At 52.0% G+C, this 133,480-nt stretch overlaps 8 protein-coding genes across 24 annotated transcripts in view; 4 read left to right on the forward strand and 4 right to left on the reverse strand.

Moving 5' to 3' along the window:
- Window positions 1-8,589, forward strand: part of LOC125168830 (cytochrome c oxidase subunit 5A, mitochondrial) — a 13,077-nt gene extending 4,488 nt beyond the window's left edge. Inside the window, exons 2-5 of the mRNA XM_047864227.1 lie at window positions 1,643-1,759; window positions 3,661-3,782; window positions 4,970-5,092; window positions 8,423-8,589. Coding sequence (XP_047720183.1) covers window positions 1,643-1,759; window positions 3,661-3,782; window positions 4,970-5,083 — 353 coding nt within the window. The 3' untranslated portion in view covers window positions 5,084-5,092; window positions 8,423-8,589. The remainder of the gene's footprint in view (window positions 1-1,642; window positions 1,760-3,660; window positions 3,783-4,969; window positions 5,093-8,422) is intronic.
- A 13,406-nt stretch (window positions 8,590-21,995) lies between these two features.
- FAM219B (family with sequence similarity 219 member B) lies at window positions 21,996-28,041 on the forward strand. Of its 3 annotated transcripts, none has more exons than XM_047864226.1 (5): window positions 21,996-22,494; window positions 22,707-22,794; window positions 23,486-23,563; window positions 23,950-24,108; window positions 25,527-25,723. In XM_047864226.1, the coding sequence occupies exons 1-5, from the start codon at window positions 22,281-22,283 to the stop codon at window positions 25,531-25,533; spliced, it is 546 nt and encodes a 181-aa protein (XP_047720182.1). In that variant the 5' UTR covers window positions 21,996-22,280; the 3' UTR covers window positions 25,534-25,723. The 3 variants fall into 3 exon arrangements, with proteins under 3 accessions (XP_047720182.1, XP_047720181.1, XP_047720180.1); XM_047864225.1 differs by having other exon boundaries at window positions 22,004-22,494; window positions 23,950-23,998; window positions 25,530-28,041; XM_047864224.1 differs by having other exon boundaries at window positions 22,009-22,494; window positions 23,950-23,998; window positions 25,527-28,041.
- A 974-nt stretch (window positions 28,042-29,015) lies between these two features.
- MPI (mannose phosphate isomerase) lies at window positions 29,016-36,567 on the reverse strand. Of its 3 annotated transcripts, none has more exons than XM_047864217.1 (8): window positions 36,483-36,567; window positions 35,870-35,997; window positions 34,967-35,167; window positions 34,159-34,300; window positions 33,411-33,593; window positions 31,230-31,403; window positions 30,259-30,461; window positions 29,016-29,728 (listed from the first exon to the last, which is right to left on the reverse strand). In XM_047864217.1, exons 1-8 carry the CDS (start codon window positions 36,496-36,498, stop codon window positions 29,510-29,512), a joined length of 1,266 nt encoding a protein of 421 aa, XP_047720173.1. In that variant the 5' UTR covers window positions 36,499-36,567; the 3' UTR covers window positions 29,016-29,509. The 3 variants fall into 3 exon arrangements, with proteins under 3 accessions (XP_047720173.1, XP_047720175.1, XP_047720174.1); XM_047864219.1 differs by having other exon boundaries at window positions 36,401-36,530; XM_047864218.1 differs by having other exon boundaries at window positions 35,870-36,243; window positions 36,483-36,508.
- Window positions 36,568-42,569: 6,002 nt separating this feature from the next.
- Window positions 42,570-66,504, forward strand: SCAMP2 (secretory carrier membrane protein 2). Of its 2 annotated transcripts, XM_047864222.1 has the most exons (10): window positions 42,570-42,829; window positions 55,698-55,766; window positions 56,199-56,297; window positions 56,867-56,995; window positions 58,119-58,236; window positions 58,789-58,917; window positions 59,594-59,753; window positions 60,819-60,920; window positions 64,641-64,761; window positions 64,952-66,504. In XM_047864222.1, exons 1-10 carry the CDS (start codon window positions 42,773-42,775, stop codon window positions 65,084-65,086), a joined length of 1,119 nt encoding a protein of 372 aa, XP_047720178.1. In that variant the 5' UTR covers window positions 42,570-42,772; the 3' UTR covers window positions 65,087-66,504. The 2 variants fall into 2 exon arrangements, with proteins under 2 accessions (XP_047720178.1, XP_047720177.1); XM_047864221.1 differs by lacking the exon at window positions 56,867-56,995 and having other exon boundaries at window positions 42,593-42,829.
- Window positions 66,505-67,029: 525 nt separating this feature from the next.
- ULK3 (unc-51 like kinase 3) lies at window positions 67,030-73,744 on the forward strand. 6 transcript variants are annotated; one of them, XM_047864413.1, is made up of 17 exons: window positions 67,089-67,220; window positions 67,427-67,532; window positions 67,902-68,042; window positions 68,129-68,249; window positions 68,725-68,829; window positions 69,568-69,711; window positions 69,920-70,002; window positions 70,353-70,508; window positions 70,653-70,758; window positions 70,958-70,998; window positions 71,227-71,329; window positions 71,459-71,523; window positions 71,609-71,687; window positions 71,764-71,804; window positions 72,192-72,239; window positions 72,428-72,494; window positions 72,613-73,744. In XM_047864413.1, exons 2-17 carry the CDS (start codon window positions 67,479-67,481, stop codon window positions 72,627-72,629), a joined length of 1,371 nt encoding a protein of 456 aa, XP_047720369.1. In that variant the 5' UTR covers window positions 67,089-67,220; window positions 67,427-67,478; the 3' UTR covers window positions 72,630-73,744. The 6 variants fall into 6 exon arrangements, with proteins under 6 accessions (XP_047720371.1, XP_047720367.1, XP_047720369.1 ...); XM_047864412.1 differs by having other exon boundaries at window positions 67,093-67,220; window positions 67,456-67,532; XM_047864415.1 differs by lacking the exon at window positions 67,427-67,532 and having other exon boundaries at window positions 67,030-67,220; window positions 70,443-70,508.
- Window positions 73,745-78,162: 4,418 nt separating this feature from the next.
- CPLX3 (complexin 3) lies at window positions 78,163-82,768 on the reverse strand. Its single transcript, XM_047862013.1, has 3 exons — window positions 82,209-82,768; window positions 80,939-81,026; window positions 78,163-79,251 (listed from the first exon to the last, which is right to left on the reverse strand). The coding sequence occupies exons 1-3, from the start codon at window positions 82,370-82,372 to the stop codon at window positions 79,027-79,029; spliced, it is 477 nt and encodes a 158-aa protein (XP_047717969.1). The 5' UTR covers window positions 82,373-82,768; the 3' UTR covers window positions 78,163-79,026.
- A 512-nt stretch (window positions 82,769-83,280) lies between these two features.
- Window positions 83,281-97,189, reverse strand: LMAN1L (lectin, mannose binding 1 like). 6 transcript variants are annotated; one of them, XM_047862005.1, is made up of 13 exons: window positions 94,960-97,189; window positions 91,981-92,135; window positions 91,755-91,862; window positions 91,605-91,663; window positions 90,167-90,266; window positions 89,652-89,772; window positions 88,738-88,793; window positions 88,004-88,136; window positions 87,548-87,699; window positions 86,364-86,431; window positions 85,388-85,511; window positions 84,635-84,762; window positions 83,281-83,566 (listed from the first exon to the last, which is right to left on the reverse strand). In XM_047862005.1, exons 1-13 carry the CDS (start codon window positions 95,363-95,365, stop codon window positions 83,437-83,439), a joined length of 1,740 nt encoding a protein of 579 aa, XP_047717961.1. In that variant the 5' UTR covers window positions 95,366-97,189; the 3' UTR covers window positions 83,281-83,436. The 6 variants fall into 6 exon arrangements, with proteins under 6 accessions (XP_047717961.1, XP_047717960.1, XP_047717965.1 ...); XM_047862004.1 differs by having other exon boundaries at window positions 83,281-83,569; XM_047862007.1 differs by having other exon boundaries at window positions 83,431-83,566; window positions 84,635-84,797.
- Window positions 97,190-100,360: 3,171 nt separating this feature from the next.
- Window positions 100,361-119,135, reverse strand: CSK (C-terminal Src kinase). Of its 2 annotated transcripts, none has more exons than XM_047862010.1 (13): window positions 118,481-119,135; window positions 105,391-105,470; window positions 104,936-105,049; window positions 104,701-104,813; window positions 104,108-104,327; window positions 103,155-103,248; window positions 102,903-102,968; window positions 102,720-102,819; window positions 102,528-102,618; window positions 101,994-102,067; window positions 101,703-101,898; window positions 101,504-101,590; window positions 100,361-101,240 (listed from the first exon to the last, which is right to left on the reverse strand). In XM_047862010.1, the coding sequence occupies exons 2-13, from the start codon at window positions 105,403-105,405 to the stop codon at window positions 101,058-101,060; spliced, it is 1,353 nt and encodes a 450-aa protein (XP_047717966.1). In that variant the 5' UTR covers window positions 105,406-105,470; window positions 118,481-119,135; the 3' UTR covers window positions 100,361-101,057. The 2 variants fall into 2 exon arrangements, with proteins under 2 accessions (XP_047717966.1, XP_047717968.1); XM_047862012.1 differs by lacking the exon at window positions 118,481-119,135 and adding an exon at window positions 109,564-109,618.
- Window positions 119,136-133,480: the final 14,345 nt, after the last annotated feature.

The raw sequence follows: 133,480 nt of genomic DNA on the forward strand, positions 1-133,480 counted from the left end.
TTTGATGATGAAATGTTTGCACTTATCAAATATATTTAGGTCTAGAGATACATCATTTTTTCTTGTCATAGAAGTTAAAGCGTGGCCAATTCCAGCCCATTTATATACATGTCCTACTCATTCTGGGCTTGGATAATGGAGATATTTAGGTCTCTGGGAAGATTGGAAGTTGTGCTGTGGTCTCTGTGACTAATGGCAAGTATTTTGCTATAGGCTCAAATGGTAATTTAAGTGAGAATCTTTTCACTTGATATAGCAGTGACAGTCCCATCTCCAGAACTAGCTAGTCGTTCATATCTTCATCTTTTTCTGTTTTCTTTTATTTTTCTCTGCTTTCTCCTGCCATTTATTGCATTAAGGATTTATAGGAATAGGGGCCCCTGGCTGGTACAGTCCATAGAGCATGTGACTTGGGGTTGTGAGTTCAAACAACATATTGGGCATAGAGTTTACTTTAAAAAAAAAAAAATGTTCAAGATATTCCTTACATTTGGGGTGCCTGGGTGGCTTAGTCTGTTAAGCATCCAACTCTTTGAGCTCAGGTCATGATCTCACAGTTTGTGAGATCAAGCTCCACTTCAGTTAATAAACGTCTGACTCTTGATTTCGGCCCAGGTCATGGTCGAGCCCTGCATCGTGCTCTGCACTGACAGCATGGAGCCTGCTTGGGATTCTTTCTCTGCCCCTCTCCTGGTTGCACTCATACTTTCTCTCTCTCTCTCTCTCTCTCTCTCTCTCTCTATGTGTATATATATATATATATATATATATATATATATATATAAATAAATAAATAGAATTGGAATGGGCATCTTTTAAAATTAGGAATTAATATTGTGCTTATCATAAAAATTCAGACATTGTGGAAGTGTATAAAGAAATAGTTTTTCCTGGGGTGCCTGGGTGGTTAAGCATCTGACTCTTGATCTCAGTTCAGGTCGTGTGTGATTTCACAGTTTGTAAGTTCGAGCCCTGCATTGCTGACAGTGCAGAGCCTACTTGAGATTCTCTCTCTGCCCCCTCTCCTGATCTTTCTCTCTCTCTCTCTCCACCCCCCTCAAATAAATAAATAAACACAAAATAGTTTTTCCTTCCAAAGAACCAGTTTTAGCAATTTGAAGCCAGCATTACACATTAGAGGGAAAAGATTTTTTTCATATCAATATATAAAATTTTTTCCAAATGTTTATTTTTGAGAGAGAGAGCAAGCACACAAGCAGGGGAGAGGTAGAGAAGGGGGGAGACAGGATCTAAAGCAGGTTCTGTACTGACAACAGAGCCCGATATGGAGCTTGAACTTGAGACCCTCGAGATCATGACCTGAGCCAAAGTCAGATGCTTAACTGACTGAGCCACCCAAATGCCCCATCGTATCAGTATAGAAGATTTGTTTCATTTGACCTGCTGAGTAATTTTCCTACCATAATGTATATACTTGATTCAGAATTTAATGCGTTGAATATATTTAACACCACTGAACCGTGCACTTAAAAGTAGTTAAAATGGTAAATTTTTTGTATATATTTCAACACAATTTAAAAAAGAAAACCAACAACAACAAAAATACCCCAGTGTATTAACAGGATACATCAAGTAGTGTTTCTTTCTGAACATTGAACTCATTGCTCTTTTTTCATTGCAGCTGTCCAGTCAGTTCGCTGCTACTCCCATGGGTCACATGAAACAGATGAGGAGTTTGATGCTCGCTGGGTGACATACTTCAACAAGCCAGATATTGACGCCTGGGAATTGCGTAAAGGTAATTGGAACATAGGCATATTTGTCTGCTTTGGCATAGAATTGGGAAATACTTCGTAGTGTTTGACTACTCTGTTGAAAACAACTATTTGGAAAATATGCATCAGGTAAGCATAGGTATTATCATGCAGCTTTCGGTTGGGAAAGTTTATGACTTTTGGGGCCAGATAATTCTTGGTTGCAAGGGCTGTCCTTCGCATTATAGGATGTTTCGCAGCATCCTTGGCAACTGTCTGCTGGGAGACAAAATCACCCCTGATTGAAAGTCACTGTTAAATGATAGGTCAATGTGAACAAGAGTTAACACTTTTGTCCTTTATAGATAATTTAAGGAAGTAGTTATTTGGTTCTCCTCCTATCTCGGTAATAGTTTGGTTTTTTTGTTATTTTCTTCTAAGTTATGATTTGTCTCTTGCCCAGAATAAGTGTTCAGTCTAAGTAAGCTAGAACTTGTTTTTCCTAATTGTAGATGTGTACTGAACACGAGTAGGTAACATTAATGATAACTAGTCTAATAGGTAGCTAAGTAATTTTAAGAGTAGGTAATTTAGTTCAGTCTCTGTGACCATATTCTTTTTTTTCTTTTTTGTTTTTAAGAGAGAGAGAGCACGCTTAAGTGAGAGAAGAGCAGAGAGGGGAGAGAGAGAAGTGGGGCTCATCCGAAACAGGGCTTATCTGAAATGGGGCTCATGCTCACCTGAAGCAGGGCTCACCCAATACAGGACTTGAACTCAGGAACCGCAAAATCATGACCTGAGCTGAAATCTCATGCTTAACTGACTGAGCCACCCAGGTGCCCCTCCGTGACTATATTCTGCCATTGTAGTCACTGTGTCTTTTGTTTACGTATTTCAAAATAATTAAAAGCGAGAAACCTAAGTGATTCACATTTATCCACAGGAATAATAATCCTTATTTTGCTGCAACCAGGAAAATCCTTACTGAATAATCTTGAGTAGCAGTAATGAAAAGAACAGCAATTCTGCACTCCCATTAAGAGAATCTTAAATTTTATTATGTGTCATTTTGTGCAAAGCTGAAAGTAATTATGCCCAGTCATTTTCTGGTTGAATGTGCACTAATGTTTCTCTGTATCTACTTAATGTCCTCATTTGAGCTTCATTAACTCTCCCTAAGCATTTCTCTGGTTGTTTTTTAGATTATTTTCCAACCAAACCTATCTTAAAGCAACAAAAGTACATACACTGTGTAAGAGTTAAGGATATGAGTTGAAAATGACTCTTGGGGCATCTGTTCGTGAGATTGAGCTGCCTTTGGGCTCTGTGCTGACACTGCAAAGCCTACTTGGGATTCTCTCTTTGCCTAGTTCTCTCTCAGAATAAATAATTAAAGAAAAAAATGACCCTCTTGTTTGAAAAGAAACCAGCTAATTATGAAAATTGTATTTGCATGTAAGAAGACTCTTGGTTTTTGGTTGTTTTTTGTTTTTTTCTTTAATCTGCATGCTATTGCATCGTTCTTTCACTGTGGAAGATCCACTGTGGTCTTACTATCTAGAATTTGTTAAAGGTAGGTTCTCTTTTTTTCTTTCTTTTTTATTATTTATTTATTTATTTATTTATTTTTTTTTTTTTGAGAGAGAGAGAGAGAGAGGAGGAGACAGAGAATCACAAGTAGACTCTGAGCTGTTAGCACAGAGCCCGAAGCGGAGCTCAAACTCACAAACCATGAGATCATGACCTGAGCCAAAATCAAGAGTTGAATGCTCAACCCAATGAGCCACCCAGGCAACCCTAGATTCTCTTACTTTTATAGATAAAAGAATAGAGGCCCAAACAGACAAGATCATGTGTCTTTGACTCAGTAAAAATATAAGTAAGTATATTGTAATTTCTATGAGGATATCTCAGGTTGATATGGCTCTTGTTTTTAATTTGACAGGAATGAACACGCTTGTTGGCTATGATCTGGTTCCAGAACCTAAAATCATTGATGCTGCTTTGCGGGCATGCAGACGGTTAAATGATTTTGCTAGTGCAGTTCGCATCCTAGAGGTTGTTAAGGTCAGTGAAGTAACAATGCTAAATAAAGTTGTTCTGGAAGTGGGTGGGCTGTTGTTAAGTATCGGCATATTCTGTGTTTTTGAATTTGTTGAAATAACCTAAAATTAGTTCTGATATAGCTAGAGGAAATGTAGATTGCAGCTAACAGTCTTTCTGGGGGGCAGTTTGGCAGAATTTATGCAAGGTTTTAGAAATTGTGCTTGATCCCCATTTGTTCAGCATTTGAGAATTTATCTTAAGGAAATAATTAAGGATGTACAAAAGTTTAACTATAGTTTATCTTTGTTCTAATTGTGATATGAAGTTAAATATTAGTGGTTTCTTAAGATGAGACTTTTCAAGAGGTTATCTATTAATAGTGTGGAAATGTATTTAACATTAAACATTCATAGTATATTAATTGAAGAAACTTCAGTTTTTGTGGTGTGACCTCATACGTAGTTCATTTGATACATATGATCAAATGATTACATTTTAAACAAGAATTTTATAATTAAAAAAAAATACAATTAAGGAGACCTAGAATTTGTTAAAGGCAGAAGAATAACAGCTTGTTATTGTCTTAGTTCATTTGACTTTTTAATATTTGTCCTTGAGGAACTTTGTGAAAATACAGGTATAATTATATATTACGGTGAGTATTTGTCAAAACTCTTTTGCCCTGGAAATCGGTAGTCTTTTCAAGTCTGTAAGAGGGAAAGTGTGACATTACTTTATCTACAATGGGTAAAATAATTAAGGGTTCTGTAGGCTATCAATCCATTCAGCACCAGTAGTTAATTTAGTTAAGGTCTCAAATTGGAGGCAAATTTTTAAAACTTTTTCTTGTGTTAACTTAATTATTCCTGTAGCCTGCTGGGCATGTTTAATTATCTTTACAAAATTCTGTCATCACCACCTTTTCTTGTAACTCAAGGCTTTATCCAGGCTTTAAAATGGTATGTTTTATTTTGTTTTGTTTCTGGATTTAGCCTAATGGTCTTAGTTTTTCTCAAGGTGCTTTAAAGCCTACCTTGAATAGTGCCTACATAGCTTATTCTCTTTATTGGACTAATAAGTTAAAAGTATGTGACTTGTATTCTCTGCTGTTAGCCTCTGCATACATGATTAAAAGTATTCTCAAGTTCATTTTTTTAATAGAAACAGCTTTTCAGAGAGCTAAATGTGAATGTTTTCTTTGCCATCAGGACAAAGCAGGACCTCATAAGGAAATCTACCCCTATGTCATCCAGGAACTTAGACCAACTTTAAATGAACTGGGAATCTCCACTCCAGAGGAACTGGGCCTTGACAAAGTGTAAACCCCATGGGTAAGCAACACACCACTGAATAAAGGCAGGAAATGAATCCAGGAAGGGGGAGTCAATGACATTTCAGTGTTCTCAGAGTAAGACCTTTTTAATGGCCTCCTTAGAGGCCATGAACATAGAGATTTAGAGAGTACTAATGATAGGTTTAAGGAGCTAGAATTGTTATTTTTAGTTGTTGTAATTGTTCTTTTACTGTTGTAATGGCAAGAAGACGCCTCTGTAATTAAAAATCCGTATAAAATATTTCAAATGTAAAGAATAGCATATGGGGTGCCTGAGTGGCTCTGTCATTTAAGTGGCTGACTCCTGATTTTGGCTCAGGTCATGATCTCATGGTTCGTGGGATCAAGCCCTGCCTCAGGCTGTTTGCTGACAGCGCAGAGCCTGCTTGGAATTCTCTCTCTTCCTCTCTCTCCCACTCATGCGTGCACACTCTCTCTCTCACAAAATAAATCAACATTAAAAAAAAAGGAATAGCATATACAATAAATGTAATCACACCCAGATCTTTCAGATATTAATATTTTGCCATAGTTGCTTCATTTTCCCTCCAAGAAATGACTGGTTTCACAGAGTTGAAACTCTCTGTGCACCCTTCCCTAATTCCAGCCCTTTTACCTCCCCCAAACTAAAGGTAATCCACTGCATATAAGGTATTTGTTACGTATGTTTTTGTACATCTGTTTATTTTTAACGACAGAGTTTTATTAATTTGATGCATTTGTTTTTGCCCAAGTTAGAATTTAATAGTCAAGTAAATATTCACTGATAAAAAACCTTGTTTGATGGGGCTTGTGAGTGGCTCAGTTGGTAAGCATCCAACTTTGGCTCAGGTCATGATCTCACACTCTGTGGGTTTGAGCCCCGCGTCAGGCTCTGTGCTGACAGCTCAGAGCCTGGAACCTGCTTCAGATTCTGTGTCTCCCTTTCTCTCTGCACCTCCCCCACTCACACTCTCTTTCTCTCTCTCTCTCAAAAATAAACATTTAAAAAAAAAAACTTCCTTGATACCTTGTTCTCTGTGGGAAGGCAAGTAATAAAAACAGCCACAAGATTGTCTAGGTAGTGAGGAATGTGCAGAAAATCTTTTGTTTTACAAAGGATTTTGTAAAGCAGGAACTCAATTTTATTTAATAAACATACATAGTGTATATAACTCTTACTATGTCAGATGCTGTTTTAAGTGCTCTATAAATATTAATTCTTTTTCTTCTTTTCTTTTTTTAAGTAGTGAAGCCCAATGCAGGGCTCTCATGACTCAGATCAAGTCCTGAGCTAAGATCAAGTGTCAGACACTTTACTGATAAGTCATGGAGGTGCCCCAATATTAACTCATTTAATCTTCATAAACTGTCCCATGAGACAGTACTATCATTTATTTATTTATTTTTATTTTTTGAGAGAGAGAGAGAGAGAGAGAGAGAGAGAGAGAGCGAGCACAAGCGGGGGAGGGGCAGAGAGAGAAGGAAACACAGAATCCAAAGCAGGCTCCAGGCTCTGAGCTGTCAGCACAGAGCCTGACACGGGGCTTGAACTCACAAACCGTGAGATCATGACCTGAGCCGAAGTCTGACGCTTAACCAACTGAACCACTCAGGCGCCCCGAGGTAGTACTATCATTAGAATTATTCTCCTTTTCCTATTTTATTGATGAGGAAACTGAGACACCTTGTCCAAAGTCATATAGCTAGTACTGGAACTCACACTTAAACCTAGGCAGTCCAGCTCCAGAGTCCATTGCTCTTACCGTGCTGCACATCCTGTTTAGGCATTTACTAAGGCCATATTCATTCCTCAAAGGTAAACAATGAGGCTTAAATAGAGAATTTGCTTCCTAAGACATTTATTTTTAAAATAGTGGAACTAAACTGTCTTATAAAAGTGCACCCAAGGGATCCCCACCTGGCTCAGTCAATGGAGCATACAGTTCTTAATCTCACAGTCATGAGTTCAAGCCCCACGTTGGGCATGGAGCCTGCTTTAAGAAGAGAGAGCGAAAAGTGCACCCAAAATTATTGAAGGAGCTAATGTCAGATCCCTCAAAAAATAAAGATCCTTTGAGCTCGGTTAAACGTTTTAGAGCAGGAGTCTTAATTTTATCTTTGTCCACTCCCATACTACTACTACTGCCACTACTAACTACTACCACCACCACCACCACCACCAACACCAGCGCTTCCTCCTCCTCCTCCTCCCCCCTCCCTCCTGAACTCAGATAGCTCATCTTTGTAATAAATGGAAATGTTTTTAATGTGTGTACTAATGATTTCTATGAGCAAATGAGGCATTCGGAATAGAATATTTCCTACTTACATTTTTGAAGCTCTTGTCTGTTGTTCATATTACGTAATGGACTCTTACAAGGTTGTCTAAACACTTTAGCTTAATTTTTATTTTATCAAGTAGTATTCCAAGGAGTCTAGAAGATCTTTGTTATTATATAGGATATATTCCAGCTGTGATGATATTCTTTCTTTTTTAATATATTTTTTAAAAAATTTGTTTAGTATTTTTATTATTATTTTTTAATGTTTTATTTATTTTTGAAAGAGTGAGAGAGAGCACACACACTCCTGCGGGGGAGGGGCAGAGAGTGAGGGGGACAGAGGATCCAAAGCGGGTCTGTGCTAACAGCAGAGAGACCGATGCAGGGCTTAAGCTCAGGAACTGTGAGATTATGACCTGAGCGAAAGTCAGGGGTTAACTGACTGAGCCACCCAGGTGCCCCTAAAAATTGTTTTGAAGGGCAATTCCCTAGCATTTTTCTGACTGGAAAAGAGGACTACCCCAGTAAGTACTAGGTGTATAAACAACAAAAAGGCACAGAGCCAGTCCCTTGTGAGTTGGGTACAGGCAGGAGTAAGTAAGAACAGAAAAGGCTACACAGAGACAGTGATTTCCCTGGACCATTGCTCTAAAGAAGGTTAATTTTAGGGCACCTGACTGGCTCAGTTGGAAGAGCATACAACTTTTTTTTTTTTATGTTTTATTTATTTTTGAGAGAGAGAAACCAAGCACGAGTGGGGGAGGGGCAGAGAGAGAGGAAGACAGAATCCAAAGCAGGCTCCAGACTCTGAGCTGTCAGCACAGAGCCCGATGCGGAGCTCGAACCCACGAACCATGAGATCATGACCTGAGCCGAAGTTGGATGCTTAACCGACTGAGCCACCCAGGTGCCCCGCAACTCTTGATCTCAAAGTCATAAGTTTGAGCCCCGTGTTGGGTGTAGAGGTTACTTAGATAAAAAACTTTTTTAAAAAAGGTTATTTTTAGTAAGATTTCTACGCTTCCTTTATTTTTCTAGCTAATTCTTCCTGTTTTCTCTTACAGATGGGCTTCTCAAGGATTTATTCATAATGCTACTTGATTGTAAACAATCACCTGGAAATACTGATGATAACATATTACCTTATTTGAACAAGTTTTCCTTTATTGAGTACCAAACCATGTAATGATAACTTGGACTTTAATAAAAGGGAAATGAGTTTGAACTGAAATTAGGTATTGTTCCATGTGTTTGCTTTGAAAAGCAGAAAATGAACTATCATAGAGCCATTGATTTCATGGGTTTTTTGCCACTGTATGCTGAGAAAACTTCTTAACTGGCTATGATAGATTTGGAGGCTTTCAGTGCTTAAAGAGCTAATAAATAGGTTTACCTCTTGAGAGAATTAATAAAATACACAAATCCCATCTTACTTCAGAAGCCATATAATATTGGAGACCCAGCTGTTGGAGAACCAGACTTATAGGTCTGAGGGATTTCTAGGATAGCCATTCAGACTACAGTTTCAGAGGAATGGGATTAATACTAGGTTGAGGTTAAAGCTAAGGAAATGTTAGTAAAATTCATTTTGGTAAGTGATCAACACAAATAACCTTTTATGAAAAAGACTGATTCCCCACCAAAAAGCTCCCCTCCCCTTTTTAAAAAAGAAGAAAGGTAAATAAACAAAAACAGCCACATATGTTTATTTAATTGCATGGTTGGTAGGTATGGTTCTTAGCTTTGACCCCTCTGTGGGCTAGCTCTTTCCCCCTCATTCCATGTAGTATAATGTCCCAGTCACACTGCTCTGTTTTTCCTCCAAATTCTCTTCATGTTGCTTCCCCCTAGAAATGACATGAACCATCAACGTAGGTCTGCCCTCTCAAATCCTAGAGGTGGAGAGGGGGTGGAGCAATCACATATATAAATATATATATGACATGTTTGGCCTTTGCACCATTGGAATGGGGAGGAGGGATTTTTTTTTTTTTTGTCAGCTCCCATATGTGCATACATAATCACAGACAAAAGTCTGCTTTTTCAGTTCCCCAGATCTAAAGGATTTACTATAACTAGATGAAAAAGGACCGTTTCAGTATCATGGGCTCTTAACATAGGAGGAATGCAAAATGATGGAAATGGCTTCTGTTAAGGTCATGGGAGGGGCCTGAGTAGGGAACATAGGTTTGTAACTATTTACAAGGATAAGAAATAGTGCTATGTGGGTTTTCACACCACAAACATTTTAATACCTACCATATACCAAGCATTGTGCCGATTATTGATAATAGAGCCACGAATAGGAGATTGGAGATTTGGAGTTTGGAGAAACTGGAGTTAGGGTCCCCAGTACAGGAAATTATACAGTGTAGTTGTAACTTAATAAGGATTTTGAATTAGGATGGTAGTAGTAGGAATGGGAAAAGATGAATATTTTTTTTTTAAGTTTATTCATTTATCTTTGAAAGAGAGCGAGTGCACATGAGCATGAGCCACTGAGGGGCAGAGAGAATCCCAAGCATGCTGCATGCTCTCAGCACAGAGCCTGACATGGGGCTCGAATCCACGATCTGGGAGATCATAACCCAAGATGAAATCAAGAGTCTGATGCTCAACCAACTGAGCCACCCAGGCGCCCCTGGAAGAGACTAATTTTGAGAGTCACGTGATTTGGGTGTAGTTACTAATTTGGTGAGGGGGAATGAGAACTCTGAGAAGGGCCATTTTACAGATTTGAGTGATGGTACTTAACATTCATGGGAAAATTGGAGTCAGCAAAACCAGGAGCTTGGTGCAGGGTCAAGAAAGTACTGCATTTGGGGCACCTGCCTGGTTCAGTTGGTAGAGCATGCTACTCTTGACCTCAGGGTTGGGAGTTCAGGCCCCACATTGGGTGTCAAGATTACTTAAAATCTTAAAAGTAAGTACTGCATTTGATCCTGGACCTGTCAGATTTCAGGCATCAGTGAGGGTTAGGCCTAGAGCTTAGAAAAGAGCTTGAGACTAGGGAAGAATTTAAGGTTTGAAACACCAAAAAGGGAGTTTTCTAAGGCCATTTGGAGACAGATGTAATGTAGGCTAATGGCTGAAATTGCAGGAGCAGGTCCATTTAGAGGAAAAGGAATTTTTTCAAAAATTTCAAACATTACAAAGATAGACTATTATTTCTTAAGTTTCCATGTACTCATCACTCTACTTTAGCAATTAATAATTTATGGCCACACTTTATATCCTCTCATTTACCCCCACTCCACATATTTTCAGTCAAATCTCAAATATCCTATCATTTCATCTGTAAATAAGTATTTTGGAATATCTCCATTGTGTGTGTGTGTGTGTGTGTGTGTATTTAACCACAACTACAATAAAGACTTAAACTTTTTTTTAATGTTTATTTTTGAGAGACTGCAAGTGGGGGAGGGGGAGAGAGCAGCAGACAGATCTGAAGCAGGCTCTTTGCTGACAGCAGTATGTAGGGCTTGAACTCCCGAACCGTGAGATGACCTGAGCCCAAGTCAAATGCTCAACTGACTGAGCCACCAGGTGCCAGCCCCCCTTTATGAAAAGAAATCTTTGGTGATCTTTTTTATTTCAAATAAAAATATCTGTTACTGGGGGCACCTGAGTGGCTTAGTCAGTTGAGCATCCAACTCTAGATTACAGCTCGGGTCATGATCCCATGGTTCATGGGTTTGAGCCCTGCCTCATTGGGCTGTGTGCACAGAGCCTGCTTGGGATTCTCTCTCTCCTTCTCTCTCTGCTCCTCCCTTGAGAACACATGCACTCTCTCTCAAATAAATGAACATTAAGAAAAAAATAGATCTTTACTGGATTTTCTCATTTTAAGCATGATACATGTTCATGAAACAATACAGAAAAGTACAAGAATAAAACACCTGAAATTCCCCTATCCAGTTACAACCATGACTAGTATTTTGGTGACCATCTTTCCAGATGTGCATGTGTATATGCTTTTGCATGTTGTAATACAAACCTGTTTATCTCCTCCTTGCTAGGTCAAGACTATTGTAGACCATTTTCTATATTGATTAATGTACCTCTGTCTTCTGCTTTTTAGTGGGACCTAATATTCCATGGTTTAGGTGTTTCACCTTGAGTGATGGCTTTTCTAATGACCTTGAGGCTGAATTATAGGTGAAGAAGTGATTCTAGGCAATGAGGTAGTAGGGAGGAGTCCTGAAGAATGATTAAGTCCCAAGAAGGTGATTGGAAAGATGGTGATAGTTAAAGTGTTAGGACTTCTCTGACATTCTAGAGATTTCGTATGGAGCTGGAAAGAATTGACTAGAAGTTACTGTTTCCTTTGCATCTTAAGTTCTGTTGATATTTCAAAATTTAGTTTTTGCCTAAGTAAGTCATTTGTGCTATTAGAAACAGATGGGTATTCTGATAACTTTATTGTAAATGCTAACTTTTAAGGCCTTTGAAGTTTGCTACAATAGTACCTTTGCAGAAATAAGCACTGCCTTTTAAATCGCTCTCATTTTGTATCACCTTTATCTCCAAGATGAGGGTGGCAAACTGTGGCCCTGGACCAAACCAGGCCATCAACTGTCTTTCTACTGCCCATAAATAAGAATTGTTTTTTACACTCTTAAATGTTGAAAATCAATAAAAATAAGGTTTTGTGATATGAGAAAAGTATATGAAATTCAAAATCCATTGTCCATAAACAAGATTTTATGCCACACATTTTATTCTGAGAGAGAGAGAAAGAGCCCGTGCAAAAGGGGCAGAGAGAGAATCCCAAGCAGGCTCTGCGCTATCCATGTAGAGCCCAATGCAGGGCTCCATCTCACGAATCCTGAGATCGTGACCTGAGCCGAAATCAAGAGTCAGATGCTTAATCGACTGAGCCACCGAGGTGCCCCACGGAATGTACAGTTCTGAGGCATTAAGTACATTGACATTGTTGTGAAGCATCTATGGCTGCTTTTGCAATACTGTGGCAGAGCTGAGTAGTTGGGATGGATATTACATGGTCTCCAAAGTCAAAAATATTTTCTTTCTGGGGCGCCTGGGTGGCGCAGTCGATTGAGCCTCCGACTTCAGCCAGGTCACGATCTCGCGGTCCGGGAGTTCGAGCCCCGCGTCAGGCTCTGGGCTGATGGCTCGGAGCCTGGAGCCTGTTTCCGATTCTGTGTCTCCCTCTCTCTCTGCCCCTCCTCCGTTCATGCTCTGTCTCTCTCTGTCCCCCAAAAAATAAATAAACGTTGAAAAAAAAAATTAAAATAAATAAATAAATAAATAAAAAATAAAAAAAATATTTTCTTTCTGACCATTGATAGGAAAAATTTGCCAACCCCTAGTCTAAAATAATAGATATTATTTTCAAAGCAAGCAAGCTTTTAAGTCATAGGCCTATTACTAAGAGGCAAAAGTGACTAGATAAATTTACTGATAAATTTCTTATTCCCACCAAATGCCTGTTTTGTCATGTCAATCCCCACATTGTCTATAAGTCAAAATTGACTCTTTTGCTGTGCTTGAGAATATAGGTACATCTGCATGCATGCTCTTGCTTTCTCTCTGTTTCTGTCTCGCGCTCTCAAAAATAAACATGTAAAAAATAAAATCTTTTTTTTTAATTTTTTTTTAACTTTTTTTTTTTGAGAGAGACAGAGACAGAATGCAAGTGGGTTAGGGGCAGAGAGAGAGGGATACAGAATTGGAAGCAGGCTCCAGGCTCCGAGCTGTCAGCGCAGAGCCTGACGCAGGGCTTGAACTCACGAGCTGTGAGATCATGACCTGAGCTGAAGTCAGACGCTCAATCAACTGAGCCACCCAGGTGCCCCTAAAATAAAATCTTAAAAAAAAAAAAAAAAAAAAAAAAAAAAAAAAAGGAGCCTAGTTCTACCTGACTGGTACAAAAAGAGGAGAGGCTTTTGAAGCAGGTAAGGATTCAATCCTCACCTCTACAACTCCGTGGTCTTTCGCAGATCAGTTAATCCCTGTGACCATCACTTCGCTTTCCTTATACATATGTGAAGTGGGTATGACAGTGACACATAAGGATGTGAGGATTGGGAAATATATCTTCCCAATGAGTTAATGTGGGGATGAAAGTAGAGCTGGTGACCTGGGACCCCAAAAAGACCTGTAGATTCATGGTATCCATCTGTCAATTATCTGCTCTACCAATAATGGGAAAAGTCAAAGGCTAGAGTCTGAAACCTGTGAGATGGGAAAAGAATTTCAGAGGGAAATAGAATAACAAATTCACTCTTGATGAACATGATGCAAAAATACTCAACAAAATATTAGCAAACTGAATTCAACAATACATTAAAAGGATCATACTCCATAATCAAGTGAGATTTATTCTAGGGATGCAAAGAGGTTCAATGTCTGCAAATCAATGTGTTGCACACAACATTAACAAAATTAAGGATAAAAACTATGTGATCATCTCACTAGATGCAGTAAAAGCATCTGACAAAATTTAAGATCCATTTATGATAAAACCTCAACAAAGGGAATATAGAGTGAACATACCTCAACATAATAGAGGCCATGAATGACAAGCCCACAGCTAACATCATACTCAAAAGTGAAAAGCTGAAAGTAAGATTAGGAGCAAGACAAGCATGCCCACTCTCACCACTTTTATTTAACATAGTATTGGAAGTCTTAGAGTAACAATAAAAGGCATCCATATTGAAAACGAACAAGTGGGGCGCCTGGGTGGCGCAGTCGGTTAAGCATCCGACTTCAGCCAGGTCACAATCTCGCGGTCCATGAGTTCAAGCCCCGTGTCAGGCTCTGGGCTGATGGCTCGGAGCCTGGAGCCTGTTTCCGATTCTGTGTCTCCCTCTCTCTCTGCCCCTCCCCTGTTCATGCTCTGCCTCTCTCTGTCCCAAAAATAAATAAAAAATGTTGAAAAAAAATTAAAAAAAAGAAAAGGAACAAGTAAAACTATTTGCAGATGACATGTTATATAAAGAAAACCCTAAAAACTCCAACAAAAAACGGTTAGAACTAATAAATTTGGTAAAGTTGCAGGATACAAAGTCAATATATAAAAATCTGTTGCTTCTATATACTAACAATGAACTATCAGAAAGAAATTAAGAAAACAATCCCATTTACTATTACTTCAAAAACAAAATACCTGGGAATAAATTTAACCAAGGAGGTGAAAGCCCTCTGAAAACTCTAAGACATTGATTAAAGAAATTGAATAAGATAGGAAGGGGAAGATATACCATGCTCATGGATTGGAAAATTAATATTGTTAAAATGTCCATACTACCCAAAGCAATCTATAGATTCAATGCAATCCCTACCAAAATCCCAGTGGCATTTTTCACAGAAATAGAAACAAGAATCCAAAAATGTGTATGAAACCACAAAAGACCCTGAATAGGTAAAGCAATCTTTGAGAAAGAACAAAGTTGGAGGCATCATGCTTCCTGATTTTAAACTATATTTCAGTGCTGTAGAATCAAAACATTATGGTATTGGCATAAAAACATACAGATCAATAGGACAAAACAGAGAGTCCAGAAATAAACCCACACATATATGGTCAATGAATGTACAACAAAGGAGGCAAGAATATACAGTGGGGAAAGGACAGTCTCTTCAATAAATGGTGTTGAGAAAACAAAATGGAAGGCAACCTATGGAATGGGAAAAAAACTTTGCAAATCATTTATCTGACAAGGGGTGAATATCCAAAATATATAAAGAACTCCTACAATTTAATAGCAAAAAAAGAAGGGGTAAAAAAAGGAGCCTCAGTCACCTGGTTGGTTAAGTGTCCGATTCTTAACTTCGGCTCAAGTCATGGTCTCATGGTTCATGAGTTCAAGCCCTGTATCGGGGTGTTTGCTGACAGCTCAGAGCCCGGAGCCTGCTTCCGAATCTGTCTCCCTCTCTCCCTGCCCCTTCTGTGGCCTCTCTCTCAAAAAATAAAATAAAATAAAATAAAAACATTAAAAAATATTTTTTTAATGGGCAGAGGACCCGAATATACATTTTTCCAAAGAAGACACACAGATGGCCAATAGGCATATGAAAAAGTGCTCAAAGTCACTCATAAGGTAAATGAAAATCAAAACCATAATGAGATACCACCTCATACCTGTTAGAATGATTATTATCAAAGAGACAAGAAACAACAAGTGTTGGCAAGGATGTGGAGAAAAGGGAACCCTCAGGTACTATTGATGGGAATACAAACTGGTGCAGCCACTATGAAAAAACAGTATGGAGTTTTCCTCAAAATATTAAAAATAGAATTACTTTATGATCCAGGAATTCCACTTTTGGGTATTTATCCAAAGACAATGGAAACACTAATCTGAAAAGATACGTGCACCTCCCATGTTCACTGCAGCGTTATTTACAACAGCCAAGATATGTAAACAACCTGAATGTCCATCGATGGATGGATAAATAAAATATGGAATACATATACAATGGAATACTATTAGCCAGAAAAAGAACAAAATTTTGCCATATGCAACAACAGGGATAGACCCTGAAGGCATTATGCTAAGTGAAATAAGTCAGACAGAGAAAGACAAATGCCATATGAGCTCACATATATGTGGAATCTATAAAAAACAAACAGGGGCAGGGGCGCCTGGGTGGCTCAGTCGGTTAAGCATCCGACTTCAGCTCAGGTCATGATCTCACAGTCCGTGAGTTCGAGCCCTGCGTCGGGCTCTGTGCGACAGCTCGGAGCCGGGAGTCTGCTTTGGATTCTGTGTCTCCTTCTCTCTCTGCCCCTCCCCTGCTCATGCTCTGTCTCTCTCTGTCTCAAAAATAAATAAAACATGGGGTGCCTGGGTGGCTCAGTTGGTTGAGCGTCCGACTTTGGCTCAGGTCATGATCTCACAGCTCGTGAGTTTGAGCCCCGCGTGGGGCTCTGTGCTGACAGCTCAGAGCCTGAAGCCTGCTTCTGCTTCTGTGTCTCCCTCTCTCTCTGCCCCTAACCCACTCACATTCTGTCTCTCTCTCAAAAATAAATAAACATTTTTTAAAAATTAAATACATAAATAAATAAATAAAACATTAAAAAAATTAAAAAACAAAACAAAACAAAACAGGGGCACCTGTCTGGCTCAGTCAGTAGAGCATGCAACTCTTGATCTCAGGGTTCTAAGTTTGAGCTCCACATTGCATATAGAGATTATATTTAAAAAAAAAATCTTAAAAAATAAAAACAAAAAATGGGACGCCTGGGTGGCTCAGTTCATTAAGCATCCAGTTCTTGATTTCAGCTCAGGTCATGATCTCACTGTTCATGGGATCCAACCCAGCACAGAACCTGCTTGGGAATCTCTCTGCCCCTCCTCCACTTGTGTGCGTGTGCTCTCTCTCTCTCTCAAATAAATTTTTAAAATTAAACAAAAATAAAAAACAAAACACAGAGCTCCAATCCTGTAGATAGAGACAACAGATTGGTGGTTGCTGGTGGTAGGTGGTTGATGGTGGCAAATGAGTGAAAGGGATCAAAAGGTACAAACTTTCAGCTATAAAGTAAGTCATGGGCACACTCAAATGAGAAATTTAAGATACAAAACAGATGAACATAAGGAAAGGGAAGCAAAAATAATATAAAAACAGGGAGAGAGGGATAAAACATAAGAGATTCTTAAATATAGAAAACAGAGGGTTGCTAGAGGGGTTGTGGGAGGGGGGATGGGATAAAGTGGCATTAAGGAGTCTACTCCTGAAATCATTATTGCACTGTATGCTAACTAACTTGGATGTAAGTTAAAGGTTAATTAATTAATTTTTAAAAAAAGAAAACAAAATAAGTCATGGGATGTAATGTACTACATGGTGACTGTAGTTTATACTGTATTGCATATTTGGAAGTTACTAAGAGAATAGACCTTTAAAGTCCTCATCACAAGAAAAGAAATTTTGGGGGCACCTGGGTGGGTCAGTCTGTTGGGCCTCTGACTTTGGCTCAGATCATGATCTTGCACTCTGTGAGTTTAAGCCCCACATCAAGCTCCGTGCTGACAGCTCAGAGCCTGGAGCCTGCTTCGGATTCTGTGTCTCATTCTCTCTCTGCCCTTCCACCTCTCATGCTCTCTCTCTCTCTCTCTCTCTCTCTGTTTCTCTTTCTCTCTCAAAAATAAACATTAAAAAGGTACTTATCTGTCCTGTTCATCATTAGATCTGCAAGGCCTGGGATAGCACTGCCCCACATTAGATGAATAAAGCTTTGCTGATTGCAAGAGCTAAGGATCCCCAGGCCCAGCAGGGGAGCCAGCACAGTCACTCTGGGGCTTTGTGTCCTGTGCACTGTGGAAGTTCTCGCCCTGAGGACTCATCCTCTGACAACCTAGGTTTTATTCTTTGTTGTTTCTTTTGGGGAATAGGGAGTCATTTATTTTTTTCTTAGGTTCCTAGTGAACATGATATATTAAGCGGAAAGGAGAATTGCTCACACCCAGGCAAGGACAGTTGGGCAATCACAGCTTCTTCATTAATAAAATGAGTTTGGGCTGTATAATTTCTAACATCCCTCCCAGCCCCAAAGTTCTATGATTCTAAACTAACTAAAATTTAAGAGAAAGATATGATATTCAACAAATATGAATTACTAGGACTTTGTGCTAAAGACAAGAGTTACAAAAGAAACAAGGTAGTCTGCCCTTTGGGAGTGTAAAGCCAAGTGAGAGAATGAACACTAAGTTTCTAGAACACTAAACTCTTTAAAGGTTACATTTTTTAAAAGAGATTTTATTTTTTTTTTTAATTTTTTTTTCCAACGTTTTTATTTTTTTGGGACAGAGAGAGACAGAGCATGAACGGGGGAGGGGCAGAGAGAGAGGGAGACACAGAATCGGAAACAGGCTCTAGGCTCTGAGCCATCAGCCCAGAGCCCGACGCGGGGCTCGAACTCACGGACCGCGAGATCGTGACCTGGCTGAAGTCGGACGCTTAACCGACTGCGCCACCCAGGCGCCCCAAAGATTTTATTTTTAAGTAATTTCTGTACCCAATGTAGGGCTCAAAGTTACATCCCCGAGATCAAGAGTCGTATGCTCCATTCTCTGAGCCAGCCAGGTGCCCCCATAAGGTTACATTTCTTGAGTCTTATGAGGTGCCATTCCAAGCACTTTACACTTTAACCTCACAATTCTTTTAGATACGTACTCGTATTATCCCCATTTCTCTGCTAAAGAAACTGAGACGTAAAGAAGTTAAATACCCTGCCAGTAAGTGGTAGAACACATAATCAAGATTCAAGGTCCATGTTCAATCACTTAGCAGTTAACTGAGCACTAATGATGGAAGATCCAGGAGGGGTATGGAGGAGGGCACTCCCACTCTTGCTACAAGTCCCTGGAGATTTTGTGATGTCATGTGGGTTCTGACATTTTCTTTGGCCCTTAGTGAAGTCCCCATCAGTTTAACAGGCAGCACAGCTGATGTGGGAAACAAAGGCAAAAGAAAATTTAAATTTTCTTACAATTTACAGCCCTTGAGACAGGCAGAGTGACCTTCCTCTAGGAACTCAGCTGCCTCAATGTTAATGATGAGGGACCATAAGGCAAGCTGAGGGCCAAGCACAAGCTAGCACAACCCCCCACCACCCAGGTGGGATATGTGTGATATTCCTCAGGCACTCCTGGCTGCCCAAGAACAAGAGAAAGAACAGGAAACAAATGGTTAAACTGATACAGTCTCCATCTGTTTACAAATATCTCAGTAATATTACAAGAAAAGGGCAATCTTATCAATAGCCTAATCTCTAGGAACTCCCTACTGTCTTAATGATAATGCTTTGCTAGAGGGCAAAACAATTTTGACAATAGCTAGGCCTCCAGTAATCTGTTTCTTCTTTGGCATATGGAAATCCTTTTAAGAAACTTCCTCTTGGGGTGCCTGCATGGATCAGTCGGTTAAGCATCTGACTTCAGCTCAGATCATGATCTCACAGTTTGTGAGTTCAAGCCCCATGTCAGGCTCTGTGCCAAAAACTCAGAGCCTGGATCCTACTTCTGATTCTGTGTCTGCACCTCCCCCACTTGCACTGTCTCTCTTTCTCAAAAATAAATAAACGTTAAAAAATTTTTTTTAAAAATAGAAACTTCCTCTTGACTTTACCTCCCCAACTCCACAGTCACTCTGAACAACCCAAGTGCAGCTCTTTCTGCCTACCCTGTGCTCTAATAAAATCGCCTTTTTGCATCAAAGATGTCTTTGAGAATTCTTTCTTGGCCATTGCCTCTGAACCCCCACCACCACTCCAAAAACCCATCAATAATACTTTGCTAAGGGCAAAAGGCAATCTTAGCTTAACATTATCCGACCTCCAGGATCCTGTAAGTCTCCTTTAACATATAAAAATTTCTTTGGAAACTTACTTTATATCCCAAGATACATGTTAGCAATCATCCTCCAAGCATATGGCCCTCTGACATACATCTGAAGGGTCTCCTAAGGTTTTATTAGATAGTAATAAATGAACTTTTCCTAACAAAGCTAGTCCCCTCAAGGTCCTGGAAACCTTGCCTCCAAATTCCTTAGAGACTTATGCTATTCCTAACCCCTTTCCAACTTGGAAGTATATAATCAATTGCTCCTCATAATCCCAGTGCAGCTCTTGCTGCCCATGGGTCCTGTTCCCATGCTATAATAAAATCACCTTTTTGCACTGAAAACATCTCAAGGATTCTTTCTTAGTCATTTGCTCATGAACCCAATTTCATAATTTCATCATCATGAGAATTAAATACAAAGTTGAGCCATACAAAGTTGTTTCTAGACATCAAAAACGGGTGGAACCTACCAAAATAGTTAACATTCCTCCGTGCTTCAGATTTTTCAAAAACTCCAGTCCTAAATTCCTTTATTCCTGTCCTAAAACACAGTTCCTCTCAACTGTTAGGGTGGCCCTGGGGATTCAAAATTGCGTATTGTTGATCTACCCTGTGGAGGCCAATCAATTAGCCTCATGGCAGCCTCATGAGATCTGGCAATTCCTACATGGATCTGGAGCTTCTTTCCAGCAAGGCATAAGCACATCCCTTGGGGGCCAGAGAAGCCAAGAGCCATGACAGCTCCGTGCCCTGCTACACAGAGAGTCAGTGCACTTTCACCCTTCTTTCCACAGCCTATTTTGCATTATTTGTTGCTGTATGACGGGTAGTGACGTTTGGTTCCATTTTAAAATGTGGAAACTGGGGAGCCTGGGCGGCTCAGTTAGTTAAGTGTCTGACTCTTGATTTCGGCTCAGGTCATGATCTCACAGTTCATGGGTTCAAGCCCCACATTGGACTCTGCATTGATGGGGGAGGAGCCTGCTTGGGATTCTGTCTCCCTCTCTCTCTGCCCCTCCCCTGCTTTCTCGCTCTCTCTCTCAAAATAAAAACATTAAAAAATTGTTTTAAATGATAAAGTAAAATGTGGAAACTGACAAGGGAGCCACAGGCAAGCTGAGGGCAAAGCACAAGTTAACAACCTCCTCTCCCCGCAGGTGAGATATGAGTGATATTCCTCAGGCACTCCTGGCTGCCCAAGAACTAAGGAAGGGGGAAAACAAAAGGTTAACTGATAGAGATCACAGCCAGGACACAAGTCTCCATCTGTTTACAAATGTCTTAGTAAACTACAAGAAAAACACAATCTTATCAATAGCCAAACCTCCAGAAACCCATAGTCTCAGTTTCCTGGAGCCCTAACATCACCCTTTCCTCCACAGTGATGTGGGGAACAAAGGCAAGAAGGAAATGGTTAACTGGTAGCCCATTGGCAAATACTTGAGGCAGGCAGGGTAACATTTCTCCCTGAACTCCCTACTGCCTTAATATTAACGCTTTGCTAGTGGGAAAAACAACCTTAGCTTGAAGACAGCCAGGCCTCCAGTATCTGAGTTCTCTTTAGCATACGAAAATCCTTTTGAAAACCTCCCTTTTTTTGAAAAAAAAAAAAAAAAAAAAAAAAAAAAATTTTTTTTTCAGTCTATCTCTTTGTTTTTTGAGGCTCTGTGCTGTCAGCTCAGAGTTCCACATGGGGCTTGAACTCAGAAACAGCCTTGCACTCACAAAGTGAGATCATGACCTGAGCCAAGATTAAGAGTTGGAGGCTCAACCCACTAAGTCACCCAGGCGCCCCTGGAAACCTTCCCTTTGCCTTTATCTCCCCCAACTCCATAGTATAACATCAGTCACTCCTCAGAACTGCAGTGCAGCTCTTTCTCCCCACGAGTCCTGTCCTCGTGCTTTAATAAAGTCACCTTTTTGCTCCAAAGTGGTCTCAAGAATTCTTTTTTGGCCTTCAGCTCCGCACTCCCCTCCCTCCCCGCCCCACTCCAAAACCGCATCAGAAAGCGATGTCTAGAGAGGGTTTAGTACCAAATAGTATTAGAAATAACACGGGTTTGAAGTTAGATGGATGGATCAGTCCAGGCACTGCCCTTAGTGTGTGACCTCCTCAAGGTCCTTGAACCTCTCTCTCGACCTTCTGGAGAAGGGCGTTAATATCTCCCTTTCTCATACAGCTCTTTTCAGTTCAACCCAGACTCTCCATGACCGGGTGAGACGCAGAGAGAACCCCACGAGGAGGCACTGCGGGAAGTGCTGGTACGCTAGGGGGTGAAGAGCCCCGCCCAGCGAGCGCACAGCCGGGGCTTTCCATGAATATAATACTTTGCTTCCACTGAAGACAGAATTGGCCTCGACATGCCCAGGTTCAGGTGGCCGACAAGTACCGCAAGGTGTCCCAAAACCCGGAACTGACCCTAACCAGTTCCCCAGGGTGCTGTGCAATTGTGCCAGCCCACAGCAGGCGGGGCCGGAAGTCTCGGGCGGCTGCGGCCTGCGCCTGCGCGCCGCCATCTTGTTCGGAAGAGACCGCCTCCCTGCCCACCCAGGACTCGAAAGCCAGGAGGCGGGGCTGTGCGTCGCGGCGGGCCGTGGCCGGGCCATGGCGAGCGCGGAACCCAGCACGCCCGGGATGCGGGCTTCTACCCCGGGACCCCGGCCCGGCGGGACCCCGGACTGCGCACCGGGCGCCACGAGGCTGCCCTTTGGGCGAAGCGGCAGCGGAGTCCCCCGACTCGGGGAGCGGCCCCGGGCGGTTGTGGAGAAGAGGGGACCGTACATGGTGACGCGCGCGCCTTCCATTCAGGCCAAGCTGCGTGAGTGCGGCCCGATTGGGGCGGGGGCGTTCTGCCTGGGCGGGCTACCTGGTCCCCTGGGCGGGCTCCGGAGCCCTGCTGGGGATACCCTGGAGGGGCAGCTGCAGCCAGCTCCCGTCTCGAGAATGTGTTCGGAGAGAGCGGGCTCCTGGCGTTTGGGAGACACGGCGGAGTGGGGAAAACCCCGCTGACCCGGGCCCTTTGACTTCCAGAGAAGCACCGGGACCTGGCCAAGGCCGTTCTGCGGAGAAAAGGCATGCTGGGGGCCTCGCCGAACCGCCCCGATTCTTCAGGGAAAAGGTCTCAGCAGGCGCCATCTCCTCTGTGCCAGCAGTTTCCAGAGAAGGCCTTACTCCTCACGCTGGGAGACAGTTCTCACGCTTTAAGACCGAGCTAGTGATTCACCTGGCGCCAACCCGTTTAGTTTACTATTTTAAAATGGGAAGAGGAATGACCTTTTCTTTTCCTTTAAGGATGTGATGATGTCAGGGAAATGGCTTTGGAATAACAGTTTTGTCCGTGCTTAGGCTTGTTCACTGTGAGTGTCAAGCTAGGCAGGAACACAGTGGCTGGGGTCTCCAGGAGTGAGGATAGCAGTGTGGGAACAGTCAGTCCTGTATTTCTTTTGAACAGAACGGTAAACTCTGAGGGCTGGATGGGACCTTATCCAGTGCATCTTACAGTTAAGAGCTAAAACTCAAGAGAGGGAAAGAGAGATTTGCCCAAGGACTTGCAGTTGGTTGGTGAGGAGGGGGAGCTTTACCAGTTCTGGAAAGAGTAGCTGTGGTTTTCCTCAGGAGCAGTAGGGGGAGTGGTGTGGGGAACTGCATATTCTGAGGAGCTGTAGCAGGCAGTGGTGGCTGTGTGACCAGGTAGAAGGCAAGACCGTACTGCAGCCAGTTCTTTTTTCCATAAGGGCAAAGACTCTTGACTTTCCCTGGGAAATGTTGGTGCTTCATCTATGCCTGGTCTCTTCCCCATCTCCCCTCAGGTCAGTGAAGTTTAACAAGGGCTACACTGCCCTTAGTCAGAGTCCAGATGAAAACCTGGTGTCCCTCGACTCTGACAGGTGAGTGCTGTCTTTGGAACTATCCCTTGGGGGAGTGATATGGGTAAAACAGCAGATCTCTTCCAAGAACCTTCATGCATGTTCCAGGGCTGTCTTCAGAGCATTGTCCCTTCCCAGGATAGTTTGGTTAGAGCACTCAGGCGATCATGCTGTTCTTGGATTTGGAGTACCAACCTTGTGTGGGGGAATCATCCTCCCCTGTTATGTCTTCAGTGTTAGTGACAGTGACCCCGTCCCTGCTTGAGCCCATGGAAAGAGCCACTGGTACTCATGACAGATTCTGGGTTTCAGTTCTCTGATGTGTGGTCTTCGTTTCACAAGTCCTCCAGACCCCCTTGCATGCTCTCCACAGGCATCCCCCTGAACTGACTGTTTTCCTCTTCTAGTGATGGGGAGCTGGAATCCAGATACTCCTCCGGGTATTCCTCTGCAGAGGCAAGTCCAGAGCGCCTTTCTGCACGGGGCCAGGCTGCAGGCAGCGTCACCACCACTGCCAAATGCTTGCCTTGTGCCTGCTGTATGCACGGCACTGTGCCAGACTTACGGTCTGTTCTCCAATCTTCTACTCTGTCTTAGTCCCTCAGCAGAGGTATAGGTGTCTGAGGAGGGCTGTTGAAAATTCAGGAGACCATAGGGCTGAAAAGGACCTCACAAATCTTCTAGTGCTGGTCACCACTTAGAAAAATCCTTTTGGGAGGTAGGGGAGAATAAAAAAAGAGAGAAAGAGAAAAAGAATCCTCTTGCCAAACCCTGCCTAAGTGTTCGCCAGCCTCTGCTTGCTTGTGCCTGGGTACTCACTATCTCCAGGAAGCTTTCCCGCCTGCCCTTCCTCTAAAACAGACACATACACACACGTTCCTTTTTCAGGTAGCTCTTAGATAAGGCAATATTACTGACTTGAAATGTCTCCTGCACGCTGGGCTCAGTGGTCCTAGGCCTGCCTTCCAGTGTCACCCAGTAATTCTGGTTTCCCTTCCTTTGATTGCCTTTTATCTGAGATCAGCATTCCTGTCCCTCCCTTGGCCATCCTCCACCAAGGTTACTTTCTTCCAGGCCAAACAACTTCAGTTGTTCCATCTATGGGAACTCAGACTAAGATACTACTGGGCTGGCCTTTTGGACATGTTTCCAGAGTGACAGCCCCAGACACACAAGGACTGTGTCTGTTTTGGCATGTGCAGCTTTCTGCCTTAGAGGTGAAGTGCTGGAGACGTGACTATATGCCACCAGTATTTTTCCCTTGTTCTCCTGGAAACCCTTGGCCACTCCCTGAGTTTCTGCCAAAGAGAATAGAGGCAGTCTGTAATTTTTATCCTTGACTACCTGGGTGCCTAACATTGTTAAACCTAAGAAGAGAAAAATTAGCCAAGACCCAGGGAAAGTTCTATGCCATTCTCAGCCTCCTGTTCCTTCTGCTCAGCAGAACTGGTAAAGCTAGGCTGACAGGTTCTGCTTTGCAGGGAAGGAGCTCTGCTAGCATGGAAGGCTAACATGTCTAACCAGCAGTGCAGACAAAGCTGCTCCCCACTTCGTTTCAACGTAACTCATGTTCTATTCTACCCCATTGTTCTGGTATCATTGTCCCATATTCTTCAGCCTTCCCAAGGACCAGTCTCGGTTCCCAGTGGGAGCGGTCAGGCCACTGACTTTCAAACATAATCTGGAATCTGATATTTACGTCAGATGCTGTGGGATTCTTTAGTGGGAACAGCTCCCCTGGGGGTTATTGACAATGCAGCCTGTACAGTATTGGCTCAGGGCACTTGGGGCCCCTCACTGCTGGGTGAGGCACGGGTAGAAAAAGGTAGCACTTCCTCACATAGTCCAGTGATGTGTGCAGTTGGCCTAAGTAAGGGTGGAGCATGAACAGGAAGTTCTGGTAAGGAAATGTAGGTCTGCCTTTGGGCAGCAGTTATTTTTGCTTTACTGCCTGGCTTAAAGTTTTCTCCTCTCCTGCTCTTAGCAGGTGAACCAGGAAGTGAGCCGGCAGCTGCTCCAGGATGGGTATCACCTGGATGAGATTCCAGATGATGAGGACTTGGATCTCATCCCTCCCAAGCCTATGGCCTCTTCAACATGTTCCTGCTGCTGGTGCTGTCTTGGGGACTCTTCCTCCTGTACCCTCCAATAGACATAAGCCCCCAAGATGGGCCCTGCTCACCATGCCTGCAGAGCCCTTTTGGCCCTTCTTAGGTCACAGAGTGCAGTGGGGACTGCTGTCAGCCTCAGAATCACTGGAGGCACTGACCCTCTGGGAAGGTCAATGACCTATAGTTACCCCTTACCTGGTGCTTCTCAGGCCAGAGGCCCCCATCTGGGCCATAGGGTGATAGGTGGAATTCTGCAGTTTTCCTCTGCTATTGGAGCAGAGTTTGGAGAAACCACCTTTATAAGGGCAGGAACAGATGAATTCTGGTTCTTGTGGTCAGTGACAAAAGCTGGTTAAGGAAAAATTGCAAACATCTTGACAGGTATTTGTCATGCTCTTTGGAGGGAGAAAGCTTTTGTGCCCAGCCTATGCTGGATGGTGTATGGAAGCAGAAAATAGCACTTTATGGCTTTCAGTTTGGGAGTCTGAAAAAGAATAACTATATGGGACCAGTTTAAGAAATTGCATATGCTCTCTTCCTGGCTCCATGATGGGTTACGTGCTTGACACTCAAGAAAGCATAAAGCAGGGCCCTTTGGCTCTCTTCCCTTGTGCCTGTTTGGCTATGGCAGGGAGTACAGCAGGTTGCTTGATGGCACAGCAGGATCAAGACTTTCAGAATTCCTGGATCCAGAGCATCTCCCAACTGGCTCAAACTGTCTGGGTAGGTTTAGTGACTGTGGTCAGCCCACCCTAGTTAGAGAAAAATTGCTCCATTATGTACATATTTAATTATTTGTCTTTCCTTGGTGGCCATTCTTTGCCTTGTTGTTAGTTAGTTCAATACACTTTTTTGAGTGTAAAGGTCAGGTAAAGGGCCTGGAGCTTGCCCCAGAAGCCTGCAGGTTTGGGTTACCAGCAGAGGGAGCTGCAGGGAGCAGTCAGGTGCCTTCCTATTGAGGTTTTTAAACTTGAGAATAGCAATGGGTGAGTAGTATAGTCGTACAGTTGTGTGGGCTGTGATGTAGTCAGAGGCTCACAGGATGGAGAGGAGGGACCCATGGCAGCTTCCGAGAGCCTGCCTGAGGAGATAATATGCCATTGCAGAGGGTTTCCCTTCATCCAGCATGGGCCTCACGGCAGATACAGAGGATTGGGCTTCACGGTAAACCTCTGGTGCCACACAACCCTCAGAGTAACACAGCTGGGACAGGCCTAATCTCCCCAGTGAACACGCTGGCCCCCTGCCCCCAGTATCTCCTGCATCTCATCATCTCTTGCCATCCCAGTCCTCTCTAGAATTTAGTTTTCAATGCTTTTTCTTTTTCCTTTTCTTTTTTTTGGCCTCACCTAGAGCCCCGGTGAGGATTGAACGAGAGTGGACACAGTTCCCAGCCCAAGGGACATGATGGTCAGGATTGGGGTGTGGGCCCACATGGGAAAGTACCTGGTCTGTTACTTCATTTGATGTCTTGTGGCCTCTAGAGGTAGGAGGAATGACATGGACTCTTGCTCTACCACATGAGGTGATTGGACGGCTGAGAAGGCCCTTATTTGTTAGGTGTAATCTAGTAGCATCACAGCAGGAGGGAGATGGGACAGATGCCAGAGGCACCTCGAGTTAGGGTCTGGAGGATAGGGGACACAGATGCTCCCAAACGGGACAGGGCAATGTCACACAGGTGCCTCACATTCTGATAGCTTTGTGCAAATGCCCACAGGCATTTGAAGATGTGAGAACATCCTCATCCTGAACCCTTTGCCCATCCACCAAAGACTATTCAGGCCTTTCTGGTTTCTGCAGAGACATGAAGAGAGGCCCCGATGTAGGGCAGTGTAAAGAAACTGGTGGTGGCAGGAAACCCAGTGGGGGCCAGAAAGTGCTGTGGAAGCCCAGGGGGGCCACATTTCTGTGGGGGAATTGGTTAGGAGAGGGTAGCTGAGCATTTGGCAACAGCTGTGGTGAAGGCAGCAGGGCCCTAAGATGGACCTCCAGCTGGTAGTTACCGTAAATCAACACTGATGTATTTGCCTGCATCTGTTCCTGGAGAGGATGTTCCGGAGCTGATTACTCCGTGTAGAAGGCATTACCTTTTAAGTTTTGGGAATGGGGTAGCAAGGCAGGGTAGAAACAGTCTACTGTTTGGGGCCAGAGGTCCCAGGTCAAAATGTCACCAATAAAGGCACCAAGGTGCCTAGAGCCAAACTGCCTTAATTCAGAGTGCTGGATATTCTGCAGGTGACAGTGCCCTGGGGAGAGAGGGGTGTATTTGCACTTACCTCACAGAGGGGAGTATGTGTATGGTGTTTACAGAGTACTCTACAGAACTTTTGGCTTAGGCTTCTACAGCTCTGGGGGTTTCTAAGAATAAACACAGTCATGCTAGTAGTTAAGCCGTCTCTGTGTTACAATAGGATTTTAAAGAAAGCCCTAGACCACAGCCTTCTGAAATGAAGAAACAGCCTAATAGCCCCAACTGTGACCATTCCTCCTAGGACCTGTTCCTACTATTCCCAATGGGCATCATTTTCAGGCCTGTGTCATTGGAGACCATGGATGGAACAGGCCTTTGCACAGCCCAGAACTTTCTTGAAGGTAGTTTCCTAGATTTCCATTGTATAGGAGGTCTAGTGTGGGCAGTAGCCCAAGAAGATCCTTTTGTGTCAGTCTAAACACTTACCCCACAGGAAGGAGCCAACAGCCTGGCTGTCTGCTAAGTCTGAGGTGACAGGATCTCGGACTGCAGTCAGGTACTTCAGTGGCAGAACCGACAGCTGTGCCACCTCTTGCAGACTAGAGGGTAGGCACGGGAAGAGCAGACGCCCTATGTATTTCCTGCCAGTTTAGAAAAAGTAGCTAGGTTTCTCTTCACAACACAAATTGGATTGCCCTGACCCCAAATCCCTGTGTATACAGTGACTGAATGTGCTCTAGAGAAGTGGCTGACAAACTCGGAAGGGTTGGTCCGTATGTTTGGTGTTGCAGGCCCTACAGTCTGGTGCATTTACTAAATTTTGCCACTGTAGCCTGAAAGCAGCTGGATGGTATGTAAATGACAAGTGTGGCCAGCTCCAGTCTGCTGGCCTTAACATGCTGATCCTGGCCCTAAGGCCAACTGAAACATTGGAGAGGAGAATCTTACACTGACAGTACCTGTCTTTAGATCCACCTTCCCCATATGTAGGACTCAAGGCCTGCCTGCAAGCTCTGCATCTAAGGCTGAAGCCAGCTGCCCTTCCTATAAAAGGGCCCTGAAGTCCAGCCTGCCCTCCACAGGGAGCTCTTAGAAGCAGAAATTAAAGCAAAAACTGGACATCCAGAAAGGGCTCTATCCTGGAACACTAAAGGTTGACTGCTCTCCATCAGCCTCAACACAGTGATCTTTAATTGCTTTGACAGAGTCAGAGGGTGGCAATGAGTAATGAGTCCATAGGCCTACTCTTTTCCCTCCTTTGCATTTGAGGAAATGGGCAGTCCCAGGGCCAGAACCCTGTTCTTAGAAATGGCCTATCCTTTTGCTGTGAGTGATGCTGAAATAGTACTAGATTTTAGCAGCCTGCTTAATGCCATAGGCTGGAACAGCTGCTGCCTCCTGCTTTGAGGAGAGCCTGGCTGAGGTATGGTGAGAATACAAGGGGAGTGTCTGCTCTTAGTTCTCATCGGGGTCCTTCTCCCAAGAGAAAGATGATGGTTTGTCCTAGGCTTGCTCAGGAGGCACTACCTTCAAGCTTGCTACTCTACCCCAGCTCTTCCAGCGCACACCCAAGTCCAGAACAGGGAAGGGTTTGAGCTGGGCCTGAGAGGCTGGCTAGGATTTAGGGTAACTGTCAGAGGAGAGCCAGACAGGCTGTGGTCTCTACAGCAGGCAGCAGGCTCGGAACATCAGCAGGTCATCGGGCACAGTGAGCTTCAGTGAGACGCTCTCATTGGCCCCAATGAAGAGCACCCCACCACGCTGCAGGGGGATTGGTGTCTGGGCTGTGGGAGTGCTGGCTGTCACTCTTCCCTGTACTATCAGGAGGATGCTGGCCGAGTCCACTGCCAAGACCTTGTATTCAGTGATGGAGCCAGGGACCTGGGCAAAACAAACAGCAGGATGATGCGCTTCACTTTCTGTTCCTATTGGCTCACAGTGGGCCCAGGACAACCCCAAAGACAGTGAGAGGAGCGCTCAGTTTTCTTCCCCACTGCTCAGGCTCTTGTCAGCATGGAGGCCCACATCTGGTCTCTGGTACAAAGAAGAGTGGGTAGGTCCTGTGGCTATGCCTCCCGTACCCCCCACCAAGTGAGCTTAACAGAAAGGAAAACCAGCCCCAGGTACACTCCACATTGAGGACCTTGCCAGGGTTTTTCTTTTTTTTTTTTTTAATGTTTATTTTAGAGAGAGAGCATGAGCAGGGGTGGGTGGCAGAGAGAGACAGAATCCAAAGCAGGCTCCACACTGTCTGCACAAAGCCTGATGTGGGGCATGAACCATGAGATCACCACCTGAGCTGAAGTCCAATGCTCAACTGACTGAGCCACCCAGGCGCCCCTTGCCAGGCTTTTTCATGCCACACAAAGACAATCATCATAGCTGCCACCATCCCCACCCTCCCCACTCACCTCCATCTTCATGACAGTGAAGTCTGGCACAGGGGGGTTATAGATAGAGAGGTAGGGGTCTTCTTGACTCTGTGTTGGAAGAAAGAGCCTGTCCTTGCTGGGGGTATAGTTGAGCATTTCACACAGAGTTGGCACATCGATGAACTTGGGTGTCAGGCCAGCACGAACAGTATTGTCTGAACACGCCATGCACTCCACACAGTCTAGGGATAGACAGTTGTCATGCACTAACCTGATGAAGGATGCCTTGAATTTAGACTCTCCAGGGCTGGGCCTCCTAACGTTGGGTAAAACGTGTGAAATGTATAATCTGGGAGAATGGGCTAAGATATGAGATACTAAATACAGGTAGTAGGTCACCTGCATATTGTCAGTCACGTTAGCCCCTGGGGGAGCCCCAACCCTCCCCAGACTATTCTACCACAGAATCCTGTCCATGAGTGGACAAATAGCCAAGAGTCAAAATGTGACACCTTTCTGTGAGAATGTATTTTCGCATAAAAATCTCTGGGTAAAGACAGATGTAAAGGTAGCATAACGTAGGGGAGAGAACAGCAGCCTCATCCAATATAGCCTGGGTTCAAATTGTTAACCACACATGCACACAAGACTCAGCGTGAGAGTACTGGGACCTCAAAGGGTGTGAAGAGTCAAGCAGTATATAACACAAAGCTGTCGTTCTCCATCCCTACTGGTTACTTCCCTGCCCACCCCAGGAACCCTGGGAGGTCAGAGCTGGATGGGACCTTAAAGGTCTCTCCTTGACCACCCCCTCCCCCTTTTATCTAAACGAGGAAGCAAGGCTTGGTAGGCTTGGTAGACTCACTGCTAAAACGTTGCTCATCTAGGGGCGCCTGACTGGCTCAGCTGGTGGAACGTGCAACTTTCGGCCTTAGGGTTGTGAGTTTGAGCCCCACATTGGGTGTAGAGATTATTAAAAAAAAAAATCTTTAAAAAAAAACGTGACTCACCTCCTTTCAGGTAGGCATGGGGCACATTGGCCTCCAGAAACATGGCCTCTCCTGGCTTCAGGGTAAGCAGGTTCAGGAAGTAGATGGCAAAGCATCCAATATCACCTGGATACTGCTGATGCAGCTGCAGCAAGAGCTCCCCATTGATGTCCTCCATGTTGTTTCCAGCAGCCACTGAGGGTCACAGAGTGCCCCAAGGCCATTTAGGAACCCCCAGTGGTGTTTACAGCCCCACCACGGCCACGAAGTCCTGGGGAAGTCCCTACCCTCAGAAATCTAGAAACTGGTGGGTGTGTCTGTCTAGCCACATCCCCACCCTTTGTGGGCTGGCCTTCCTTGATCTTCCAGCCCACAGAGGTGCCATTTTCCCTTGTTCTGACCGTCTATATGCTCAGCATTATCCTAGCCACTGGAAGAGCTAAGGTTTGGGGCCAGATAATCCTTTGTTGTGGAGGCTGTCCTGTGCATTGCACTATGCTTAGCAGCATCCTTGGCCTCTACAACCAAGATAGCACTAGCACCCCAATCCATGTTTTGAAACAAAAAATGCTCTAGACAGTTGCCAGTGTCCCCTAATTGAGAACCACTGCTGTAGAATCTCAATCTATTTAAGGGATAACCCAAGAGTTCCATGCGGAGTGACCAACTGCCCCAGTTGGCCCAGGCCTTTCCATTTCACAGCACTGAACATAACATGTCTCAGAAAAAGTCCCAGACAAACCAAGATGGTTGATTACCCCAGAGAGCAAGAGGCAGAATGAGCCCAGGGTCAAAACTGTGTCCTGGAGACTGACCAGGGTAGGGAGACCTCAGCCTGGGCTAGATTAGTGAGGGAAGTCTTGGAAATTGGGGCAGGGGAGGGTGGTGAGCTGAGATTTCTTGAGTGTGCAGAGAAGTGGGGAGGGCATGAGTAAGTAAAAGCTGAATGTGTCAGTGTCACAGTGAAGGAACTGGCTGCTCTGGATTGGAGGGTGGTTCTGAGCCTTCATACACAGACATGCTGAATGTCTGTTCTGTGCAAAGCACTGGGAACACAGTCTCAAGGAGACAGATTCCTGGCCTGGAGAAAACCCAGGTGATGCATGTGGTGATATAGACTCACAGGTGTTACACCTCACATATGAACAGGGTGTCCTGGGAGCTCCCAGCAAGAGTATCCCATTCTGCCGTGAGTGCCACTTGGAGCACTCTGAATGCCTCTCACACCCTCCAGCGATCAGCAGCCCAGAGGCTTACCGCCCGCAATCTTGGGTCTCAGTATTCATTCATTCGGTCCTTCACAGGACACAGATTTACTGAGAACCGGCAAAATATCGTGGGCTGTTCTAAGGGCTGGTGATGATCCAAGAACAAGATAAGGATCCCTTTCCCTTTGTAGAGTTTACATTCTGGCGAAGGGAGAACGAGCAAATAGGTATAAAGGGGAGGCATGCAAGCAGAAACACCAAAAGCAAAAGAATCCAAAGAAAACAGTATGTTTGGGTAAAAGAGCTCCCTATGGCTCAGAGGTGACAGGAGAAATGTGTAGAGAGCCAGAAGAGCTCTGGGGTCGCCTGGAGAAGGGGCTGGGGCCTCATCATGTGTGTCACATAAGCTCAGAGCTGGAATCCACTCTGCCTTGTTTTATACTGCTTGTACTAACCTCCAGACCCAAATGTGACAGCCACACCCATCAGTCATTTCCTGAACCCTCCTGAGTTAGCACAAGGCTGGGCACGGAGCAGCTATTTAAGGAAATATATCTCTGTCTGTCTGTCTGTCTATCTATCTATCTATCTATCTATCTATATCTATATATGTAATTAAAAAAAGATCTGATTGAAAGCTCTGGGCTTTAGGCCTTTGGAGAAGAGGAGGATGAGCATCCCTATGTCCCCTTCCTACTTTCTAGGCCCAAAGTATAAATCCATCCATGGAGAACAACTGTAAGGCTGGGGAAATCTCAGAATGCCTAGGTGGAAGACCTCCTAAAAGTCCTCCAGGCCACTCTGTCTCCAGCCGTCTAGAGAAACAAAGACTAGGAAAGAAACGCTCAGTTACTAACAGATCATCGAAGTCATCTAAGTCCCATTTTGGTGATGCACTTTGAGCAGAGAGGTTGAGAACGCTGTCCTCCTCAGTGCCTGGTGCCCATGCTGGGGCAGTGCAGGCCGGGGGCACTGCACCGCCTACAACACCCACCTTGCTGGGAGATCCGCTTCACCAACAGGTTGAGCTGCTCCATCACCACCTTCTTCTCGCTCTTCATCAGGTGGGAGAAACAGCTCTGCAGAGCAGAGGCCACACACTGGGAGTCACTGCTCAGGCTCTGCTTCAGCTGTGTTGCTGCATTATCTCCAATAAGAAACTGGAACTCGGGCACCTCTGCAGGAAGGCCATGCCAGGGCCCGTATCAGGAATGGCAAGGTGGAACCCACACGAGTGGGAAGTCGGAAGAGGCCTCCCTATCCCATCCCTAACCAAGGAGCCAGGCAATGCTAAGCAAACTTTGAGGTGAAAACCAACTGCTTGCCACCAGCCCTACCAACCATACCTGAGCCTAGTCTCACAGGTCCACCCCAGTGGCTTTAAGAATTCATAGGGCCAGGGGCGCCTGAGTGGCTCAGTAGGTTAAGCATCCGACTTCGGCTCAGGTCATGATCTCACGGCTCGTAGGTTCGAGCCCCACATCAGGCTCTGTGCTGACAGCTCAGAGCCTGGAGCCGGCTTCAGATTCTGTGTCTCCTCTCTGCCCCTCCCCTGCTCAGGCTCTCTCTCCTTCAAAATAAGTAAACATTAAAAAAAAATTAAAAAAAAAAATTCATAGGACTAAGCAGCCCCTCAATTACTGTGACACTTAGCCTCTGTTCTCTGCCCCTATTCCAGTTCTGCCCTGGGTTGCCTATGCACCGTAGGCCCAATATGCATGTTCTATTTTGCCCAGTCTTACTTGTCAGAAATGTCACAATTTCCTCAACTGGCCGGAAGCCACATAAACCCTGGAAGGAGGTGAGGGCAATGGCTATCTCTGGCTTATGGTTGGCATCGGGGTAGTGCTGTGGAGCCTGGAGGTGCAATTTCTCTGCCAGCTCCTGTGGGATGGCGAAGGGAAGAGGAGGATGGTCAAGGTGCAGTCATCACACCAGCTAGCAGGACACCAGTCCCACCCAGCCCTTGCTCTCTACCCGCCCTGGTCACCAGATAGCAGTGGCTTCATACTTTTGGCAATGAGCCCAGTCAGGGCATAATGCAGAAACTCAGGGCCTGGACTGCAAATCAGGAAACCCCAACACCAAGTCAAGCTCAGACACTAACAAGCTGTGCAAGTTTGGTTAAATCCCTGTCTTTTCTGGGTCTTACTCTGCCCATCTAGAAATGAGAAATTTGGACACACAAATGCCTAGGAGTTGGGGCAATAGTTAGGGTGCCTGCCTTGCCCTGGAAGGCAAACTTTCTGAGAGAGCCAGGTGGGAAAACAGCAGGTAGAGTAGTCCTGGGCTGGATGAGGGGAACCCAGGAAAGAGCATGGAGAAACTCCCTGGGCACAGGCTGGTCAGCTGTCCGCTTAGACTTAGCTGCCAGCATGTGTCACCAGCATCTGGCCTTCCAGAGCTAAATTGGGAGTCGTCAAGCCTGAATTTAGCTTTGGGCTGGACTGTGGCACATGGGTGGGGTAAAAGCAGCAGTAAAAGTAGTGGGAGGGCCTTGACCTGAGTTCTTCTGTACCCCGACCTCTGCACTCCACTCTAATCCTGTACCTTGTTAGGGTGTGCCTGGATGGACAGGGCAGTTTCAACCGAGAGCACTTTGAAGAGGAAGGGCAGCTTGCCATTAAAGGTGTCCTTGACCTTTGAGCCCAAGCAGTCCTGGTTCTCAGCGATCCACTGGCCTAGGGTCTTCTGTGAGATGCGATTGTCAAGGATCTTGGCATCTCCCCGGGGATGGCACCCCATCCACAACTGGAAAAACATAAAACTTGGGAGGGAAAAAGGAAAAACCGGACACCACCAACCTGAATCCTGAGACAGGCCTCCCAGGCCTGGGCATAAATGCTCATGCCATCACAGACATACAGGAAGGCAGCAGACCCCAGCATACCAGGAGTCAGGAGACCCAATTCAGGCTCTGTCCCCAACCGGCTGTGGAAGCCTGGATTGGTTATTTCTGATCTCTTGGTCTCGATTTTCTCATCTGTCCAATCAGGAGAATGACACCTGCACTGTCAAGGTCACTAAAAAGCTCTCAAATGCCTCTGAGAAGGGTTAACATTCATTTATTCCAATCTCAGAAGTAGAGGCCTTTGGCCTTATACTTTGGCTTTATCTCACCTAAATGGGCAGGAAAAATACATATTTTAGGTTATTAAGATGTAAAAGTCAAAGTTTTAATTGTCAAAGAGGGCTGAATTAAAATTCAGTAAGTGCTGGTAGTTCTTGGGGGAAGGAAGATACCAGAAATCCCAGCCAATTATGACAAAACCTCTCTTCTTTTGGTGCTACCATCTGGATTCATTGCCTGCCCAGATCTGAAGAAAGAGGGCTTCCCTCCCTCTTTGCTGCCTCCCTCTCCCAGCTGACCTAAATGATTTGCCCCAGGCCCTCTGAGTGAAGGAATCCCTTGGTCTCACCTGCTGGTAAAGTCAAACACAACCCAGGTCTCACCTCTGCATATGGCTTGTCCTCTGAGATCTGGGCCAGCGGGTCACTGCTGGCCAGCAGCCGAGCCACTTCACTGTTAGAACCTGTCTTCCCCCAGGCATACTGCTGCACCACACCGGAAAGGGGGAATACTGGGGGCATAGAGAGTGGGTCAGCTTCCACCCCACTCCTGAGGCCTGACCCTACTGTCTTGGGGAAACTAGACACGAGCTGAGGGTTTTGTCTGGGGGACAGTCATATAAGGGGTTTGTAGGTCGTTAGTTGAGACCCTTCTCCGCAGGCCTCGATGTTCCCATCTGTAAAGCGGGCAGTAAGGCTTTTCCGCGGACATGAGTCAGGTAGATGCGCTGAGGTGACGAGGAGGAAGCGGGAGGAACCTATTGGACAGCACCCCGTCTCGAAGTGACCCATGCGCGGCCCCTCCCCGCCAGACCCTCCCTCGAGCGCTGCAATGGTTCAATCCCCATCGCAAGTGCCCCCTCCTCTGCCCAGAGCCCATCCATCTTTCCGCGGAGCCGCAAGCCTGGGTCCCACCTGGCATTTCAGGTCGGGAAGGTTCCCCGCGACGCGACGCGACCCTCCCCCAGTGTCCTCAGCAACACAGCCGACAGCCCACCTTGCTGAACTGCCATCCTCGCGGTACCGGACCTGGCTTCTGGCACGTATGCACTTCCCGACAGCACCCGCAACGCCCCTGACCCAGAGCTTCCTGGGAAATGTAGTTCCTCGAGTGCCTCCTTGGAGGGCCGTTTGCCGGGGGTGGCCACTGGGAGCACTCTGAATGCCTCTCACACCCTCCAGCGATCAGCAGCCCAGAGGCTTACCGCCCGCAATCTTGGGCCTCAGTATTCATTCATTCGGTCCTTCACAGGACACAGATTTACTGAGAACCGGCAAAATATCGCGGGCTGTTCTAAGGGCTGGTGATGATCCAAGAACACGATAAGGATCCCTTTCCCTTTGTGGAGCTTACATTCTGGTGAAGGGAGAACGGGCAAATAGGTATAATAAATAAGCAAGTCATATAGGAGGTTGAGAGCGAAGTGCTACAAAAAGTGGGGGTGGGAGTAGGAAGCACTTTGCAGAATTTAAAATATTTAGGGAAGTCTTATTGAGGAGAGGAGATTTGAGCACAGACTTGGAGGTGAGGAGGAATATTCTGACAGAAGAAACTGCTTGAGCAAAGGCTACGGTGGGAACATGGGAATATGTCTGTTATATTTTGGAATAAATAGCAGAGAAGCCAATGTGGCTGGAGCAGTGAGCATATGTGTATATGTGTGTGTGGGGGGGGGGGGGTGGTACACGTGAGGTGGTCAGAGAGGAAAGGCAGTGCACAGAACTCTGCAGGCTATTGTGAGAACCTCAGGTTTTACTGAGTAGCTCAGTCAGTAGGAAAGAATTGCTGTGATCTAAGAAGGAACTCAGTGATGCTTGATGATGTCAAATGTCACATGCAAGGCCCTTAACCTGAGCTTCAGTTTCTTCCTCTATAAAAGGGAGATAATAATGCCAGCCTAACAGGTATGTTGGAAGGTGAGATGAGATGATGTGGGATGCAGGAAGGCAGTCAGCGCTCCATGCTCCTTTGATCCTCCCTGCCTTAAGTACTGCAGGACACAAAACCCCAGCCCCTCCTCCAGGCTGAGCTGCTCACATGTCAAACCCACGGAAGTCAGGGAGAATCACCAGGAGCTCGGCGTGGTGAAGGCTGGGCTGGGCCTTGTTTGTGGAGTAATCATGGGGCACCTGGGTGACTCAGTCATTTAAGCGTCCAACTTCGGCTCAGGTCATGATCTCATGGTACATGAGTTCCAGACCCGTGTTAGGCTCTGTGCTGACGGCTCGGAGCCTGGAACCTGCTTCACATACTGTGTCTCCTTCTCTCTCTGACTCTCCCTCACTCACTCTCTGTCTCTCTCTCAAAAATAAACATTAAACATTTTTTTTTTAAATAAATCCTCTGGAGGGGCACCTGGGTGGCCCAGTCGGTTAAGCGTCCAACCTTGGTTCAGGTCACGATCTCACAGCTCATGAGTTCGAGCCCCATGTTGGGCTCTGTGCTGACAGCTGAGAGCCTGGAGCCTGCTCTGGATTCTGTGTCTCCCTGTCTCTCTCTACCCCTCCTCTGCTCATGCTGTCTCTCTCTGTCTCAAAAATAAATGAACATTAAAAAAATTTTTTTTTAAATAAATCCTCTGGAAAAAGGTTCCGACATCCGGACCTCACTCAGCAGCCCAGGAGGAGGGCCACCAGCTGGGGCACCTGGAATGAGGGCTACAGTCCTGACTCTGCTTCCCCACCCCACCACTAATTCCCACAGCTTGTACCTCACATGCCCAGGGGGAAAAGGGGGTGCTCTTTTCCCCGCCCAGCTGTGGACATTGACCTCTCCTGGGGTCCCCTGGCTCAGATAAATCAGCCTGCGTTTCAAAAGAAGCTTCACCATATACTGAGGAATAATAAAATGGAAAACACAAGAATCCTACAAACAGCACATCTCACATACCTCCTACCTTTGAATACCTTTCCTTTACCTCGTTCCAGCTCCTCCAGCTTTATGAACCTTCCAGTGTAAGAATGAAGGATTAGTTTAGGCACGGAGGTGGGGTGGGCAGTGTTCTTGAAGCACCTCCCCCACTACCACCACTGAAGCCAGAGTTAGAGTCACTCCTTCATAGTATCTCTACACAGGGAAGAAAGAACTTAGATCTTTGGGACAGATAGAGCCCCACCCCACTCCACTCTTACCTTCCTTACACACAGAAAAATCTATCTTCAAGGGAGACTGGTATGTTTAGAGACCCTAGAACCTTTCACCCTTATGTCTTGCTTGTCTCTCTAGTAGAACTGATCACGCTTTATTATCTAGTGATGATCTGCTTTCTTTTCTTTTCCCTACTAGACCTTATATATAATTCAGCTTCATATTTATGCCAGTACCCAGCTATAGCTCAAGCTATAACAGCAGCTGACATTTATTTTGCTATGTACTAAATACTGTGCTAAGCCCTTTTCGAAAATTGTCTCCTTTCATTCTCAACATAGCCTATGAGATAGGTAGTGCCCTTAGCCCCATTTTAGAGATGAGAAAGATAGGTCTTGGAGAAGTGAAGTAACTGCTCTAAGAGTACAGAGTTCCAATATGCTATACCTCTTCCCCTGTTGAATAAGTGAATGAGTAAATAGTTGCATGATGTCTCTTTCACAGAGAAGTGGATAGATCCCAGAGGTCTTTAGAGACAGATGGGTAGGCAAGCTCCACATTGGTGATACCAAGTTCCATTCTTTCTTCATCAGCCCAGCATTGTACTAGGCTGAGCAGACAAGGAGGAAGCAGGCTTGCTTCATGTTCTGTGGCCTGTTCTTTCAGGCTGCAGACAGCAAAGATCTCTATGCTGCCTACGATGATGTTGTAGTAAAATGAGTTCCTGGCCAGAGCCCCTAAAACCTTTGTAATGTCCTAAGCAATCAAAGTGTTAGAGACATCTTTTGTTTCAATATTTGGCCTTTGACCCCAGTTCCTGACACGGAGCTCCTAAATCCTTTGGAATTTCCTGGGTGACCACAGCAACTTTGGTCCTAAGGAGGCACCTCTTAGCGGGCTCCTGGATAGCTTTCAGGATGGAAGGCCAAGCCATGAGTAGAAGCTTGGGAACTTCAGCCCTGCCTCTCCCATCCTCTGTCCCCTGGGGAGGGAGAGGGGAGAGATTAAATTAACAATCAATCATGCCTACATGATGAAGCCTCCATTAAAAAAAAAAAAAAATCCCTGAACTAAAGGGCTTGGAGAGCTTCCGGGTGGGTGATCACATCCATATGCCAGAAGGGTGGCACGCCCAACTCCACAGGGAGGAGCTCTTGTGTATCTCTTCAACTGGTTGCTCATCTGTATATCCTTTATCATACAACAAACCAGTAAATGTTCCCTGAGATCTGGAAGCCAGTCTAGCCAGTTATCGCACCTAAAGAGGGGGTCATGGGAACCCTGGTTTATAGAAGTACAGGTGACAACCTGGGGCTTGGTATTGGCATCTGAAGTGGGGACAGTCTTGTGGAATGAGCTCTTACTTAACCTGTGGGTTCTGATGTTAACTTCAGGTGGACAGTGTCCGAGCTGAAATGAATGCTACTGAGCTAGTGCCAGAAAATTGGTTAATGTGAGGAAAAGGAAACCCACGTTTGGTTACAGAAGTGTTTGGTGTGAATATCAAAGGAGAAACCCAAGAGTGTTTCTCTACACTGCCCTCAGAGGAGTGGTCGTGGGGGGTTAGAGGTAGATAATTTCTAAGGGCACACAAACGTGGACTCTTTTGCTTTCTCTTGCTTGAGGAAGTTTCCCTGGAGAAAAGTTGAACAGGGCCGTAAAGGATAGTTGGAATTTAGACAGGAAAGAGGAAGGTAAGAAAAGTGAATGATGGTAAGAATAAGTATTTACTAAATGCCTATCATGTGCTCAGTACACTGCTAGTGCCAGAACACCAACAGTGAGAACAGACCCTACTCCTGCCCTTCTGGAGCTTACAATCTAGTGGGAGGGAGAGAAATAAACAAATAACCACCTATACAAGTGTATACTTATAATTTGCAATACGTATTGTGAAACGAAACTATAGGGTAATATAAGCATTTGTTGTGGGGGAAGGAGCTGATCTAACCTATTGAGTAGAGAGGCAACTCCTGAAGAAGAGGCTTCTGAGCTTGGGTAAAAGGATAAATTGGGGTTAACTAGCCAACGATGATGAAGGCATGGACTAAAGAGCATACCAGGAAGAGGGAACATCATGGGCAAAGGCCCGCAGGCAGGAGGAAACAAGGAATGTTTGAGAAACTGAAAAGCCACTAGGAAGGCCCGAATGCATGAGGGTGGGCACAGGAAGGAGTGGGAAAAATAGATAGTTGGGGGCAGATCCTATAGGACCTAGAGGCCACACCAAGAACTTGGGCCTTTATGGAAAATAAGTGAATGACTTTAAGCAGAAACGTTTATAATAATATGATATTGTTTTAGAGGAATATTTGTATAATATTTTGTTTGTTTATTTATTTATTTATTTATAGTAAAGAGACAGAGCATGAGTAGGGGGAGGAGCAGAGAAAGAGGAAGACACAGAATTCAAAGCAGTTTCCAGGCTCTGTGCTGTCAGCAGACCCTGATGCAGGGCCCGAACTCACGAACTTCAAGATCATGACCTGAGCTGAAGTCCAACACTTAACTGACGGAGCCACCCAGGCGCCCCTATTTTGTCCCCTTTAAAGAGATCTCGGGTAACAACGTGAACAACAGTAGACCAATTAGCAGCCCTGTACCAGTCCAGGGGAAGGAATGACAGTGGCTGGATTTGGTGACAGCAAAGATGAACAAAGCAGAAAGTGTGAAGAAATAAGGGTAGTGAGATGTGAATCGGCCGTCTCCCCCATGGCTGATGGCTCTATTGCTGAAATTCCTCATTCACTAACACATGCTTGATGCCCTGAGTCAAATCCCAGAGCAGGTCCTAAACCTGTCTCTGGGCTCAGGGATCCTCATCCCTAAAACCATAAAACTTGACAGCAGGGGGCAAGACCTAAAAAGAGTCAGGACTCAGCATGTGTGTGGTGATGAGAGAGATTAAGGCAAGCTGAGAGCAAAGTACAGGCTAATAGCAGCCCCATCCCCAGGTGGAATATGTGTGCTATTCCTTGGACACTCTTGGCTATCCAAGAATAAAGGAAAGGGGTTTAAGTACTTGCCGTGGTGATGTAGGAAACTAAGGCAAATGAAAGATTAAATTCCCTGTATACAGTCCATTGACAAGTCCTTGAAACCAGCAGAGTGACCTCCCTCTAGGAACTCAGCTGCCTTGATGATGACACTTTGCTAGGGGCAAAAGGGAATCTTGGCTTAACATTATCCTCACCACCCCCACCCCCCTCCCTGATCCTGTAAGTCTACTGCTAAAAATTCCTTTGGAAACTTCCTTTCTCAACTCCCCCAAGATATATGCTGGCAACCATATTCCAAGTTTATGGCCTCGTGATACACATCTGAAGGGTCTCATGACTGAGGTTTACTAAACAGTAATAAATGGCGTTTTCCTAACAGCAGCTAGGCCTCAAGATCATAGAAGACTTGCTTCCAAAATACCTTAGAGACTTTATCCCTAACCCCCTCCGAACCTGAGGGTATATAATCAGTTACCCATCACAACCACAGTGCAGCTCTTTCTGCCCGCGGGCCTTGTCTGGTGCTTTAATAAAATCACCTTGTGCACCAAATTCTTTCTTGGCCGTCAGCTCTGAACCCCCCCCTCACCCCAAAACCCCATCATGTGGGATAGCTGCATGGTTGGTTCTTCCGAAAAAAATCCCCTCTGCCCTGCTGGGTCCTACCCCAAGTCCTCTCCTAGCTCGACTAAGTCCTCTCGGGTCAGAAATTCCGTTCCCCACTCCGGCCAAAATAGGCTCGTTCTCCTGTCTGGACCAGTTGGACTCCCAAACTTGCCCTCCAGGGAAATGAAGGGGTTAAGTTTCCGGCTCCACTTAACAGAGTTTACTTGGGAATTTTCCAAGACAAATTTGGAAGCAATCAGACCGAGAGGCTGCTGAGAACAGGCTGCTGGGAAGGGTTCCAGCCCCGCCTTCCGCTCTCTCGAGCCTCTGAGCCACCCAGACCCTTGAGGCACAGGTATACGAAAGGAGCGCCTGGAAACGGATTGCCCACCCGCCGCTCTGTAGTGGGCTCGACAGGAGGGCGGGCCGGACCTCTGTGACGCCAGGACCACGCCCCTCTGGGAGGGTGCTGCGCCTGCGCCAGGACAACTGCTTCGCTCCCGGAAGTGGTGGGTTGGCACGGAGAGCGCCGCTGGGTCTGGGTGCCCGGAGGCCGAAGCACTCGCGGAGCTCGCCGGTCAGTCCCCGACCGCCATGTCGTCCTTCGATACCAATCCCTTCGCAGACCCAGTGGACGTAAACCCCTTCCAGGTAGATCCCCCAGCTCACTTATCCCCGGTGCCAAAGGCCACCGCCCGGGCCCCTCGCTGGAGCAGAGAGACGTGGCGTAGGAGACGGCCTGTCTGCCCAATGGGAGAATGGGCTCTGAGGGCTGGCCTTTCGTAGTGTCTGGGGGGCGGGACTAGCAGCAGGTGGAACTGCGGAGGGGCGGGACGCTGTAGCCTGGGAAGAAGTGGTAGGACCCTCTAGCTCCCCGGATGTAGCTAGCCCCTTTGGCCGGACATTGCTGGGGAAGCATACAGTCGGGGAGAGAAGCGACTTCACCTGTGTGGGAAGTGTGGCTACTACATCCCGCAGTCTTGGGGAGACACCTGCTTTGAGTCACGTTAGGAGAGGGGTGACAACAACATAATGAGGTAGAAGCCTCTAGTGGGACAGAGAAATGTGGGAACATGCCACGTTCCACTCCCCCCCCCCCCCCCCCACTCTCGGAACAGGCAAACTAGCCTACAAGGTATAGGAGACCCACCGAGATTTCCTAGGAAAGGAAGGTTGGAAGAGGGTGTGGAGATAACCGACGCACGCTGAAATACGGACTTGAAAAGAATTCCACACTTTGGCCATGGGTCTATTTTGGACTGGGATTTGGCTAGACAGGAGAGAGAGCCCAGGTTAGGGAGGGAGGAAAAGTGAGGGGGCTCTGAGGGTCTTGAAACACAAGGAATGTTGGTCTGATGGACGCGTGTGTTGGCTAGGGAGTTGAGATGTGCTGACCTTTGAGCTGGCTTGACCTTTTGAACAAAGGATAGCCGAAGAAGTCTTCCTACTTAAAGCGGAAACCTTTCTGCCTCTGAGCTAGGATACAGGGGTAATCCAGGGGTAATATTTTGCACAGTGACAGGCTGGGGCTCCTGTTAACTCCAAATCTCCTGTGCCTCCTTTTCATGTCTGCTCAAAACCGGTTCTAGAGAAGCTTAATTGTGCTGACTGGTGATTTATGAGCTCTGAGGTTCCTGCTCTGTCAGTATGTTACTAGGCACATTAACTCATCTTGCTTGTGCTTTATCTGGTCATTGGCAGCTGCAGAGTTTCCTGCAGGTGTGGGGAAAGTACTTTGAGGGATCTTTCCTGCGACTCACAGCATGAGGTTTCTCCCCTTGAATTCCTTCAAGGTCGGTGCAAAGACAAAGGAGACTAGAAGGGAATAATTGTACACTCTCAGGGGAGTGAACGTTTTATGTTTCTTTCTTGGTCTCAAGGTACTTAGTCAAAGGGAGCCCTCAAAGCAAATTTTGGTAGCTTGGTCTTTGTAACATCCTGAACATTCTTCTTACAACTTAATGCTTCTTGACAGACCTTTGCAAGGACCTTGTCTCTTATGTAATTCAGTCATCTCTATTAGTTAAGTAAAGAAAAAAGCATTTGCATTTTTTTTTCCCCTGCCAGTGTCATCTGGTAACAGTTTGGTTTAATTACAGAACTGCTGTATGACGCTGGGATCTAGTAGTCTTAAAATTTTTTTTTAATCTTTATTTATTTTTGAGAGAGAGACACAGGGTGAGCAGGGGAGGAACAGAGAGAGAAGGAAACACAGAATCCGAAGCAGGCTCCAGGCTTTGACCTGTCAGCACAGAGCCCGACGCGGGGCTCGAACCCACGAACTGCGAGATCATGACCTGAGCCGAAGTGGGACGCTTAACCGACTGAGCCACCCAGGCACCCCATTTAAAAAAAAATTTTTTTTTTAATCTTTATTTTTGAGAGAGAGACACAGCATGAGCAGGGGAGGAGCAGAGAGAGTGGGATCTAGTAGTCTTTTGGAGTGTGTTCTGTGTAATGATTTGCTTTTTTTCCCCCTCCCCTGTCAGAATTGGAAATAAAATGTCTGCTGCTGTCTGTCTGCCAGAGGCAGTCAGCCATCCAGAGATGCGGAGAGCTTGTCTCCAGTGCTAGCAGTGGGCGAGATAGTTGGCCCGAGTGCTGCCCAAGATTAATAGCAGCTTGAAAGTCTTAGTCTTAAACCACATCTCCAGCCCCAGGAATGATTGTGCAAACTGTGGTAGAAGTAACTTCTGCATTCACCGAGACAGTCTGTCCATCAGGCAGCCCCAGGATATGGCAGGACAGGAAGCAGCTGTGGGCCTGTAAAGAACAACATCTGGTGGGGGAATCCTGTGTGGGCAGACAAGAGCTGGCTGGCTGGGACTCTGCTCCTCCTTACCCTGGGCCATGTTTTTCCTCTTGGTGCACAGTTCTTCGGGGAGAAGGAACTTTGGACGTGATGCCCCCCCAAGCTCTTTCGCCTGGAGAGCTGCCCTCCCTTTTTGTGATGCTGGTGTCTGCTTCCTGACTGCCAGGGCTGGGACATGGGAAGGGTGCAGCCCTTGGGTGACTGGGTGTGAGCCCAGCTTCATTTACCCAGGGTGTTAGCACAGAGCTCAGGAGAAAACAAGGGGGAGAGGCAGCAGACTCAGAAACTGTCACACCTAGCCAGCTTTCAGAGCAGAGTCATGCTTTCCATCACTCTGTGGTGGTTCATGAAAGTGTAGTGTTCAGAGTCCATGGTGGAGTACTGGAGCTGGGAACATCCTCAGGAATCTATTCTAACCTCTTGGTTTAGAGAGGAGGAAACCAGGAACCCAGTGAGGATGGTACCTGCCAGAGTCACCAGCTAATTTGCAGTGGGAAGGGGCCTAGATCTGGGTCTCATTCTCAGGACCTTGCTGTTTTAAAGGTTTTTGGAGTTCAGATATTGGTCTTAAACTGCGTTGGGGTTATTTAGGCCAGCTTCGTCATCACTGTCCCCATTCTTGAAATGAGAGTACTGGTAGGGATGATTAGTACTAGCCAAGTGAGTTTTACCATTTGCTAATTAGTATTAGCTATGCAAATTTTTTCCCCCAGTGTGTGGGGCTGGGATAATACAGATTATACTGTGCTTTTTAAGATAGTACTTTATTTATTTTTTACAATTTCGAGAGAGAGAGAGAGAGCTCATGCTTGTGCGTGCAAGCAGGGGAGGGGCAGAGAGAGAGGGAGAGAGAGAATCCCAAGCGAGTCTCAGTCCCACGAACCATGAGATCATGACCTGAACTGAAACCAAGAGTTGGACGCCTAATCGACTGAGCCACCCAGGCGCCCCAGGATAGTACTTTATAGCAGTTATGTTCTGAGTAATAACCAGTCCTGAAAGGTGCTCAGGGTTATGTGGTCAAATAATTTTGGGAATCACTATTTTTTTCTTAAAGATTGGCAAGACTTGTTTGTTAAAGGCTCTGAGCAATCCTGCAATAAAGACATTTTTTTTTTAATTTTTTTTTCAACGTTTATTTATTTTTGGGGCAGAGAGAGACAGAGCATGAACGGGGGAGGGGCAGAGAGAGAGGGAGACACAGAATCAGAAACAGGCTCCAGGCTCTGAGCCATCAGCCCAGAGCCCGACGCGGGGCTCGAACTCCCGGACCGCGAGATCGTGACCTGGCTGAAGTCGGACGCTTAACCGACTGCGCCACCCAGGTGCCCCTAAAGACATTTGCTCAACTTTTTTTTAATTAAAAAATTTTTTTTGTTTCATTTATTTATTTTTGAGAGACAGAGAGAGCCCAAGTGGGGAGGGGCAGAGAGAGAAGAAGACAGAATCCAAAGCAGGCTCCAGGCTCTGAGCTGTCAGCACAGAGCCCAACGTGGGGCTCGAACCCACAAACTGTGAGATCATGACCTGAGCCGAAGTCGGATGCCCAACCGACTGAGCCACCCAGGCACCCCTAGCTCAACTTGATCTGACCCAGAATTTCTCAGTTATCCAACCATGGAATCCTTTTTCTGCTAACTCTTGTGATCTGCCCTGCAACTTCTGGCGTGCCTTTAAATTGACTCCTTTACCCTTGTTTTTTATCCACCTCCTACTTCCACCCACCTCCCCGCCCTGCAATGTGGGTGTGGGCTTATATGACCTCTTCTCTGCGTGGAGTTATACTTGAGATTCTTAGCAAACTTCCTGCAAAGCAAGAGCTGTGAATGCAAAGTTGTCACAAGAGTGCAGCAGAGGTTTTACCAAACTTCCAGGCGGAAGCAGGAAACTGCAAGCCAAGTGTTGCCGATTTCACAACCTCCCCCTGGCACTCCCTAATTCCTGTGCTTATTATGGTGCATCTGCTTTGTACTCTCTGGATCTTCGGGTCCTACTATGGACCGATTCCAGCATGTCTGATCCCAGAAATTTCTCAGGCAGTCTTGTCAGGTGGTGAAGAGGTAGAGGGCTAAAGGTGGGCATCGTGCCCATTTGAGTTTTCAGTGCTTAGCTAACAAGCAGGTCACCCAGGCCAGTGCTGGGCCTGCTTTCCTACTGGGCATTTCTTCAAGGCGGGGGGTGGGGGGCGGTGTGAACTAGCTGGTGGTGCTGAACAGAGAAGACCTTTCAGTGCCATGAGTTGCCAGATCGCAGAATATCACTTTCACACGTTGCCTCCTTGCAGTTAAAAGATAATCTCGGTGGTGTGGCTGCTTCCCGAGGATTTAAAACTTTTCTCTCCTGTGGGAGGAGAAAGTGGTGGCAGAAACGTGATTTGGGTGTGAACAAAGTTCCCTGCACAGACACTTCCCAGAGAGGGTGGGCTCCAGCTTGACTGTAGCTTTGGGAATTCTTACAACCACCAGATGGGCCTGTTAGAACTTTCCTGTGGAACAGGAGCATTGTCTCAAGACATTTGAAAATGGTGAAGTTCATATAGTTTGAGTCCAGACAGCTGCCAGATCCGGGGGGTGGGGGTGAGGGTAAAGGGGATGGGAGTTATCTCCCTGCCTTTATGGCTGGCACCTGGAGCCAGGCTGGGTGATTCAAAAGCACTTGGCCAGAGACACAGCTGGACTTTAACCCTACAATTCTGTTAAGTTTTCTTTGGAGCTACTTGGAGTAGGATAATCCTGTGTTCAGAGAAATGGTAATATTTAACCAGGATAAACAAGGGGTCCTTGCCACTCTTTCAGAGAAGAGTGCTAGTGCACATTACCAAGGTGTGACCCGCCCAGCAGTGCTCCTTTGAGGTGCCTACACATTTATGCACATCGCTGAGCTCCTGCTGTTCCAAGGGCCCGTGCAGGAGATTGAGGTAAATGAGCACACGGCCTGCCAGGGCTTCTGATCTGGCAGGAGAGCCAAGAAATGCTAGCTGTTCAATGATAACACACTGTGGGTCTGATGAAGGCAGTCGAAACTTGGCAGAAGGAACTATGAGGGATCTGAGGAGGAAGAGCAGAGTCCTTTGGTAGAAAGGCTCAGGCAGAGAGCGGATGGGAAGAGAGGGTATTTCATATTTCAGGTGACAGAGCACCAAGAAGCGAAAGGCACTTGTGCATACTGTGGCCCCGCAGCCCCAGGCGCCTCCTCCCTCTTAGAGCCTGCAACCTTTCTGGCCACTGGCCTGGGACACGTCTGCTGCTGTGGCACACTCGCTCGCCTGGCAGTCTCTCCTGTACTTCTCTCTGCCCTCAGCCTCTTTAACGCTGGGACGCTCACCTCCTTCCACCCGTTTTGAGGCTGTGAAGGCTGCAGTTCTGTCCTTTGACTTTGTTCTCACTGTATACCTCTCTGAGTAAGGTCTTCCATTTACACTATAGCCAAGGCGCACAGGGGTCCCATACAGACCAGGTTCGGCCACTGGCCGCTGACAGAATCCAGAGGCAGAGAGACGAGCAGTGGTGGAACAAGAAAGGAGTTTATTTCAGCGAGGCCAACACCAGGAAGACGGCGGACTGGTGGCTCAGACTGTCTCCAAAGTGCCGAAAATACTTCAGGTTTATATAAGGAAAATGTGGGACAGTGGTGGGTGTGTACATGTAGGTGGGCAGTGAAGGTCAAGTCGAGCGTAGTCTTGGAGTCAGTCAGGTGTGGGGCCTTGCTGGCTCAGGGCAGTTCTTGTTGCTTGAGGGGGTAATTTCAGTTCCCTGTTCTCATCAGGGGACGCTCTGCCCTTAGGGTCTTCAGCCTGAGCCCAGAGACCAACTAGAAAGAAGAACCCAACTAGAAAGCGTGAGGTCACAATGGAGGCGACTGAAGTCTTTCACTGCGGCTTCAGAATAGCATCCACATCCCAGCGATCCCAGATCTAGAGCTGCTCTAGGGGCTCCTGGCTGGCTCCGTTAGTAGGGCATGCAACCCTTTTCTTTTTTTTTTTAAGAACATGCAATTCTTTTTTTTTTTTTTTTAAGTTTATTTATTTTGAAAGAGGGAGAGACAGCACACACATGAGCAAGCAAGCATGAGCAGGGGCGGGGCAGAGAGAGAGAGAGAGAGAGAGAGAGAGAGAGAGAGAGAATCCCAAGCAGGCACCTCACTGTCAGTGCAGGGCCTGACTTGGGGCTTGATCTCAGAAACCATGAGATCATGACCTGAGCTGAAATCGAGAGTTAGATGCTTAACCAACTAAGCCACACGGGTGCCTTGAAACTCTTGCTCTCAGGGTCATGAATTGAAGTCCCACTTTGGGCATGGAGCCTACTTTAAAAAAATAAACATGGGGCGCCTGCTTTCACACACCCGCTCCTGAAAAGCCTGTTCCTCTCCCGTGATCACTAATCTTGCTCAGGGGTGGCACTGTTCCCCGGTCACCCAAGTTAGCCACTGAGTTCCTCAACTTCCCTTCCCCTCCCCCTTTCTTGCCCTAGAGAGTGGCTGAGCCCGTGGCATCTACCTGAGCAGGGCCTCTGGAGTCTGTCGCCTCTTCTCCACCCCCAGTTATCATGCTTTTAGTTCAGTCCTCACCATCACCCCTGTGGACTGTGGTCCCGGCCAGTCCTCCCTCCCCTCTCACTGTGCTCTCCTCACCGTGGCAGAGATGACAGTCTCTAGTTGTCCTCCACCGCTCATGGGTGGAGTCCAAACTCCTGCTGTCTGGCTCAACCCTTTGTTCAGTTCCTTGGCACTCCTGGCTTCTGTCTCTCTTCACTTCACTGCACAGCCCCCAGAACCTTCTGTATAGAGGCCACTTTTCAGCAACAGACCTCAGTGGTGGAAATCTGAGTAAGGTAAAAGGGCCCAGAGTGACCACTGGGCTGTATGCAAACAGGCTCATTAGGCAACCCACCTCAAAATAGCCATTAGTCCTGGCTGACCAATGGACTACTGACAATTGGCTACAGGTACCAAAAAGGAAAATTTTGTGCATTCCCATACCTCCTCACCTCCCCCCCATAACTCCAGCCCCCCAGCACTGCCTCTTGACAGTCTCTCCTTTGCTGTCCTGCCCACTGCTCCCTTGCAGTGTTTTCAATAAACTTCTGTGTCCTTTGTCCTCCTCTCTTGGGTGAATTCCGGCCTCCACCCTATTGAGTCGCCCCACATCCTGTGCCCTGAACACATAGAGGTGTGTTTGCCTTTGCACATGTTGCTTTTTTTTTTTTTTAATGTTTATTCATTTATTTTGAGAGAAAGCACAAGCAGGTGAGGGGCAGAGAGGAGAGCCAGAATCTCATGCAGGTTCTGTGTCATCAGTGCAGAGCCCAGTGTGGGGCTTGAACCCACAAACTGTAAGATCATGACCTGAGCCGGGTGCTTAACTGACTGAGGCACCCAGGCGCCCTGCAGTGCTGCTCTTGCCTCCCTCCTTAGTTCTTGCTAAACTTTTGTCCTCTCTCAAGATCCAACTCAGGTGCCATCTCCGTGAAGCCTACCCTGACTCCCAGACAGCTTAGTCCCTCCCTCCTCTGTGAAGCCCTCCCATCGGCCCTGGCCCTGCACTAGTCACGTGCTGTCACTTCCTGCCCTGGCTTCTTGTTCTCTGTACTGTCCACTTCTTGAGGGCAGGAACCAAGGCTTTTTGGTCAGGGTCCTAGCCCCGCACTTGGCGTGGGACGGTTAGCCTAGGGAGTAAACGAAGGTGGAAGGAGATGACAAGTGTCTCAGTTTGACCAAGGACAGGCTGCCGCCAGGGGTGCTGGCACCAGGTCCGGGAGGGCCTCAGGCGCCAGGCCAGGTGGGTCAGCCTCACTTTTCTGGGCCACTGTGTCCATCACTGCTGTGGCAAGGAGAGAGGCCTGGGTGCACGTTGCTCATTTGATGGGTCCTCAGGCTCTTTTTAAAAATGTGTGGGTATGTGTGCTTTTAAGGTAAAAATAACATCACATTGTGGAAAATTCAGAAGACAAAATAGATCATTTGTATTTCTGCCAGTCTTTTGCAACCATTGTTGTTCTGATGTGTTTTCCTGCCAGTCTCTTTTCACACGAATGCTTTTGACAAAATTGTTATGTGGTATTCATATAACAAAGTCTTTTCCATATTGCTGCTCTATGTTTATAGCTGTGATTATTTATTTATTTTAAAAATAAAGTTTATTTATTTATTTGGAGAGGGGTGGTAGGGGCAGAGAGAGAATCCCAAGCAAGCCCATTCTGTCAGCACAGAGCCCGATGTGGGGCTTGAACTCACAAACTGAGAGATTATGACTTTAGCCAAAACTGAGAGTTGGACGCCTAACCAACTGAGCCACGCAGGTGCCCCATAGCTGTGATTTTTAATGGCTGTTCAGGCCATTGAGGGGATGTGTACCAAAACATTCTTGTGCTCACTGTCGTGGGACAGTTAAGTCATTTCCTGATTTTTTTCCTCCTATTGTAAGCACTGGTGCAATAAATCTCTTTGCAGGTACAGATTTTTACATATTTGTGTCATATTTCCTTAGGATGGATTTTCAGGTAAGAGAGTACTGAGGTTATCTGTGGCTCTTTTTACTTGGGACCCAGCCACTTGGTTGGGGGATGATTGCCCTTTTTTGTCCTATGACACACAGCCTTGTCTCCAAAGCAAATAGGACTTCCCAGGAGTTCCAAAGTATTGGTAACTCTGCCTCCCAGAGAGAATGGCCGAATTTTTTTAGCTCATGAGGTATTTATTTAATGTGTTTATTTGGAGCCTGAAATAAACCCCACACTGGGAGCTTGGGTGGAGTGTAGGAGGCGAAAGCAAGAAAGAGTCACAGCTCAAGCACAGCCGACACCTGTGACATGGAAAGTGATTGCCAAACTGGAAACGAATGTGTTTTTCAAGGCCCTTCCCGGCAGAGCTCCAGCGCCTGCCTCTTTTCCTCTGGGTCCTCACACCCCAGCCACACGAAGGGTTCCCCTGCCCCAGCGGTGGTGAGCCTCTCCTCCGCTCCCCGGCCTCCCTTCCCCTCTTTTTCACTCTGCCCTGGGCTCTTGTACTATGTGCACGTGTCTCTGCAACAGTCATCCGCTCCAGAAGGTCAAGAGCTGCATCCTGTTGATCTCGGTTTGTCACTCACACTGTTTGTGACTCTTCGCAGAATGAAAAGAACCGAGTGCAGGAGCATTTTCTTTGTTATATATTCAGTAAAGGGCATTAGCCAGGCTCAGTCCTTTGTGTACCAGGGGGGTTTTGGGTTACCTCTCTGTAGGTGAAACTTAGCTCTCGCCATCCTTTGAAATGACTACTTGACCCACTTCCGAGCCAGCTGGTGCTTAGTGGGAAAGAAGCTTGCTGCTGTTGACTCGTTACTTGTGACTCAGAGTAGAAGCTGAGGGTCTTCACTCAGACCAGTCAGTGTGGTCCTTAGTGCAAGACTCGCTGCATGTCTCCTAACACAGGTGTTCCCCCAAGGACTTCCCTGAAGTCCAGGAATAAAAAACTGAGCAGAAGTAGTTGTCTTGGTCACTCATGGTGTCCCGTCAGTGTTCCTCAGGAGGGCGCTTCGTTCATTCAACCACACATTGAGCACCTTCCGTTTGTCAAGTGCCCCAGGCTTTGGGGGTATGCTGCTGAACAAGGTAGACCCTCACCTTGCCCTCTCGGGTTTACCACTCGTGTCCCTGGATACAGACAACTTGAATTCAGAATCTGGCTCAGCCACCACCCCTGGGATCTTGGACGAGCCACTTCCCCTCTCTGAGGCGGGGCTTTCTCCAGCTGCAAACTAAAAAGACATCCCTCACGGGGTGGTCATGAGGTTGAATGAGGGGACACCTCAGCTGAGCCACAGGGTTCAGAAGCTGGTTGAAGTGACGATTTATCTCTGTTCTTTCAAGGATGGAATAGAACCAGGATTATTCTAGATGCACAGGAGAGAAGTCAAGTCATTTCAGACAGTGGATGCCTTAGGGCACTGGGCCTTAATTCTTTTGAAGAACCAGGTTGAGGAAAGCTGGTAGAACCTTCTTTTCTGACAACTCGACACAGTGGCCGGTTCTGGGGTGACTAGAACTTCAAAATCACATCATTGTGTAAGGACACTCAGTAAATGTCAGCTCCCTTCCTCTTTCACCAGGCCTGAGCTTCTCATCTTTCAGAAAGCACCCAGGTCTCCCAGAATGTTCCAGGACCGTCTTCCGAGGCAGGGTGCTTGTGGGCCCTGGGGCTACCACAGTGATGCAGGTACCCTCCAGCTTTGGGGAAGTACCACCCAGAGAAAGTAGAGGAGAGCATGTGGCACATACTGTCAAATACTGTTTGACCTTCTGCTCTGCATCGGCCCTTCCCCAAGCACTACGAGCCAGAAGTATGAACTTGAGAGAGAAGCATCTGGCTGTGGAGGTTACAGCATGCTGGTAGAGACAGTATTTGTTTATGGCAAGTCTGGTGAGGGGTAAAGGACCCAGCTTTAAGACTTTAGAAAAAGGAGAGATCACTATGGACAGAGTAGTCAGCTTGCCCACCCCCAGAATCCTCTTCTGGCTGACCTTGGTAAAGAAAATGACATCTCTGCATGGGTCTGAAGGTTGCCTGTTAAACGCACGCACCTCAGCCAGACATATGGGTCAGCACCCGAAACAGCTACCAGAGCCACCCCTCTGTCTTCTGTCCTGTGACACACACTCAGGTAACCAGTTCCTTGCATGGTGGATCTGATTTCAGTGACTTCAGCTCACTCGCTGTGCTGTGGCTTGGTGTTTGCTGAGTCAGAAAGGGGAATGGAACCTGAGCTCCAGATCTTCCTTGCAGAAAGTCAGCCCAGTAATTCTGGGAGAAATCATTCAGCCAATAAATAACCTCAAGGCCAGTTCCTCCATCTCAGGTGGCCTTCTGAACCTCACCTTGTCCCTTTATCCAAGTTTCAGGGGCCACTGGGCAGGAATGCTGTCCAGCAGAATGGACATAGCCACATTGCCTCCTTGCAGAGGAAATTGGATGGGGGTCCAGAGATGAGGTACGTCTAGAGAGAAGTGAGTTGGGGCTCTGGGCCCAGGGGCCAGACAGCCACAGTCTCACTCTTCAGGAACTGGAGACCCAGGTGGGAAGATGAGAGTTAGTATGTGTGAAAAACATCAGAGAACACGCTCACTGCTGACATTCTGTGAATGTACAGAAGAAGGAGCCAGCCATCTTGAGACCTAGGACAAGTACGGCACCACAGTAGGATCTGTTTCCACATCTAAAGAATTGAGGGGGTTGTTCCCTGAGGGTCTGTCTAATGTCAATATTGTGTTTGAGAATCCAGTCTGTGGATTCTTGGTGGAGGTGAGGCCAGGTCCAGAAGTGAGGGATGGGGGTTAGGTACACAGAGCGGGGCCTAGGGGAGGCCTTGTAACCTGGGCCTTGGCAGAGTCCAGCCGTGGTGTGCCCAGCCTTCACAGCTGCTCCTCCCAGAGCCCAGGCATCGCTGTGGAGCTGGACTTGAGCCCCATACTTATTACGTACGTATGGGGAAGGGGAAAGGATGATGGAGTGCTGGGAGGTGGTGAGATGAGGCCAAGTGGCCCCAGGCCATTAGGGAGGTTGCTCAGTGGAGGAGATGACAGGAAGTGCTGTGCAGGCCCTAGGCGGGAGGGCTGGCCTTGGAAGAGGTCAGATGGAGAAGGGAAGATTGAAAACTCAGGGAAAGACTGCGTTCTGAAGGACATTTTTGCATTTTCTTGAGGGGAAAAAAAAAATGAATCCAAAAACATTCTCTCCGCTTTTCATCTGAGCCCTTCATGCCTCTGTTCTTAGCAAGTGTGCCTGATTTCACAAAATAAGTACTGGCAGCCCGCAGTGTGTTTTTGTTCCAGAACCTTAAACCGTCCTTTAAAAAATAAGAGGAGAGGGTGCCTGAGTCGGTTAAGCGTCTGACTCTTGATTTCGGTTTAGTTCATGATCTCATGGTTTGTGAGTTTGAGCCCCATGTCAGGTTCCGCACTAACAGTGCAGAGCCTGCTTGGGATTCTCTCTCTCTTTCTGCCTCTCCCTGTGTATGTGGGCCCAAGCCCACTCTCTCTGTCTCCCCCTCTTAAAATAAATAAACGAGCTTAAAAAAAAAAATAATAAGGGGCACCTGAGTGGCTCAGTCAGTTAAGTGACCAACTTTGGCTCAGGTCATGATATTGTAGTATGCAAGTTCGAGTCCCTCATCGGGCTCTGCATTGCTGGTGCGGAGCTTGCTTGGGATTTTCTCTCTCCCTCTCTCTCTCTGCTCCTTCCCCACTTGCGTGCTGTCCCTCTCTCTCAAAATAAATAAATAAACTTTTTAAAATAAATAGGAATAAATGCTTTCTGTAAAATAATAAAACAGTACAGCAAGGTTATAAATTAAAAAAGTGAGTATTCCTACCACGCACTCCCTCCCCCCTGGAGGTAAATACTGTAAATTCTTTTGAATCTGTAAAGGGCACTAACAAGGACATGGTAGTGTCTGTTTTGAGGTCTCAGAATGTAAAGCTTGCTCTGGGTCTCTTCTGGGAAGTCATTGGGGCTGAACTCCTTTCCCAGAAAGGGAGAAGAGGTTGCAGCTCTGGTGTGGCAGGGGCTGGGCAGAGGAGCCTTTCTGGAGAGGCTTTTCAGGCCACCAGGAAGGGCCTCACCTCAGCCCCGTATCCCTGGGGCCTGCTGGCCTGGGAGGGGCCAAGAGATGGTTCTTTCTTCTCCCCAGCGGCTCATGGCTGTTTTTGTTTGTTTTGCTTTTTGCCTTTGCAGGATCCCTCTGTGACCCAGCTGACCAATGCCCCGCAAAGTGGCCTGGCTGAATTCAACCCCTTCTCCGAGGTTGGTGAGCATGCCCTCTTTCTGAGTCTCTGGGTCCCCTGGGTGATGCCAGGTTTCTGAGGCAAGGAGCCTTGGCAGAGGCAGAGACAGCTCTGAGAAACCGCAGTCCTAATGTGAACTTGGGGTGGGGATAAGGATGAAGAAGTCAGCAGTTCTCCCCTTGGGATTTGTCATCTGGGCCCCTCCCTGAAGAGGACAGGACAGTGCTGGGGAGCTGTGGCTCCAGCAAGGCCAGGGAGGCCAGGTAAAGCATCACATTGCCCAGAGCCTGAGGCTCAAAGGCTAAGAATCTGCAGAGCCGGGCTGAGGCCTGCCCCAGAGGGAATGTCCCTCACAGGCAGGGGCACAGCACTCACCCCGCTGTGGGTCTGCCCCCGTGTGGCCAACTAGTGGAGCCGTACTCATCTGCCTCCTTTGGTGTGTCCCACGCAGACAAATGCAGCGACAACAGTTCCTGTCACACAGCTCCCTGGGCCCTCGCAGCCGGCGGTTCTCCAGCCCTCAGTGGAACCAACCCAGCCAACCCCCCAGGTACTGTTGACAAAAATCCCTTTGCCTCTTCTTTCCTGAGAGGGTAGCACCAGTAGCTGAGCCCTGAGATTGGGGGAGGAGGTGGACAGAGGGCCTTAATTCCTGGCTGCCCTTTAAGGGCCCTTTTGATAATCTCTTTGGAGCTGGTCACTTGCACATGGAGGGTCTGCTCAGCCAGCCTATATCCTCACCCCCACCCCATTACCACCACCAAACAATAACCAGGCTAGGGTCGTTGGTGCCTTCAGAGAGAGCATTTGCCTCTGTTGTGCCATTCCAGATCCTCGTGGGGCCTTTGGTTTGTCCTCTCTTACTCAGGGCCCCGAATCAATCGATCTATCCATCCATTCATCCATTCTCCTGGCCTTCCTCCCTCTGTCTCTCTGTCTTTTCTTTTTTTAGCCTCTTTTATTTCTGCCTTCCTTCCTATTTTCCTTTGTCCTTTCACCAAATACCGTGAATCTTGTCTGCTTTGTGTCTGACACTCGACTCCCCATCACCTCGCCGTCCTGCCCCGTGCGCCTCACCACCCCAGTGAGCGTGACCCACAGTGGAGTTGTATGTTGCAGCTCCTGCGTAGACAGGCCAGCAGGTTCCTGCCTACCAGATTCCTGGCAGTGAGCGAGCTCTCAGAGAGGCAGATGCTACTAGGAGGAGATAGTATTCTCAGAGACAGCTACATGCAAAAGCTTCCGAAGGTAGGCGAAGTGTAGATGAGCATGAGGGAGGGCAAGGCCCAAGCCGGGCTTTGGGCTCTCGTGGGCCCCAAGAGGCTCTCGCCTTCTGACCAGACTTGGGAGGGAAGGCTCAGATGTTCAGCATGGTCCAGGATGGTCCATTCTGGTCCTGCCTTGGTCCCCAGTGCCTGAAATTGACCTGCTAAAGTCAGCCTTGGCTCTTTGGAGAACGCCTTTTGGAGAGAGTGAGAGCGCGAGGGTGCGTGTGTGCACGTGCACGCGCGCACACATATATACACATATGTCTGGCTTACCGTTCTGCGAGGTGACTGGTCTGATACCTGTTTCCTAAAACGACTGTAGACTTTGGGAATAACCAGGCCCCAACAGCTGTAGCCCCTGGAAGGAGTGGGGCCCTGGGCTGAAACGCCAGGGCCAGCTCTGCTCGGCCTCACGTTCCCTAGGTGCCTCACTCAGAGGCTCTTTCTGGACAGGGGATGAAGCTTGGACTCCACATATCATCAAAGCCGGGCAGAGCAGGGCCAAGCCTAGGGGGCTGCGCTGGGGTGTAGTCGGTCACATTTTCAGGTGGACCTCAAGGGGTCAGCTCCTGGGGGTGGGGTGGGGTGGTACTTAAATATGGATCCATGAGGCTCCAGGTGCACGTGATGTGTCCTCACGTGTCCCCTCCGCACTCACTGCTAGCAGGTTGCACTGTTTCCCCTGCGCACACGCACCCTCCAGGCTCTTCAGATGAGGTGCAGCTCTCTGGGTTTCTGGCTACAGCTTAGTCTCTTGTGATGCCGTTTTCCCTTCGCTGTTACCCCAGAGGTCAGTGTAACTGAACTTTGCCTGCATTCCAGAATGGGGGAATGTTCTCTCGTCTCCAGCTCAGGGGTCTCCCCTTCATCCCTGATCCCAGATTAAGGCTGGTTAACGGCTAAGGGGACAGAGGTGGTGTCGAGGCAGTAGGAGACAGGTCACCTTGGCCTGTCTGTGGTGGTCTCTGGTACCCAAGACAGCATGGAGCTGGGACTGTCTCTCCCTGCATGGGGCAAGGCCCTTCTGACTTTCTGCTCACACTGACGACTGACATTGCCCCTCTGTCTCCTGTGTCCGGCTGCTCCACTTCCGTGCCCCCCAGGCTGTGGCCTCCGCAGCCCAGGCGAGCCTGCTCCGGCAGCAGGAAGAACTGGACAGGAAAGCAGCCGAGCTGGAGCGCAAGGAGCGGGAGCTACAGAACACTGTGGCCAACTTACATGGTAAGGGAGGCTGCCGGGCCCTGGGCTGCCAGGCCTGGCACGGGAGGTCTTCCTGAGCCTGCTTGTCCTGGGGCAGCCCTGGACCCCTGTTGGGCTTTTGATCATCTTAGAGCAGCCCTGGTGCTAGTGCAGGCAGGGCAGGGAGATGGAGGCCAGGAGACCTGCAGTGTGGACCTAGCGGGTGTGGGTTATTTCTGCACTCCTTCCCAGCCCTGAAATTTTTGCTGAAGTAGGGACACTGGTCCTGCGATTCCCCTTCATCTTCACGAAGATGACCCCTTGTGCTTATGGGTTGGTTGTTCATAAAAATAATCACATAGGCCATTTTGCTCTGTTTGTCAGTGCATTTGGGATCTGTTAACCTTGGAGCAGGCTTGTGTGTGTTCGTGTCCCATCACCCTTTTCCCATCCCACTCCCTACCCATGGAGACCCTGAGCCCCACTTGCCGGTGCCCTTCTGGAGCCCTGGCTTGGCCCGTAAACCGCTGGAGCGTGCACCCTGCCATGCTGCTGTGGAGGCTGGGCCTCACCTCGTCGCGTCTTTCTACACAGTGAGAGAGAACAACTGGCCGCCCCTGCCCTTCTGGTGCCCTGTCAAGCCCTGCTTCTATCAGGATTTCTCGGTAGAAATCCCTGCTGACTACCAGCGGATATGCAAGATGCTCTACTATCTCTGGATGTGTGAGTCCCGCCCCGGCCCTCTTGAGCTTACGGGTGAAATGGGGTGTGACTCCAGGGCCCTTTCTGTGCTCTGGCTGCTCCTCCCACAGACTCCAGCCTTCCTCAGCGCTGGGCCGGGATAGAAGGTACCTTCTGCCCCCCTAATTGGCCCTCCACAGTCTACTCCCTGTGCTGGGAACCTCCCCAGAAGGGCCAGTTCACACCATGGATCACATAGAGTGAGACTAATGGGAGGCTTCAGAGTTCCTGTGGGGCTCGTTGCATTGAAAGGCCACCCTTAGGTGAAGGCCTCCCTCTACACAAGTAGCCCAGCTACTCCCTGTAGCTCCAGTGTGGGCCATCTAGGGACAGGGACAGGAGTCTCCAAGGGCTTCTTTCCCTCAAGGATCAGCCCTTGAGTCTGCACCTTCCCTTCACTGCCACTCCCCACCCCCATCATATATCTGGGCCGTCCCTTCACCTCTTAGGAACGTGGTTTGGTCTCTGGTTTTGCTGCCCCAGAAAATCAGGATCTGGGAGCTCACTGCACCCAGGTGCAGACGAAGGTCCTGTAGTATTTCTGCAGCTCCCCTCACTGTATGGACCTCACGTCCTCCCAGGGGGTGGTTCACCATGCCTGGGAATCCTTCAGTCACCTTGGCACGAGCCCGTATCTCTCTCTCCTCCCCCTCCCCAGTGCACTCGGTGACTCTGTTTCTGAACCTGCTTGCCTGCCTGGCCTGGTTCTTAGTTGACAGCACCAACGGAGTGAACTTTGGCCTTTCGATCCTGTGGTTTATCATCTTCACCCCCTGTGCCTTCCTGTGTTGGTACCGACCCATCTATAAAGCCTTCAGGTGAGTGGGACTTGGACAAGGGGTCAGTGTATGACTGGCATCCCAGGTAGCAGGCCAAGGGCCTTAAGCCCAGGGGCCCCATCCTAGTCTTAGAGCAGAATAGGTTGGTGGGAAATCCACTTTCCCATTCCCACCCACAGTGAGAGAAGACACGGATCAGGAGCCATTTTCCTAAGTTGTTGTGCCTGGGGTCTGCTCTGGGCACTGTCCTTGGGTTAGGCATGGGAGATCTAGGGAGGGGTCTGCAGCTCTTCCCTGTGTTCTCACTGCTCCCATTCTGTCTGGTGCATTAGGATTTCAGATGCTGGGTAGAGGGAGGGGCTGCTCAACCCCCTTCTGAAGCATTAGCTACTCTCAGAAAGTCTGACTTTGATAAGCTCTCCATGGCTTATCACTCCAAGCTCTCTTGAGCCTGCTGAGTGCCAAAGCAGTTGACCTAGAATAAATACTGTGGACCTGAGTGGAGCTACCTCACAGACCCCTAGGGCTTGTGCAGTTGTGCCTCGGAGTTGATGTTTTCAGGCCTGGGAGCCTAGCAGGCCCCAGGAAGTTGGGGGGCAATGGCTGAACCCTCCCATGTACTCTGCAGAGGAGACCTGCGGCCTCAATCTATTCTAGCCCTCAAGGACATGGAGCTGGAGGTCTGGTCTAGGGTTCTGTGCTCCCCAAATACCTTTTCTTCCACCCAGGCCTACAGTTTTATTATTAGATATTTATACCTTTGGCTTAGATTTCCTTGCCTTCTATGAAATGCAAACACATACACCAGGAAATGGACTGTTAGGCTCTTTATATTGTTTTTTTGAGTGAGCAACTTTATTAGCTCTTTGAGTAAGGAGTCAAGCATTGACCCCTTAAACTGGAAGGCAAGGAGGGGTAAGCCTGTTTTGATTATGGTTGTGGGTGTCTGTGTCCTTATGGACAATGTGGCTGGTCCCCTGAAGCTGTCTGTGCTCCCATCCTGCCTCCTGGCTCCTAATGAGGACCGATGCCATGCCAAGTGAGGAACCTGAGGAATGAGCCCCAAGCCCTCTTGTGACTTCGGATTTCCCCCTCTCTCCACAGGTCTGACAACTCTTTCAGCTTCTTTGTATTCTTCTTCGTATTTTTTTGTCAAATAGGGATCTACATCATCCAACTGGTTGGCATCCCTGGCCTGGGGGACAGGTGAGACCTGGGGCAGCACGATGGAATTACATTTTAGAGGTGGCTTGGCCTCTCTGGCTCTGCTATCCTCATTCCCAGAGGGCCCTCGCAGATGACCTGTCTTCTACCCTAGCCGGGAGAGGGGTTGGGTGGACTTGCATCTGCCTCCATGCACCGCCCCCAGTTCTTCACCGCTCACCAACTCACTGCCTTGCCTCATCCACCACTTTCCGGGGCGTTGTAAGTGGACTTGCCCTGAATCCTTAGGCTACCTGGCCTAAGTCCTATGGAGGACTGCATTTATTCCTTTTCTCCGGCCACGCCCTCCCAGAGGCTAGGGCTACTTTTCCAGGCCCCAGACAAGCTCTTGGATTTGGGCAGCTGCTGACAGATGCCCTGGCTTTTGCAGACTCTGTGCTGTGACTTTTCCCAGAGGCCCTGTAATGTCAGGAGATGGAGCCCTAGCCTCTCTCCTGGATTGCCTCCTTCTTGCTTTGAGCATATAACTAGCTTGAGTTTCCTGGGCGCTGTAGTCCTCAGTTCAGAATTAGCCGTAGAAAGAAAACCTGATGGCTGATGTTTTCCTTTCCGCCCCAGTGCACAGGGAACATCACAGAATGGTCAGGCTGACGCTTGGCTGAAAGCCTGGGCCTGGAAGGGCTGCACTATTTTGGTCCCCTCCCTCCAGTGCAGCTGATCCAGAGAGGAGGGAGGGGCTGACTCACCTTGCACTCCGAGCACGTCCCCGCTGCCCTCCCACCACCCCTCTTCCCTCTCACCTTGCTGTTTCTTTTTAAAAAAAAAAAATTTTTTTTTAACGTTTATTTATTTTTTAAGAGACAGAAAGAGAGCGTGAGCAGGGGAGGGACAGAGAGAGAGGGAGTCACAGAGTCCAAAGGAGGCTCCAGGCTCTGAGCTGCCAGCACAGAGTCCGACCTGGGGCTCGAATTCAGTAATGGTGAGATCATGACCTGAGCTGAAGTTGGATGCTTAACTGACCCACCCGGGCGCCCCTCACCTTGCTGTTTCTAATCTGGCCCCTTTCTCTTTGATTGGTGACCCGGTTTCATTACTCACTACTCTTAGTGAGATCCTGGAAGACAGGCTGTGGCCTAACTGCTGTTTGCTTCTGGACTTGGAGTCAGAAGGCTTGAGTTCTGGTCCTGACTCCCCTCCGCCGCCCCCCTGCCCCCATGACCTGCCTGGGCTTCCCTCTCGAGCCCTGCAGCCCCCAGTTTCCCAGTGCCTTCCTCACCTCACCTCCAGCCTCCCACAGCTGGGTGGATGTAATCCTCCTTTCTTGTTACTGATTGTGAAATACCCATAACATTTGTTTTATTTACTACTTAAACCGTCTTAAAGCAGAACATTCAGTGGTGTGTAGTAGATCCACAGTGTTGTGCAGCCCTCACTACTGTCTAGTTCCAGGACGTTTGTTATCACCCCAAAGGAAACGCTATACTTAATCCCTCCCTCCCCGAGCCCCTGGCAGCTGTTAAGCTGCTCTCTGTCTCTGGATCAGCCTATTCTGGACATTTCATATAAATGGAACCATACAGTAGGTGGCTTTTTGTGTCTGGCTTCTCTCAGCATAATTTTTTTTAACGTTTATTTATTTTTGACACAGAGAGAGACAGAGCATGAACGGGGGAGGGGCAGAGAGAGAGGGAGACACAGAATCTGAAACAGGCTCCAGGCTCCGAGCGGTCAGCACAGAGCCCGATGCTGGGCTCGAACCCACGGACCACGAGATCGTGACCTGAGCCGAAGTCGGACGCTTAACCGACTGAGCCACCCAGGCGCCCCTCAGCATAATGTTTTTAAGGCTCATGTTGTAACATGGATTAGTATTTCATCCCTTTTTATGGCTGAATCATATCCCATCCATCTGCTTATCCACTCATCAATTGATAGACCCTGGGGTTTTTTCCACCTTTTTGCTGTTGTGAATACTGCTGCTATGAACGTTTTTGTACGAGCTGTTGAACACCTATTTTCAGTTCTTTTGGGTATGTACGTAGGAGTGGAATTGCGGGGTCAGATGGAAGTCTGTACCATTCCATTGGCGGTGTGTGAGGGCTCTGGTTTTTCCACATTCTCACCAACTCTGGTTTGGTTTGTTTTTTTTCCCAGCCTAGAGGTAAGATACCTCACTGTTCTTTGTTTTGTTTTGTTTTTGTTTTTGTTTTTAAACTTTAACATTTATTTTTGAGAGAGACAGCATGGGTGGGGGAGGGGCAGAGAGAGGGAGACATGGAATTCGAAGCAGGCTCCAGGCTCTGAGCTGTCAGCACGGAGCCCTACACAGGGCTCAAACCCACAAACTGCGAGATCATGACCTGGGCTGAAGTCAGACGCTTAACCGACTGAGCCACCCAGGCACCCCCCTCCCTGTTTTTTGATTGACATTTCCTGAATGACTAATGATGTTGGCCATTTGTGTATCTTTGGAGAAATGTCTATTCAAGTCTTTCTCTAGTAATTGGGTTGTCTTTTTGTTGTTGAGTTCTTTATATATTCTGGATACCAGCTCCCTATCAGATATGTAGTGAACACATTTTCTCCCCCCTGTGTATTATTTTTCTCATTCTTGTGATAGTGTCCTTTGACGCACAAAGTATTTTGTTTTTAAAAAAAAAAAATTTTTTTTTTTACATTTATTTATTTTTGAGAGACAGAGAGCATGAGCGGGGAGGGCAGAGAGAGAGGGAGACACAGAATCTGAAGCAGGCTCCAGGCTCTGAACTGTCAGCACAGAGCCTGACGCAGGGCTGGAACTCACTGTGAGGTCATGACCTGAGCCGAAGTCGGACACTCAACGCACTGAGCCGCCCAGGCGCCCCTTTTGTTTGTTTTTTAAAGTTTATTTATTTTGAGAGAGAGAGGGAGCCGGAAAGGGGCAGAGAGAGGGAGAGAGAGAATCTCAAGCAGGTTCTGCACCGCCAACACAGAGCCCAACGCAGGGCTCAAACTCCTGAATCATGAGATCGTGACCTGAGTCAAGACCAAGAATCAGCCGCTTAACCGACTGAGCCACCCAGGCGCCCCAGGTCTCTGATCCATCTGGAGTTAATTTTTGTGTATGGTTGAAGGGAAGGACCAGCTTCATTGTTTTCCATGTGGATTCTTTCCCCATTTACTGGTCTTGGCATCCCTGTCAAAAATCAGTTGATGATAGAAGTATCGGTTTGTTTCTGGACTCTCAGTTCTATTCCATTGATCTGTATGTCTGTCCTTATACCAGTACTGCACTATTTTGAGAACTGTGGCTTTGTGGTAAGTTCTTATTTAATTCAGGCAGTGTGAGGATATCCCCTTTTATAGATAAGGACACTGGGGCCAGGAAGGTGATGCTGGAGGCAGAGGGGCTGCCCTGGGCCCCAGCAGGAGGAGCTGAGGTGACAGGATGGATGTGATGGCTTGGCCAGTGGTCCTCCTTCCCAGAGGGGGGTCCTTGGAAGCAAGCAGCCAGGCTTTCCATGTCCCCTAAAAGAGCAGGAAAAGGCCCTCCCCCATGCTACTCCTGACTGTGAGGGCCGTGTGATGCCCTTCCCTTCAGCCTTCACAGAGGCCTGGCCTCTCCCAGGCCAAGGGCTCGTGGCCCCCTGGGCTCTGTGCTGGAGGGAGGTGCCTGGGTGGTGGCTGGTCAGCATACAGCGGCCACCTAGAGAAGAACACCTCACAGGGACCTCTGGGGCCCATTCCCACTGTGTCCCTTCTGGCTGCCTCCTCCCTTTGCAGTGGTTGGATCGCAGCCCTGTCTACATTGAAGAAAGACCACTTGGCTGTGTCAATCATCATGATGGTGGTGGCTGGTTTCTTCACCCTATGTGCCGTGCTCTCACTCTTCCTTCTGAAGCGGGTGAGTGCTGGGTGCTGGCCCAACAGCAGCCCAAGGAAGCCGGCACCTCTCTCCTGCCTTTGCCTCGAGCCCATCACTAGAACATTTGGGCTTCCCGAGTCCCAGAGGTCCAGCGGCTGTCACCAAGGCTCTGGATGGGAGGTCAGGTGGGACCCCAGGGCGGCCTTCTCACCCCAGCCTCTTTTCCCAGGTGCACTCCCTATACCGCCGGACGGGGGCCAGCTTCCAGCAGGCCCAGGAGGAGTTTTCCCAGGGCATCTTCAGCAACAGGACCTTCCGCAGCGCTGCCTCAAATGCTGCCCGAGGAGCCTTCCAGGGGAACTAGTCCCCCTGACTGTCCTTCCTCTGCCCCAGCCTTTTCTCTTGCCTGCCTTCTAGCTGCACTTTCCGTGGGTGCCTTAAACAGTGGTTATGCCCAGCACAGACCGGGGGAGGGTCTTGCCGGAGTTCTTCCTCCTTCCTCAGCAACCAGCTCTCCGTTCTGCCCGAGAAGGGGAGGGAGGGACAGGGACTTATTTTTTACATAACAGGAAAAAAAACAAAAACAAAAAACCAAAACAGTCTTTCCTTCTCTGGTGGTGGTTTGGTAGGATTCGAAGCTGTGGGACTGAAGTTCACTTCCCCGTACCCACGTACACATGCACATACACGTACGTACTTGGGATCAGCAGCTGACCTGGGCCCATCCCAGGTGGAGTCTTACTTCTCCAGGGTCCTGGGACTTCACTTCTCCGCTAGTAGGCCTGGCCCAAATGTGGCTCCACACACAAAGCCTGTGGCTTCCACAGTCCTCCCTTTCCTTCCCTCCCAGGCTGGGGTAGTCTCCCAAGGGCTGCCCTTTAGGTGAACTGCAGTCCAGGTGGATGGCAGGCTCTGTTCCCCAGAGCACTCTGGGGTGGTCTCTGAGCTTCCAGAGCCTCTGGCGTGGTCGCCCCAGGCTCTTCCCTGCCTTAACGTTTCTCACAGATTCATAGACCTTTAGTGCCCCCTGCACCTTCCTGGTATGGGCAGCGCCTGTGCCCTCTGGGGCTCTCTCTGAGCTCTTCCCTTTTTAGACTTACTGAATGTGCAATGGGATTGTTGGGATTTGGGAGTGGGGTGGGGAGGGATAAAAGACATTGACCCCAAGATGTCTTGCCCAGCCTTTGGCGGTTTTCTAGGAGGGTGGAGTCTGGTTGTCCTGGTGTGGTTTGGCCCTGTTTGATTTCCTCTCCTCCTGAGGGATAGCAGCCCTTTACCGTGGCCTCAGATTCTACCCCACTCTGCCTTCCACTATCAGCAATAAGTCGTCTGTATGACTCTTAGGGAGGGCAGGAAGAATCAGTCCAGAACTGCACCCCTTCATGCTGGACTGATGAGCCATTTTTTCTGAGGGTTCCAGGCTCCATACCCTGAGTAGAACCCAGGTCACCTTTCACTGTTCCTGGGGATTCCTCAGGTGTGTCAGTGTGATGGGCACCTGGGAGTCCCCAGGTAAAACCTGTACCCTGTCCTCCAAAGGCTGTAGGGGTGGGTGTGTGGACTGAGGGGACCTCTCAAAAAGCTGGCCAATTGCCTGCCTCTGGGACCTGGATCCCACCCCGAGGCAGCCTGCAGACCGCCAGCTCACCAGCCCCAGAGCCACTGAATGACAGTGGCAGTGACCAAGGTTTTGTAAACTTTCTGGTGTTTTTTCTTCATGTATAAATGTATATGTTATGTCTCAATTTTTGTGCTTTAAATAAAAATGACATTTTCAGACAACACTGGTCCTAATGTCTTGCGGACTTTGGAGGATGGGGGTGGCCTACGGACCCTGAACGGAGCTGCTCCAGTGATGAGGGGACAGTTAAGATTCTGCGATTCTGCATCTGGCCACCCTGTTCTGGCTGGTCTAGGAGGGGCCAAACCCCTTCCTGAGACTATTGGTCTCTTCCAAAGGCACCTTCTTGTCCCAGTACCTCTAGTTCAGAGCTGTTGGTCTAGGTCGGAGGGGGACCCTCTGGAGCCTCTTTGACTTAACCCCCACTCCACACACCTGCTCAGCCTGGAGCCTCCCCTGTTGCCCCTCACGTGAGCCATAAAGCCTGGATGGGATTCCTCCTGGTGACCTTGTCTGCTGGCCTCGGCCCTCAAGGACCTCGGTGTTCCCAAAGGACCCTTGCGGGCCCTGGCGGATCACGCAATCACCAGGCGCCCGGGAACTGCACCTGGGGAACCTGGTGCGAAGCCAGCGCCCCGCCCACCGCGCTGCAGTCCCGGCGGGCGGCGCTGGGGGCAGCGTGGAGTGCTCCCAGCGGCCGCGCGTTCTGCCCGCTGGGCTGCGCGCCGGAACCCCGCGCCTGAAAGCAGGAAACGGCGGGAGCGGGGCGGCGGGGATGGCGGGGCCCGGTTGGGGCCCCCCGCGGCTGGACGGCTTCATCCTCACCGAGCGCCTGGGCAGTGGCACGTACGCCACAGTGTACAAAGCCTACGCCAAGGTGGGTGCGGGGCGGTGCATCCCCGGGGCCGGGGAAGCGTCGAGGGCCGGGCCCCTGTGCCCGCCAGACCCCGAGCTAGCCCCGGTGGGCGCCCGTCCGAGAGGTGAGACGCGGCGTGCGAGCGGGGAGGGGCCGCGGGCGGCCGGCAGCGTCCGTGTGTCCTTCGGTGGGTGAGGTGGTTGCTGAGAGCCGACTGCCACCCTTAGGTCTTAAACACAAACACACGCCCACGCAGCCCTGTTTTCTCCGGAGAGGCCGATGGAGACCTCGGTGGAGCTCGGTGTCACTGGCCGAAGAACAGGCGCAAAACAGGGAGGATACTTGAGGGGCTGGGAAGACCCTGGGACAGGGTTCTAGAAGGCTGAACCCAGTTAGGAAGCGGAGTGCGTCGGTCTAGAACACTGAATGACATGCCTCAGTGGGGGCAGTCTAGAATACAATGGAACAGATTATGGAACAGGGTTGGTGAACATCAGAGTGGGTGGGGAAGCGGGGGGGGGGGGGGGGGGACGGGGGGGGGGAGGGGACGGGGGGAGGGGATTCCAGAATCCGATGCCTCCCTGTCCTGAGAAGGGGAAGATGGGAAGCCGGTAGGCCCAGTTGATGGGGGAAGAGGGGCAGAGGGAACCAGAGCCCTCTGGCCCCTTCAAGGCAGAATCATCTCATCTCCTGTCCCCATAGAAGGACACTCGTGAGGTGGTAGCCATAAAGTGCGTGGCCAAGAAGAGTCTGAACAAGGCATCCGTGGAGAATCTACTGACAGAGATTGAGATCCTCAAGGGCATTCGACACCCCCACATTGTACAGCTGAAAGACTTCCAGGTGCGGGCCTGGGGTGGGGCCACCCCTAAAGGGACCTGGAGAAGGGCGGTTTTCTTCAAGCTGTTTGTCTGCTTGTATAATCACAGTGGGACAGCGACAACATCTACCTCATCATGGAGTTCTGTGCAGGGGGTGACCTGTCTCGCTTCATTCATACCCGCAGGATTCTGCCTGAGAAGGTGGCTCGTGTCTTCATGCAGCAGTTGGGTAAAAGCCTCTGACCCCAGCCTGACACCCCTTCCCATGATCTCTGCCCCCCTCAGTCCCCCTCCCCAGGCTTAGAGCCCTTCTTAGCAGTTGCCTCTGTTCCAGCTTGGATTTTTAGGGCCCCCTCTTTCTCATGTGCCTATCCCTGACTTAAGGATGCCATGAGAGACAGAGAGGAGTCCCCATCTGTGGGGAGTCCAGGTTTCCATAATATAAGGAACTCATAGAATGTTCCAGGGCCCAGGGGTAGGACCCAAGTGCTTTGCCAAGGAACATAACAAGAACCTAAAGGGCTGGGGAGCCTGCCGGGAGGGGGAACTTGTGAAGAGGTCCAAGAGCATAAGGGGCAAATTCTTAGAAGTGGCAGGAACCTGATACTTAAGTATTAAAGCTTGAAGAGTCAGATGGGGAGGCGAGAGGCAGGTGGGAGATGGGCTCCTCTGACCTGTTGCTTCACGTGGGTCTTGTTCCCCAGCTAGTGCCTTGCAGTTCCTGCATGAACGGAATATCTCTCACCTGGATCTGAAGCCACAGAACATTCTGCTGAGCTCCTTAGAGAAGCCCCACCTTAAATTGGCAGGTGTGTCCGGAAGAGCAGGGATGCAGTTTGGAGGGTGGGTGTGCAGAGGCCTCCCTCTGCCTGGGCACATTCAGCAGCCCTGGTTCTCATGCACCCTCTGTTGAGTCATCACACAGTGATGGGCTGGGGAGTGCAGCCCCACCACCAAAAGGCAGGACTTTTCTTAGGCTACCCACACTCGACTCCAGAAGTAGACTGGATTGGGCCAGGGCTCAGTCTAGTGTCAGGGTCAAGACTCAGTGTGTGACGAGGCTCAGTGTGTGAGCAGGGTCAGGAATTGGTCTGTCACCAGGAATAGGGCTCAGCCTATAACTCGGTATGTGGCAGTGTTGGAGGGTGGGAGGTGGGGGAGGACGTGGCTGTGGCCCCTGATGGCACTTGGAAAAGAATGGAACTGAGGCTGGAGGCCAGAAAGCCAGGTATAACCTGAGCTTCTAATCCCTAGTGGGCCCTTATCCTTGTAGTTCACGCGATCAGGGTGGGCTTCCTGGAAAAGGAAGCCTGAGGAGACTGTGCAGGGTGAGTGGGATTTATTCTGGCTCCCAGAGGAGGATGTAGGAGGGTGTTCTAGGCTGATCTGGAGTGAGGGGCTGTGAGCAGAGGCTGCAGGGTAGGATTGATCCTGGTGAGCCTGGAGGGTGGGGAGGAGCCCTGCCCTGGAGCCCAGGGTGAGGCTTTAAAGGTCTGGAGTAGAAGCAGCTACAAGTGGAGCTCTGCTGCCTTGCCTCTTGCCTGCAGACTTCGGCTTCGCACAGCACATGTCCCCCTGGGACGAGAAGCATGTACTGCGTGGCTCCCCTCTCTACATGGCCCCTGAGATGGTGTGTCAGCGGCAGTACGACGCCCGTGTGGACCTCTGGTCCGTGGGGGTCATCCTGTACGGTGAGAACTCTGTCCCCGGCCCTACCCCGGGGCCTGCATCCTACATCACGTGTCCTCACACCGGGCCTCTCTGGGCCACTTCTGAAGGGGTCTAAGGAATGTGACTCTGCGGGCCCAGGGACCTTGCTCTGGGGGTATCTTCCAAAGGTGGGCCAGGCCAGGCTTGACCCTATCCCCTCCCAGCCTGCCATCTGCCTCCCTTCCACAGAAGCCCTCTTCGGGCAGCCCCCCTTTGCCTCCAGGTCGTTTGCGGAGCTGGAAGAGAAGATCCGGAGCAACCGGGTTATCGAGGTGAGTCTTGAAGGGCCTTGGACACTTGTTGGGCAGAGGGATTCAGGGCCCTGAGTTTGGAGACCTCACTGCCAGCTGCACAGATTGGGGTGTGGGCTCTGGGCCAGCTCTGTGGCGCTGGGGCACGCTCTAGAGGGGAAGTTGAAGTTCCGTATGGTTCTGGAAACCCAGACCAGCTCACAGCAGGCAGCAAAGGGCTGGCCCCAGGGATTCTTGTGCAGGCCCCTTTGGGAGGAAAGCCAAGCAGGCGCACGTGCAGGCCCAGCTTGGCGCCCCCCAGTCCTGACGGACCCCTGGGTGGGGTTGAAGTGCTGGAAGCCCATGTGATCTGTCCTCCATCCTCCCTGCAGCTCCCCCTGCGGCCCCCGCTCTCCCGAGACTGCCGGGACCTGCTGCAGAGGCTCCTAGAGCGGGACCCCAACCGTCGCATCTCCTTCCAGGACTTCTTCGCCCACCCCTGGGTGGACCTGGAGCATGTGCCCAGTGGGGAGAGCCTGGCACGAGCGGTGAGCAGGCTGGTGGGATGGGGTGGGGTGAGGGCAGGTTGGGGGGCTGGCTCATCTACCCCATTTGGTGGCGAACGGGGGACCTGCCCTTCTCTGTTCATGGTGAGCATGGGAAGCGGACGTGACTCCCGATCTGTCCCCCAGACCGCCCTCGTGGTGCAGGCAGTGAAGAAGGACCAGGACGGGGACGCCGCGGCCGCTCTGTCTCTCTACTGCAAAGCTCTGGACTTCTTCGTGCCCGCCCTGCACTGTGAGTGCCTGGAGCCCCTGGGTGCAGCAGGGGTGGGGCAGCCACAGCTGCGGTGGATGGATTCCAGAAGCAGCTCCCCACCCAGAAATTTGTGGGAGACAAAGCAGAGGGTAAATCTGGAACTTGGTCCTTTTGAGGATTCCAGAGAATTTGGTGTGGGGCAGGGCAGACTCCTCATGTGAACCCCCCCTTTCTACAGATGAAGTGGATGCTCAGCGGAAGGAGGCAATTAAGGCAAAGGTGGGTGAGGGAGTCTCCGGAGGGAAGCAGGTGAGGGAGCCTGGGGCCTCTGCAGACTGGTTCCTTAGAACTTAGAACCAGAACTTCCTCTCCTAGTTGAGCCTCAGTCGATCCCCTGACATTACAGCTTGGAGTAGTCACTGAGGACCCAGAGGGAGAACTTGGAGGTGGGTGCTGGTGAGGGAGGTGGGGTGGGACGGCCCCTCTTCAGCCCCTCGCCTTCTGCAGGTGGGGCAGTACGTGTCCCGGGCTGAGGAGCTCAAAGCCATCGTCTCCTCCTCCAATCAGGCCCTGCTGAGGCAGGGGACCTCGGCCCGAGACCTGCTCAGAGGTAGGCCTGGTTCCTGGCCTCGGCCCCCAGCAGCGTCCCACCAGCCCGAGGGGGAGGCAACATGGGGTGGTCTCCCTGAGATGAAAAACAGGCTGCTCTCCTCACCCCGCGCCCTTGCCCTCATCCCAGAGATGGCCCGAGACAAACCTCGCCTCCTCGCTGCCCTGGACGTGGCTTCGGCTGCCATGGCCAAGGTTTGTGCCCAGTGCAAGGGGTCCTGGTGGGGCAGGAAGAGTCCGGGTCATGACCCGAAATGACCTGGTGTCCCCGTGGCTGCAGGAGGAGGAAGCTGGTGGGGAGCAGGATGCCCTGGACCTGTACCAGCACGGCCTGGGGGAGTTATTGGTGCTGCTGGCAGGTGAGGCCCCCTATCACCACACTCCCCAGGCCCTGGGCTGTCCGGCCCTCACCACGTGTCCTCCTTCTCTTTGTAGCGGAGCCCCCAGGCCGGAGGCGGGAACTGCTTCACGCTGAGGTGCCCACAGGGGTTGGGAGCACTGGGGGGCTTCCTCTTGTCTTCTTACCCTGCTCCTGCATGGGGACCTCCTCAGCTTCCCTCGGGGTGTTCCAAGTCTGCGAGTCAGTCCTCACAGACTTGGTAAATCAGTAGCCCCGTGCGCTCCATAGGGGGCACGGGTGCTGGGGGTCAGGGCAATGGAACAGACGGATCTGGGAACCCAGCAGCAGGAAGTGGGCTGGGCTGCTTCAGGTGGAAAGGCTTTCTGGAGAAGGGAGGGATGACGAGGTCAGGGGGAGGTGGTTCTGATGGGGTAGAGGGCTGTGGAGAGTTTCAGGAGTGAGGAGGCAAGCAATTTGAAGGCCCCTTTGACCCACACCCCATGGGCACGTCTTCCCTTGGCAGGTTCAGAACCTCATGGCTCGAGCTGAATACCTGAAGGAACAGGTCAAGGTGGGCACACGGGCCGGATGAGTTCTGCTCCTGGCTGGCTGTCCCCTGTGCCCCTTTGTGTGTCTCCCCCTCTGGTCTCCCTCTGAAGGTCTCCCCACTGCGTCTCTGTCCTTTGCCCTTGTGCTCTCAGTGGCTCGGTGCCTGCCTCTGGCTGCCTCTCACCCCTGTGCTGCCTTTATGCTCCACAGATGAGGGAGTCCCGCTGGGCAGCCGAGAGCCTGGACAAAGAGGGGCTGTCGGAGTCTGTTCGTAGCTGTGAGTCCTGCCCTGGGGTCTGACCCTCTACCAAGGAGGGGTGAGGGCTGGGGGCAGCCCTGGATTCTGCCTCTTGGCCAGAGACTTAAGACTGGCTTTCTCCTTTTTCCCTCCACAGCTTGCACCCTGCAGTAACCCCAGAAGGATGACTGGACAGACCATAAGCCACCTGAAATGGGGGACACACTCACCTAGACTGATGCCCAGAATTCTGTGGTCTTCTGCAGTGCTGTGGAACAGGCTTCCTGGATGGGCAACTCTGCGACCCCCCACATCCGAGGATCCCCAGGTCCGACCCTCAGGATACTCTGCACTTCCCAGACCCTGAAGGCCCGTGTTTGTGTTGGGAACACTCGGCCTTGGCCCCTGAGGAAAGGGGAGCAGGACTCTGGGAGAAGTTTCCTTCATATGACTTCTGTTATTTGGTGGTTGCTGGACCCTGAGCCTGTCACTTCTGGGGTATCGGGCTTCTGTTTTTGTTCTGGAAACAGGACAGGGAGCCCTCTGCTCTTGCCCTTCTCTGTCAGCAGGCAGCTGTGCCTGTGCCCACCCCTGCCCTTCCTGGGAGCCCTTATTGCAACTCCCTTCACTCCTTGCACTGGAATGGGGCTCTCCAAGACCCCTCAGGGACCACCCACCCCGCGGTATGCACCCCACAGAGCTCACCAGTCTTCCTGGGAGCTGACCCCTGCCCACCCTCTCAATATTTTAAGATAATCCTTCAGACGTGAAAATAATGTACTTCGTATGGGTGGGGCAAATTTAAGAAAGCCATGCCTTGTTCCTGCTCTGGCCCAGGGGGCACGAGGGGAGGGGTCCTCAGCCTTCATCCTTGGCCCCTACTAGCCACAGAGCTGGTTCTGGCCTGGAAGGGGCCCGCATGGGGGCTGCCTGACCCATCAGGCTGCAGAGGACCCGGCGATCCAGGAGGTCTGATGTTGCTGCTACCCCAGTGTGTGACCCTGGGTGCATCCCTTCCCTTTTCTGGGCCTGGATCCGCCCATCTCTCTAATGGCGCTGTTAATACCTCCTCAGCTCGCCACGTGAGCTAAGTGACTTTAATCTGGAGAAGAATGTACACACGTGGAGTTACTTGGGGGATTCTTTTTAAAAAGTGTACAAGGGTGTTGACGATCTCTAACCTTTGTGCCCTTCAGTGCCTCCTTGGGGCAAGAGGAGTCTGTCTTCCTTGCAGGAGGCTAGGTGTAAAGAATATAATTCATGGTTTCTCTATTAAATTATTTTCTGAACTTGTGCCTCTCTTCTTGCCCTGGGAAAAACAAGAGAGTTAGCACCTGTTCTCAGGCTGGGGCTGGAGAGGCCCCAGGAAAAGCTGGGAAACCTCAGGGAGGGTGGGGGAAGGTCCCAGACAGAACCCCTGGCCACCCTATACCCCCTTTCCCTGCACCAGTGAGTGAGCAGTGAGCCAGACTGGGACACAGGGCATCCTCTAGGGTGTCTTGTGCTCATACCCAGCTCTCCAGGACCCCACACTCTCCCCCTACCAGGTCTCAGGAGCATCTTTGGGGACTTAAAGCCCAACCCCTGGGGCAGCAACCAAGGCAGCAGTTGCCTAGCTCAGATACCACCAAGATGCTCAGCCTTCCATACTGGAAGGGCTCAGAGGGATCGGATTTCCCCAAAACCCTTGGCCTGGCCGTTGGGGGGCAGTGTAGAGCAGTGGTCCAGAGGGCAGAAGGCCTGGCTAAGGTCTCGGCTCTGCCATTTGGCCCTGAAGCTTGGGACCCATAGATTAGCCAGTTTCTTGGTAAAACGAGGATAAAGATAAGCACCTTGTGGCAATTTGTAAGGATTGAGTTACTGTGAGCCTGACACGTGGTACAAGTTCAATAATGTTAATTTTTAGATTTAGGGAGAGGAATGCACTCTGGGTTATCTCGGGATGGGCTGCACAAGAAAGCTTCAATGAGAAAAATGAGGGGAAGGAAGAAGAATGACCGGACCCAGTGGGCAGGTGAATGGAGAAGACTGGATGGGGGAGACAGTGGGAATGAGGAAGGACGGGATTCAAAGGACAGTTGAACAGAAGGATTATGGGCTGGAGGGTTGGCCCGCAATATCTGCATTGGCTGTGCAAGAACAGAGCCCAAAACTGTCACATGGGTGGGTGTGGAGCGGAGTGGCCCCACTTTGGGTATAGCAAAGGCCTGGGAGGCTGAGGCCAGCGAAGAGGCCCTGGGGAAGGGCCCTTCCTGAGCAAAACGTGTAGATGACCTCCTGGCTGTCCTTTGTCTAAGCGACCTGCCAAGGAGGGAGGCAGCCCAGCCAGAGGAGGTGGGGTTCACTCTCTAGGGTTCTCTTTGGCAGAGATCTATGGGAAATATGCTAATCTGTCCTATGCACAAGTGCAAAGGACAGAGATGGCAGTGGGGAGACCTTCAGAGGGAGACCAGAGGGGGAGACACACAATACATATGTATATATGTGTGTGTGTATATATATATATATATATATATATATATAATTTTTTTTTTCCTCCTAGGAGCAAGTTTCCACTTCTCACCTTTATCAGTTTGAAAGTGTGCAAAGCAGGGCAGACATGCACCAGTGTCTGCGTGCCTCACTTTGCCCTGTCCTCCCACCTCCACTTAGTCCCCCGAGCCCAGAGCCAGCACCAGGCCAAGCTGGGGGAGCACCTGAGCCTGGACCCCTGTTTCCCAAGGAACCGGCCCTGGGAGAAGCAGGTGGGCCACTGGAGCAGACTGAGGGACCCAGGTGTCCCTGGGCCCAGCCTGCCCTGTCTTTTGTTAAGCAGGGACATAGGGCAGGACATCGAACCTTGGTCCTTGCAGGAGGTCATCGAGAAAAGCTCTTGTCCCCAGAAGCCAGCTGCTGTCCCAGCCGCCACCCCCCCCCACCTGGGAGATAGCCCAACCCTGAGGCTGCGACATGAGGGAAGGGCCATATCACTTTCTCTACAGTAACTCATACCCACACTTGAAATCCCACAGACACACAAACACACAGACACAGACCCTAACAGGCCACAGGCAGCATACAAAAATAACAAAGCCATGTTCAGGTTCACAGAACCATGCAGACCCGACATGGACTTATGCTCATGATCACGCACACAGAGGCATAGTTCCTGCTGAATAAGGCTGAGGCAGCCTCAGTGCCACTGCTCCCCCAGATCAGCCCACCCTGGCCCCCTTGCTCTCCCTGTCTTGCCCCATAGGATTCTGGGAACAGCTAGGCCTGGCAGGCACAGGGTTAGAGGGAGGGGAGCGGGCTCTGTGGCTCCCTCCTGCTCCCCTTGCACAGCTCTCCACCCCCAACCCAGCCTCAGGCATCAGCTGGGTCAGTAGGCACGGCCAGCCTCTCAGGCTCAGCAAGTGAACATTCCCCCAGATGTCCCCAGTACGTGCCCGGGGGCCTCCATGTCTGAGGAGGTACCATCTGGCCAATGGGGGAAGGGGAGGTCCTCTGAACTCCAAATCCCCTCACCCTCCCAACTTCTCCCTGGAGACCAGCTGGCCTCTGGAAAGTCGCTGCTTCCCTCTGTACCACTCTCCCTCTGAGAGCTAGGCCTGAGCTGTCTGGGTGGGTAGAAGGCAGAAGAAAGGGACTAGAGTTGGTCAGGGATCACCAATCTTCCTGAAATCTCCAGTATTATGGGGCCAGAATCAGGAGTCAGGGTGAGGGGAGCAGGCCGGCCATCTTTGCCATTGCTTTCTTCCTGAAAGCGTGCAGGGGGGTGGCAGGGGCTGTCTCGTCCCCTTTCAACATCTCCTGTATCCTCAGACTGCCTACAAGCATGAGAGGAAAGAAGGAGGGAAGAAAAACAGGAGAAAGAAAAAGGCCCAGAGAGGTAAATGGTTTACTCTAAATGGTGGTGCCATAATGGCAGGGTTTTGCTTGCTATGAACAGGGAAGTTTGGGGGCAAGTGGCTTTCTTTGTGGCCCTCACATGACACCAGGTGGGCAGACCGGTCATGGACCAAGTGACTGAACAAGTGGAAGCAGAAGCAGGCTGGGAAGAGAGTAGTCACGTAGACAGGCGCTGACGGCTTGGGAGTGCCGGCAGGTACAGAGGAGGTCCCAGTGTGGCTGTTAGCCCCCAGCTGAGGGAATGGGTATAGACAGGTATGAGCCAGGAATGAGGCAGAAGATGGGGAAGACAGAAATGACAGGGACATGGAACTAACAGAGAAACCCTGAGAGCAGGGGAGGGAAGTGGGGAGGCAGGGAGAGGCCAGCAGTGCCTGGGGACCCCTTAGCCTGTCCTCCTCGTCTGTCTCTGCCTGAGCCCCAGAGCTGGCTCCTTTAGCTCCAGAGCCTTCTGCCCCCATTCCAGGGACACACAGACACATCAGGGCTTCCTGGGGTTCCCAGGCGTGAGGAAGAAACCAGTGTGAGGGCTGAGCCCCCTCCCGCTCCCTGACCCTAGGCCCCAACCAGCTCATTTTGTGAGGGTTCAGTGAGTGCTAACTGCCCACCTCTGCAAGGCCTGCCTCCCTGCCTCTTTCATTCTGGGTCCTGGAAACCACTGAGGGAAAAGGGGTCTGTCCAATCCCATTAGGCAGAAGGCCCCTGGAGGGTGGAGTGCTGACGTGGGCCTGGCTGCTGATGCTGCTGAGGAGGCCCCCCCGCCCTACATCCAGCCTGGGGCCCCAGCTTGGGTCTCCTCCAGCTCTCAGAAGGTCAGGATCGGTTTTTATCCAGAGACTACCCCCGGGGCCCAGGCCCCTTACCCGGAGATGCTCAGGAGGGAAGGCCCAGCATGGCAGCCCAAGCCTCCCTGTCCTGAGCCTGCGTCCCTCCCTCCCCCACCCTCCTAATTCCTCATCCTCCCTTTCTTCTCTCTCTCCCACCTGCTTCTCCCCACATTACCTACTGAACAGGTTTTATGTTTCTTGTTCTTATTTTACAAAGGACGCCTAATGGAAACTGCCCTTGAAACCAAACCCTCAGACGGCTGTTCGGTCTCTAAATCTTGACGAGCTTCCCCACGGGCTGGTGCAAGCAGGGGCACCTGGGGTTAGCCTGTAGCATGTTGGGGCTCAGGCCCCTTGGGCGGTCTGCTTGTGGGACCTCCTGGTTGGTTTCCTGGACCCCCCACAAGTAAGTAGCATGAGATTTGGGCTCCTCATTTCTTTGTTAAGGAATGAGTTGTCATTTATTGATGGTCTACCATGTGCCAAAGGCTTTCCAGACGGCTTTAAAACATGTATTATTATTTAGGGAGGCGGTAGTTCTTCATGTCACAGCAGGGACAATAGGCTCCGAGAGGGAAAGGGGCCTACTCTAAGTCACACAGCAGTGCCAGGGCTGGAAAGTGGTTGCCCTGCCTTCTTTTTGTTATACCTTCCATCTCCGAGGTGAGAAGGGGGTATAGGCGCAGGTGCCAGAGACAGCTGTGATTGAGCCACAGCCCCTCCTGTGGTTCCAAGTAGTGGGCCGGAGGCCTGACCTTTTCCAGGTGCATCCCCATCCGGCTGGCTGCCACATCCTCCTCAAAGCCCAGACCTATTCTGGCCCCGGGCTGGACTTGGTGCTTGGGCAATGTGGGGACCCCGCTCTTGCCCAGGGCCCCCAGAGGGTAGAGCTTGCTGGCATTCCTATGAAGCTATGGTTGAGGAGGGTTGTGGGGCTGTGAACCCCAAGACTCCTGGAGGTCCATAAGAAGTGGGAGGATAGGTACATCTTTTCAAATTTTTATTTTTCGCTGAGTGGAGAGAAGAGATCCAGCTATGGAATCCGGAGAGAGTTCTATGGGAACAGAACAGAAATTGCCTGGGCCTGGGTCCAGAAAAGGCCTAGAGCCGCCTGGGCTACCGTTCAGTGCCAGCTTCGTCCTTGGCACTCGGCCCCTCACACAGCATCGCTCAGCTCCTGAGAGCCAGAGCCCACAGTACAACAGCAGCCACTAGAGACTACGGCTACAGCTGCTGTCCTGCCCAAGGAGTGGTGTGGGGTTGGCTCTGAAGGCCAGGGAGGCCAAGCCAGAAAGTCTTAGAAGTTAGCCAGTCCATCGCCATTTTAGAGATGATGAAATGAGACCCAGAAAGAGCAGTGGCTTTCAAGGAGAATGAACGTGGAGGCTCAACCTTGGGCCTCTTGTCTCCTGAGGGTATCTGCCCACAGACCCTGTGTACGTGCGTCTGTGCCAGGGTGTGCCAGGATGCAGCTGTGGCATACGCCTCTGCACATACCACAGCTTCTATGTCCCTCTGTGGGTCTCTCTATGCATGATCCTGTGTGCAGGAACTTAGGGCAATGGCCAGAGAGGGATGGGCCTATTCCTACAATCTTAGGAGGCCTCTCCAGGCTGAGTAGAGAGGGTGGGTCCTGAGGAGAAGGGTGAGGAATGGGGACTTTGTTCCTAGTGGAAAGAGAAAGACCAGAAGGCAGACTTGGGCCACAGATGGGAAGGGTCCTGAGCTAGCATGGGACAGGGGGAACAAAACTAAGATGGGGTATGGGTCCCTGAACACTGGGACATGCTCTTAGCCCTCATGTGGGCCCAGCCCTCTGGTCACCCCAGTGTGGGCAGCCCCAGAGGAAGTAGTCACATGATGTAGCACTTCTCAGCTGATTGCTTGAGGTCCCCCAATGTGGCCTGGGCCTTGTCCTTGAGTGAGCCGAGGTCTAGGCCAGGGAGACTGGCCAACTGCCCGAGGACGGAGGCCTTCTCCTCCTCCTCCTCTGTGTCCTCCTCAATCATCTTGGCCAGCTCCCGGGGCAGCTCCACGTCTCCACCTGCCATCTGAATCTGGCTCTCATCTGTCTCGTTCTGAAGGGAAGAGGGGAGGGTGGAGTGTGGTTGGAGGTCCATGAAGACCCAAAGTTGAAGGGACAGGGAGGAGGCCTGGACTGGGCTCCCAGCCCCTAGATTCTCGAGCCACATGAGAACTCGCTCTGGTGAGTTCAGCCACCCACTCCCCCACCCCCATCCCAGGATCAAGCTTTTGACACTTGGACATGGAGACCTTGCACTTTTATACCACCTTACTTCACTCTGAGATATTGAAGACACCAGCATAGTGAATAAAGCAAAATGAAAATACTTAGGAGTCAAACTGTGCTAATCAGCCAAGTCACATGCTGACTATCATTAACTACACTGGAGGACGTTACTGATAACAGTGATGGGTACCATTTATCAAATGCCTACTGTATGGCTGACATTCAAAATAACCCTGTGAGGTGGGTATTTTTATCTGTATTTTACAAGTAAGGAAATTGAGGTGCAGTTTAAGTAAATTACTCAAGTAAGCAACTTGGGCAAGGTCACACAACTAGGAAGCACAGATGCTCGTTTTAAACCTACATCATGGATCCCAACATCTGTGCTCTCTTTGCACAACACCTACTGACTGCCATTGCATTTCTCTTTCCCTTTGGGAACCCTGGGGCTTTCCACTTTATGTCCTACTCAGTTACCGCCAAGTCTTCCCTCTTCTACTAGACTCAGAGTTTCCTGGTGGCAGGAGTTGTTTCTCTTAATGTGGCTCGTGCAAGCATTTGAGGAATGACTCCATTCCTGGTTGGTTTTTTTGTGTTTTTTTTTTTATGACTCCATTCTTAGCTGGGTTTAACTCAGTAGCTTTCTAGGCTTTCTGGAGTGGTTTTCCCTCTGAGAGACTTCCAGAAGGCTGGTGCCCTGTGGAACGTCAGAGGCAGCCAGGGGATCAGTAAACATTTGTTGAATGAGTGAATGTAATGTTCACATGTCTGATCTTTCAATTCAAGTGGAAGATTCTCGGCACTGGGAGTAGCTTGTGCCTCAGTTCTCTCCTTAGGCAACACTTACATGCCCATGTACTGCTGTAGTGCCTATGGGAGACGTCTTCCTGGCTGCTTGGCCAACCAAGGGGCATTTTGCTCTCTGCAGACAGACACCACACCCTGGAAGCCAGCCAGGAGTCCTGGAGCAAGCTGAGGTTCAGTATTCACAGGCTTGAGCTCTGACCCCAGCTCCATTACTAGCTGGTCGTATGGCCTTGACAAGTCCCTCAACCTCTCTGAGTCTCAGTTTCCTTATTTGTAGTGTGGGTGATAGCTACCTGGAAGTGTTATTGAGGGGTTACATAAGGGCATGAAGGTCAAGGGCCTGGCACACAGAGGGTGTGCATTCTCTACCCCACCCCACCCTCCATGGGTGTTCAGGAGCTCGGAGTGTACTCAACCCTGGGGTAAAATCTACCGCCTTCCACTTCTTCATCTGCCTGGGCTTGACTGGGGGTTGGGAGAGTGGTAGGTGGGGGAGAGAAGGGGCCTGAACTGGCTCCAGAAACACAAACCTATCAGCCTTGGGAAGACTGGGCTTTGAGTCCGAGAACGAAGGATCCAACCAAGAACTCATCTCCATGAGTTTTAGGAGCTGAAAGTTGTGGTGCCCAGCTGTGCTGGGAGAAAGAGTGGGGAGCCCCAAGCTCAGAATCCCAGATGTACCTGCCAGCCCAGGCTCGTAAGCTTACCTTGGGCAGTCGGTATTTATCTCGGAAGTGGCTCCGCAGCGTGGCCCGCTCTGCCTTCCTCTGCGTGAACTGCGCATCCCGCTCCATCCTGCGGGGGCACCGGGGCGGAGTCATCTCAAGGGCTGAGAGAATGGGCGGGGTCTGCGAGGAAAGGGCCGGCGGGGTCTCCGTGTCCCGGCGCCGCGCCGACCGCTTTGCTCCAGCCCGTTAGCCTGTGTGTCTGACCTGGCGGGCCTCCGTCAGTCTTTGCTGCCTCTCTCCCCATCATAACTGTCCTTTGTTGCCTCTGCACCGGCCACTGGACTATGGGGCTGGAGAGTCAGCTGGTCTGGCTCACTCTGCAGACCCTAATGGGTACCTCTCGCGGCCTCCAACTCCGTCTGTCTTTTCCCTTCCTGATAGATTGTGTCTTGTGGGGGAAAGTATTCGGGGCAGACTTGGGTTTGCGTCCTGGCTGCACTGCCACTTTCTGTATGTCTTTGGATAAGTCACTTATTTTCCTCTTTTGCAACTTACAAAAAAACTGTTATCAGGAGTAAGCAAAATAATAGCTAATATTTAATGATTTACTATGTTCCAGGCACTGTGCTATGAAGTTAACATGCGTTAAATAATTTAATTCTTATACATATATAAGGCATGCTTTATGATTACCATCACCATTTTACAGAAGAGGAAACTGAGGCACAGAAAGGTTTAAGTAACTGGCTTAAAGTCATCTAGCTAAACAGACACAAAACCTGGATCTAAACCTAAGCAACCTAACTCTGGGGTCCAGCTCCTTATCCCACCCCAGCTGCCTCTCTGTCCCAGCACTGCCTGCACACAAGAAGACACTGAGGCTCAGTATCTATGAGTGCCCCATCTCAAGATCTGTCTCCGTGATTTTGAGCCCCCTCAGATTCATTACTTTTCTCGGAGCCTCAGGCTTAGAGGAGCTCCAGTTGGAAGATGCAGACGGTTAGGACCAGATCGGATTAAGGGATTACTTGTTTCGTCAGAAATGCACGTGCCCCCACCCCATCCCAGGTCCCTATTGCCCCTGCCCCCACTCCCTCTGAGCCCTGAGTGCGAAGCTGGGGCCGGGTCCTGGGTCTGAGATGGGGCGGCTCTGGGGGCAGCCTAGAAAGCACAACCCAGACTCCTACCGGATCTAGAAAAGTAGGGTGAGAGGGCTCGGGGTCTGAAACCGCCCTAGAGGTGGGCCAGGTAGCTGGAGGGGGTGGGGGTGGGGGGAAGGTCGTTGGAGCCAGGAAGGGATCCCACTCACTTCTCTTCCACCAGTTGCTTCTGATACTCCTCATACTCTTCTCGGCTCATGCCTTGCGCTTCGGCCGCCGATTTGTCCCCGTCCCCCTTGTCCTCGCCGCCCCCCAGGCTCCCGGTGAGGTTCTTCAGCTGGCCGCCCACCATAGTCTTCACCATGAACGCCATGGTCTTCGCTGGCCCTGGCACCGGGCGCCGGGCGCCAGGCACGTCCGCACCTACTTCAGCACTAGGTCTCGCGGACAGCTCCTGCCGCCGGCCCGCGCCCCACGCTCTGAGCCTCCCGCCGCCCGCCCCCGCCCAGGCCCGCCCCCACCTCCCCAAACCCCTCCTCACGGGGGGCGGGGGGCATGCACGGGGCTGAGGAGGCTGGACCACGTGCCCGCTCCGCACTCCCGCCTCCCCCACGTGCCTCCTTCAACGCCAAGCTCCGCCTGGGCATTGCTAACAACGGATTAGGGCCTGCGCGGGGTGGGGTCGCTCCCCAGGGAAAGGGGCTGCACTGATGCGCGTCCAGAACCCTGTTTCCTACTCTCCCCCTACTTCCTCCTCTCCCAGGTCGCTGATAGCCGGGATTTCAGCAGGCAGATCCAAGTGGCAGCAAGGGGCAAAGATCCAGCCCTGGGCCCTACACCATCCTCCCCACCCCGCTGCCCCAGCAGCTGCCCGAAGAGCTGGACGCTGGGAAAGGGAGACCAGAAAGCGGGAATCCCAGTTATGTCTCCATGGGTTGCCTCAGAGTTCTCCCTCATATGCCGGCTCTGCTGACCCCTAGAGCCACAGGAAGTGGGGAGGGAGAGAGTTGTTCATGGTGATGCTGGCTGGGCTGGGCCAAGAGGGGCACCTGGAGATTCCACTCTTTGTTCTGGGGACAGAATTACCACAGTTGTGACTCCCTCTAGATCCACAGTCCAGGGCTCGAGGCTTGTGGGGTATCTGGTCTTTTGGCAATCAGACCAGTCCTTGATGTCCTTGCCCGCTTGGAGCCCACTCCCAGCTACCTATCCAGAGAAGGTGAAAGCCTTCAGAGAAATTAAGGTAAAGCCAGAAGGTAAATGAGCATATCGAACAAAACGTGGGGAGATGGAAATCACCTTTAATAAGATTGGAGCTACCCAAAAGCTAAGGTGTGGGCAGGAGCTGGGCACCCAGAAGGAGAAGTACGGGCCAAACCCTCACCCCCTGGACACCATCCACTTCCTGGGGAGATTCCTTCAGGGCTTTGAGGTGAGTCATGCGTGTATGCTGGAGGAGAGAGGCTGCCTCCTCAGAATCCCCAGGGCCCCAGGAATGCGTGGTGCAGGACACAGAGGAGGGCTGCCTGTGGACAAACAGTCCTGAAGGCTCTTGTCCAGCTCCTGCCTACTGCCAGGGAAAGGAGAAGAAAGTTACTTGGATCTCTTCCTTCAGGGCTCTTGAGACCAGGCTTCTACATTCACCTCTCTACCATCTCTCCATTACAGCCTCCCTTGTTCTAAGACCTTCTATGGCTCCCTTGCCCTGCCCCATCAGGACCAGACTCTTTCCTTGGCATTCAAGGCCTGTCTAGGTGGCTCCAGCCTTATGGCCACCATCGAACTCATACATAATGCATAAGCTTGTCATCATTTCCACTTGGTACCTTTGCTATTTTTACCTGGAGGCTGTCCCTCCTTCTATTCTGCTTTTAAAGCTCAGCACGCTTCACTCCTCCAGGAGCATCCCAGACCAAACTGATTCTTCTTGTCTTGACATTCCACCAATAAGGACTGTCAGTCCGATTTCTGAGCACCTTAGCACACTCACCATCTCTAAATGTTTCATTCATTCAACAAACACCCGTCAAGCAGAATTAGTGACCTCCTTTTTATTCTCTTTTAAATTCTCTTTTAAATTCTCCTTGCCCAGTTTCACAAACTGGTCCCACCTTTTGCTTTGACACTGAACTTGACACTTTTTCTCCAGAATATTGTGCTTTTTTTCATGCTTCCATGCCTTTTCTTATCCTGTTCCTCTGTACTGATGCCTTTACTTATCTTGTCAGGCTAGAAAACTCCTAGTTATCTTGACCCACATCCAATGTCCCTTCTAGTCAATTCCTTGATCTCCCTAAGCTGGGTCAAGTGCTTTTTTCCCATACTGTTACAGCCCCTGAGCTCCCTGCCATTATGGCACTGACCAGATAGGGTGTGACTATCAGTTACTCATCGGTTTCTCACATTAGCAAGGGAGTTTTGTGAGGGCAGGACTTAGATGGGACAAGCGGTTGAGCAGGCGGCCAGTAGAGCTTGTTGGAAAAATGGGTCCTAGCCTGGGTGCTGCTCCTTGCCCCTGGTAGACCAGGCATGTTACCCCTGGGCCTCAGTGCCCCATGTCTCCAATCGAATGGCTATGACCCAGAATCAAGAGATGTCAAGTAGTATAGCATGTCTCAGTCATGGGAAGACCCACCTGAAGTGCACATAAGAGAAGAAGCCTATAGTCTGAATGAGGAGGAAGAACAAGAAGATGCTGGGCCGCAGGCACGAGGAGGCTCCTGGGGGTTGGCCAGGTGGGCGGCGGTTCTTGGCTGCCGCTTTCTGAAAGGGGACATTCTAAGGTCCTGGATCGGCTTCTTACCCAGAAGGAAAAAGGGGACCTGGAATCTGGGCCATGTGTGGGCTCTATTTCCCTCCCCCAGGCTTGGGGCACCCTGGTTCTCATCCAGGGAGCTTGGAGAGGAAGCTACTTCCCCAACCCTAGCTCCCCTGGCTCCATCTGTGGGGACGGCTGGGAAGGCCTGGAGCCAGGGATCACCAGGGGTCTGAAGGCTCTAGAGATGAGAAAGAAATAGAGTGAAAGACAAGGTGATGGTGAGGGCCAAGGTAGGAGCAAGATGGGCCAGGGACACAGGGAAGAGAAGGTTCCACCATCGATCTCTAGTACTGCCATTTCCCTTCTGGTCACTGAAGGGGTTGGACCAAATGGTCCCCAGGGCCCTGCTGCCATTGAGAGTCTGTGGGACTCTCCAGAGTGCAGAGAGGGCAGAGAGAAGGTGAGATCGGTATCACAGACACAGGCACAGATACAGGTGTGCCTGTCAGCAGTCCCGGGAGGGGAGTGCAAGGGCAGAAGGGGCCTGGGGACGCAGAAGTGCTGGAAGAAGGGGGCTGAGCCAGAACCTCAAGGATGGGGCCCCCATGGCACCCCTTCCTTCCCCCTTACCAGTGGGCCCCGAAGATCCTTCTGCAGGAGGCCCAGGATCTGGGCCAGCTCTGAGAAATGATGCTTGGTGCCCACAGGCAGATAGAAGAGCTGGGCTTTTGAGACCACGTGGGCAGCTGCATCCCTGGTGGGGGGTGGAAACCAAGGGAGATGACTCATTATCTCTTCTGGTTGCACCCAGGCCTCCTAACCATTTCTCACAATCCCTAACGGCAGCACCTGGTGGGAAACAGGCACCATCCATAGGGCTCCTTCTTAGGGGCTGGTCTTACCCCAAACCTTCTTCCTATATCCTCAGACAGCTTTGGCTCAGAGAAGGGTCTTCCTAACGTTGTCTGTTTCAACTCCAGGCTCCCTGGGCTTTGTTTTCCATCCCCAGGCCCCAGGGGATTTGGTTCCTCTCCCTCTTCCCATCTTCCCATCCCCAAGCATCTAGATGTGGGTGAGGGACCCAGAATCCAGCACCCAGCCTGAAGCTTCCCTGCTCTGTAGCATCAGGGTGACTTCCCTGTCCCCAGAGCCCCATGGGTAGCTCCCTGGGCTTGGCCTAGAGTGGGGTGCTGGGAGGCTGGAGGGGGGCAAAAAGAAGTCAGGGACTGCCCTCTTCAGCTCGGCCTGATCTTGGTTATGGTTCCTCCAAGAACGCCATCAAAACATCCCCTCATTCCAGGAGCTGTCCCTGAAGGAAGGCTCAGATTTACTAACTCTCCCTGGGGAGGGGGTTTGTGTCCCTCCCCAGGGAGAGTTACTTTTAAATTAGGATTTTCAAAACTTTAAACTTGATTCAATTAAATTCAGGTCAACTGGACAGACTTAACTCTGCCCCCGCCCCTTCCTGTGTGCCAGGCTTTGTGCTGGATCCTCAGGAAGTGAGGAAAGGAATAGGGGGCCAATGGAGGAACTTGAGGCTGAGCAAGTGGGTGGAGCCGGACTTCTCTGCCCCTCCCCCAGAACCCCTCCTCGCAGGTGCCCTTACCTCATCTCTTGCAGGTCCTGGAGCAGAGACCTCTGTCCACGGAGCAGGGCGCTGACCTTGGCAGAATCCTGCAGCAGGGCCAGCCTGTTCTCCAGGGCCCAGGCCACAGCCCTTCTCTTCTCAGAGTCTACCTTCCCGAGGACACTGTAGCCCTCTTCCTTCTGGAACGCCTTACCACCTCACCTGGCCCTTCCTCAGTTTGGATATTATCTGACACGTTGAGTTTATCCCCTGTGCATCTGGGCTTCTGGATTCCCCCTCTTCTCAAATCCCTCCCCCTGAGGGTCATGGGCTTCCTCCCCCTTTCAGAAGTGGCTCTGCCCTTAAAGGAGGCAGAGGCCCAGTCCAGTCTTCTACCTACCGCCCCCCTCTCCCCGACCCCAACCGCAGGGCACAGTCCAGGATGGGGCCAGTGCCGAGCAACTCTCAATGCTTAGGCCTCTGTCTCGGTGAGTGGCCTGGAGAAGTGGCTGCCCCTCTCTGGGGTGGAGAGAATCTGGCATCAAGAGTTCTGGGCCTGGAAGTAGGATCATAGAGGCCTAGCCTTGGAGTGTGGCCCCGTCCCCACTCCCCCACTCCAGCAGCCCAGCCTCAGCTGCTCTGGCCTGAGGACACAAGATGCCAGAGCCCAGCAAAGCCCACAGGAGCCGCCGGCTTCTTCTGCCTGGCATCTAACAGCTTGACTGAGTTTAGCTCTCGGGCCCCAGGCTGGGCGGGCCACGGGGCATGACTGTTTAGAAGAGAAGCCAGGATGGCAGTGGAGATAAAAACGAGGATTCTGGTGCGTCTGAGCATTAAGCAAGCCGTATGGGAACCAAATCACATGTGGAGCTACATGCAAATTAGCACCCAGTCTATTTCTGGCGCTTGTCTACAGACCCGTGTCCAAATACCTGGCATCTCCTCTCCCCAGCCCCGGCCGCGTGGATCCGTGGGCATTTGCTCGTGCAGGGCTACCCTCCTGTATGCTCCCCCGCCTGGCAGGTCTACCCCCTCCTGCAACCTGCAGCACTGCACCCCTGCCCTCCTTTCCCTCCAGACCTTGGGGGAGACTAGATCCTAAGTATAGTGCTTGCTCCTCTTTCTGGACAGAGGGAGCTCACCGGTGCCAGGAACCCAGTGGCTAGGGAGCTTGCTTTTCCAGGCCTGCAGGCAGGGCCTTGGGTGCCCAAGGGGCCACTCACCCAGGCTCCTTCAGGCCTGGCATGGCCTGGGGTCCCCAGGTGCTTCTTCCACTGCCTCTCGGCCTGGGCCAACTGTCTGGAGAGACCCTGGAGAGCCTGCAGGATCTGGCGGTGTCTGCCCAGCGTCTCTTCCAGGCCAAGGATCCTTTTTCCTGGAGATTGGGGCAGAGCTGGGCCTGGTAGCCCACTGCAGTGGGGTAGCAGAGCCTATCTTTTGGGGCTTATTGGAGATGAGGGGCAGAAAGACATGGCTTCTGCCTCTAGCTCGCCCCCAGAAAGTTGTGTCTGGGTGGTGGGGTGGGGATCGAACAGAGCCTGGGCCCCGGGGTCTGCTAGATATGACCTCCTCGAACCTTCGTCTCCCGATTGGCTAAAGCACCCCTGATTCCAAGGGAAGAGGATCCTGTGATGCTCAAATGGACCCCTACTTCCCCTGCCTGCTTCCTGGGTCCCTACCCTCTTCCTGGACTTCGGAGCTCAGCTTTGGGATCACATCCTCCCTGGCACCCAGGGCCAGCCTTGCCCGAAGCCCTTCCAGCTGCTTCACCAGCCGGAGCTGCTCCATCTCCAGAAAGGGCGGTGGGGGAGGCTGGAGGAAGAAGACCAAACTCAGGCCTGAGACCCCTGGGAGAGCTGTGGGTGAGGGGAGCCTTCCCACGGGGCCTCCGCAAGTCCAGTCCCGCTCCCGGACCAAACACGCATCCCACCCAGGGAAGAAGCACCCCGGCCACCAAGCCCTGTGGTTTCAGGCTCTGCTGCTGCCGATCCCCCACGCTTATGTCTCCAGCTGCCGCCCAGGCCCCAGCGGCTCGCCCAGGACTCAGACCTTTGTGCTGCTCCTCCACTCAGCTACTCTCTCTGCCCTTTCAAGCTCATGCCTTCCAGGTGGCTTTTCCTGCTCCCCTGGCTGGTCAGGACCCGTCCTCTGTGTTCCCACAGCCCCCTGACGGCCTGGGAGGTGCTTCAGGAACGGGGCCTAGCTCTAGGTCACCTCTGGCCCCCCGCACTGCCCAGCACAAGGCCTGGTCTGAGCAACTCAGAGAGAGAGAAAGAGAGGGAGAGATCAGTAGAGATAGCGGCTCGAATGACAGGGCTGAATACACCATGACATAGAAGCATCTGGGGCAGGAAGGGGTCCCTGGACTGTCTCCCCCAGCTATCCCTGAAGGCTGACCCAGGGGTGGCATCACCTTTGGATCCGGCTCACTCAGACTGAAGGTCAGGAAGGACAGGATGTCATGGTCATCTGGAAGGGGGGACAGAGAAGGGAAGGTAAGACCCCCGCCCTTGCCCAGCAGCCCACTCACTCAGCCCTCACCCCCCACCACCCCCCCCCCCGTCCCCCCACCCGGCTCTATTATATTCCAGGCAGGCAGGAGATCTGGGTGACTCTGGGCCTCTCTAACCTTCGTCTTGCTCACTTCATGGGAAAGGTGTGAGGGGCAGACAAGCAGATGGGTGGACTGTGAGGGTTGACCCACACGCAGAGCCAAGGGTGGGCCCACACTGAGTGGGAAAACTGGACGGTCCTGGGCTACAGCCATGGCAACAGGATGAGTGACACCCTCAGGCCCCGAGTGGCAGAAGCAACCATAGGACGGCCACCTCCTCAGCATGGCTCTGAGACCGTGTCACTTTCCTCCTTGGAAACCTTCCACTGCTCCCTAGTGCTCAGAGTCTAAAGACTAAAGTCCGAGCCTTCAAGAACTCCCACCTTCAGACTGCACCCTGCTTGCCAGCTCTGGGTCCCTCCGTGGACTCTTCATTATGTTACACCCCTTTGCGGTGTAACAATTTCCTCAATGTCCTCATGGCTGTCCCTCTTCTACTTGCCCCACAGTTCCCAGCTTGGGGCACTTATGAGGCCATCACTGGAATAAAAGCTTCTTGTGCTTTATCCTATTTGAGACTTTCAGCAACTCTGCAAGGCAGACATGACCTTGCCCCGACGGTAACAGAGGCCCAGAGAGGGCTCATGACTTGCCCAGACCACACAGAGAGGAAGTGGCTGGCCCCGCACCCAGAGCTCTTTAGAAGGTGTGCTCAGGGTGTTTCATTAGGTACCATTCCTCTGCTCTCACCTGCTCAGAAGGAAGGCCCTCACCTGCCAGGGTGCCAGTGGCTGCCGAGACCCCAAAGAAACCTCCAGGAGCCAAAAGCAGTGGACCCACGTCAACACAGACCTCATCTAAGTCGTTGGGAGTGAGGCCACTGTTCAAGGACACCTGAGGGGCACAGAGGAGTGAGCCTCTCGCGGTTGGAACCCCCCACCTCTCCCCTGACCCCGGCAGCGGGTTGTCATCCCCACCTTTGATTCACTGGCTTCCCTGGTTCTAAAGGTGGGCAAGCAGCCACCCAGCTTGGTGTCAGCATGGTGTGGAGGGGCACGCTTGCCTGGTCTCACGCTAGCCCTCGTCAGTATGTGCTCTGGGAGTTAGGAGTCTGTGCAGGGAGGAGGGTCCCGTGTGGGTGCCACCTGTATGTGTCGGGCCCCTGTGTGGTATCACAGGCACAGGTGTGTTGGGACCATGGGCACTCACATAGCAACTCCGTAGCTCTGAGTGCTATAGTCTGCATTCCCTGCCCAGAGAATCTGAGAAAGCAGGAAGGGCTACTCACCCGCAGCCTCTGCCCCCAGTAGGTGATCCGAACTCTGAGGGGGTTGGGCAGGTTGCGGAAGTCCCGGCGGCAGGAGCCCAGCACCCCACTGGCTGCATCCCTGTGGGCACTTGGAGTTCAGCCAGGCCACACAGGACGCAAGGCCTGGACAGGGGGGGTCGTCCCAGGGGCCTTTCTGCCCAGGCCTACAGCACGCCCCCACCCCCCCGCCCCACGGGTCACCCGGGATGGAACGTGTCCCTGTTGTCTAGCATGAGTCTCCCTTGCTTCTTTGGCAGGAGAGAGGGGAGCTGGAAAGCAAGCCTTGCCTGGCAGAAGACACCAGGGCCTTCCTGAGACTCTTCCCTAGGGGGACAGAGCCTGGAGCAGCACTGGAGCTCTGCCCTCAACCCCCCAGGCCCACCACCTCCCCCACTGTCCCCCCCCCCCCCCCCCCCAGACTCCTCGTTCCCCTGTGCCTCTGGGGAGGGCTTCTCTTTCCTCTTTTTTCTGCCAGGCTCAGACTGCAGCAGACAGACTCAGGACAGAGGACGAGAGCCGCGTTCTGTGGGGCCGGAGAGGTCCCAGGTTTCTCTGGGCACACAGACAGCGCTTCCACCTGCGGCTAAGAGGGAGGCCTCACAGAGCAGGGAGAAGTCAGCTCTGCGATTTGCACTCTGTGTGACCTTGGGCAAATGACCACATCTTTCCAAACCCGAGCTCCCCCGTCTTTAAAATGAGGATAATTGGAACTAGCTCATAACATTGTTATGAGGGTTAGCTAAGACAATGAATGTAAAGTGCTTGGCGCTGTGCCCCGCAGACAGGTAAGCTCTACTTCCATAAATGCTAGCAATTATTCTAATTGTTATGAGCTAAGGGATGCGTGCTGGGAGACACTGACGACGGGCCTGGGTGGGATGGGAAGCCTCGTCATCGTCATCGTCATCGGGGAGAAAGGGAAGGCTCTGGCAGGCAGGCGGCTGGCTCAGGGGAAGGGCGGGGACCATCTGACCTCAAAGCTCAGCTCTGCCAACGGCTTTGTGACCTTGGGCCATTCACTCCACCTCTCTGGGCCTCAATGCCCTCACCTGTAGTTGGGGACTAATGATCTCCCCTTCTCAAGAGTGTTGCTGATCAGATGAGACGGTGTAAGTGGCAACACTCAGTGCAGGCTACGCCCTGTGTCATTTCATGTCCTGCCCCCCAACCTGGGGTGTTAGGTTGAATGAATTGAGGACTCAGTGGGGCAGTTCCTGGGAAGAGCACGCAGACTCTGGTCCCTGTCCTAGAGGAGGCACAGCTGGGACAAGCGAGAGGCGGTTCCAGGGCAGCAGCCATCAGCTCAGATGAGTCCCCGTCAGAGGCTGGGGCAGGGGCTTGTGTACACAGTGTGGGTCACCGCTGAGGCCCTTGGGGCCCAGGAATGGGGTAGGGGTGTGTCCGGACAGGCCCTTACCCACGCGGCTCGTAGCGAGTGTGCGCATCACTGGCCAGTACACGGATGATGGGGCTGTTCTGCATGGGAGGTGAAGAGCAACCTGAGCCATGGGCACGGGGTGGAGGGGGAGGGGGAAGGGGGGGACGGGGACAGGAGATCACTACTCACCTGGGTATCCTCGGTGGAGGAGTCGAAGAGGATCCCGATGCCGTCCCACGAGGCCAGCCCCTCCAGGACAGAGCCTACTTGGCCCCTGCCCCTGGTGTACCACACGGCCTGTGGGTCCCCAGCTGCTCAGCCCGGGGAGGGGGGGCCTGCAGGACACTGAACCTCGGGCTCACCACCCACCTCCCTGACTCACCCCCTCTGCCGAGTGTGGTTTGGGGCCACTCACCATGCCCTGGGCTCCCCGCCGCCCTGGCCCGGTCACCCTCATCTGCACATGCACCTCCCAGGCAGAGAAGGGGACAGGGGCCCTGCTCCACACGGCGCCGCTGCGGTTCCGCATGGATGGGGCCAGCCGCACTGCCTCCAGGCCCAGTATGGCATCTGTGGATGGGGGCAGCTCAGGACCAGGGCCCCACCATCCCCTACGCCCCCAGCAGTCTCACTCACTGGCCTGGGCTGGGCTCTGGGGTAGGAAGGAAGTAACATCAAGGCTTGCCATTAAGAGGTGGGCAGTCAGACACAGGAGAAGTGGGACACGGAGCCCAGCAGGGCTGGCAGGGCCTTTGCCAGGGGGCGGATGCCTTCTCACATAAGCCTCACCACAAATCCGTGCCGCCTGCTTTTCTAAGACCCCACCTGACACATGAGGAAACTGAGGCTCAGAGAAGTTAAGGAACTGAGTGGATTGGAACTCAGCTCCATCTGATTCCATAGCTTTGAATGGCACGGGTCCACTTCCATGTGGAGGTTTTTTTTTTGTTTTGTTTCGTTAAAAAAAAAATTTTTTTTTACCTTTATTTATTTTTGAGAGACAGAGAGACAGAGCCCAAGTGGGGAGGGGCAGAGAGAGAAGGAGACAGAATCCAAAGCAGGCCCCAGGCTCTGAACTGTCAGCACAGAGCCCGACACGGGGCTCAAACTCACGGACCGTGAGATCATGACCTGAGCCGAGGTTGGACGCTCAACCGACTGAAGCACCCAGGCGCCCCACATGTGGAGTTTTTTTTCGATAAATACAGTACGATAGCGTAAATGTATTTTCTATTTTCTCTTTCTTAGGATTTTCTTAATAACACTTTCCTTTCTTCTCCGGCTTACTTTATACCGAATATAATACATACAACATAAAAAAAAAAAACGTGTTACTCGACGGTCTATGTTATTGGTAAGGCTTTGGTCGACAGCAGGTTGTTGGTTAAGCTCTGGGGGAGCCAGGTTATTATTATGCTCGAATTTTCCACTGTGTGTGGGGTCGGCGCCCCTAACCCCTGCGTTGTTCGGGTGTCAGCCGTAACACGTTTCTCCAACAAGAGACATTTGCGTCCACCCCTTTCTGTTTCTCAGGGGAGGAAACAGGCCCCGTGAGGGAAAAGGACACGCCCGAGGCCACCAGACACAGGAGAGTACTTTGCGAGAACAACCATGTTGGGGTTTAGGACTCCAGGCTGTGGAAGCATGGAGAGACTCCAGTGTGGCCCATTGAGGCGGGGGCGCGGGGTGGGGCTCCGGGTGCAGGTCCCCAGGGGGCATTCCAAGGTGAGGAAAGCCTGAAAGCAAAGGTGATGACTGGCTGACAGGACTGTGAGGAAAGGGAGTGTGTGTGAGAGAGAATTCACAGAAGCCGGGGGTGGGGGAGGCGAAGGAAAGGGGAGAGAAACTGAGGCAGGTTTGGCAGGAATCAGAGGGGAGATCAGAGGCTTCACCCCAGCTGGCTCCCCACCCCTCTGGTGCCAGCCTGGAACCTGGCCCAAGGCCCAGTCCCTGCCAGGACTTTCCGGAGACTGCTAATCCAGGCTGTTTGCTCAGCAAAGGCCAGGGTTGGGGGCAGGGAGGCTCGGAGGCTGCAAGGCCAGGAGTCCTGGGAGGCCTTAGAAGCCACCACTGCCTCCAAAGTGACTAATGGGAGGCAAGGATTGTCCACTGTCTACTACACTTACGCATTCAGCTCTATGTGGATCGTTCATGAGGCCTCACCCCAAAGTGTGGGCTCCCTGAGTCTGACTCAGCCCTGTGTCTCTGGCCTGGGCACAGAGGGGCATGGTGGTAGAATTCTGGCAAAAGGATGAGTGAATGAGTGAGTGAAGGAATGAATGAATGGACGGCAAGCATATCACTGCGTGATCTTGGAGAACGTGCCTCTGCTCCCCGCTGTGGTCTGTGACACGCCAGACTTGACAAGGCCCCCAGCAGTGAGTGCTGTACAGGCCCTGCCATCCTAGGCTTGAGGCAGGGCCTGGCTTGGTGCTGTGAGAATCAGCCCCTTCCTTTGTTTACCTCCTGTGCCTCTGTGAGGGAAGATTGGGCCAAGACCCAATCAGAAATCATGCCGTTCTCAGAACTTACATCTCACAGACACAGAAACACATAACGAATCTGCTTTCTCTTTTTGTTTTGCCCGCTAGGTGGCTCTGAACCCGATCCATGGCCCAACTCTGAAGGGTGGGCAGACCTCACAGCATATTTTGGCCACAAGCCCTGTTCCTGGATTCATTTCATGCCTCCGGCCCTAACCCTAAGTCTCATTCTTCTTGCTCATTCCTAATTTAAGCTCCTCTCTACTGCATACGTCCTTGTAAGTCCTCAAAAATCCTTAATGAACAAGATCAAGTAGAAGACAGACTCCTTGTAGGTCTGGGTTTGGAAGTTCCTGAAGTTAAGATGCTCTCGTGCCTGCTTCCACCCAGCACACACACAGGGCAGAGCTGGTGCCCTCTCTGGCAAAGCAGCTGGCCGCGAGGGTGCCTCCCTTCGGGTAGTCCCCCCGTTCTTGTGGACAGCCGCAGGCCCGGCAGCAAGGAGCAGGGAGAAGGGAGGTTGGTGCTGGTCCCAGCTGCCTTGTGTCTGCGTGTCTGGGACTCAGCATGTGAGCATGTGTGTGTTTACGGGTCCAAGGGGCAGAGGAAGGAGAGGGGGTCCAAGGAGAGGCAAAAGGAAAAGAGAGAAATCCTAGGGCAGAGAACGAGAGAGGCAGAGAGGAGAAACGGAGACCGGTAGATGGGGTGGGGTTGTGGTGGGTGGAACGGGAGACAAGCCTGGGAGGGGTCCCGGGGCGAAGGTCCTGCCTGCCCCAGGCCTGGCCCCGTCTTGGGCAGAGGCTGGCACCGGCAGGCCCACTCTTCCCCAAGTCACAGCCACCCAGAGCTGGGCAGCACCTCCAGCACTATGAGGGACCCTGGGCATGGCTGGTCCCCACCCCACCCCTCACCTCCATGATGGCTCCAGAAGGGTATTCCAGCCCCAGGCAACGCCAGTCTTGGTCCTTTGAAGCTGAGCTTATACTCAAACCTTCTCTGAGGAGGACTGGCCCCCACGGGGTTGTGGGGGCCCACGAGCAGGAGGAGGAGAAGGCAGAACAAGGGATCAGGGCCCCTGATCACCAGCATTGTGAAGGGAACTGGTGTCTGGGCCCCTGAGTGGAGCCGCAGCTGGGAGGCCAGGGGAGGGGCCCTGGGGACGGGGCCAGGTGGGGAGGAGCTGGTTTCTGTTGGCACTCCCCTCTCTCCCTTCAGCCCCAACAGACATCCTGTTCCTTCTAGGCCTGACCTCAGGCCCAGCCCCTTCCTCATCTCCAGCCTGACCCCTGACCTGTCGCCCACCTGGCTCTGCCCCATTCCTGGGCCCTGGCCATCTTTCCACCTCTCTTCAGCTCCGGCAGCCGTAAGGCCTCAGGGATCATGAGGACAGGCCCCAGCCCTCAGCAGCCCTGGCCTCTCCCCTTGCTCAGGACGGGCCTCCACATCCTGCCTCCTTCCCGCAGCTAGGTGCCCCGACTATCTGGTCATCATCCTGCCAACCCCGGACTTCCCCGTCCTGCTCGCTCCGCTGTGGTGCCCAGCTCTGTCCCACATTCCCAAACACACATGCCTCCGGGCAGCCCGGTTTCCTCAACACGCAAATGACACGAAGAGAAGAAAGGGAGTCTTAACAGACAGAGCAAATAAATGCCATGTGTGGACTTGTTTGGAGCCTAATTTTAACCCACCAACCGGGGTGGGGGGGGGGGGGAATGAGACTGTTGGGGAATCCGAACAATGAATGCTTGATTAAATTAAGGAATTATTGTTAAAGATTTTAGGTGTGATAATGGTATTGTGGTCACGGTTTATAAAAAAGGGTTTTGTCTCTTAGAGAAACGTACCAAAGCTGTACAAACGAAGTGATAAAATGTCTAGGGTTTGCTTCCAAGTGTCCCAGAGTTTGGGGGCAGTGGGGTGTGGAGGGCACAGGACTGGTCTGGAGCTACTATTCACGTGGGATGGTGAGGATGTGGGGGTTCATTACAGTCTTCTCCCTACTGCATATGTTTATGTGATTATATCCATACTAAAAATGTTTTTAAAAAGAAATCCTATATTTCAAATCTTTTCACGCCAATAAATGTTCGTTTTCCTGAGTGGCCCATTTGCCAAGAATTCTGGCTAGCTGAAGTTTTACTGTACTTTGTAAGTTCCCAGTAGGATGGAGTTACCGAAGCTCTACCAATTAATTAAAATCAAGGCTGTAAATGGAAAATTTTAGGACATGCTAAAGGCAAACCTTCATTTCTCAACAGTAAGTAAGCCCTCAGCCGCCTCCCCCCCGCTCGGCCCTCACCTCCATGGCCATGCTGCGGAAAGGCAGGCCCCAGTCTGGTCCCACTCCCTCGCCTGTCACTCAGTCCCCTTCTGGTTCCGGCCCCCACTGCCCCATGAAAACCACTCCAGCAGGCCTGACGGTGACCCTGTTCTTTGTTTCTAGTGCATACTTCTCAACCTGTCTCTGCAATGAGGGATGACGTGAACATCTGCTTCCTTGTCTCCCCTCCCCTGTGCTCTGAGAAGCCTCCTCGTGCCCCGCAGGACTCCCCTACCTCTGACGGCCCCCTTAGCTGCTCCTTTGCCACTGCTCTTCCTTCCCGGCCCCACACACCGGGGCTCCCTGTGTTTGCACCTCTCTTCACTCTCCACGTGCTCCCTGGCCAAGTTCACCTGCGTCCATGGCTTCTAGCCATGGATCCCCAAACCTCTTACAGTCAACCCGGCTTCTCCCAGAGCCTCAGGCCTGAATGAATATCTAACTCTGCAGGGGACCTCTCTGATTGGATGTCACAAAGGCCCCCAGACAACATGTCCAAATGAAACTCGTGTTCTCCAGCCTCTGGCCCATCCTGGTCCAGGGCTAGGGTCTCATGGATGGCAACCCCCACCTTGTCAAGCCTGAGCAAGCTCTTCAATTTGTTTTTGCTACTCTTATATTGCCTTACCTGATCCTCTAATCCCCAAGCCTTTTCTTTATCTGTACAATGGGGCCCCGAGAGTCGACTGGAGGGGTACGCGAGACGATATGTCTAATGTGCTTAGAACACAGGGCCTGGCAGACACTGAGCACTCAGCTCAGTAAAACATCAGCTGTGTTCACCTTCCTTCCACCTCCTATGGCTTCCCCAGTCCAGGCCACCACCAGTTCCCTCCTGCCTGGCCACCATAGCCTCCTCGCTGTCTCCCTGTCCCCCCTCTGGACGCTCCCACCCCCAGGGCCAGATTATAACCAGAATTATTTTTCTAAAATGCAGATCTGACCACACCACTCCTTGCTTGTCCCTGAACACAATTGCTCCTGGCCACCTTTGTATGAAGTTAAATTCATGGGGCCTGCAAAGCCAGGTGGGCCTGGGCCCTGTTCTCTCTCCAGACTTACTTCCTCCCAAAAGACCCTCATTGGCTCCTTGGGCCCAGCCACGCTGAAGCACGTCATCTGGCCAGGGCACCTCAGCACCTTGGCCTGGGCAGTGCCCCTCATTTGCCAGAAACACCTCATTCTCTGTCCCTGCCTGACCTCTGCATGTCTGAGAAGCCACCTAACGCCTCTCGCCTCCTCCACCTCACCAGACCTCTGGGCACCAAGTTGAGCCTGAGTGGGATCCCTATTAGTCACGAACAACTTGAGGGTAAGAACTCCATTTTGCCCATCTATGATACGCCAGCGTCCAGCACAGAGCGGAAGAGAAGGATGGGAGAAAAGAAGGGAGGGAACAAAAAAAGCCATAAACCAAGAGAGAGAAAGGAAGTAAGGAAGGGATGGGGAGGACTCATACCACCAGGCGGAAAGCTTGGGAGCACCTGGCTACCTGGGCCTGCGTTCCCGCAGCCCATCATCTGCTAGACACTGCCCCTTCCTGCCCCTCCCTGCTTCCTGCTCCTGATCCCGTGGCCCACTGCAGGTTTCTGAACCCGAGCCAACGGTCAAATGTGCCTCCAGTGAAGTCAGGTTGGGAGCTTGACATTGGCCGTGGTGAGAGTACGCCACGGGGATCAGCAAACTCCAAACCAGAACTCCCTGCCATGCCACCCGGGGTCTGATTATTATTGTCACCGGGGCGTCGCCCATGGGTCCCTCTGTCCTTCATCAGGACACGGGCTCCCATTGCAGGCACACGCCCTTGTGCTCTAAGGAAGGCTCCCCTTCGATCATCACCATCCCTGCACCTCTATCTTCTCTGTCTGCTCAGCACATGGGTGCGGCCAGAAGGTAAATGTCATTTCCTTTGGCATCGGATCTGCCCACGCCTCTGCCTCCTTCCAATCTTCTGCCTCATCCTCTTTCCTCTTCTTACAGCTGGATCTCCCAAAACTGGCGACCTTCCCACATCGCTCGCACCCTCCTCTAGTGAGGCCTCAAATCTGCACCCCTGCAAACTCAGGTTTTGCTGAAGTCACCGGCAACCTCCTCATGGCTAACGCCTGCAGCGGGCTCCGGTCTTCTGGGAAGAGGGGACCTGCTGGCTTGTCGCTCACCTGTCACAGGGCACTCTGCTGCCTTCCTCTCTGTATCTGGCCTGGTCAACCTCCTCTCCTAGGCCTTTGAATGTTAAGCGCTCCCCCAGGCATGGTCCTGGGACCTCTCCTCTTCTGCACGTCCTCCCACAGTGACCTCCTCCTTGTCCATGGCTTTAGATCCAAGCCACACGCTGATAACTCTCAGATTCCCCTCTCCAGCCTCTGGGTTCCAACAACTTGCTCATTGCCTCTTGGCAGTTCACAGGCACGCCTGAAACTCAGCACGTCCTGAACAGAACTCAAGATGTTTCCTCCAGAAGAGGAGTCTCCTGGTGCACCCCCCCACCGCCAGCCATCCTGCTTATCAGGGGTCACAGTGGCTCCTCTCCCTCCTTCGCCTACATTACGAATCCATTGGCAAGTTCGCTCAGCTTTCCCTTATATCCCTCTGGAGGCCATCCACTCCCACCGTCCTCTCCTACACTGATCAGTCCTCACTGTGCTCCCAGGAGCTTCACCAGGAGCTCAGAACTGTCACGGGCTCCCCGTGGCTCTCAGTGTGACAAAAGCCAAACCCTTGCCCCAGCCTCCCTGTCCACCTCAAGGCTCACCGCCCATCTTCACCATCTTCCCGGAGACCTCAGAACAAGCTGTCCTGCCTCCTGTCCCAGCCTCTCTTCCTGGAATGCTGCTGCCCACCCCCCCCTACCCCCCCACCTCCTGATCATCCTTCTGATCTCAGCTTACGTGCTGCCCCTTCCGGGAAGCCCTTCCTGACCTACAGACAAGATCTGACCCCCACGTTATACATGTCTTTTTCCATAGCACGCTATCAGTTTGTAGTTGTCTGAGTGATTGTCTTCCCAACTGGAAACTCCACCAGGTCTATTTTGCTCATTGCTGCATCCCAGTCCTGGCACAAAGCAGGTATTCAAATGTCACCGAACGAATGGTCTGGTCTTAGAAAAACGAGCCTCGCAGTGTGCAGAAGGGACAGACTGGGGGAGGTGAGGAGGCTCCTGCTCTGGGCTGGAGGGCAGGGGTGGGGGCAGACACTGGCGGCTGGGCTGCAGGGGGCTGAGGAGCAGACACGAGGCACACTACAAAGTCAGAACTCCCTGGATTTCAGGTCCTGCTGGCTGGGACAGGGCTGAGACAGGGTCAGAGCCTCAGCTGCCAGTCTCAGGGAATGAAATGAGCCTCCCCCAACCATTATAGCTTCCGCACTGACCACAGCACCCGGGGAACCTGAGTAAAGGGAGGAAATACGGTGGCTGGTGCTCACTCTCCATCTGTGGTCCCCCAGGTGGGGTGGGGAAGCCCCCCCCCCCCCAACCTCTGTATCCTCAGGCACGGGGCTGGGCACACATGAGGGGACAGGGCAGCACTATTACATCGTAGGTGAGTCGTGAGAACCACCGGCAGCTCAGAGCCTCCCCCTCCCTCACTCTCCAGGGTCAGGAGACATTTGATGCAGGAGACAACGTATGTTGCCTCCTACCAGGGGGACCCCACTTCCATCCAGTCAGGCTCGGCTTCCGCCCTCCTTGTGCTTGAACAACGTGGCAGCCGAGGTGGCTGGGACCCTCAGACCTTACCCTGTGGACCGGGTCCCAGCAGGACGGTGGGGGAGGGCGGGTGGCGACAGCTCCCCCACGGCAGACACAGGACACTCGCTCGTGCAGCTGACACAAAGCGGCGGCTACATCTCCCGGCCGTGCTCCCCACCCCCCTCCACTCCCAGGGCAAGCACAGCCCCGCTCACAGAGACAGGGGGATGGACAAGATGGCACGGGGACAGGGGGCCGGGCGGGACGGGCAGGCTCGGCGGAGGAAGCGCCGAGGCCGGGCAGCGGAGTCCTCATGGAGTGGTTTATTACGATTCCATCTCACAAGGCAGGTGGGTGGGCGGCAGCGGCACATGAACGAACTCCAAGCCCCTGACAGACGTCTGCCTCGGGCGCATGCAAACAGTGCAACATGGTCAAGCGCAAACACGGGCGACCGAGGCGACACGGGACACGGCACACGGAATGGGGAACAAGGCTGGGGCGATGGGTCCCCAGAGAGGGGCCTGGTCTCCCCAACCCTCGTGGGCAGGACAGGAAAAATAAGATTCGTACTTCTTGTAAAATGCCCATTTGCTGGGTACTTTCTTTCTCCTTATCTTGAAAAATAATAAAAAATAAACACGCAGGAAAAAAATCTCAAAAAAGGAAAGGGATAAAACTCTAAGAAGGCGAGAGATGGGAGGCCAGGGGGAGCCTGACCGCGGTACGGGGGGCGTCTGCCTCACGCTCCTCAGCCCCCTCCCTTCTTGGCCCCTTCAGTGGGGCTCCTGAGCCCCACAGGTGGGTCCATGAGAAAAGGTGCCAGGCCCAGGCGGGGTCTCTGGGAGGCCAGAGGGGGCGCAGGCTGGGTCAGAGGAGAGAGGCCCGCCGGCCCGCTGGGCTCAGTTCAGGCTCGGGCCCGGTAAGTGGGGGCACCGGGTCCACAATCTATCCAGGTTCAGTCCCCGCAGGCCCGAGACCTGGGCGGCGGCTGGTGGTCACAGGTGCAGCTCATGGGTTTTGATGTGCTCGAGCTGCTCCCGGAGCTGCAGGAAGGAGGGCCGCGTGGCGGCGTCCAGGTGCCAGCAGCTCTTCATGACCTCGTAGACGGCGGGCGGGCAGCCGTCCGGGGCGTCCATCTTGTAGCCCTTCTCCACCCGAGGGACGACGTCCTTCAGGGGCTGTGGGCAGGTGGGTGGTATAAGTCCCCACGGGGCCTCACCCCCAAGAGGACCCCTACTCAGCTTCGGGGATCCCCTTCAGACCTGGGCCTCAGAGCCTGGCCCAGGAGGTCACCTGGAAGGTCCCAAGGGCAGGCCTGTGGCCTCTAGGCCTCAGAATGGGAGGCAGGGCCCGGAAAGGGCCCCCTCCCCTGCCACCCCCTCCCTTGCTCTAAGCCTCACCCTCAGCCCCAGCCATGCCCTGGCCCCAGCGCCCAACTCACAATTCTTGGGTAAGGCACTCGCCCAAAGGAGTAGATTTCCCAGAGAAGGATTCCGAAGCTCCACACGTCAGACTTCGTGGAGAATTTCTGCCACGTAGATGGGAGAAGCAGTGTCAGACCCTGGGAGGCTGTGGGGGGAAGGGGTGACCCAGGACCCCCGTCCACCGCTCCTCAGGCTCTGGGGAGAGGCCCGCTTCACCTTCTCTCTCAGGGCCTCTGGGGCTGTCCACTTGACTGGTAGCTTGCCCGTGTCCTGGGTGCTGGAGGCCTCCTTGGTGAGGCCAAAGTCGCTGACCTTGGCCACGTTGTCCTCAGACACCAGCACGTTGCGGGCAGCCAGATCCCGGTGCACGAAGTTGTTGCCCTCCAGGTATTCCATGGCCTCACAGACATCTCTGGGACAGAGCCAGCCACATGTCCCCTCAGACAGGGCTCCCACGGCAGCACGGGGTCCGCCCCCCGCCCCCCCAAAGGGTGCTGCTTCACTCACAGTGAGAACTTGAGGAGACAGTCTCCGCCCAGCACCGACCGACCTCTCGACCTCAGATAGTCCACTAGGCTTCCCTGGGGCGGGACAGACAGACCAACCGGCCCCACAGGTCAGACTTGCCCTCCAGCCCTCTGGCATTGTGGGCCGGGGCTGAGTAAGCACTTGAGGGATATACGAGGGGAGGGAAGGAGCAAGGAGGGGTTGGGGTATCACTTCTGAATATCAGATTCTATAAGCTGGACACTGCACTCAGCAGTTTTCATGCATAAATCTCTAAGGTAAACTGTGTTACGATCTCCACTTCACAGATGAGGAAATTGAGGCCTGGAGAGGTGACACAACTTGTCCAAGGTCATAGGGAATAAATGATGAGTCAGGACAAAAGCTGAGCCCTGCCTGGTGACTTCAGAGCTCAGCTGTGGAGAGGGGCCTGGGGGAGCAGGGACCAGAGGGCGTGGTGAGGGGTTTGGGGCAGTTGGAAAGCCCAAGTGTTCAGCTCCGGAGTGGGGATGGGATCTCGGGGCAGGTGCACACCTTGGCCATATACTCAGTGACGATGTAGAGCCCGCCCTTCTCTTCCACGATCACGCCCAGGAGCTGTACCAGGTTGCTATGCCGAAGTTGCCTAGGGCAGGATGGCGTGCTCAGAGCCTGCCAGTCAAGCCTCCCCATCTCTTCCCCATCCCGGGGAGGTGACCTCCGCACCCACCCTCGGCCCCGACTCACGTCATGACCGAGGCTTCAGCCAGGAAGGCCTGGGCGGTGGCGTCGTTTTTAATGCACTTGACAGCGACTTTGTTCCCTCGGTAATCACCGAGCATCACATCTGGGGGAGGAAGGTTGGAGCTTGTCCCCCAGACTCTCCACGGGCCCTTGGCCCTCCCAGGGCTGCCACCCCCTCCCGCTCACCTCCAAACTCCCCCTTCCCGATGGTCTGGAGCAGCTTCAGGTCCTTCATGTTCAGTGCCCAGCCGCCTGGTGGGGGGAAGGGTGTCAGTGAGAGGTGAAGCCAGGGCAGGGCCCGCGGCAGACACAGGCGGGACTACGTGTGTGGAGTGCCCTGGAGGTATCCAGAGCCTCTGGGATGGGGGCAGTGCCAGGGAGCCCGGGTGGGAGGAGGCAGGCAGGCCAGCGAGGAATGGGGGCAGGGATGGCACTCACTGCGGAAGAACTCATCCTGGGCCGCCACCGTGCCCTCCATGACTTTTGGCTTGATGAGACGAGTACAGAGTCCATCTGCGTCTGAGGTGTAGTGCTGTGGAGGGCAGGACAGGCACTCGAGGGCCAGCCTACCGAGCGCCAACAGCTCACATGCACTGCCCAGCTCTGACCACCAGAGGGCGGCGGAGGCCGATCCCACCCAGCCTGGAGCGGCTTTGCGCTGGGAGGGCTCCTCATTTCCCACAGGGGAAGGGATGAGGGCGGCCCGGACTCAGATCCGTGACCCATTTCCCATGCCACCTCACATCCAGGTGCTGGACAGATAGCGGGCTGCTGCTACCACTCCGGGCCTCACCAGCATCCCGAGGCAGAAGGTAAGCCCTGGCTCAGTCCATACATACACTAGCCTCTAGCCAGATGTGGCCAGGACCCTCCCAGCCACAGGCCAAGCCAGTCTGGCAGGGGGAAGGGAGCTGAGAGTGCACGCAGGAGACATCTGGGAGACTTCTGGGGCTACCAGAAGCGAGCTGTGGCCTGAACACGGCTAGCAGAGTGGGCCTTGGGAGTTGCAGGGACACGTGGGCACATCCATGTAGGTGTAGGAGCCTGGCGGACCCTAGCCATCAAGGTGTAGCTCATGAGGACATGCTTACATACACATACTTGGGCATGTAGTTCGGACTGCCTGGAAAGAGGCCGAGTTCTGGGATTAGACAGACTCAGATTCTAGTCCTGGCACCTCTAATTTATAACCATGTGACCCAAAGCAGGTCCCTTAACTGCTCTGACCCTTTGTTTCCCGGCCTGTGAAGTGGGGACAGTGCCACTCTCCCTGTGGTGGCATCGTAGCAGGTGCTTCATCAAGGCGTGAGGAAACACAGGCTCTCAGAGGCTGCACGTGCCGAGGCCACGTGGCCAGAAGCGGTGGTGCTGTGCCGGGTGCCCTGGCTCACCTCCACCAGCTGCATGAGATTCTCGAAGTACACCTCCTCGTCAATGCTGAGCTTGCTGGCGTGGTACATGATGCGGTAGTGCTCCACCTTGCCGTCACAGCTCACGCACAGCGTGTAGTCCCCGGGGTAGTTGGTGCTCTCCCGCACCAGGAACAGACCTGTCTCCGGTGGGCACAGCAGCCGCTCTGCCTGCTCCCGTGTGATCTTGCCATGGAACCAGCTGCGGGAGGCCAGGCCAGGGCTCGTGGTGGCTCAAGGGTACTGACCCCTGCCCCACACATCTGCCGGGCTCCACTTTCTGAAGGCCCCCGGCTCTGGCTGACACCGCACCATGGCCCCCACCGGCTCAGTCAGGTATCAGAGGCCCTTATGTCCTGCCTCCCACCCTTCTTCCTTCAGTCCTCCTCCTGGGCCTGCCCCCCGCCTCTGAGGTCCAGTACCCACACCCTTCCCCTCATCTTGAGAAGCCTTCACACATTTCCCCCCCCCCCACTCTTGCCTCTGTTTTCGTGAGTCTTCTAGGGGAACCAGGCCTTCTTGTCCTCCTTCCTCCCCAGACTGGGAGACCCCAACTGCTCCTCAGCAGTACTCACGGCATAAGGCTGAGCTTGGTGCCTGCCTTCACACCCTCCCGCTTCTGGACGTAGTTGGCTGGGATGATGCCCTCACGGCCCACCTTGTTCTTGGCTTTGTACCAGTTTGGGTCCTGGGGAGATGGAAGCCCAGACACACTCTCAGGCCCACCGTACCCTGCAGGGGAGCCCGGACCCAGCAGGAACACCCGGAGGTGGGAGGGGGTAGGTGTGGGCACGTGAGGTCCCTCATTACCTTGGTGACGGCCACAATGGTGAGCACGTCTCCTTTGCAGAAGGGAAGGTCCTGCTCGGCAGTGCCGTGGAAGTTGTACTTGGCAATACATTCTGTACCGGACGGCCAGGCGGCCTGCGGGGCAGGCGGCAGGTGGGCGGGTGGATGCAGCCCGGGGCCCACCTCCACCCACTTGCCCACCCACTCTTGAAGTCACAGCCTCCTGGTTGGCCTCTGTGAGCCTGAGTGAGGTGCTCCTCCCCATGAGAACTCGGGGGGCCTTCCAGCTGAGATTCCCCCATCTCTCCCAGATCTGTACTCCCATCTTCAGGGTCCTGGGTCTAACAGCACACCCTAGAATCTTCCCTTGTTGAAAGCCAGGGTTGGGAAAAGGGGAGCAGGTCTATGTGAGCCCTCATTCTCTCTCTTCTGCTCAGCACCCCCTCAACTGCCCTAGACCCCTGCCTCCATGGTACCTGTATTGCTGACATCTTCTCAGAAGATCTGGCGTCCCCGTGTCACAGGAAGGCCAACCTGTCACTTGGTACCATGAGAGCTGCAGGGAGAAAGGGAAGATTGAGGAGGGGTGTGAGGAGCCGGTCTCCCCGACTCACGGAGCTCCCACTCCTTCCCTGCAGCAATGTGAACAGGTACCAAAGGCCCCCAGAGCCGGAAGCTGGGCCAGGGCCATCCTCTCCAGTCTCAGCAGGCTGAGCGCACTGGATAGGGAGGAAGCAGGAGCACAAAGGTGGAGGATCCTCAGGGGCAGAGGGGTCACCGACCCTAAGCCCACAGGGGCCTCACAGCCCAACTGAATGGCCAACACAGGCAAAGGAAGCTCAGAGGTGAGCAGCACCAGTGCCACCCACCCCACGAGCCCCAGGCCCGGATGTGACTTATGTGGTCTGTGGGGGAAGGGAGCCCAGGGCAGCTGTGTGAACCTGGGGAAGGTGCAGTGCAACCTGGGAAAGTCACTTGTTCTCTGTGGGCCTCATAGTTCCTCTGCCTATAAAAACGTGCCCAGGCAGTACGTCTACAGCCAAATGTACATCCCAGTCGCCCCACATCTAGGTGCACCCACAAGAGAAAACAGGGCTGGTGTCCTCTGAGATGGGCACGAGAGCGCTCACGCAGGATGACTGTAACCAACCTCACGCTGGGAACTGCCCAGATGCCCATCAAGAGTCAGATGGGTAAACTGTGGCACAGTCACGAGTGGGGCGCCGCATAGCAGTGGACATGGATGTTCAAGAGCACAAGGACAAACTCCCGAGTAGTAGTAACCGAGACACCAGACTGAAGAGGACAGACCGTGTGACCCCGTTCACAATGCATATGCCACATCCACGGTGCACCATGGCGAGTGCCCTCGGGAGGGGGCGGCGTGACTGGAAGTGGGGGAGGGGGGTTCGCTCTGTGGCACCCTTATGATTGCCGCACTTTTTGGTGTGTAGGTTTACTTCAATAAAGTCAAGCCCCTCCAAAAAAGCTACCCCAGCCAATGCATACCCCAAGGGCAGTAAGCCAATCCGTCCTGCACATACTTTGCGGCCCCAGCTCCAAGCTCCCTGGACTGCTGGCATTTTCCCAAAGCCCAGAGCCCTTGTGTACCTGTCTCAGGAAGTAGACAGGCTAGGGCTCCTGTTCTCTTCGTACAGATGGGGAAACTGAGGCAACTGAGGTGTAGACAGGGCCAGTGACTTCTCCGTGGGTACAGTGTGTTAGAAGAAGAACTCCATGAGCCCTGTTCCCAGGCTCATTTGACAGGATGGACCAGGTCTAGGGCCGGCTGTAATACCACCTTCCCCAGGCCAGGCAGTGGGAAGAGACGCCAGCATGCACACATCTTAGAGGGGTTGGGGTGTGAGGCAAGGCCTGCAGGGTGTAGGCGGGTTTCTTGGAGCCCCAGAGCCAAGCCCTAAAGAGCTGAGGGCTTAGACGGCAAGAAGGCTGGCCGGAGAAGGCGCCCCTCCTTGGTGTGACAGCTGAGCAAGGGTGTCCAGGCAGACAGGGACAGCCGTGAGGAACTGGCCTGGCTGCAAGCTCGTGGGGAGGGAGGGTGGGAAGCAGACCCTGACCATCTGAGCACCCTACCAGTCTGCTGTCAGGGGACGGTTTGGAGGTGGGCCTGCCTGGCATAAACCCTGCAGGGTGGCAGGAGCTTCAAATGACAATGTGAGGAACCGGGGTTTGCTTCTGGGGACCTCAGCCAAGAAGCGCGCGGCTGAGGAGAGCAGAAGCCAGGGAGTGCCACCACCACTCCCAGGCCTCACTCCTGTTTCAAGTCAGGCAGACCTGGCTCTGTGGAGTGTGCAACTCAGAAGAATGACTCAACCCTTCTGAGCCGCAGATCCCTCGCCCTGAAAGGCCTCCCCTGCAAGCAGGCTGTGGAGGGAGAGAAGGAGAGCCTGGACCGGGAGGGTCTGGCACAGGGCTTGCCATAAACCCCCTCCCTCTCCTCCAGACAAAACGGCTTCCCTTCCTCCCAGGGTACACAGTGCTTCTTGTCCCCGGACGCCAGCCCGTCAACCTCTGCTGTCAGCACAGGGAGACGGGGGCCCACCAAGGCTGAGCCTAGACACCTCCCCCCACCATCAAACACGTTCAGGTGACTGGGCTGGGGTCAGGAACCACCCGCTGGGCTCCACACGCGGTGGTGAGCTGTGAGCTTGTCTTACCCCCGTTCTATAAAAGCGGAAACTGAGGCTCACAAGGTTGAACACCTTGTGTGAAGTCACACGGCTAGTTATAGGCAACAGGGTTCCACTGGGGTTGGCTGGGTCCTCGACCTTCAGGACTTCTGAACACGGGCTCTGCTAGCTTTCCACATCCCCATGCCTCCTCTCCCCACCCCCCCCCCCCTCCAAACTCGCCACCACTACGCCACCACAGAGGGTGTGGAGACTGTGGCACCGTTAGTCACCCTCCCTGCTGTCAGTTTGCAAACACTCCCTTCCCGGCCTGCAGCTGCTGCTGCCGCCTCCCCACTGACTTGATGATAATAATAAAAATAATAACAGGCCCTGTTTTCTGAGCACTTATTCTGTGCCAGGCCCTGCCCTTGGCACGTAATGGCTCATCAAATCCTCTAACAACTGACGCTATTCTTACCCTCATCTTACCTACGAGGACCCTGAGCGAGGTCAAGAGGCAAGGTGGCCTTGCCTGAGGTTTATACCTCCAGTAAGCATCCTGCTCTGCTCAGGTGTCAGATGCCTGAGCCCCTGCACCATGCCCTGGGAGCATCATGCCCCAGGAGCACCATGCCCCGGGGCCACATTGGCCTAGAAAAGGACAATGCAGGGCAGAAGAGAAGCAAGCGGTGCCCAGAGTGGGGATGAGCCCACCTAGAGTGGTTGGGGGCGGGGGGCGGGGCTTCCTTGAGGGGCTGGGCTATGACAACCACAGATCGGGAAAGCAGGGGGAGGAACTGACTCCTCTCCCCTTTCCTACTGGCAATGACTTTGGGACCAGTTTTTCCATCCATGCACTGGGGTAGTGATAACCCTGCAACACCTGGGGCTGCTCTGAGGACTGGAGCTGCCGGGAGCCCACTGCAAGCCGTGGGCTCTCTCTGACAGCTCTTCTCTGGTGAAGTCACAAGCCCAGGGTGGCTCAGTAATCTCCCTCCTTAAGGCCCCGAGGGTCCAGGGGCCATCCTCCTCCAGGTTAGAGACTAAGAGCCAGAAGGGCTGGAGGAACCATAAGGAACCTAGGCTTCTAGTCTGGCCTGGGCCGGGCACACAGGGGTCCTTTCTGGGTTATGTGAACCTGCTTTCAAGCTACTTTGTGGAGTCAGAGGCTCTGAGTCCTGGTCCTGGCTCTGCCACCAATTTGCTGTGTGTGACCTTGGGGTAGTCACCTGGCTTTTCTGGGACTTGCTGGCTCTCCAGCACCTCCGCCAGACCTGTGTCCCACCTGCTGTTTCCACCTCCCTGCCTATTGCTCCCTCTCTACTCCCTCTCTCTTCTTTGCCCAAGGAACCTCCTCTCAACCTCCGGGATGCAGTTGAGGAATCGCTTCTGTTTCACATGTGCCTAAAAATCCCTGTGGAACCGTTTGTGGTAGCAAGAGACTGGGAGACAACCTTTCGTGTTCATCAGTAAGCGATCAAGTAATAAATGGCCCGATATCCCTAAAACGTAACGAAAATTCCAGCAGTGACAGGGCCCAAACAGAGTTTCAGGTGCTGACACAGAGCACCCCCCAGTTCAAGTCGCCGAAGGAAAAGCTGCTGGGGGGAGCGAGACAGTGACACGGCTTCCAAAGACCACTCCGCAGATTAATCGAAAGGAAAAGCACCTGCACAACAGGTAGGTCTGACAGACACCTTGTTAACCATGCGATCGAATTAATAAGCATCACCCACAGTGAGAGGAACAACACAGAGTGGAGCGCCCCTGCTACGACGAACGGAGGAGGGCACAGGGTCCCTGGGCGGTATTCTGGCAGAGCCGGCTAACACTCATATCAGGAAGGTGCAGTCAGGCACAGCCCCAGAAACTGGCTTGGACTCTTGAAGTAAATGTCGCAAAAGACAAAACAAACAAACAGAGGCTGGGGAATGTTCTAGATTAAACAGAACACTAAAGAAATGGGACAAAACAACAAAATGGTATTCATGTGAGGTGAAGGAGGTGTTAACTAACCTTACTGTGGTTAACTGGTTAGCAATACAGGTACACCAAATCACCACACTGCACACCTTAAACTTATGCAACATCTTACGTCAGTTACACCTCAGTAAAGCTGGAAAAAAAGGAGAAAGGAACATGACAACAAGATTCAATGAATGATCCTGAACTGGATTCTGGCTCAGAGGGAAAAAATAGTAGCTATAAAAATCATTTGAGGACAGTTAGGAAAATGGAAATGTTAGGTAATATTATGGAATTTTAATGTTAATTTTCTTAAGTGTGATCATGGTGCTGTGATTATGTAAGAGGTGCACGCTCAAGTACTTAGAAATGAAAGATGATGCTCACGCTAATGCTCAAACTGGCAAAAAACCACATATACTCACATGTGTAGGTATACAAAAGAGGTACCGAGCACAGCAAAATGTTAAGACTTGGTGAATCTGGGTAAAGGATACACAGGTATTCGTTATACTATTATTTCAGGCTTTTCTTTTATTATTATTGTGTTTTTGTTAAGTCATCCTACACCCAACGTGGGGCTCGAACTCGCAATCCCGGGATCAAGGGTCGCGTGCTCTACTGACTGAGCTGGCCTGGGGCCCCTACTTCAGCTTTTTAGTAGGTTTGGAACACTCCACGTTTAAAGGCTGTGACAAAAGGCAAGGGGCAGGACACCCATCTTCCATGTTATGTTAAAAGTTGTGTTTTTTAAGGGGACACACAAGTCATTCTGTAACTCAGACATGCACAGATTATCTTTGAAAGAGAAAACGGGCAACAGCAGTTGCCTCTGGGGTAGGAAGGGGGGAGTCAAGTTTAAGGGAAAATTACTTTTACGGTGCATTTGCTATTTTGTCCTTCTTGATTTTTTTTTTTTTTTAAATCACATGTATCTATTACTAACTTCCCCCTAAAAGGAAGATTGAAAACAAATCACTTTTTGAAAACCACCCCTGCCAGGAGCATTCCTTAGTTCCCCGGCTGTGCTGGCTGCTCCAGGCCTCTGCAGCCTCTCACACATCCCTGCGCTCCAGTGAGAAACTCACTGATCCTGGCCTGGGAGCTCTGCAGGGGGAAGGCCGGGAGCTGACTCATGTCCCCAGCAAGGGCTGAGCCCAGAGTGGCAGCTCAGTGAATGAGTGCTGAATGAATGAATGAACCAACAAAGGAAAGGAGGAAGCAAGGCCGGCTGCATCACACCGAGGTCCCATAACTGACGGGACTATATTTAACCCCAAAGGGACAGCAGCTGTCACCACACCCACAGAGGACTAGGGGACAGGGGGCCTGGAACTCTGTGAAGTCAGCGTTTCACTCTGACTTCCTGCCCCAAACCCTGCTCCCAGCAGTCCTTGTGCCGGGGTCCCGGGAACAGGCCGGGCATTATGCCCAAGCACTGAGGTCAGCGGCTGCAGCCTCAGGCAGGCCTTTCTTGGTCGCCCAGGCTGGTGGGGAGGGGAGAAGAAAGGAGAACTGCCCAGGCTGGTGGGGAGGGGAGAAGAAAGGAGAACTGGGAGCCCAGAAACTCCCCGGTTGCCCTTTCCCTGCCCTGGGGGCAGCTGTAGCCCTCACAGTCTATCATGTGTCCAAGGCCGGGGCAGGTCAAGGGGCTCCTTGCCCTGCCCCCCTCACCAAAACTCCACTGCCTAATGGGGCGTGGGAGCCTTCAGTAACTGTTTACACCCATCTAAAAATACCCACCGAAAAGGGAAGTGCACAAGGGACCCTGTGGCCCCCAGAGACTTCGGTCCTGCCACAGGACCCAGCTGGAGTATCTGGGGGGGGCAGGGGTGGCCACCAGAGCAACAGGCATGTTCACTATGCCTTCTCATTCTTTGAGCCAGTGTTTCAGGAGCCTCCCTGTGCAATCAGCCCCTTGCTTGGTGGGCCAGGATGGACAGGAGGAGGAAAGGGCCCATGAGACGCCAGGGGGCTCTGAGAACTCCACTCATCTGTCTCTCTTCTGTGCCCGGCCCAGGGCCACCACCAAAATGCAGTCCTGCTTCTGTCCTCTTGGCTACCAGACGATCACGGCCAGGTATGTTCAGTGACCCAACAGACAGAAGAGACAGGGGCAACCCGGGAAGGCTTCCAGAAAGAAGGGGAGGGGAAGTGGGAGGATTTCAGTAAAAGCAATTGGGAGGGGGGTGTGCTAGACCAGACCAGAATTAAGCTTCCAAAACTGGGATACGGAGGGAGTTAATTAAGGCAGAAAAAGGCTCAGGGTGGGGGTCCACGTAGGCTCTGAACCAGCCCGGAAGTTCTGATCAGTCACAGGACAGATAATAAGTAAAATTTCTGATGTGGGCACGCCCCTCTGAAAGAGCAGTGCACCTGAGGAGGGTGGGGCACCGCCAGCAGTCAGGCTGGTTTGGCAGCAGTAAAATCAGCCCCACCTCTACTTCTGCAAAGGACACTTGGGCTGAAGGCACTGTGATGCTCTCTCCCTCCCACCCCCTGCCACACACCAGGCTGTGGGGCTGGAGGGCTCCCACTGACCCAGGCAGGCAGTCCAGAGCGCTCAGCATACCCACTGCACGTCTCAGGGTCAGGCACTGCAGAATTGGGCACAAGACCCTTGGAGATGCCTAAACCTCCTGGGGGTCAGGAAAGGGCTGAAAGGATGGTCCCACTTCGACTCCAGAGTGTGCTGCCTGACGCTCCCTCTGCCAGCCACGGGCCTCCCTCAGCCTTCAGCACCCCTGCCCCAAGGGTAGGGGTGAGTTTAACGGCTGACAAATGTTTAAAACTAAATTACAGCAACTCACTGGCTTTTTCCCGCCTCCAGTGGCTTGTGGGACCGGAAATCCCATCTAGTGGTTTGGGAGAGGTGGGGGCTGGAGTCACAGAAGGCTAATGGGGAGCCTCCTCCCCCAGGCACCACTGCGGCCTGAGGCTGACACTCCTGGCCCAGAAAGGTTTCTAATTACCGCTCAGGAGCCTAATTACCTACATGCACTGGGCAGCAGGGACTTGGGGCTTCCCCAGGGCCCTAACACAGGCCTCTGTTCTCCTGCCCCCAGCACAGGCTATAGCCTTTGCGTGTCCATTTGCCTACATTTACGTACAGCCTCTCAGCACTGACCTCCAACAGACACTTAACAATGATGAGTGTTAGGGGCTCCTGGGTGGCTCAGTCAGTTAAGCGTCCGACTTCGGCTCAGGTCATGATCTCACGGTTTGTGGGTTTGAGTCCTGCGTTGGGCTCTGTGCTGACAGCTCAGAGCCTGAAGCCTGCTTCAGATTCTGTGTATCCCTCTCTCTCTGCCCCTCCCCAACTAGCACTCTGTCTCTGACTCCCCCGCCCCAAAATAAATAAAAACGATAAAAAAAAAAATGATGAGTGTTGGCCCCTACCTTGAAGCCTCCTATGCACATTACAGGTGGGGGGGACTGAGGGCCAGAGGCCCATGAACTAACAACTTTGGCCCCCAGATTCTTGGTCTCTCCATCTCAGAACTGGGACCCACAGAACACAGAACTCAGAAGGTAAAGCTATGGGGGCCCAACGCGAAGGACTTCCGGTCTTGCTACCCACCTGAGGGAGGAACCTCCTCCCCTAGCAGGATGGGCTGTAAAAATGAAAGTATGAGATAAGAGCCCACTGACCCAACCCTATATTACTTACTTAATCCTCAAAAACCCCCGTGAAGTTTTACTGTTGATCTCTGTTTGATAGAGGAGGAACCAGGCTGACAGGACACCCACCTTTCAAGGGGTAGAGCAGGGATTTGAACTAAGATCTGTCTGAACTTGGTCAAGAGAGAAACCTCCAGCCTTTCCTTGGGTAGGACGGATGACACTCGGAAAAAGGGCAGCTAGGTGAGAGTGGGCGGCTGAAGGCAGGTCTGCCTAGAGCTTGGCCCTCCTGCTCTGGGAAGCAGAAGTTACATGGGTGCCCAATCCTTGCTCGTCTGCCATATCCTGCATCGCACAGAGAGGCCAACAGTCTGTCCATAGCCACCAAGCAACTAGAGAAGCCAACAACTCTAGGGAAGGCAGAAGCTCCAAGCGAGGAACTCAAACACTTCTTGATTTTCATGGCCTTTCCCTTCTAGGAAGCCCTCCTGGCTGCTGCAGCCTACGCAGCTCCCCGGCCTCCGAGCTCCCACCAGCCCTGCCAGGAAGTGGAACCACAGGCCTCCCCTGACTCCTCTCTGCGTCTCTACTGGCCAGCAGGGGGGCTCTCAGGGCTTTCTTCATTCTGCCCTCCAGTCTCCCTGCAGCGTGGACAGCACAGGATGACAGCATAGGATGACGGGGCCTGGGTAAAGACCAGGTGTGGGGCTGGACAGGGCTGAGAAGCAACAGCCAGGGTGGGCAGGCGTCAGATGACACCCAGGTTCTCACCCGCCCACAAGGCTTCCAGCTGTGCAGAGAGCAGCACAGGCAGGGGGGCGCCTCTCTTCTGCTTGTTCCTGCAGCTCTGGGCCCAGATCACACGGAAGGGGCGGGTGTGGGGGGGCGCAGGGGGACGGAGGGAAGCTGCGGTTGGAGGCCCAGCCCCGCTGAGGCGTACACAGCTAGTGTGTGATGAGAAGCTCCTCTCATCACAGTACCTCAAAACCAGGAAGAGAAACTGAGCAGGCAGAAAGGGCAAGCTAGGCTGTGTGGGGCCCTCAGGTCCCTGGGGGGCTGCCAAGGGGCGTTCCGGGACAGTGGCCGGACAAAACATTTCCCCTTCTGGGCCTCAGTCTCCCCACAGGAAAAATGAGATTCTCTCCCTGGTCCTGCCAGCCTGCCTGATTGGTGCAGGCTGCATCATGCCGATAAGACAGACGCCCCCCGGTTGGTGGAGGACTCCTGATCCCCCAGTGGGCTCTGGCCTCTCCTGGGAAGCAGGGGCTTGGCCTCTGAAGCTAGCCTCGCCCTGCTCACTTCTCCCCTCAGCCACACAGGGAGCACACTAGCTCTTCCTTCACCAGCTCTTTATTTTTAGGTCTGAATTTGACTTTAATCATTACTTAGCGGATTCTATTTCCAGCCCTCGAATGAAGGGACCCACAGGAGAGGAGGAAGGGAGGCAGTGCTCCCTGCCTGGCATGGGGGGCAGCCTGTTCCTCCACCCATCCTGTCCCCAACCAAGGCAGGGGGGAATGAGAAACACCCAAAGGGTTTGCCCCAGCCAGGCCAGCATCTTGCAGGGGACCCCACCCTGTGACCTCATCCCAGCCCAAACTGTGGGACAGGAGGGCAGTTGTAATGCCCACTTCCCCTGAGCCAAGACCGGGGTGGAGGGAGACATTCCACAGGCAAAAGTCTAGTGGCTAGAATCTGAGGTCATGTGCCTGGGGATCTCTGTATTGAATGGCTCACCTGGGGGAGGGCCTCCCGTGAGTATCGGGCTGCCTTAGGGTCATCTGGGGCTATGGTCTCTTAGGCCCAGGAGTGCCAGGTTGAGACTGATTTCCTCCTACTGCCCATGGGGTGGCCCCCGGAGGGTATTCCCAGTTACTCTGGTCTCCACAGAAGCAGAACAAGGGGAAGCAGGGGGTGTGCTCAGGTCAGACCCGGAACACCTGCCAAAGAGGAGGCCGCTAATGCACGAAACTTTCCCAGTGATTTGTGGACCATCCATGTTCCCTTCCAACTCCCATCTGGGAGACTGGAATCCCTGCCCCACCCCCACCTCCAGTTTTCTTCCCTTCCCCCCACCACTGGGAAAGGGTAGGGAGACGAGGCTGGCATGCTGTCCCTGGGTTGGGGCTCAGGATGCCTGGGCTCCTTGCCCAAGTTTTGGTTTTCCCAGGGAAAGTAGGCCTCTGTCTCCACTGGGGGAATTCAGGGGTGGCCTAGGAAGCAGCCGAAACCAGGGGCAGGCAGCGGCCGGTTTCTCAGAGGATAGACCTTGTCCGGTCAGCTCTGGTGCTGGCAAAGGGAGATGGGGAGGGTCAGGCCCCAGAAACCAACCAGCAGCCCATCTTCCCAGGGTCAGGTCCATGCCCAACCATAGCCCAGTACCTCAGGAACAGAGAGTTTCAGAAGGGTTCCATGGGCAAAGCCTCGCCCTGCTGGGTGGACCCACCAGCCAACTCTGGCCCAGGTGTCATCCCCACACGTTAAGGCAGCCTGCACTTGGGTCCCCTGTGAACGCTAACCTTCCTTTACAAAGTGCTTATTGGGGGCCCGGGGCTGCACCAGGTACGTTCTAAGTACTTCGGTTAGTTCATTCACACTCTCCTCAGATTCCCGTCTGGCCCAGGTAAAGCCATCCTTTTGTGTACATAAAAGAACCCCATCTCAGAGCGTGACCTGTCCAAGGCCCCTCCGTGCTGGCCTAAATCGCGCAGCTGGGCGGGGAACATCGGATGGGTGCCAAGCTGCCCACTCTTTCCAATACCCCAGGCTGCTTTGGGGCCTGTAGTAACAACAGCTATACCAGCGACAGATGGGAACAACAATGCGCGCGCTTAGTACGAGGGTTTGGGTGACGCTGCTGCAGCGGAGCTACTTGGAATGCGGTGTAGCTTCTTAGAGGTGAAGTTACACAGACTGAGAAAATGCCCAGAAACACAGAATGAAGCGAAAAAAGGTGTCATGGCGTGCATACTCAAATGACAACAGAGATGAAGTGGGGGGGGGGGGGGGGTGGAATCAGGAAGAGACAGGCAGGGAACTCTAAAATGCAAACGGTCACTGCTGGTGAAGAAATTGTGATTTCTGTTTTGTTTTCTAAGTCTTCCTATAGTGCTGCTTTGTTACTTTATGCATTAAGAAAGTAATCTGTATGTAGTTTTCCCATGAGATCAGACTTGGTTCCCTGGGACCCATCTGGCCCCCAGCTCTGGCCCTGATGTCTGGAACATCTTCTACCGTGGGATGGCCTTTCTGATATGCAACAGCCCCTCAGGCACCTCAGGGTCTCTCCCTACCTTCTCTTTCCCAGACCGAACACCTCTTTCTTTGGGGACTATGTGTCAAGGCTTTCAAATGCCTCAAAAGGTAGGGCCCAGAACTGGACGCAGGCCGTTCCGCCCAATCAGGCCAGCTGGAAGCTTGTTTGGGTGGCTGGATCACACTGTGTATCCTGGGCCTCAGCCCCTGCCTGTACTCTGGGCTGCTCAATGGTAGCTCAACCTCTTGGGGCCTGGTGCCCTCGGCAGTGGCCCCGGAGACTATCATCTGGTCCTTCCTTGCCCCTGACCCAACACAGAGAAAAGAGCAGCCACTTCTGAGAGGGAGGAAGGCACTAGGCTCACCAGATAAAAAACACATCTCTGCACATGTGCTAGCCTGAAGCCAGAACCCTTTTCTACAAAGGCCTTGGGACCCTGGAGCTGCACCCACACAGCTCACGGTTGGTATAAAGTGCCCAACAGTCAGGCCTCAGCCCCAGGCCCTCAGGCTGCAAAGGAAGTTAGGGCTGGGTGGGGGGCTGGGTGACGGGAGTCTCTCAGGCCCACCACATCTGGGTCCCTTCCACCAAGCATGTTGGGGCAACCGTTAAAAAACCCTACATCAAGAGCAGAGTCCTGAACAGGACGAAACCACCAGCGGCCCCAAGGGGACCCAGACACAGCTCAGCATCCTCCAAGGAACCTCTTATCCCTCCAGGGAGCAAGAGGATCCTGCCACACTCCCAACCTTCCTCCTGCTGCCTTTGCCCTGTTCCTGCTGGGGCCCCTCCAAGAAAAGACACTGGGATCACCAAAGTGTGGGGGGCTCGAAGAGGCCCCCTGGGTGTCCCCACTCTGACAATGCTCCTATGCCAAGGCTGTGGAAACAGGGCTCTCACCTTCCCCATCTGGATCCCATTCATGTTCTGAACTTGGCTGCTTCTGTGCCAGCTAGATCACATGTGTGGGAGGCTTGGGTCAGGACTGACTACCAGGTTGTTTCAACTTAGCGCCAGGGCCACACCAGACAAGGTGCCCCTCTCCCACCACATCCTGTCAGTGGGACCCAGCCTCAGGCACCAAGGGGAAATCCCATGGGCAGTGCTGATGCTGCCTGAGCCCAGACCCAGGCAGAGCTGGGGCCGGAAGCCCTCTGCAGGGAAGCACGTGTTCACCCCACAAAGTCCCTTGGGTCAGGCTGGGGGCCTGGGTCCTTGGTGGGTGAAGGTCCCTGCCTGGTTTCCCTCCATCCACAGGAGTCCAGCTCTGTAGAGCAGAGGATGAACGGACAGACAGCCCGGCCCTGCTAGAGGCCTAAGGTAGCAACTTCCCCCTTTGAGCTTCAGTACCCTGGTCCACAAAATGGGAGGGGAGGTGAACCCCCAGTTAAGCTCCAAGGATCTGGTGGCTGGACACGCCTCTTCCTGACACCTGGCCTGGGCCCTGAGAAGCCTGGGAGAATGAGTTGACTAGGCTGCCAGGAGGTGGGAGCATGGTCCTGATGCCCAGTGTCACGTCCACCCACACAGAGGCCCTGCCCAGTCTCCCCACCCAAGGGTCACAGGTCCCTTGGCTTAGGCCTTGTCTTCTGGGAGGCAGACAGGCTCAACCTCTGGCAGGCTCCAGGGAGGTGGCTGGGCCCTGGACTTCGTAGAGCCAGCCGGCTCCTCTCAGTGGGGGGATGAGGGAAGGTGCAGGATAAGGCAGGCCAGGGAACCTGCAGGGAGGGCCCGGGCAGGGAAAGGCAAAGTGCCCACTCTCCAGGGCCCTGGCCCATGCTGCCCCTCCTTCCAGGCTCCAGCCAGCCCCAACACGGCGGGGAAAGGAGGGGACAGACTCGGAGTGGCCTGAGACAAGTCTGTGGGGCTCACAGGGCAGTACCTCCCTGGTAAGCTCCCCTCCCAGTCGGGCTGACATCGACTCCCGGGAGAATTCGAACCCGGGAAGGAGGGGGTAAGGGAGGTGGGGGATGGGAGTGGACGTGACCGCAGCTGCAACGGAAGCAACAGAAGCGGGACGCGCGACCTCCACCCTCATCCCCTCGAGAAACACTTGGACGCCCACCTCCTCCAGACCCTCCAGGCACTCACCTCTCTCGGGGCACTGCGGTCCGGGCCACCTCGCTGCGGGCAGCATCAGCGGCCTGCGGGACGGTCCATGCGGCCAGGGGGGAGGGGAGGGGCGCAGGGGTCCCCGGGGGGTGCGGTACAAAGAGGTATTGGTGCGAAAAGAGGGGGAGGAGGGACGGCCAGACAGAGGCAGGGGGATGGCCGCGCGGCCCGGGTCGGGGAGGGAAGAAAGGCGGGGGAAGGGGGGCGGGAGGGAGTCGGGGGGAGGAAACAATGTAGCCGGCGCGGCCCCGGCAGAGTTCCGCTTCCGAACGCCGCCACCGAGGTTCGAGTTTGGAACGTCGCGCCGGCTGCCGGGGGGCTGCCCCGGACGCTGGATCGGGGGCCGCGGGGGCTCCCCGAGCTCCACTCCCCGGAGGCTCTGGCGGCCACAGGCTGGCTGGGGCGGGAGGGACGGCTGGCCGGGGGACGGCCCCGACGGCGGCGCGGCCGGGCGGTCGCCCCGCTCGGACCCCACCCCGGCAGGCCCCCCGGGCAGGGTGCGGGGTGGGGCGGGAGCGGGAGGACGGCGGCGGTGTCTGCGGCGGCGGCCAAGCTCCGTTTGCCCGGGGCTCCGCTGGGAGGAAGCTCGCAGGCCTGGCGAGAGGAAGCGCGGCCCGGATCCTCCGCCCGCGGCAGCGCGCCTGCGCGAGGGGGCCTGCCCGGCGCGCGGCGGGGCGTGGGCCGGAGGAGCGGCGCCCCCTGCCGGGCGCCGGGGGGCACTGCGGGGGGTGTGTCCGCGCCCACGCCCTGCCCCCACCTGCCGGCCAGCGCTGAAGTCTCCCCAAGGTCCCTCCCAGAGGGCTGACCCGGCCGCCGTGGAGCCTGCTCCGAGCTTTCTCTGGGCGCAGACTCCCCCGATGTAGCAGCAATTGAGGCCTGACCTGGGCCTGTCTCCTCGGATCTCTTTGTGGAGAGTGGGCCTCCTTCGCAGCAGTAAGCATTCATTCAAAAACATTTCCTGGCTCTGACAGCGTGACGGGCTCTGAAGTCTACGAGTAGGGCCACTTGGTTACTGTCAGGGAGTTCTCCGTGGGATAACTCACAGGCCAACACACAAGTGCAAAGAAACAACTGATAAACGTGGAGACGTGGTGTACAAGGTCCACAGAAAGCAGAAAAGAGGAGAGGGCTAATGGGAAGACTTCATAGAACTGGGACCCCAGGCAGGAGAACTGCATGAACAAAGGCAGAGAATGGTGAGAGCCTTGACGGCTCTGGGAACTGAAAATAGCTCAGTATGGCTGCAAATTGCAGTGTGGCCTCAGGAGAGTGGTGGGAGACGGGGTCCCTGCAAGGTGCAGGGACGAGAGAGATCCAAAGAACTTTGTGGGACTTTGTTGCGCTTTGTTTTCAGCCTGGAGGCAATGAGGAAGTCGTCAGTAGCTTTGTGACCTTGGGAAAGCTATTTAAACTCTGTCCTATGGTTACCAAATGGGGAAAATAATAGCACCAATTTCTTAAGGTTCTGTGGTGAGGAAATGAGTTAATTCATCTAAGGTGCTTAGTATGCAGCGGCTGGCACCTGATCAGCCCTCAGTTAAGTATCACTGTTACATATCATGGTTAATGAGGAGCAGGGAAGTGGTCTGCTCTCAGCTGCGGGAGCAGACCGTGTGTGTGTGTGTGTGTGTGTGTGTGTGTGTGTGTGTGTGTGAGCAGACCGTGTGTGTGTGTGTGTGTGTGTGTGTGTGTGTGTGTGTGTGTGGCGGTGGTGTGGGGGGAGGTTAGTGATGGAGGAGAGACCAGAGACTCGGGTGTAGGTCGGAGGCATCAAGGCACTTCTTAGGGACAGGGCTGGGTGGGCAGAGAGGAGGGGCACTGTCTGGTGGGGGAAATGAGGTATACTGACAAAGGCTAGTCCACCCAGACCTATGGAATGGGAGGGACAGTAACGGGCCCGTCGGAGAGTGGGCTGGAGAGAGTGTGGCTGCAGTTTGCATAGAGCCTCAAATGTCAGGAGCAGGAGTTGGGTGTGACTCCCCAGACAAACCACAGGCTGGCTCTGTGACGCAGTGCACCCCTGGGCCAGCTTCCCAGTGAGGGACTAGCTCCTCAAAGGAGGGAAGAAGTAGTCCCACTCCTGCCCTTTGAGGAGACATCAGGTCCCAGAGATTGCTATGGTGTAATGCAAAAAAAGCATGGATTGGGGGTTCAGATCTCAAAGTTCAATCTCAGCTGGGCCACTTACTAGCTGTGTGACCTTGGGCTAGTTACTTAAGGTCTCTGAGCTCAGTTTCCTCTTTTGTAAGATCAGGCTCAAAATATACTTCTGCTCATGAGAGATGCTTCAGATTCAGCAAGATAACAGCTCTAGGGGTGGGGTTGGGGAGGGTTCTCAGCTCAGTTGGTTTCCCTTTCTTTCCTCTGAGGTCAAGATGGAATGATAAAATAGTGCCTGATGGGGCCTTCTCTCAGCCTAAAGGAAGGCCCTTCAATAGCTCTGCAAAGGCTTTTGAAAGGGAGAAGTTGACATCTCCCCTCCTCTGATGGAGTCGGCTGGCAAAAGGGGAAGGGACTGTGGGCATTTGGGGGAAATGCTCTAATTCCTGTCCCAGTTTGGTTACCGACCCATCTTCCTTTGCCTCCAACACATTTGACTTCTTCCCCTGGTTTGCTGTGGCAAGGAGTGTGAACTTTGGAGTCAAACAGAGTTGCATTTGAATCCTGGCTCCACCTCCCCATAGCACAGTGAAATACGTGTTTTAACTTCCCTGAACCCTAGGCCCAGGAGGCAGATCAATAAGTACTCTGCCCTATTAGGTGTCCTCTCTAGTGAAAGAGCCAGTCAATGTTCAGTCACTTATTCATTCACAGACTCACTCAACAAACACTTATTGAGCACCTACTAAGCGCTAGCCGCTGTCCTGGATGCCGGAGATGAAGGTGTAGGCAAGGCCACCGCGGTTCTTGCCCAGCAGGATAAACAAACAGGGCGATCAGACACTGTGGCAGGAAGGCAGTGAATTCTGGATGGAGGAGAGCAGGCTACGGGAGCCAGGCACACAGGCTCGGCAGCTTCAGGAACAGTCAGGAGGCCAAGGTGGTGAGGCCTGCAGGTCGGGGAGGGAGGTATTCAGGGAAGGGGTCAGATCCTGGGGGCCCTTGGGGGCCAGGTGTTTTATGACATGAGTTTGGATTTTATTATATGGCCAATGGGGAGCCAGTGGTGATGGGCTTGGGCTCCTGTGGACAAAGGTGAGCCATGGGACAGCTCTTGTTTAGGTGCTGTTTGTGGGGAGTAAGGCCACAGGAGAAAGCAAGCCTGATCTTTGGGTGTGGCTGGAGCCTCTGGGCAAATAGCCAGGGAGGCTCCTGCTAGCTGTCCCAGGATGGGCTACTTGTCGCCACCCTGGAGGGAGTCCAGAGAAGAGAGGCTGGAGACTCCTGGATGTGGAGGGTGGAGGTCAGGACTTCGGGCTGCACTTAACAGTATGAGCTAGACCAGCGCTATGCACAAATGGGTAGGTCATTGGTTGCCAGAAGTCCAGAGCTTAACCACCTTTATGTGCGGACTGCGCTGTGTTCCCAGGGTCGGTCCCTTGGGAAGGGAAGGGTCTCTCTCTTCCCTCCATCCTGCCTCCTCCCCTCCCCCAGCCTCTTTGCTCTGAGATGACAGTTTAGAGAAGCTGGTGTGAAATAGTTTGAAACTCAGAACTTCTGGGCGGTCCCACAGGGCAGAAAACAGGAAGCCAAGATTAAAGGCAGATTTCCAGCAAAGTCCCCTTGCACTTCCTGCGGAGCAGGTGCTCAGGCCAAGCTGACTGTGAGCAGCTGCCCTTGCTTGACAGCACCTCAGGTGGCCTCCTGCTTCGGGAATATGCTTCAGCCTTGTCATCACCACCCCCACTGGGGAGGTCCTGCTAGGCCCTTGGGGAATGAGCCTCCTCCAGAAGGAGGCTGTGGAAGGTGGAAGGGGCGGTCACTGGGAAAGAGGCCGAGTGGCACCAACAGGAAATAGCACCTGGGGACACCTGGGCAGCAATGAGACCAGGTGGAAAAGGCATGGCTTTGGGGTCACTCAGGCCTGGTGTGAATGCCACTGCCCTGCTGCAGGGTCTCACAGACCCGAGGGCTGGGTTGAGGGGTGGAAGCAGTAGAAAGGGGGGCTTGAGGGAAAGTGACCAGGGAGACCAGACCAATGGCAGCGGCTGGGAGTACCTAGAGAAGGGCAGAAACCAGGAGAAAGCAAGAAGCCACAGTGGCCTCTGATATCTCAAAGCCAGGGGCTGGTTGGCCGGATGGCCAAGCTGATATCCATAGCTGCTAAAAGCTCAGGGAACCAGGGGCCAGGATGGGCCTCTCCTGTGGCCTCTTTCCCTTCCTGACCCACAGGGGAGCAGGCTTCCATGGGCTCCATCAAGTCACAAAGCTGCACCTGCCTCATGTAGGCCTGAAGCCTTGGCTTTCCAGATAAGCCCTTGTGCCTGAACCTGAACTCCCACCCTTACAAAGCTGTCCTTGAGAGTAAGCAGTGCCCACTTGAATCTAGAGGTGTCACACGTTGAAAACCTCCATCCTTGGGCTGCAGAGTTTATCATGAGGATGAGGTGTTGGCCTGGGAAACCCAGGCTCTAGGGACAGATCTTGCTTGTGACTTTGGGCAAGTCCTCCCTGTCTAGGCCTCAGTTTCCCCACCTATGTGCTGAAGGGCTACATTTGGGGTCTCCTACAGGTCTGACTCCTTGTGCAAAAGTGTAGGCCCTGAGGATGAGGGGAGGTGGCTGCCGATTGCCTCCAGCTGGTGACCCCCTGGGACCAGAGAACTACCGAGCACCTACTATGTGCCAGGCACTTCATTATCATTACTGATGACGACAGCTAAAATTTATTGAGCACTTACTATGCACAAGCATTGCTGATGTCAGATTAAGGTCTCTTCCCTTCACGGCACCAGTTTGCTCAAGGGAATGTCCTAGTAAGTTAGTCTTTGTTTCTGACATGATGGTGGTAGAAGTCTTGGTGGTGGCAGTTTGGTGGCTTTGTGGCTTTGGCCAACTGAAAGGCCGCTGGGGAGTTGGAGGACCCCACTCTTGTGACCTGAGTCCACCCACACACAGGTCCTCCCCCGCTATACAGGGGTTAACTGGCCAGTCCCCTGACCGCAAAGGTCACAGGTACTGGGCTGCCTGATTTAAATTTTTTTTTTCAACGTTTTATTTATTTTTGAGACAGAGAGAGACAGAGCATGAATGCGGCAGGGGCAGAGAGAGAGGGAGACACAGAATCGGAAGCAGGCTCCAGGCTCCGAGCCATCAGCCCAGAGCCCGACGCGGGGCTCGAACTCACGGACCGCGAGATCGTGACCTGAGCTGAAGTCGGACGCTCAACCGACTGAGCCACCCAGGCGCCCCTGGGCTGCCTGATTTAGAATCTCCCTGAAGTGGGAGAATGCAGAGCTAAGTCCATGACATGAACTGGTCAAGATACCTGTCATCCCTGCAAGCCGTCTCGGTGCCGCCCTCATGGCACAGATTTCTCTCCTCCTCGGTCCCTGTCTTCTTGGAATGTTCTGGTTGGGGGGGCACACATGTTGAGCAAGGTGATGAGCATTACCAAGAGGATGTGCAGGTGTGCCGTGGGTTCAGCGCAGAGGAGCCCTCCTCACCTGAGTGTTCAGACCCAGCCTGGGGGGAGGCAGAGGGGACGACAGGAGCAAAGGCACTGGAGCTGGAAGGAACTGAACTTGAGAGGAGGGGAAGGAGGCCAGGATGGAGTGAGGGGCAGGGCAGGGTGGCCAAGCCCTGAAGCAGAGCAGACCTTGAAAGTCTGTGCAACTCCTCCCCAGGTAGAAACACTGGGCTCTTTGAGGGTTTTACCATGGTCCAGCTGTGCATTTGTGTGTTTCTGAATATTTTATTATTTGTTTATTTATTTATTTATTTATTGTTCTTAAAAAAAATTTTTTTTAATGTTTATTTTTGAGAGAGAGAGAGAGTGATAGAGTGTGAGCATGGGAGGGGCAGAGAGAGAAGGAGACACAGATCCGAAGCAGGCTCCAGGCTCTGAGCTGTCAGCTGTCAGCACAGAGCCTGACTCAGGTCTCGAACCCAGAAGCTGTGAGATCGTGACCTGAGCTGAAGTCGGACACTCAACCGAGCCACCCAGGTGCCCCTATTATTATTATTTTTTTTTTTTTTTAAGTAGACTTCAGGCCCAGTGCGGAGCCCAGTGTGGGGCTCGAACTCCCAACCCTGAGATCAAGACCTGAGCAGAGATCAAGAGTCGGGCACTTAGCCCACTGAGCCACCCAGGCGCCTCTCTGCCTTTGAATTTTTTTAAATTTACTTATTACATTTTTTAAATGTTTACTTATTTTTGAAGTCTAGAGAGAGCGTGAGCAGGGGAGAGGTGGAGAGAGAGAAGGAGACACAGAATCCAAAGTAGGCTCCAGGCTCTGAGCTGTCAGCAGAGCCTGATGCGGGGTTGGAACCCACGAGCCACGAGATCATGACTCGAACCAAAGTCAGACGCTCAACCCACTGAGCCACCCAGGCACACCTGCATTTGAATTTTTAAATGACACTCCTGGGGTGCCCGGGTGACTCAGTCAGTTAAACTTCTGACTCTTGGTTTCGGCTCATGTTGTGATCTCATGGTTCATGGTTCGTGAGTTCAAACCACACATCTGCACTGACAGTGTAGAGTTTGCTTGGGATTCTCTCTTTCTCCCTCTCTCTCTGCCCCCTCCCCTGCTCTTACGTGCACTCTTGATCTCTCCAAATAAATAAGTAAATAAACGTAAAAAAAAAAAAGCGAGCTACTCCTGCTTACAGGTGGAGAATTTGCTTTCTGTCCTACAATGACCTTCTCCAGATCCCAAGGCTAGACCACTCCCCTCTGCTGGGCCCCTCAACAGGCCCTGTCAGCACTCACTGACTGCCCCTTGGTGGGGATTTCCTGATCTGCTCTTGGAGGCTGAAATGCAGTGTTCTCAGATGTTGGTGGGATGAATAACGTGAATTTCAATCAATAATAATTAAAAAAACCAATAATGAGGCAACACTAATATGGGGCTGACAATGTGCCAGACAATATCCTAAGCACTTTACGTGTCCTAATAGTCATTTAATCCTTGCAATATACTCTTGAAGTAAGTATCATCATTATCTCTGTTTTGCAGATACAGAAACTTAAGAGGGATTCTGTCAGGGAACTCGGTCACCAGATCCTGGGTAGGGGAGGAAGGACCCAGAATGCCACCGCATCATTATCACCCAATTTATTTTAACAAGTCTGGGTTAGAGTCCTGGCCTCACTCCTGCCCAGCTGTGTGGCTGTAAGCAAAGGTCACTTAACCTTTCCTAGCCTCAGTTTCCTCATCTCTAAAATGGGGATGAGAGGCCCACCTCACAGGGTACTTGCGATGCTAACAGGAGACGATGTAAAGCTGATCATTTAGCACAGTGCTTTGGCACAAAGCATGCTTTCGCTCACCGGCAGGCAGAAGAGAGTTTTTGCTCTGAGTCCCAAAACAGGCTCTGTAGTCCTGGCCCTCTCCTGTTGTCCTGTGAGTATTCAGTGCACCTCCCTGAGGCTTTTGTCTGTGCCTGTCCCTACGGTTGGCTACAGAGTGGCTGATACATTCAAGCCCTCCTTCATCCATTCACCAAATATTGAGGGTGTATTTACTCCTCTCCAGGCCCTGGAGCCCCTGGGGTTGGGCAGGGCCAAAGCTTCCTGGAGTGCTGGGCTCACAAACCCTCTTACAGGTTGATGCCTACCCTCAGTGCTGCCCAGAGAGCTTCACCTGCCAGGGGTCATCTTTGAGCTGAACCAACCCCCACCCAGAAGTGCCCAGGCTCTGCCTCGCAGATTGGAAGCCCCAGTTGGTGCTGTTGGGGCTTCTTCATGGGAACTGTTTGGGGGAAAGCAAGAAAAAGCATCCTGGGGTTCTCTGAGGTGCAAAGGTTGGAAACGTGGCCCAGGGTGGGGACTGGCAAGGAGAAGGAGCAGGAGGTTTGCCTGGCTTGGGCAGCAAGGTGAGAGCAGCTGGGGGTCAAGCTTTTGCAAATCACATGCAAATCCTCCTGCCCTGTTGCACCTGTGAATACACCTGTGTGTCAACACCTGTCCCTGTGGGAGATTAGGGGAGCTTTGAAAAGACCCCTCTTTTGGTTGGGAGTGGAGTGGAGCTGGGCAGGGAGGGGACCCTCCTTGAGCTGAAGGAGGTTCTAGAAGCCACCTGAGTCAGGAATGAGGCCTGGAGGGCCCTTCTTCAGTGGGCTGCAGGGAGCCTGGAGGAAAGTGTTCCTTCCCTCCAGTTGTTAAGCTCCCCAGAGTTGAGTTCTGGGTTGTGGGTGTCTTGGGGACAGGTGAGCTCTCTGAGGACAGGGGCTGGCTTTTTTCCCTCTGTCTGTCCATGGGGGGGCACAGTGCCCATGGCAGGCCAGTTCTGGTTGGAAAGATGACCCTCTTATTCCCCAAAGACCTCCCCCCGCCCCAGGGGGCCATTCGACTCCAGTTCCTCAGCAGCTAGGGTGTCGCCAGACCTCAATCCCCAGCTCCACTGGCCAGTCAGCAGTGAGAGTGGCAGCTTTAGAGAGAAGTCAGGCCTGCCTGAGTCTGGGAGCCAAGGTCCTTGGTGCTTGATGTTGACAAGGGACCTAGTGGTGGTTGAATGAGTGAAGGATTAAGCTTGGGGTGAAAGTGACCAAAGCTTGGCAGGAGCTGGTTGCTCCCCTGAGCTGTGGTGCAGAGAACACCAGACCTCATGTCAGCTAGGGTGAGGGTGTGTGACAGAAGGATGCAGTGCCACAAACACCAGCAACCCTTGGAGATTATTTTCAGTGGCAGCTGGGAGCCGAGAGGCCGGGGGCAGCATCCTGTTCAAACCGCACTGAGAGCCTGATCTTAGCTGTCTCCTTGTGGCCGTCTTCCTTGGATGACTGCCATTTCCCCTTCGTGTTCTGTCTCTTCTGCTACTTTTGTGAACAGTACGTTTATTTTTTGCGTATGTGAGCCAGAGGTCAGTTTCCGTTTGTCACTTAGAACCCTCCGCAGTCACCCTGAGCCCATACCCGTTGTTGTGGCAGGAGTATGAGGTAAGGTCCTGCGTGGGAAGTGTCAGATTCATAACAGTAGTCAGACAAAGGTCATTTTCTTCCCCTTGCACTCCTCACAATGACTTGCCTTCTGTTCTCTTTTAGAATGAGTTTGGTCGCTGATGGTGCCGGCCTGTGGTCTCATCAGGTCTGAGAGGGAACAGCGCCTCCTGGCGGCCAGAGAGGAGATCCCAAGGGAAGGGGAAGGTGGAGGGGCTGGAGGGGCAGGGCAGAGTCACAGGGCTCTGGCCAGCAGCCCCAGAGCCACGTCTGGAGAGCAGGTGCATGTCTTGTCTGGAAATAGTTGTCTGCTAGGAGCCTGGAGAGGACCCTGTCCCGGACTCAACTAGGGCCAGAGCCAGAGCTGACCCTCTCCAATTGGGAGTGTTGCAAGGCAGGTTCTGGGCAAGGCTGGCCCGTGTAGATGAGGGAAGGAACCAAGGGCAGCCGGAAGGGGAAGAGATAAGGTGACTTCCGGAAAGCATGGGCGGGTTGGTCATCCCTTCACAGAGAGGCAGAAGTCAGCCCTTCAGAGAACCACTCCTAGCCGTTCTCCATCTGGCTCTGGAAGGCCTTTTTCCAGATGGGGTGGTAGTGAAGGACAGCCGGATCAGCACCAGGCTGCTAGGATTCCCCAGGGTCCCCGACCTCGGGCTGCTCTCTGATTCCAAGGCCACCACCACACTGGCTCTCAGGGCATCTGGCCTGGCCTCAGCATTGCTGACATCACTGGAATTCTCCTGAACGACAGGAGCAGGGGTGCCTGGCTGGCTCAGTCGGAAGAGCATGCGACTCTTGATCTCGGGGTTGTGAGTTCGAGCCCCACGTTGAGGATAGAGATGACTTAAAAATAAAACAGGAGCAAGGGAGGGTGAGACAGAAGGAAGGCACCGTTTCTGGAACACCTATCGTGTGCTGGGTGTTTGTACACTCAATCTTATTTCTCCTCAAGGGAAATAGTAGCATCTCGATGTTATCTGTACAGCAAAAGAGAGGCTCACAGAGGTGATTTGCAGAACCATCCCAAAGCCTGGGCTCTCTCTTCTACCCCATGAGAGGTTCTCAGACAGTGGTTCCAGAGGCCGGCCCCACGTCCTAGGTTTGTTTGGCAGTGAGCTGGGGGAGATGTTTACACCCCGCCTGCCAGGCCTCCCTTGAGGAAGAGAGGAAGCTGCCGCTTCAGAGCCATCTCCTGCCAGAAACAGTCCAGGTAGGAGTGTCTGGGTTGAATGGTCCTGGACCCCGAGATGGGAGGCAGAGCTGGGACACTGGTGGAGGCAGGGCTGGGATGGAGGGCATGAGGGGGCAGACGGGGGTCACTCGTGAGCTTTCCTAGCATGCCTGGTGTGGGCCCCGGGGGCATGCTTTGGTGCAAGGACTTCTGCAGGAGCTGCAAGAGTCACAAGCAAAGCTGAGGTCGAGTCTGACTCTGTAGATGGCTAGTGGTGTCATCCTGGGCAAGGGATCTCCTCTTCTGCACCCAGCGGGCATGAGCACCCTGCCCTCACAGAGTGCCGTGAGGACCAAGTGGGCAAAGAAAGCAGCAGGAGGGACCTGGCAGAAAACAAGTGCTCAGGAAACTCAGGCGGATTCTCAAGCAGAATCAGGGGAGCATCTGGACATCTTCCAGATTCTAGCATTTAACCCCTTTGGATAGAAGATCTCTGGAGAAGAGGTAGGTGAAGGTGTAGGTCCCTGTAGAACAGGCCGCTCCTGTCGCTGGGCCTGTCAGTGCACCTGTAACCCTCATTTGCTCACCTGTTGCTCCAGTAAGTAGCAGTGTGAGTCCCTGGAAGTCAGGAAGGGTCTACACCATCAGTGTTCCTGGTGTCCCCAGCACGGGAAAGATGATGGGTCAGCCTTGGGGGTAATGATTCCCTGAACCTGGAAGAGAACAGAATTGAACTCCTGGCAGGGAGTTGGACGAGGAATTTCTACTTCAGGCAGATCTATGTAGATCGTGCCAGGAATGATGGAGGAGGGGGGTAGGGGGAGAGCATCCTCTGACCATTCTTTTTTTCTAGAAAAAATTTCTAAATTTGAGTATTGCTGACAAACAATGCTACGTTAGTTTCAGGTGTACAACATGGTGATTTGACAAGTTTATACATTATGCTGTGCTCACAAATGTCACCTACAACACGACTACGATATCACTGACTATATTCCTCATGCCATGTATTTTATTCTCGTGACTTACTCCCTGCCTGTAGGTCTGTATCTCCTGTTCCCAAACCTCACCCATTTTGCCCATCCATCTCCCCCTCTGGCAACCATCCGTTTGCCTCTGGCCATTCTTAGTGGCTTCTCCAGAATTCCTGAGTGGGAAGCGCTTGAGACTTGTCTTGAGGCTGCGTTTGCAAAATAAACTTGCTTTTCCTTCGCTTGTCCATCCCGGACGGGGTCGTCAGGGCTGCCCCCTACCTTCCGCGGCTTCGGGACGCCTGTTCTTCTCCGAGTGGCCACGAGGGGGCGGCCCAGACTGCATTCTCGCTGCAGCAGCTCCCGTCAGGGGTGAGGGGGTCAGATCTAAGCCTGAGAGCTGAGAACCTGGCTGGGGGCAGGAAGAGGGCTACAGAGTTGGACAGCTGCCTATGCGGGGGTGCAAGAAAGGGCCACTCGCCTTCCCGCAGCTCACAAGGCTGACTTTTGGGGGCGGGGCAGGTGGGAAGATCTCCTTTGAACAATGAGCCCTAGTGCTGGAAAAAGTTAACAAATTTTGAAGACCACTGTTGTGACAAGCTTCAAGGAATCCTGGGCATCTAGGAATGGATTACCCTTCCTGTGTGGCAGGGAGAACAGGAGAGTGTGGCTGCTGGGAGTGGGGCACAGGAGGAGAGGACCCCTCCCCCCCAACCAGGGCAGTGCCCACACCCAGGTGGGAAGCATAGAGGAGGGGGACAGCAGGCACAGAGGTGAGCTGGTGGGGAGTGCCTAGAGTGCCTCTCATCATCCCCTGGGTGGGCAGACCATGGTGCTGGCTTTCCAGTCTCCCGGGCTTGCATATCCGGCTTGCAGACACCTTGCAGAGAAAGGAGGCTAGAAGGGGTGCTGGTGTGCGGGACTGGTCTTCCCAGGTAGCTCCTCCCCTGGGCTCCACCCCGGCTTATTAGCACAGGCACAGCAGTGGGTAAGGCCTCAGGATTCCACTTCCCCCTGAGAGTGGGGCTGGGACCCTCTCTGGGAAAGGAGGTGGCGGGGCAGGGGGGGGTTGGTTAGTAGCTTGAGGAGAAGGCAGCTCCTTGTCAGATTCACCAAGTATAGGTCAGAGAGGGCCAGGACCTTCTTGGGCTCCAAGTTGGGGGTGCAGGGCAGGGGCCAAAGAGTCCAGCCAGACCCCAGGATGGCAAATAGGAGAACTTGCCCAGTCCCAGCTGGGGGAGCCTGGCAGGAGCAGGACCAGAGCTGGCAGCGCCGGCGCTGAGAGGGGGCTATGCTGGGCCGATTAAAATCCAGGTTTTAAACCTTGCCCGAACGCCAGCTTCCTGGGTGCCTATCTAGACCTCGGTTTCCTTATCTGTGCCATGAGGATCACCTATTAACTTATTCATTGCACGTTTATTTAATGTTCAATTAAGGACAGGGGATTTGCCATCCTACCTCCCTCTGTTTGACTCTTTCCTTTGCCGCTTTACTTGCTGGGCAATTTATGTGATGTCTCCTGGGCCTCAGTTTCCTCATCTGTAAAAAGGGGTAAATAATAGTGTGTGCCTCATAGGATTATTATTAGCCAATGAGAAAAATGGGGACTGGTTGCTGTCCTCAGTATAAATACAGAGGGCTGTGCACATGAATTTGCATAGCGATCACTCATGTGAACTGAGGTTTATGTACAAAATAAGCAACACCTAAAAATTTTTTTTTAACATCTACTTATTTTTGAGAGATAGAGACAGAGAAAGATAGAGTGGGGAAGGGGCAGAGAGAGAGGGAGATGCAGAATCTGAAGCAGGCTCCAGGCTCTGAGCTGTCAGCACAGACCCTGACGCGGGACTCGAACTCAGGTCATGACCTGAGCTGAAGTCGGAGGCTTAACCGACTGAGCCCCCCGGGTGCCCCAGGCAGCATTTTAATAGAGGCACATTTCAGAGACTGGGGCAAAGTGGGGGAGGATCCAACTCTGAGCCTAAGATGGCCATAGTAAGTCAGCAGCTTAGCTGTCTGAGGGCTGTGGTCAGTGCTCATGACGTGTATATATGCTTGTGCATACATGCCTGTCATTGTTCCTCCCTCAGTCCCTGAGATGGTCCAGGGTGGCGGTGGGAAGGCAGGGCAGAGCCAGGGGAGTGGCAAACTTCTTCCCCTCTTGATCTCTGCTCCTGGTTCTGTGATCCTGCAAAAGGTCCTCAAATGCATGGCCAGAATAGTACTGAGTTTATGGACTCAAACATCTAGGTGCTAGTTCTGCTCATCAACTTTTCTGGGGAAGCTGTTTTCCCCTCTCTGAGCCTCTGTCTCTCCATCTCTAAAATGATAGTCTACGGGTCACACTATGCCTTTTCTGAGAGGAGTGGTAGGGTAATTTGCCCATAGGAATAGAGTAAACCCTTTCCTGCCTCAGGACTTTTGCACACATTGGTCCCTCTGCCCAGAACGTCTTTCCTCAGCTCTTCCTATTTTACTCTACCTACCTCCTCTGAGAAGCCTGCCTTGATCAATCCATCTAAAGTCATCATCCCTGGGGGCACCTGGGTGGCTCAGTCATTTAAGCATCTGACTCTTGATTTTGGCTCAGGTCATGATCTCACAGTTTGTGGATTCGGGCTCTACACTGACAGCACAGAGCCTGCTTGGGATTCTCTCTCTCTCTCTCTCTCTCTCTCTCTCTCTCTCTTTCTCTCCCTCTGTCCCTCTCCTACTCTTTCTTTCTCTTTCTTGAAAATAAATAAATAAACAAAAAAAGTCATCCCTGTTTGTCTTTTTATAGCACGCTTGCTTCTTCATAACACTCATTATAATTTATAACTGGGTATTTATTTGTATGTTTACTTTTTTAGTATCTGCCTTTTTAAACACTTTTTTTTTCGACGTTTATTTATTTTTGGGACAGAGAGAGACAGAGCATGAATGGGGGAGGGGCAGAGAGAGAGGGAGACACAGAATCGGAAACAGGCTCCAGGCTCTGAGCCATCAGCCCAGAGCCTGACGCGGGGCTCGAACCCACGGACCGCGAGATCGTGACCTGGCTGAAGTCGGACACTCAACTGACTGAGCCACCCAGGCGCCCCAGTATACGGTTTTTAAAAACATAAATGATAACAAAACTAGATATTCTGTCCTGGAGAATCTTCCATATCATGCATTTTGTCTTGTATGGATCTATTATAATTTATGTAGTCATTTCCAGGTTATTGGGATTAATGAGATGCTGCAAAAAAAAAAAATCACTGAACATACTGTCATTTGTGTCAGCTTAACTGAAGCATGAGTTTCTAGAAGTGGCATTTCTGGGTCAAAGGTATACACTTTTTTCCCTAAAGATTTTACTTTATTTTATTTTAATTTAATTTAATTTGTTTTAATTTATTTATTTATTTCTTTTTTAATTTTTTTTTCAACGTTTATTTATTTATTTGGGACAGAGAGAGACAGAGCATGAACGGGGGAGGGGCAGAGAGAGAGGGAGACACAGAATCGGAAACAGGCTCCAGGCTCTGAGCCATCAGCCCAGAGCCCGACGCGGGGCTCGAACTCACGGACCACGAGATCGTGACCTGGCTGAAGTCGGACGCTTAACCGACTGCGCCACCCAGGCGTCCCTGTTTTAATTTATTTTTTAAGTTATCTCCACACCCAATGTGGGGCTCAGACTTACAACCCCAAGATCAAGAGTTGCTTGCTCTGTTGACTGAGCTAGCCAGGTACCTCCAAAAGTATATACTTAAAAATTTTTTTTTAAGATTTTTTTTTTTTTTTGTAATCTCTCCGCCCAATGTGG

This window comes from Prionailurus viverrinus, chromosome B3 (genome assembly GCF_022837055.1).
Source record: "Prionailurus viverrinus isolate Anna chromosome B3, UM_Priviv_1.0, whole genome shotgun sequence".
Classification (NCBI taxonomy): domain Eukaryota; kingdom Metazoa; phylum Chordata; class Mammalia; order Carnivora; family Felidae; genus Prionailurus; species Prionailurus viverrinus.

What these genes read in the sequence shown, in the direction of transcription:
- CPLX3 (XM_047862013.1), bottom strand. Translation starts at nt 82,372, where the DNA reads ATGGCGTTCATGGTGAAGACTATGGTGGGCGGCCAGCTGAAGAACCTC. An exon ending in AAGCAACTGGTGGAAGAGAA is followed by an intron (nt 81,027 to 82,208) that starts GTGAGTGGGATC and finishes GTGCCCCCGCAG; the next exon opens with GATGGAGCGGGATGCGCAGT. An exon ending in ATAAATACCGACTGCCCAAG is followed by an intron (nt 79,252 to 80,938) that starts GTAAGCTTACGA and finishes TCTTCCCTTCAG; the next exon opens with AACGAGACAGATGAGAGCCA.
- SCAMP2 (XM_047864222.1), top strand. Translation starts at nt 42,773, where the DNA reads ATGTCGTCCTTCGATACCAATCCCTTCGCAGACCCAGTGGACGTAAAC. An exon ending in TGGACGTAAACCCCTTCCAG is followed by an intron (nt 42,830 to 55,697) that starts GTAGATCCCCCA and finishes TTGCCTTTGCAG; the next exon opens with GATCCCTCTGTGACCCAGCT. An exon ending in CCCATCTATAAAGCCTTCAG is followed by an intron (nt 59,754 to 60,818) that starts GTGAGTGGGACT and finishes CTCTCTCCACAG; the next exon opens with GTCTGACAACTCTTTCAGCT.
- FAM219B (XM_047864224.1), top strand. Translation starts at nt 22,281, where the DNA reads ATGGCGAGCGCGGAACCCAGCACGCCCGGGATGCGGGCTTCTACCCCG. An exon ending in TTCCATTCAGGCCAAGCTGC is followed by an intron (nt 22,495 to 22,706) that starts GTGAGTGCGGCC and finishes TTTGACTTCCAG; the next exon opens with AGAAGCACCGGGACCTGGCC. An exon ending in GTGTCCCTCGACTCTGACAG is followed by an intron (nt 23,564 to 23,949) that starts GTGAGTGCTGTC and finishes TTCCTCTTCTAG; the next exon opens with TGATGGGGAGCTGGAATCCA.
- ULK3 (XM_047864411.1), top strand. Translation starts at nt 67,119, where the DNA reads ATGGCGGGGCCCGGTTGGGGCCCCCCGCGGCTGGACGGCTTCATCCTC. An exon ending in GGGAGAGCCTGGCACGAGCG is followed by an intron (nt 70,509 to 70,652) that starts GTGAGCAGGCTG and finishes TCTGTCCCCCAG; the next exon opens with ACCGCCCTCGTGGTGCAGGC. An exon ending in CTTCGGCTGCCATGGCCAAG is followed by an intron (nt 71,524 to 71,608) that starts GTTTGTGCCCAG and finishes CCGTGGCTGCAG; the next exon opens with GAGGAGGAAGCTGGTGGGGA.
- CSK (XM_047862010.1), bottom strand. An exon ending in CAGAGGCCCTGAGAGAGAAG is followed by an intron (nt 101,591 to 101,702) that starts GTGAAGCGGGCC and finishes TCTACGTGGCAG; the next exon opens with AAATTCTCCACGAAGTCTGA. An exon ending in GAGTGCCTTACCCAAGAATT is followed by an intron (nt 101,241 to 101,503) that starts GTGAGTTGGGCG and finishes ACCTGCCCACAG; the next exon opens with CCCCTGAAGGACGTCGTCCC.
- LMAN1L (XM_047862004.1), bottom strand. Translation starts at nt 95,365, where the DNA reads ATGGGGCAGAGCCAGGTGGGCGACAGGTCAGGGGTCAGGCTGGAGATG. An exon ending in GGCGGGGAGCCCAGGGCATG is followed by an intron (nt 91,863 to 91,980) that starts GTGAGTGGCCCC and finishes GGGGACCCACAG; the next exon opens with GCCGTGTGGTACACCAGGGG. An exon ending in ACTCGCTACGAGCCGCGTGG is followed by an intron (nt 90,267 to 91,604) that starts GTAAGGGCCTGT and finishes AAGTGCCCACAG; the next exon opens with GGATGCAGCCAGTGGGGTGC.
- MPI (XM_047864217.1), bottom strand. An exon ending in AGGACAAGCCATATGCAGAG is followed by an intron (nt 35,168 to 35,869) that starts GTGAGACCTGGG and finishes ATGTTTTTCCAG; the next exon opens with TTGTGGATGGGGTGCCATCC. An exon ending in TCACTGTCATGAAGATGGAG is followed by an intron (nt 29,729 to 30,258) that starts GTGAGTGGGGAG and finishes TGTTTTGCCCAG; the next exon opens with GTCCCTGGCTCCATCACTGA.